This window comes from Chlorocebus sabaeus, chromosome 27 (genome assembly GCF_047675955.1).
Source record: "Chlorocebus sabaeus isolate Y175 chromosome 27, mChlSab1.0.hap1, whole genome shotgun sequence".
Lineage (NCBI taxonomy): Eukaryota > Metazoa > Chordata > Mammalia > Primates > Cercopithecidae > Chlorocebus > Chlorocebus sabaeus.
The window spans coordinates 10,580,482-10,724,660 of NC_132930.1; the positions used below are offsets into that span (position 1 = coordinate 10,580,482).

The window sequence follows — 144,179 nt, forward strand, 5'->3', positions numbered from 1 at the left end:
GGCACAATCTGGGCTCGCTGCAACCTCCGCCTCCCAGGTTCAAGCAAATCTCCTGTCTCAGCCTCCCGACTAGCTGGGACTATAGGGCCCCGTCACCACACCTGGCTAATTTTTCTGTATTTTTAGTAGAAACAGGGTTTCACCGTGTTAGCCAGGATGGTCTCGATTTCCTGACCTCGTGATCCACCTGCCTCGGCCTCCCAAAGTGCTGAGATTACAGGCTTTTTTTTTTTTTTTTTTTGAGACAGTGTCTCTGTTGCTCAGGCTGGAGTGCAGCGGCGCAAATCGGCTCACTGCAGCCTCCGCTACCTGAGTTTGAGAGATTCTCCTGCCTCAGCCTCCCGAGTGGCTGGGACCACAGACACCCGCCACCACGCCCCGCTACTTCTTGTATTTTTTTGTAGAAACAGGGTTTTGCCTTGTGGCCCAGGCTGGTCTCAGGAGAGCCACCCACCTCGGCCTCCCAAAGTGCTGGGATTACAGGCATGAGCCTTAGCGCTGGCCAGCTGTTTTTCTTTTGAATACAATACATTATTATTACCTCTAGTTCTCATGTTTTGCATCAGATCTCTAGACTGGTTCATCCCAGGTATCTGTTACTTTGTATCCCCCCATCCTCTATCTCCCTACTTCCTACCTCCCACCCTGCCCCAGGTAATCACTATTTTATTGTCTTTGTATATTTGGCTTTTTTTTTTTCTTCTATATTTCACATATATACCAGGCTTGGTGGCTTATGCCTATAATCCTAGCACTTTGGGAAACTGACACACATATGGCCAGGAGTTCAAATCTTGCCTGGGTAATATGGGTAACACACCGAGACCTTGTCTTTACCAAAAAACAACAACAACAACAACAAAAAAACTTAGCCAGGCAAGATGCTATGCACCTATAGTCCCAGCTACTAGGGAGGCCGAGGCAGGAGGATTGCTTGAGGCCGGGAATTCAAGGCTGCAGTGAGTTCTCTTTGTGCCACTGCACTCCAGTTTGGGCAACAGAATGAGACTGTCTTTGATAAAACAAAAAACAAAAACAATTTCACATACAAGTAAGATCAAGCAGTATTTTTCTTTCTGTGACTGGCTTATTTTACTTGACATAATGTCCTTCAGGTTCACACATGTGGCAGCAAATGGCAGGATCTCCTTTTTTTTTAGATGGAATAATATCCCACAGTCTATCTATGGCACAGTTTCTTTCCTTTTTTTCCTCCCAAACTGCTGTGAACAGTAAGCACACTTTTGTTTATTTATTTGTTTGTTATAGCATCTCACTCTGTCGCCCAGACTGGAGTGCAGTGGCGCGATCTCGGCTCACTGCATTTGAGGTTTTACCATGTTGGCCAGGCTCGTCGCAAACTCCTGACCTCAAATGATCCACCCACCTCGGCCTCTCAAAGTACTGGGATTACAGGCGTGAGCCATCGCGCCCAGTCAGCACAGTTTTTTTAATCCATTCTTCCTTCAACACACACAGGTTGTTTCCACATCCAGGCTATTGCAAGTAATGCTGCAATGAACACGGAGTGCAGATATCTTTATGAGGTGGTGATTTCATTTCTTTTGAGTATATGCCTAGAAGAGGGATTGCTGGGTCATCTCGTAATTCTATTTTTAATTTCTTTAAATGATCATGGCTCACTGCAGCCTCCATCTCCTAGGCTCAGGTGATTCTCCTGCCTCAGCCTCCCAAGTAGCTGGGAATACAGCCATGCACTACTACACTAGGTTAATTTTTTTACTTTTTGTAGAGACAGTGTCTTGCTCTGTTGCCCAGGCTGGTCTCGAACTCCTAGATTCAAGCAATCCTCCCACCTCAGCCTCCCAAAGTGCTGGAATTAGGCATAAGCCACTGTGCCCAGCTCTCTTGTCTTTTTTATATTAGCTATCCAGTTGTTTGTTTTGAATGAGATTAATAAAGACTTCAAATTTCTTCCGCTTTATACCTTTTTTTTTTTTTTTTTGTAGTTTTAGTGTTTTTTTTCTCATAACCATTATTGCTTTTATAATCAGAAATAAGCCCAGGAAAGTTTATGAGTAAAATTTCAAATTCGTACTTTCTATTTCTTGCCATCAGTTCAGGAGGAAGAAAAAAGAAATGAGAAAAGAAAAGGGAGGTAAGAGGAGAGGACAGGGAGCCAGGCACGGTGGCTCATGCCTGTAATCCCAGCACTTTGGGAGGCCGAGGCAGGTGGATCACCAGGTCAAGAGATCGAGACCATACTGGCCAACATGGTGAAACCTTGTCTCTATTAAAAATACAAAAATTAGCTGGGCATGGTGGGGCATGCCTGTAGTCCCAGCTACTCGGGAGGCTGAGGCAGGAGAATCGCTTAACCCAGGAGGCGGAGGTTGCAGTGAGCTGAGATCGCGCCACTGTACTCCAGCCTGGTGACAGAGTGAGACTCCCATCTCAAAAAAAAAAAAAAAAAAAAAAAAGAGGAGAGGACAGGGGAGCAGAGAGAGGAAAGAGAAAGTGACAGTGCAGAGAAAAGGAAATAATGGTTTGCCAATAGAGGTGACATGCAAAATATTGAACAAGAGTTCGGCCCAGGCTCTCTGCAGTGAGAACAGTTTGACTCTGACTGTGACTAACTGGTCCACTTGCACTGTTGTATATCCACTGACTGTCAGCCTGTTTTCAGGCTCACTTTACAAGGAAGGATGTGGTTGGGAATACACTGTTACCTTGCACAGAGTCTATTTCCCTTCATCTCCATCTGATGCTCATCACCATGAGCCTTATTTGGCTGCCCCAGTCAAAATGAACTTCTTCCTCTGTTCCCTCATACCTCTTACGTAGTGTGTACTACAAATGCTGCCTCCTAGTATAGCAATGAGTGTCCTATTTTCTTTCCCGCTATTGCATAAATCTTTGAGGACAGGGGTTGTATTCCCACAGCATCTAACTTGCCAGGGATCACATTCTCATCTTCATCCAACTATATTCAAGCAAAAACTATTTGTGATCATGGGGTGCTTTCCAGGGAGTTCCTGCATTTAGGGTAATCAGCTACCTTTTGCAATTTTGGGTGGCCAATTTGTCCACACCCAGGATCTGAGCAATTTACTGAGGTGGGAGAACAGAGGTTTCCTAAACTAGCCCCTCTAAGGGGACAAGGGGTTCAAGGGGAAGTTGTCCTGATGTGCAAGAGATGTCCTCTACTGATGGTGATAGTAGAGTTAGATAACCACAGAGATCCTCTTTTGTTCTGGGCTGGGAGTAGAGGGATGGGGACAATGGGAGGGGAAGTTAGGGGAGCAAACTGTCAACAGCAAGGCAGTGTCAACTGGATATAATTTCAAAGATACCTACAGGGAATACTGGGTGGTGCTTTTGCAAAAAAAGGCAAAAAAGTTCTTAGATTCAATGTAACCATTCATTTGTTTATTTAACAAACAGTAATATTACTTTAGCCAGGCATGTGCTGGAGATTTGGAGATTTTAAGATATCATAAAACACATTGTTGGGAAGATTGCAGTGAAGTGGTCATTCACAGATTTAAACACACTGCTGAGTTGAACTGATCCAACCTCATTGTATTAGTTTGCTAGGGCTACAGTAACAAACTGCCACAGAAGGGGTGGCTTCAGTGAAATTTATTATCTCATAGTTCTGGAGGCTAAATTCCAAAATCGAAGTGTCAGCAGGGCTGGTGCCTTCTGAGGGCTGTGAGGGAGGGAGCTGTTCCAGGCATCTCTCCTTGCCTGTATGGTGTCTTCTCCCTGTGTCTCTTCACATCATCTTCCCTCTGTGGTTATCTCCGTGTCCAAATTTCTCCTTTTTATAAGGACACCAGTCACACTGGATTGGGGTCCACCCAAATTACCCCCATTTTAACTGTGTGATGGTTAATATTGTCAACTTTATTGGATTGAAGGATGCAAAGTGTTGTACCTGGGGGTGTCTGTGAGGATGTTGCCAAAGGAGAATAAAATTTGAGACAGTGCACTGGGAAAGGCAGACCCACCCTCAATCTGGATGGGCACAATCTAATCAGCTGCCAATCTAATCTGCCTGCCAGAATAAATGCAGGCAGAACGTGAAAAGACTAGACTGTTGGCAGGGCATGATGCCTAACACCTGTAATTCCAGCATTTTGGGAGGCGGAGGTGGGCGGATCACTTGAGGTCAGGAGTACAAGACTGGCCAACATGATGAAACCCCATCTCTACTAAAAATACAAAAAATTAGCCAGGTGTGGTGGCGCATGCCTATAATCCCAGCTACTGGGGAGGCTGAGGCACGAGAATCACTTGAACCCACGAGGCGGAGGTTGCAGTGAGCCGAGATCGTGCCACTACACTCCAGCCTGGGCGACAGAGTGAGACTCCATCTCAGAAAAAGATCAGACTGGCTTAGACTCCCGGCCTCCATCTTTCTCCTGTGCTGGATGCTTCCTGCCCTCGAATATCAGACTCCACGTTCATCAGCTTTGGGACTCTTGGACCTTAAACTACAGATGGAAGGCTGCACTGTCGGCTTCCCTACTTTTGAGGTTTTGGAACTCAGACTGGTTTCCTTCTCCTCAGCTTGCAGATGGTCTACTGTGTGGATAAACTCCCCTTTATGTATATATCTATCCTATTAGTTCTGTCCCCCTAGAGAACCCTGACTAATGCAACTTGATTACTTCTGTAAAGACTTTACCTCCAATTAAGATCATATTCAGGAGTACTGGGGGTTAGGACTTCAACATATGAATTTTGGGGGAACACAATTCAAGCCATGACACCCAGCCACATCATAGGGGATGATCCAAAGCTGAACCTAAGTGTCATCAGACAACACTGAAATGCTTCTCTGGCCATGTTGTATGGGAATCACCACACAGCATTACCCTGGGATGCAAAGGTGGCACCGACACCAGGCTCAACAACAAGTAAAAAACAAGATGGCACTCTTTCTGCCAATGGCACTGGCAGCCTTCTCCTAGAGTTTGGTTCCTGGTTTCCTGGCTAGTTTTTGGCAGAAGGGATGGACAAACAATGAAAGTGACAGCATGCCCTGGCACTTCACGTTGGAAGAACTTGCGAAGGGCAGAAGATAGACTGAGAAAAGTGGAAGCCCAGTCCTTTAGGTATGCAACCTAGCAAGATAGGCTAAATATACCTAAATGCCTTGACCAAACTCCAACATAACTGATAAAATCATTAAACTGGGCATCCCTAAATAAAACATACACCAATCTGCTTTTGCTGAAATATTAAAACTGTATTCTCACACAAGTTGCCAAGAAAGTAAATAAATCTCTCCATCATAAACATATAAAAGCCTTTTCCATATCACTTAGCTCCTAGTTTCAATACCTTTCCAACATATCAAAGAGGAACCAAAATAGAAAAGACATCATTGAGCAAAATGAGGATATGTGAAATACAATTGCACTATCTTAAATGGCCCATGACATATTAACTCAATCATTTAAGTTAATGCATAACCTGATAGAATTACTGAACAGGAAATGATCTCATTTGGTAACATCTGGCCAAAAAGATACAGCTGAAAAAAGGTAGTCAACAATTTCCAACTGGAACACAAAATGGATGAGGTCTGCTGAGCTCCTGCATGTGCTTTTTTTTTTGAGACAGGGTCTCACTTGCTCACCCAGGATGGAGTTCAGTGGCACCACTCGGCTCACTGCAGCCTCAGCCTCCCAGATTCAAGTGATCCTCCTGTCTTAGCGCCCCCCAGGTAGTGTGGGACTGTGATGGCGCATGGGACTAAAGGCACGCGCCACCACACCTGGCTAATTTTTGTATTTTTTGTAGAGACAGGGTTTCCTCATGTTGCCGAAGCCAGTCTTCAACTCCTGAGCTCAAGTAATCTGCCTGCGTCAGTCTCCCAAAGTGCTGGGATTACAGGCGTGAGCCACCGCACCTGGCCATCCTGCATGTGCTCTTATTAGACAACTACCTAGTTCATTTTCTTTATTTGTAATCTTTAAATATATTACCACAATGGACTCTTAAGTTGGGATGACCAGTGTACATAGTAAGCAGGCCCCCTAAAAAAAAACTGAAGTTAATGATTGAGGGTATATATCTTGAAATTTATGTTTTTATTTCCATGAGAATTGTAGACAGAATTACTGAGTTAAATGTGTATTTTAATTTTTAAAAGTTTTTTACCCTCAAGTTCATAAGGTGTTTCTCTTTTCTCAGAGATTTTTTTATCTTTTCTAAATTTCATTAATATTAGTCTTTTATTAATTTCCTCCTCTATTTTCTTTTATGGTTATTTTACTTCTCCTTTTTGAGACTGAGTCTTGCTCTGTCACCTAGGCGGAGTGCAATGGTGCAATCTCAGTTCACTGAAACCTCTGCCTCCCGACTTCAAACAATTCTCCTGCCTCAGCCTCCTGAGTAGCTCAGATTACAGATGCCCGCCACCATGCCCAGCTAATTTTTGTATTTTTAGTAGAGACGGGGTTTCACCATGTTCGTCATGCTGGTCTCAAACACCTGACCTCAGGTGATCCACCCAACTCGGCCTCCCAAAGTGCTGGGATTACAAGCATGAGCCACCGCACCCAGCTTCCTTTTTTTCTTTTTCTTTTTTTAAAGATGAGCACTGAATTTCCAATCTTTATGTACTTTATGTACAGCTCTTGCTGGGTTTTGTACGTTTGGTTATGTCGAGTTTCCCTTTTTTCCTTTACAAAGTTTATAATTTCAATTTAGTTTCTAATTTGATCCAATGATTATTTAGGAGGGTGGTCTCAAATTTCAAATAACTATTTTTATAATCTTTTATATATTTCAAATTTCATTAATTTACATCTAATTTCATCAAATAATGTGAAATTTTAAAATCTCTATTTTTAAGGTTTTTTTTTTTCTTTTTCTTTTTTGAGACAGAGTCTTGCTCTGTTGTGCTGGCTGGAGTGCAGTGGAGCGATCTCGGCTCACTGCAACCTCTGCCTGCTGGGTTCAAGCGATTCTCGTGCCTCAGACACCCAATTAGCTGGGATTATAGGTGTGCGCCACCACGCCAGGCTTTTTTTTGGTATGTTTAGTAAAGGTGGGGTTTCACTACATTGGCCAGGCTAGTTTCAAACTCCTGACCTCAGATATCTCCCCGCCTCAGCCTCCCAAAGTGCTGGGATTACAGGCGAGAGCCACCATGCCCGGCCCTTTATTTTTTATTTTTGTGGCCAAGTTTATGATAAATTTGTGTAACTACTTAGTAGCCAATATATATATTTGACCGGCCGCAGTGGCTCAAGCCTGTAATCCCAGCACTTTGGGAGGCAGATGTGGGCAGATCACCTGAGGTCAGGAGTTCAAGACCAACCTGGCCAACATGGTGACACCTCATCTCTACTGAAAATACAAAAAATAAGCTGGGTGTGGTGGTGCACACTTGTAATCCCAGCTACTCAGGAGGCTGACGCAGGACAATCACTTGAACCCGGGAGGTGGAGGCTGCAATGAGCCAAGATCACGCCATTGCACTCCAGCTTGGGTAACAAGAGCAAAACTCCATCTCAAAAAAAAAAAAAAGAAGAAGAAAAAAAGAAATAAAAGAAATATACATATTCTCTGAAGAATGTATAATTCTATATATATTTATTACAGCAAATGGGTCAATTGGTTTCTCTATGGTCTCCTATTTTTTGTCTACTAAATCTGTCTGGTTCTGAAAAAGGTGTAGTAAAATCCACAAATTTCATTTTTATGTTATCCTTATAACAATCTTCTGATTTATATGTTTATGATATTGTTTGGTGCTTATCTTCATACATTGTCTTTTGTAGGTACTGTTCTTCTCCCTGTTCAGTCCCACCTTTTCTGATATTAATATTGCCTCTCCTAATTTTTAATTTCTTTATATATCTGTAGTATTGCTTTTCCAATTCCCTTAAATATTTCTTTATCACTCTAAGTGTGTTTCTTATAAACAACATATTCACTGGATTTGTTTTTAATCTATTCTGATAGTCTCTGTCTTTTGATAGGAAAATTGGGCTCATTTACATTTAATATAATCACTGATATTCTTTATTTTATTCCTTTATTTTATTTTATTCCTTTATTTTATTCCTTCTCTCTTGCTTATATCTACTATTAAACTTACTTCATTTTCTTTTTTCCTTCTCTTTATATATACTGGTATGATCAAGTTATAATTTATTCCTTTGTTTCCTCTTATAATTTCAAAATGACATTATACTTTCCCACTCCACTAGTGGTTATGTTCTTTTTTAATACACATCATCGAACACATATTTTATTACTATTATGTAAGAATATATTATTTCCCCACCAAGTTACTGTATTCCTTGATACTTTCCCTCCACCCAATAAGATAAAACTTTAGAATGTTTTTACTTCTTCCTCCCTTTCCTCCAATACCACCTCTTAGGTTTTGCTGAGAAAAATTGTAACTTTTACTCCCAGGCTCTAGTTAGATGAGTCTCGTTTATCTTAAGCGTCTTTATTTAACACATATAGTACACATTTTCAGTCATTTCATCATCGTCCAAGTACATTAATATACATACCCATGTATATTACAAGGCTTATTGTTCACTCACCATTTTCCCTTTCTACTTTACCTTCTCATTTCTTGGAGTCTCTATTCTCATTAATTTGTTATTTAGTTACAGTCCTCTTTTCAGTTCCTTTAGATGGGGATACACAGACGATAGGTTCTTGGAATCCTTTCTGCATCTCTTTCACTCTGGCAGGTGAATGATGCTTGGCTGGAAAGTGACTTCTTGGGTTACTTTCCTTTTCTTTTAACAGGTATACATATGATTCCACTGTCTGATACCAGACCAATTCTTTTCCCATTACAAATAACTTCTTTCGTCTGGAATCTTATATATTTTTCTCTTTAACTTTGAGATTCAGGAATTCTGTCAGAGTATGTTTAGGTGTATGCTTTTTCTCATCAATCCTGCCTAGAATTTAGTGAACACTTTCAACCTGCAAATACAAGGCTTTATTCAGCTCAGGAAATTTACTTCTATTAAATCTGGATTTTCTCTTGTATTTCACTCTGGAACTCCAATTATTCACAAATTAGAACTCTTGGATCTGTTCTCCCTTCTTTCAGCAGTTGTATAAATTTAAGAGTTAAAAAAGGCAGATTAATGCTTTTCCTGATAATATCAGATCATCACAAACACCAGGTCAATTATCTGATTATAACATTTGGTACTAGAAGGCAGCCTAAAGAGAAACATATTAAAATACATATAATTTGTACACTGAATAATTCACTCTAATATCAAGTATGACATTTTCACTATGTTTCAAAATGTAAAAGTATAGTTATAATGAATAAGATCTAGCGTTTAATAGCATAAAAGGGTGACTACAGTCAACAATAATTTAGTGTACATTTTAAAATAACTATAAACAACTGAATTGCTTGTAACACAAAGGAGAAATGCTTGAGGGGATGGCTATCCCATTTACCCTGATGTAATTAATAGGCATTGCATGCAAGTATCAAAAATATCTCATGTACCCCATAAATGTACACACCTCCTATGTACACACAAAATTTTAAAATAAAAAGTACATCTATTAATTATCTTGTTTTCTTTTTTTTTTTTTTAGATGGAGTTTCGCTGTTGTTGCCCAGGCTGGAGTGCAATGGCACGATCTTGGCTCACCAAAACCTCCACCTCCCGAGTTCAAGCGATTCTCCTGCCTCAACCTCCCAAATAGCTAGGATTACAGGCATGCGCCACCACGCCCGGCTAATTTTGTATTTTTAGTAGAGACGGGGTCTCTCCATGTTGGTCAGGCTGGTCTTGAACTCCCAACCTCAAGTGATCCGCCCACCTCGGGCTCCCAAAGTGCTGGGATTACAGACGTAAGCCACCGTGCCCGGCCAATTGTCTCTATTTTTTAATGACTTTCTAATAGTAATATATATAGTTTTAAAATAAAAACTGTTCAGACAATTAAGGCAAAATCTAACGCTCCCACCTCTGACCCCACAGGCCTATCCCGCAAGATAACCTGCTGTTCACAGTTTCTTACAGAATCCTTCAGAAATTCTTCATGTGAAACAGGGAAAAAACTTATTACTGTGGGAGTATTTGTAGCTTCCTTCCTCCTGCCTACTAACAAAAACAAAAAAAAATGCCAATATTTGCACCCTGACCGCTTCCCACTGGCCACAGCCCCCGCCCCCTTGCATTGTCTTATTGTGTAGGTAAAATAAATGGAAGGGAGGTGTGTTCTATGAGAAGAACCAAGGAAGCTGAGATGAGAGATTTATATACAAAAGGCCCAGAACTATTCACTAGGCAGAAGAAAATAGAAAGAAAATGGGAAGGGAGATAGATAAGGCCTAGCAGTTGTAGAGACGTCAGGGAGGGTTTTGGTGAAAGGAGGAGAGGAAGAAATACAGAGACAGAGGCTTTGGGGCATGACAGTGGGAGACAAAAAGAATATGAAGGGAAAACTAACTTCAACTTGTGCTATATAAAACACAAATGTTTCCTACAAGTTCTTTGAGGAATACTGACTTCTGAACATGACATCCTCTGAAACTGATTCATAAGGGGCCCAGAATCTATTCTATTCACTGTATGTGTGGGTTTGCATTTATATATACATATACACACACACATATGTACATAGAGATGTAGAGTACATCGGTGGATCTATCTACACATATCCTTTTAAAAACACAATGGATCATACTGTGAGTACTCTTTTGCACCTTGCTTCTTTTTCTCTTAAAAGTACAGGCAGTGGCTCACACCTATAATCCCAGCACTTTAGGAGATGAGGCAGGTGGATCAGTTGAGGCCAGGAGTTCAAGACCAGCCTGGCCAACATGGCAAAACCCCAACTCTACTATAAATACAAAAAATCGCCAGACATGGTACCGCACACCTGTATTTCTAGCTATTTGGGAGACTGAGGCACGAGGATCACTTGAGCCCAGGAAGCAGAGGTTGCAGTGGGCTGTGATTGCGCCACTGCACTCCAGCCTGGGTGACAGAGCAAGACAAAAAAAAAGTGCAGATTGATTTTTATCCTGTTTCCAAAAAAAGATTTGAGTTAGCTTAGAATAAAATCACAGGAATAAGACCTAAAACTATTAACATGACTCTAAGGACAGGAACCAAGAAATATAAGGGACGAGGAAGAAACTATATTCAGATATTCTAGCTAATGATTCCATGAAGGTAACATAAAATTAATAAGCTACTTTAAAAATAGATTCCTATGTAACCCACTGCCAAAAATTTGAAAGAAAAAAATGATTTTACCTAAGAAAGAACAGAACAATGAAAAGAAAAACGTAGCCCAGAGCTTAAGAAGACAGTGAGCTCTTCTTACTCTACAGCTCAGCAAAGAGATCACCAGAGTCTTCAGAGTCTCAGCAAAGAGATCAGCAGAGTTGCCTGTAATTGTTTAAATAAGTAGGGAAACCACAATAATCTGAAATAATGGGTAATGTGTAAGCCTATTTTGTTGGTTTTCATAAATTCAGATGGATTAGTCAAGAAGCAACTTCAAACAAAACAGTGAGGTCCCGCTGCAAAGAACTGTTTCAGAAAGACTTAGGAAACTCCATTTCTCACCACTCTCTCCTTTTAGCCCCTCCCGGTGACCCTATCCATCTCATCTCTCCAGTCTTGGCAAAGCAGCAGATTAAAACAGAATAATCCTTATAATTCTTCTTCAACATGGGGCTGTGTTGAGTCAGATCCTATCTGTGTGAAGAATGGAGACCACACAAATAAAGAAAACATTTTTAATTCACCGAGACTTCTAGCAGACTGGCTTTCAATATTTCTCTCCACTGCACTGCCTGTCATTTTTCTATGTAATATGTACACAAAGTAGATGATCCGGAAATTTGGTATCAATTCTGTGACCTTCTTCACTCCGACTACCATCATCTCCATGCTCAGCCACAAATCAAACTCCCTTAGGAACAAATACCCACATCCTAATACCCCGAACTCGGAAGTTCTCTCCCTTCCTACAATCTCCTTCCACTTTCCCTCCCCCTCAAACTTTCTGAATCTGTTCTTTCCCCAGCTATACCTTCACTGCTCACCTCCACTATTCCAGTCTATCAGCCCCCTCTGAATTCCACTTGACTCCTTACCAGCCTGTATCTCACAGTCAAGCTTTTCAACCTTACATATACAGCGTCCTGAATTTCATCTCCTTTTCTTCCCACACTGACCCCTTCCCATACTGACCCCTTCCTATACCTGTCCTCCAATCACTACCTCTGCTGAAACCAACTGAGGCCTCTGTTTCTCCTCTCTGATTCCTGAGAATTGCTGAAGAAAAGTCACTTAACTGATAAAGGACCAGGTGCTTAGAACATAGACATCTCAGTCTGAATCCTGGCTCTACTATTATTGGCCGGGAAAGTTTTGGCAAATTCTATGATCTCTCTGAACATGTTTCCTAGTCTGTAAAATGGGGTATATCAAATCATTAGGATGCTTCCACTTGTAACACAAAAGCCAAACAAAGGTAGCTTGTTGTCTCTCATAACAAGACCACTAAAGGTCAGTTCCAGGGTTAATTCAGGGGGTCAATGACATCATCAAGAACAGAGGGTTTTTCTTCTCTACACTCGCCATCCTTAGCACACTGCCTTGGGCCTTAGGTTTGTCTCTTCATGGTTTCAACAAGGCAACTGCAATTCCAGACATCACACACAGACACAAAAGTCTTGCTGAACAAGAGTGCATTTCTTCCTATGTGTCTCTCTGTATTCATGAGCAAAACTTTTCCTAGACCCATTCTAGCAGAATTCTTGTTGGTATGATCATATATCCACCCTTCAACTAATCACTGGCAAGGGGAAATAGCATTGCCATGATTGGCTTTTCCACCAATCAAAATTCACCTGCGGGAGCTACAGAGGGGTTGATCTTTCCTGAACACACTGCCACCAGATGCCTGAACAAAAAGAGCTGTAATAGAAATACCTGCTGGGTAGGACAACAATGTCTTGCCATGTGGGCAATAATACCTACCCCAGTGGGTGGTTTATACTGGGTACATTGCAAAGTACCTAGTGGTGCCTAGTTCACAGTAAACATAACGGCTTCCAAATACATACACAAATCCTTTGACATTGTAGCCTTCAAAAGGTAGAGCTAATTCTCCTATGCTTCAAAGTTAGCTGAATTTAATGGCTTGGTTCTAACAGAATTTGGCAGATAACTGCAAAAAACTTCCAATACTAAGTCATAAAAGGTACTGCAGTTTCCGACATGCTCACAAGGATTACCTCTTCTGGGGAAACCAGTCGCCATGTTGTAAGGACACTCAAGCAGCCTTTGGAGAGGCCCACATGGGGTCCTCTCTCCCTGGATTTTGAGAACTTCAGACTTGGACTGAAAAATACCATCAGCGTCCCTGGCTCTGAGGCCTTCAGACTTGTACTGGGCCATACTACTGGCTTCCCTGGTTCTGCTGGAGAACTTCTCTGGCTGGAACTTCTCAGCCTCCAAAATTGCAGGAGCCAATTCTCCTGATAAATCCTCTATCTATCTCCTGTTCATTCTGAAGAACCCTGATACCTACACCAATAAGCTACATTAAATAATAATGTGTATTATTTGCCATTTAGTAAAACCAATGCTCCTGAAATATATCCTAAGCTTATCCTGGACTTGGGGTACTCCTTGGCATACTTCTAAATATCCCAGTTGACATGCAATGCTTTTGTGACTATTATGTCAAGCCATTTTATTTCTATACCTGGTTGGATAAGTACCATCGGTGTAGCAAATATGAACATTTGATACTCATCCTCCAGCTCTACTTCTTCTTTTTTGAGACAGAGTCTCGCTCTGTCACCTAGGTTGGAGTGCAGTGGCGCTATCTTGGCTAACTGCAACCTCCACCTCCCGGGTTCAAGCAAGTCTCCTACCTCAGCCTCCTGAGTAGCTGGGATTACAGATGAGTGCCACCACACCTAATTTTTGCATTTTTAGTAGAGACGGGGTTTCACTATGTTGGGCAGGCTGGTCTCGAACTCCTGACTTCAAGTGATCTGCCTGTCTTGGTCCCCCAAAGTGCTGGAATTACAAGCACGAGCCACCACACCCAGCCCCAGCTCTATTTCTAATAAGCCTTCCTGTAAAGTTTAAAATAACATTTCCCAGATTTTTTATGAAGGTAAAATTATATATATATATATATGAATACAATAGTTTCTACCAGTTGGATCCACTCCAGTGAAATTTGGGAGGCATAAGTAAGGTGGAGGCCGTCTACCCACTGGTATGGCTCATTCTGCTCAAAAGGCAAATGATGGAAATTTTTTTCTACAACACTTTTCTGGTGCCTAGTCACCACCTTTGAGAATGGTTAAGAGACAGTTGTGGCAACAGTGCCATGGTGGCCTCCTGATTCCTCACCTTTAAATTAAAGCAGAGGTAGCAGCTACTAAGCAGGTTAATTCTGCAGCATTCTGGAATTCATCCTCAGAGCCAGGTCTAGAATCCACTTCTCCAGTTCTTCCACCAACTTTCTAAAAATCCTTTTTTTATAGAGCTTTGCATCTATTCAAAAGTAGACATTCTAGTATAATAAACATCTATCTTTCCCATTTACAAACTTACGGGCAATCTTGTTTCCTAAGTACCCACACCCACTTCCTCCATCTCATTTTGAAGTAAACTGCTAACATCGTATCATTTTACATACATATTTCAGCATGTATCACTTTTTTTAAAATAGAGATCCTTTTAAAAATACAACCACACCATTCCTAAAAAACAATCATTAATTATCGAGTCAATGTTCACATTGCCAACTGTCCTGTGACTGTCAAAGTTTTTCCGCTGAACCAGTACCCAAAAAGGGTCCACAAACTGCAACTGGTATATGCCTCTAATGTTTCAATGCGTAAGCTCTCCCTCCACCTGTGTGGTTTTATTGTATCTGCAACTTATTTAAAGAAATTGTGTTGTTTCCCACAGTCTATCCTGGTAATTGCATCCTGATGGTGATGTCTGACGTATTCCTCTGTCCTCTGTAATCCCTATAAATCGGTTGTTGGATCTACAGCCTTGATCAGATCTAATTCTCCAAGATGAGGGTGCATTCTCTCTGAGAAAATTTGTGTTTGCCTTTGTCGGGCAGCTAATGGCAGCATTATCAGGCCGAGACCTCTACCAATTCAATTCTTGACTTGTCATTTTTTTGACCACTCTAAGTGTTATGACTTTGGGCTGTTATTCTGTGAGGGCCAGTAGTGATTTTAACTTGCCAGGATTGATTGATTGATTCATTTTTTGGTCTCTTCTGCTCATGCCAAGACAATATTCCTTGCAGTCCTTCTGGCGGTGGGAAGGAGAGCAAAATTGTTTTATTCATCCCCATCCCCACTGAGGATAAAGCTCTGCAGGGTGTTAGCTTTATGGAGTGTCTTAGTCTTTTAAGTTTGCTGTCCTTTGTCATCTGTCCCTCCACCTCAAAACTGAAAACTAAAACTTAACATGAGTCAGGAGCACAAGAACCTTTTGCAAAAGTGCCTCTAATATTCTCACTTAGATTTCTGACCTAAGCCCCTTTTATCTTATTAACTATGCAGTGTTTTTAGTGTGTGTTTAATATTTTCATCCAGAATCTTTTGTTTCCCCAACTCTCCCAGTTAGTGTGTCAGTCTGAGTTTTCTAACTAAGAGATGCATGTGAAATAAAGATGTTCCTCGGCTTACAATGGAGTCACTTATGTAATAAACTCACTGTAAGGTGAAAATATTGTAAGTGGAAAATGTATCCAATACCCCTAAGCTACTGAACATCATAGCTTAGCCTAGTCTACCTTAAATGTGCTTAGGAAAGCTAACGTTAGCGGGGCTGACTTAGGAGCTGCAGCTCGCTGCCACTGCCCATCGCAGAAGAGTATTGCACCGCATATCACTAGCCCATCACCATTCAAGCTTTGAAGGATGGTTTCTACTAAATGGCATTCACACCATCATAAAATCGAAAAATAAGTCAAACTATCCTAAGTGGGGAACCATCTGTACATATATCCTATATTAAATAGGGCAGGCTAATGTAGCAATGCCAAAAACATGTTTTGACTAATGTACTTCCTGCCACTAGCACTTTTTTAGCTAGTACATGTCATTTAGTTTTTTCCTACTTGAGGCTAGAACAGGATCATATAGAGCAACCCTCCCTGAATAAAATTCCCCGGCCGGGTGCGATTGTTCACACCTGTAATCCCAGCACTTTTGGAGGCTGAGGCAGGTGGATCACCTAAGGTCAGGAGTTCGAGACCAGCCTGGCCAACATGGCGAAACCCCATCCTACTAAAAATACAAAAATGAGCCAGGCATGGAAGTGAGTGCCTGTAATCACAGCTACTCAGGAGACTGCACCACTGCACTCCAGCCTGGGTGACATAGTGAGAATCCATCTTAAAAAAAAAAAACAAAAAAAAAACCTGTTATTTTCTTTTTTTATTTCCTAACACTTAGAAGTCATCAACATATCAAGAACTAATTTTCACATTATTTGCATATAATGATTAAAAAAAAATGATCTGGCAGAGACTGCTATTCATTCTCCTAATATCCATTCTCTTTCCACCAAGAGAACACCAAATTTCAGCAGAACATGGCAGTCTGAAATAGATAATTTCCCAGCCTCCCTTGCAGCTAGATGTGACATGACCAGGTTCTGGCCAATAGGATGTAATTAGAAGTTTCCTATGGCAGCTTCCAAAAATCATCTTTAGATCACTAGCACTTGCCTTTTGCTCCCTTTTGCTTTGTCTTTCCTCCAGTAGAATACAGATGTGAGAGTTCAAGATGTGGCCACCCAACCTGGCCTAGGAAAATGAGGGCCAATATCTTGGGTATGGCAGAATGGTGAACTTTCCTAGATTCCCAAAAGCATCAAGAAAAAGAAGACTCCCAGCAGTCCTGGAATTCTTATCTCTGGGATTTCATGGGAAGAAAGAAATAAACTTTTACCTTTTGCCATTAGTATTTTGGGTTTTTCCAAAGTACCACCTTTCTTATAAAGGAAGAAGGCAGACTCATAAATGGCAGGTTTTTTGTTTTTTGATTTTTGCTTTTTTTTGAGACAGAGTCTCACTCTGTCACCCAGGCTGGAGTGCAGTGGCCGGATCTCAGCTCACTGCAAGCTCCGCCTCCCGGGTTTACGCCATTCTCCTGCCTCAGCCCCCCAAGTAGCTGGGACTACAGGCACCCACCACCTCACCCGGCTAGTTTTTTTTGTATTTTTTTAGTAGAGACGGGGTTTCACTGTGTTTGCCAGGATGGTCTCGATCTCCTGACCTCGTGATCCGCCCGTCTCGGCCTCCCAAAGTGCTGGGATTACAGGCTTGAGCCACCGCGCCCGGCCAAATGGCAGGTTTTCAAAGACATATACTGTGGAGCCACAACTCTCTGAAGAGAACAGTAGAATATTATCTCTTTATAAGTAACTACTCTCTCTGAGGACAAATGCAGCTGCTCCATATTAGGAGTCAGAGAACGCAAGTTCAAGTTATACAACTCTGACATTAAACAGCAAACCAGTTAACTTCTCTATGTGGCTTTATTCATTAAATTGGGATAGCACTACCTACGTAATAAAATTCCCTTGAGATTTAAAATATAACATATACAAAAGTATCCTACAGTATAAGTTACTATACACATAGTAGTTGATAAGAATAATTATAACTCTGGATAAAAGCTCTATCGCATTTACACTGTAACCCCAGTAACAAGTGCTCTAAATATTTGTTAGATAAATGTTTTTAAGTCCTTGAGAAATGAGTGAATTATTCTGCTTTGGACTCAAATATTAAGTCCAAAGGTCATTAATATTATTTAAAGCATTACTTGAGTCTCTAAGAGATTCTTTTTTTTTTTTTTTTTTTTTTTTTTTTGAGATGGTCTCACTCTGTTGCCCAGGCTGGATTGGAGTTCAGTGGCACAATCTCGGCTCACTGCAACCTCCACCTCCCTGGCTCAAGCAATTCTCATGCCTGGGATTACAGGTGTGTACCACCATGCCTGGCTAATTTTTTGTATTTTTTGTAGAGACAGAGTTTCACCATGTTTGCCAGGCTGGCATCAAACTCCTGACCTCAAGCAACCTACCCGACTCAGCCTCCCAAAGTGCTGGGATTACAAGCATGAGCCACCACACCCGGCCTCTAAGAGATATAATTTTTAATTTTGATGTCAGTCAAAAGAGACAGGGTGTGAGGAGAGAAACCATAGCTAATCCATTTATCTGGTTCAAAAGTGGACTCTTATTTGCTACAGAAAATAGTTTAAACTAGAAGAAAAGTTGTGGTACAGAAATAAAATTTTTATGACACTTTCCCCCTGAAATTACAAAGTTACACATAAAAATATTTTAAAATAGTTAAACCACTAACCCTAATACATCAAATGAAAGATTTCCTCACACTGGACTGTGGCTAAAGTATTTTATTAAATTAAGTATGTAATTTGCAAATGGCTTCATAAGAAATTTTAAAAGCAAATTTATAAAACATTTTCAATTTAAAAAGTACAGAGTTAACAGCAAAATTACATTTTGTTTACAGTACAAATAAAAACATTTTTCTGATATACCGTCTGAAAATTTTATAATATATTCTCCAACTGATAGCTGCAATATTGTATTTTAATGAGAAGCCTCACAGTTAATCCAATCATCTATTAATAATAAGTTCATCATTAGACCATAAAAGTCAATTGCTCAACTTTAAGGAAAATAATGAACTTTGTCATCACATAATATGAAGTTATAAATGGCTCTTCAGGCTGTAGATGTGTTCTAGCCTTGTTTCTCTATTAAATTCTGTAAAGAAGCATTAAGTAATACTGTAAACTTGAATCACATTTTAAAAATAAGCACCATGTACATACATTCTACACAAACTACTTTACCTTTTAAATGACACTTTTTGGCCACATAAACATTTAAATCTGTTTTCTTTACGTGGAAATAAAAATTAGCAATATTTAACTACTTCACAGAAAAATTACCAAACTTCACCTCATTGCACAATGCAAAAGCACTTAGAAAAAGCACTTGGAAAAAACAGCACAAGTGGTTTTTGTCTTTCTTATACATTTAGTCATTTTTTTAAATTGAGAGCAGTTAAAACATTGTCAGAGCAATTTCCTGAGTTTCAAAAGTTTCCAATTTCCAGCTCAGAAATAACCAATCTCGCTATTATACATGTCCACTTTCTAAGCATACAAAACACTTGAATTCAAAAAGAAAAGACCTAAATAAAGGATGGAAACCATCTACAAGAGCAGTATAGCTTTTCTTCTCAAAATATACTACTCAAGATGCTTTAAAGTCAAAATTTCTACTATATAATATGTCCTATATTTAAAGGCCATAAAATTGCAAACAGTATGGAAATACTAACCAACTGAAGAAACTGCAACTTATAAATAATGTAGAGAAATATGAAGAGCCAATAAATGTAAAAAAAAAAAAAAAAAAAAAAAAAAACACTTCCATTTCGCTCATTGGAATAGACAGACAGACTGAAAATACTGTTAAGTGTCTAATGTCGCCCTGGTCCAACTGGACACCATCTGGGGTTTCCACATTAGTTCTCTTTTTCCATCTGGGAGATAATGGTAAGAGACTACTGAATGAATATAATTATTACTGAAACCTTCCAAACTATAGAAGTGCTGTACTTTTAAAATATTAAGTTTACAAAGAATCATTCTAATGAGTCATGTATTGGCACAAATATACAGATTGAGTGAGTATCCCCTATTTAAAATGCTTAGGACCAGAAGTGTTTTGGATTGCTGGGGTTTGGGGGGAGATTTTAGAACATGTGCATTATATTTACTTGTTGAGCATCGCTAACCTACAAATGTAAAATCCAAAATGTTCCATGAGTATTTCCTTTGAGCATCATATCTGTGCTCGAAAAGTTTCAGATTTTGAAGCATTTCAGATTTTGAATTTTCTCATTAGGGATACTCAACCTACACCAATACATGAAAACTTTTATAATCTCCAAACTATCTTTGACATGCAGGATTTAGAAATGGGTAATAGAGAAATCTTTTATAATCCCCAAACTATATTTACCTTGGGCATACAGGATTTAGAAATGGGCAAAAAAAAGAAAGGAGGGATTATAAACTTTTCTTTCAAAATTATGTGTTTCTTAAACTATGCTAGATAGTGGCATGGGAGGCAATTTGGAATTAAGCAGCTTCATAAAAATACATGATGCTCAAACTTTGCCTGTATACTTATCAACAATGATTAAGATATATTATTTATCAAAATAAGGCATAATATTAACATTGATATAGTAAACAAGTAAACAATATAGCTTTTTTCATTTGAGTTCTGCCCACAAATACCACACCTCTACTTCTTTTGACTGCTCCTTCATTAATCATAATTATAATATTGAAATAAGTCTAGCTGAAGTGCCCAAAAGTGATGATTTTTAAAACTAGGTAAGGAAATATAAAAACACAGAGTTAGTATGCAGCTGCACACATTCCAATAACTCCACATTTTAACATTGTTTTTCATACTTTTAAATCATACTAATTTACACATAGGAATATCTTATTTCATTAACAATTATAGTTTTATAGTAAGTTGTTTAAAGGAATTGCTTTATTTTTAATGTATAGAACTGTTCTAGAGACTACAAAAGTGTGCTAAACTGTTGGCACTCTTTAAACAAATTATTACAAACGTAAGTGTGAACAATACTTCAATACCAGTCACTAACCATTTCTAAATAATAAACATGTATTTTTATTTTCATGGAACTAAAATTCAATGATAAGCCTCTTTATTTTAAAAGCATGCAATCATGATATATAAAAAAATGTTTTGGGGTTTTATTTTCATTGAAATGTTTGCTCTTTCGGAAAACCATTTTGTACTTCAGGATTCTTTTGGTACCAGCTCAATCCTATAATTTCTGATCTAAATTTCTTTTTTTAAGCTTAACAAAAAGCAACAAAACTGTTCGTTAAAATTATATATGTTGAAAATATTCTCCATCTCCAAAGACAAATTTAAGCCATTGTCTCATATTGGAAAATTACACTTTACCATATTATAACCTTCTTCACACAGGTTTAACTTGCATACTAACAGAATTTATTAGCTAACCAAACAACAGAAGTTAATGAAAGCTTCCTTTGAGAAAGTTGGCTCTTTTTCAAAACAAAAGTGAAAATATTTTAAATTGTAAGGATTCCTCTTATGATTATAACATATATATATATATATATATATATATATATATTTTTTTTTTTTTTTTTTTTTTTTTTTTTGAGATGGAGTCTTGCTCTGCCACCCAGGCTGAGTGCAGTGGTGTGATCTTGATCTCGGGTCACTGCAACCTCCACCTCCCAGGTTCAAGCAATTCTCCTGCCTCAGCCTCCCAAATAGCTGGGATTACAGGCACATGCCACCACACTCAGCTAATTTTTGTATTTTTAATACAGACTAGGTTTCACCATGTTGGCCAGGCTGGTCTCGAACTCCTGACCTCAGGTGATCCACCTACCTCAGCCTCCCAAAGTGCTGGGATTACAGACGTGGGCCACCGCACCAGGCCAATTATAACCAAAATATTTTCTACATTTAATAGAATTTTAAGCTACTGCAGTTTTAAAATTACATGTCTCAAAAATAAAATATAAGTATTTAGTACTGTCTGAAATACCACTTATACAGACAGTTCTAGAAGCATTTTGATAAGGCAGCAACATCTGGAAGATATTTAACCATTTCTTTTTCTCTGAAAACTTTTCTGTCTATAGAAAGTATGAAATTACAATATAATCTCAGACCCAACTTTCTTCCTATAAAATGCACACAGAAGAACAGAACAAAAGGTAAAAGATGAAGGTCATATACAAAGCAGAAAAAAGGGCAAAAGCATGTCTTCCTTCCTGTAGGATATGGCAAAATAAAAGCATTTTATGTGTTTAGTTTTGAAAATAAAAAATATTCAAGTGTTTTTGTTAGATCTCCTTTATTTCTTTACTACCCACTGCTATGTCTTTTTCTTCTTTTAATACCACCTTTTGAGGGGCATGAATCATGTCTCAAAGCATTTTAAATACCTCTCACAGAAGACTTTTAGGACATTACTAAATGTCACACAACAGTTAATACGAAGGTAACCTTTTCTGAGAAACAATCAGAGCATTTTAAACTTTAAAACTGTAGCTGATAATTTTCTTAGATATTTTGTAATCAATAAAATTTCTCTGTAATATTTTTAACAGGTAACATTTGCATTTGATTCAGTAAAAAAGCAAATTAAACTCGCTTGGATTTTGCAAAAACATAATTTTTTTGTTTCATAACTGAATATTATTTATAATAAAACACACCTTTAGGGTAGACTTGACTGAATTACTGCAAATAAAAGTAATTTTAACCTACAAACCTTCATACTTCTAATTCAAGGACGTCTATTTTACTTTAGCATGACTTTCAAGCACCCTGGTTTAATTTCAGAGAACCTGCAGAAATGAGAAAAGAGTTATTTTAAAGATGAAGATTTCAAATTAGCTAAGGAATATACCTTGTAATCAATTCCAAGTACCTATGCTTAATATAATATTTACTACCAAAGTATTAACCCTTATTAAGTCAATATCCAAGACCAACATCTAGGTTTATGTTCCTTTTATCTACGGTCAAAACAAATACAATCTTAAAGCTGGGGGTTGCTCCTGACTTAGTAGTTAGTATAACTTAAGATTTGTCAAAACCCGTGAGGCCTGAATTTTACCTTCATGAAAAAGAGTATGCTGTAGGAAGAATAAAGTTTTGGTGCATCATGAAAGCACCAAGAAGAAATCTCTGATATATCAGGTAATTCTGATTAATCTGGCCATGCAATGCTTTCAGCTCTATCTGTAAAGAATTTAAAGGAAGACTAGTTTCTAAAATAGATAATTAATCTCAACATGATAATGTTCCAGTCTAACTACTCCTTTTATAAAAATAACTCTGATGTGTCACCTGTTTTATGCTCATAACTTATGCTACCATTTTCAATAATGTAGCCAAATAACATCTTATTACATGGCATAAAATAAATATGCTACACTGAAATTGGTGGGTAGGAGTTAATGATACACATCTGCAGGAAATCTATCCATCAACAGATTTTTCATCTTTGACTTTCTTGTCATTTTCTGTTATTAAATTATCACTTAATGAAAAAGAACATTTCATGTTTGTCAACACAGGTCATTAATGGTATTTAACCTATGAAAACAAATACATTCATATTAAATGGAATATTTCTGCTAAAGTTTAAACGTACCTAAATTATAACTATATTTCAATAGAAGCCACCCAATTCCATCCAAAATCCACAAATACTTCCTTTCAAAAGAAGAATAGCAAATCTTAAAGTATGATACATATTACCTAATTATTTTGCATATTATCAAATAAACATATTTTCTTTTAGAACTTTAAATTTATGAAAGTTTTATCAGATGATTATCGGCAACAAACACATTTTTCCTTATTTCTGGTTTACCAGACAACATAAATCCAGCAGGGAAAGTTATATCATAATTTAAGCATGAATCTGTGGCTGAAATCAGATGATTAAATTTAGTTAACTATTTTAACAGATTGTTCTGAGTATGCTATTAGTGTTTATTTACCTAGCTATATGAGGGCTACTGCTATTATCAAAAACAGAAATCTATACTCGCAGAAATCTCTGATATAGCTCTATATAGGCAGTTGCCATTATCAATAACAGAAATCTACACTCACCTGAAGCTATGGCTTATGAGGTACTTAATGACAGCTGGTTTGATGCGAGCAACTCCTCCCTGGCTGTGGTTTCCTCTCCCCGTAATCACAGACAAATAAGGCTTCCCACCATTCTGCTTAAATTCTGTTACAACAGAAATTAGGGGAGTTAAAATTCATTTATCTTACATTCTCAGTAGAAAACGTAAACCATAGCTACTCAAGTACATGAAATTGTTTCCAAGAGGATTTTGGGGTTTGCCATCTCAAAACAGTAAGATAGATTTGCTATCTCAAAAAGCCCCCAAATTAATGTGTTTTAAAACACATAGCCTCATTGTAATCTATCCATCAAAAGATTTAAGTGGGACTTCTTCCTTTATGGGGGAAGAGATTTCTGTCCCTGAAATAATGATAATGGCAATAATAACATTAATGATACCTAATAATTACTACACAAAAGGAGTCAAGTACTGCTTTAAGTGATTTATATTTATTAACTAAGAATCTTTACAACAACCCTGTTAATTAAATATTCTAAAGCCATCAAGCTTTGTTCTGAATCATAGCTCTGCCACTAAATGACTGTGTGACCATGGACAAGTTACTTAAGTTTCTTTTGTACCTATTTTCTCATCAGGAAAAAGGGATAATGATGGCAACTAGTTTATAGATTATCTTCCAGTAATAGCTATTAGCAAATCCACTAATCACAGCCAGATTGCAGTCTTACTGTTAAAGATAATCAATTGTTAACAAACTTTTCCTAATAGATAAAACATCAAAGGAATCACAGCCTCCTAAAATACTGGAGTTCCACTTTGGAAATGACCTTGTGAAAATCAAGGATATAAATCGTGAAAACTAATAAAAGCTGTAGCAGAATAACAACAACAACAAAAAAACTATCAATGAGATGAATTAATAAATTGAAAATACATACACACAATATAAACATTCCATGGTCTGCTTATTAAATTGTCCTAATACGCCAATAGAATACAAACAAATGGTTTTTCAAGTATCAAATCTCCAAGATGGTATCAGCCTGGAATTTTAAAAGAATATGTTGCTCTTGCATTTCTAATTCCTTGTCTGTTTATGATCTCCATCTCTAATCCATATCCATTACTTCAAGCAATATGTTGTTCAAAATTCAACTGAGTGCTAGTTTCACAAAGGTATTCACAGTGCACAAAATTCTAGGTATATCGTATAAAACCTTTTTACGAGCTTTTTACAAAGTTTTTGCACTATATACCTATAGCTTTGGACACTGTTCTTTACGAATGTTATATTACATATAAAAGTTCACTTTGGCCAGGCACAGTGGCTCACGCCAGTAATCTCAGCACTTTGGGAGACTAAGGAAGGTGGACCACTTGAGCTCAGGAGTTCAAGACAAGCCTGGGCAACATGACAAAACCCCATCTCTACTAAAAATATAAAAATTAACAGGGCATGGTGGCGTGCACCTGTAGTCCCAGCTACTTGGGAAGCTGAGTTAGAAGGATGGGTTGCACCTGGGAGGTGGAGGTTGCAGTGAACCAAGGTCACAACCAACTGCACTCCAGCCCGGGCAACAGAGCCAGACTCCCATCTCAAAAAGAAAAACTTTACTTACAGAAAAAGCCCAACTAAATCTCTAACCATAACTCATGCTCTTCACTATAGCTCCCCTTATCACTTAGGTCAATCATTTCTACCATTATCACCTGCTAATAGTTCACTTATTGCTATGAAAATATTCTCTAGTTGACTCACATGCCTCAAGTTAAGAGTTCAAAGGATGTTTGTTGCATGAATTAATGTATATGTTTAGTTTCCCAAATACAGGCTGTTCTTGCTGTTTAACACCTTCGAAAAAACTGTTTAACTCATCTTTCAGCACACTCCAGATTTATTTCAACTGCAAATATTTCAGTACATACCTCATAAAAGGACTCCTTTAAAAAGCGTAACTATAATGGCACCATCATATCTTATAAAATTAATAAAAGTCCCTTAATATCATTAATTTCCAAAAATTTCCCCCAATTATCTCAAAAATATGTTTTTACAGTGATTTGTTGGCATCAAGATTTGAAATAAGTCTATACATTCTATTTGATATATTTCTTAAGTAACAAAGTTTCCCCTCCCCTGGTATTTTTCTTTACAGTTTATTGAAAAAAATTGGATCATTTATCCTAGACTTCCTTTTTTTTTGTTTTGTTTTATTTTGTTTTTTTCTGAGACGGAGTCTCACTCTGTTGCCCAGGATGAAGTGCAGTGGGACGATCTCGGTTCACTGAAGCCTCTAACTCCTGGGTTCAAACAATTCTTCTGCCTCAGTTTCCCGAGAGGCTGAGATTACAGGCCTGAGACATCAGGCCCAGCTAATATTTTTGGATTATTAATGGAGACGGGGTTTCACCATGTTGGCCAGGCTGGTCTCAAACTCCTGACCTCAAGTGATCTGACTGCCTCAGCCTTCCAAAGTGCTGTAATTACAGGCATGAGCCATCACACCCAGCCTGTCCTAGATTTTCACAATCTGGATTTTGCTGAGTGTATCCCCATGGTGTTGTTTAACACGTTCCTCAGTCCCCTGTAAATCCTTGTAAAACAGTAGTCAGTTCTAAAGGTTTGATCTGCTCCTCATTTGATTTGGGGGCAAAAATGATTCATAGGTAGCAGTGCATATTTCAGTCAGAAGGGACATAAGGTCCAGATGTCTCTTTTTAAAAAAATTCATCTCCGATTTTAACATTCCTTAATCTTAAGACAAAAAGTAATGCAGGTCAGAGCCACAAATCTTCCACTGGATTCATTTCTATTCAACAATACTGCCACCTGGTGGTGACTGACAGTAACTACAGGTTACCACGGGTGGAAGCATGCACTAGAGATGGGCCTTGGCCTCCAGAAAGGATCTGCATCTTGGATCTGACCAAGTGTTACCTTGAGGCAAATTATTAATTCTTTCTTAATTCTTACAATTTTTAAAATTGAGATAAAATTACAATTTTTTAAATTGAGATAAAATTAACATAAAACTAACCATTTTAAAATATGCAATTAAGTGGTTTTTAGCGTATTCATCATGTTGTGCAACCACCACCACTAATTCCAGAACATTCCATGATTTCACAAAGAAATTCTGTGCCTTGTAGCACTCACTGCCCATATTCTCACCATTCCAGTCCCAGCAACCACTAATCTAATTTTTGTCTCTCTAGATTTACATACTCAGAACATTTGGTAAAAATGAAATCATACAACATACGGCTTTTTATCTGCCTTCATCTTTCACAAAGAATAATGTTTACAAGGTCCATCCATGCTGTAGCATTTATCAGTACTTCATTTCTCCACATGGCTAAATTAAATTTCATTGTATGGATTTACCACATTTTGTTTCTCTATTCAACAGTTAATGAACTTTTAGGTTACTACCACTTTTTGGCTGTTGCAGACATTCATATTCAAGTTTCTGTAAAGACATATTGTGTTTTTAATTCTCTTGGGTACATACTTAGGGACAGAATTACTGGGTCATATGGTTAATTATATGTTTAACCTTTCAAAGAACTAGTGAAATTTTCCACAGTGGCTACACTAGCAATATATGAGGGCTCCAATTTATCCACATACTTAACAATACTGACTACTTTCCATTTCATTTTTTAATTTTTCAATTTTTTTTTTTTTTTTTTTTTAGAGAGTCTCGCTCTGTCATCCAGGCTGGAGTGAAATAACCTAATTGTCCATCAATGGATAAATTGATTTTAAAAATGTGATACAGACACAATGGAATATTATTCAACAATAAAAAAGGGACCAGGCACAGTGGCACAGGCCAGGCGTGGTGGCTCACATCCGTAATCTCAGCACTTTGGAAGGCCAAGGCGGGAGGATCACTTGAGCCCAGGAGTTCGAGACCAGTTTAGGCAACACATTGAGACCTCCTATTTCTTTTAAATAAAAATTAGTAAAAATTTAATTTAAAAAAATTTTAAAAGGGGAAAATCCTGCCATTTGCAACAATATAGATGTGGCTGGAGGGCATTATACTAAGTGAAATAAGCCAGACACAGAAAGACAAATCTGTATGATCTCACTTACATGTGGAACCTAACAAAGCCAAACACATAGAAACAAAATAGAATGGTAGTTGCCAGGGGCCAGAATAGACAGGAGGAAATGAAATGCTGGTCAAAGGGTACAAGCTTTCAGTTCTAAAAAGAATACATTCTGCTGAGTTAATGTGTGGCATGGTAATTATATTTAATAGCACTATATCATATACTTGAAATTTGCTATGAGAGTAAGTCATAAGTGTTCTCATCCCACACAAACAAAATGGTAACAATAATAGGTGATGTATGTGCTAAAGCACTTCATTGTGGTAATCACTTCACAATGTGTACATTTATCAAATCATCACATTGCATACTTTCAATATAAACAATCTTATTTGTCAAAAAAAAAAAATGAGAGTAATACCTACCATTATTTAGTCATTTATTCAAAAACTTTTTGAGTGTTGAAGAAAAAACATGATCATCACTGGCTCAATTCTTGGCCAAAAAGACAGACATTTAATAACCACTTATACAATAAGCTTTTTATAAACATTGTGAGAGGTAGGAGTACTGTCAGAAGTTAGGAACAGGGAGTCTAACTAGTACAGGGGTCAAGACTGACAGTGTAGTTAAATACACAGAAAAGGAGGAAAAAACACAGGATGAGACTGGAGAGGTAAGCAAGAGACATTACGTAGGGATTTTAGAATTTATTCTAAATACAACTTGTATTTTCTTATTTTATTTATTCATTTATTTATTTGTTTAGAGAAAGAGTCTCACTCTGTTGCCCAGGCTGGAGGGCAGGGGTCTGATCTCGGCTCACTGCAACCTCTGCCTACAGAGTAATTCTCCCTGCCTCAGCCTCCCAAGTGGCTGGGATTACAGGTGCATGCTACCATGCCTGGATAATTTTTGTATTTTTAGTAGAGATGGAGTTTCACCATGTTGGCCAGGCTGGTTTCAAACTCCAGACCTCAGGTGATCCACCTGCCTCGGCCTCCCAAGTGTTGGGATTACAGGCGTAAGCCACCAAGCCCGGCCACAACTTGTATTTTCTTATCACAATGCTAATTACTTATGTAACTATTTGGTCACTGCTATCTACCCTACTAGATGGTATACCCCACTAGACAATAAACTCCAATAAAGACAAGGACTGTGTGTCTTTTTCACTACCTTATCCTTGATGCCTAGAATACAGAAGATAACCAAATATTCATTGAGCAAAACACGATTAATTCAACCTCTATAGAGAGAATATTCTCTCATGACACTTCTATATATTTGAAGAGTTTTCTTCTCTCTGGACTAAATAATAATGCATTTAAACGGTTCTTAAAGTTCCTCTTTTCTAATCTTTACTGTTTTCTAGATTTTCTCCAAGATTTCTAAAATTCAATTTAAAAACTACCGGGGTCAGGCTGAGCGTGGTGGCTCACACTTGTAATCCCAGCACTTTGGGAGGCCAAGGCGGGTGGATCTCCAGGTCAGGAGATTGACACCATCCTGGCTAACATGGTGAAACCCGGACTCTACTAAAAATACAAAAAAACTAGCCAGGCGTGGTGGTGGGCACCTGTAGTCCCAGTTACTTGGAAGGCTGAGGCAGGAGTGTGAACCCGGGAGGCGGAGCTTGCAGTGAAACGAGATCACATTATTGCACTCAAGCCTGGGCGACAGAGCGAGACTCTGTCTCCAAAAAAAAAAAAAAAAAATACTAGGGTCAGGCCAGGTGCAGTAGCTTACTTTGCAAAGCCAAGGAAGGTGGATCCCTTGAGGCCAGGAGTTCAACAGCCAGCCTGGCCAACATGGCAAAACCCCATCTCCAGTAAAAATACAAAAATTAACTGGATATGGTGGCACCTGCCTGTAATCCCAGCTACTTGGAAGGCTGAGGCACAAGAATGGCTTGAACCCAGGAGACAGAGGTTGCAGTGAGCCAAGATGGCACCACTGCACTCCAGCCTGGGCAACAAAGTGAGATTATGTCTCAAAAAAAGAAACCAAAAAAAAAAACTACTGAGGCAGCAGAATCCTATTACCTTACTTACATCTTCTGTATTTTATCAAACATCTACTGAAAAAGTGAAATCCAAGAAATATCTATTAAGTTTAATAAATGTCTATTGGACAAAGATATGTAATATTCCTGAAAGCTCTCATTTATAAGTCACAGTGAGGATGCACAGATTACACCATGCCCTCCCTCTAATAAATACAACACAGGAATACAAATGAAGAAAATATTAATCATCATACCAGTGAGAATCCGTGAAGAATAACACAAACATTTACAAATGTTGCACAGATATTCTCAGCCTGCATATTCAGACTCTCCTGAATTTACAAGTTATACCAATATAAGCAAAGACATATAGTCTATTGAAAACTTGTGATTTCCACAGTCCTACCTTCAGTCTTCTTCTCTAAAACTCTCATCAAATGTTCTAGAGCTTCATCCACATGCAGTCCATGGAGGTCTAAAACATTCTGTGGCAGCAGCGAGGCGTTGACTTTCTCAAAGATCTCTATGGCAGCAAGGTGATTGGCTTCTTTCATCTTCTGCTCATGAAGAGTACCCTAAATCATAAACATATCACCAAGGGACACTTTTGATATTTGCTACTTGGGTGATGAGGAAGTTAACAGTGCCCCAAATAAAAGGCAGGGGGAAAAAAAGGGAATAATAAATCTAAAATCTTAAATAATGCAATGAGTTTAATATATAAGAATGCACCAAAATTTAGGTAAATTTCAGTGAATTAATAATGTAGTCCTGGCCGGGCGCGGTGACTCAAGCCTGTAATCCCAGCACTTTGGGAGGCCGAGGTGGGTGGATCACGAGGTCAGGAGACCGAGACCATCCTGGCTAACATGGTGAAACCCCGTCTCTACTAAAAATACAAAAATCTAGCCGGGCGTGGTGGCGGGCGCCTGTAGTCCCAGCTACTCGGAGGCTGAGGCAGGAGAATGGCGTGAACTTGGGAGGCGGAGCTTGCAGTGAGCCGAGATGGCGTCACTGAACTCCAGCCTGGGAGACACAGCGAGACTCCGTCTCAAAAAATAAAAATAAAAATAAAAGTAAAAAATAATGCAATCCTTAAACTACTGAGTCATTCTTTCTAACATTTTCTGAACCAAAAGTCGTAAAAGTGGGAAACTTAACACGATCCCCCATATGTGACGGTTAATTTTAGGTATCAATTTGACTGGACTGAGGGATACCTAGATGGCCAGTGAAGCACTGTTTCTGGGTGTGTCTGTGAGGATGTTTCCAGAGAAGACTGACTTGAGTGTCAGTGGACAGAAAGAAGACCTCCCCTCCATGCGGGCAGGCACCAACCACGTGGGCAGCTGGGGGCTGGCTAGGACAAACAGGCAGATGTTCTCCTCCTGCCTTTGGAATTCAGACTCCACATTCTTCAGCTTTTAGACTGTGGGACCCGCACCAGCTGCCTCTCGGTGGCTCTTGAGCCTTTGGCCCTGGACTGGGGGCTGCAGTCAGTATCCCCGGTTCTGAGGCTTTGAACTTCGACTGTGCTACACTCCTGGCTTTAAGCCAGGCTATCGAATTCTTTGGTTCTCTAGCTTACAGCTGGCCTATTATGAGGCTACTCCATCTCTGTGACTGTGAAAGCCAATTCCCCCTAATAAATTCTCTTTCATATATCCTACTGGTCTGTCTCTCTAGAGAACTCTAATACACCATCTCAAGAAGGAACCACTGGTTTATTATTTGTGTATCCTTTGATAATGCTAGGTCTCGTCTTGGCATTCACTTTCAACATCTTGTACTTACCCCAGAAGCTATCCCCCAAGGACTACTGTTAGGGTTCACAGGCCTATAGCAGTTTGATACTCTTCTCTGCTCAATCACAAAGAAATAACCCATATGGAAACGCAAACATAAAAAGTTAAGCAGATTCCTGGCTGGAAGTGGTACCTTGCACTTGTAATCCCAGCACTTTGAGAGGCTGAGATGGGAGGATTGCTTGAGCTCAGGAGTTCGCAACCAGGCTGGACAACATGGTAAGACCCCATACAAAAATTAGCTGGGCATGGTGGCGCGTGCCTGTAGTCCCAGCTATTTGAGAGGCTGACATGGGAGGACCACCTGAGCCCAGGAGGGCAAGGCTACAGTGAGCCGAGATTGCATCACTATTACTCCAAGCCTGGGCAACAAAGCAAGACCTTACAAAAAAAAAAAGAAAGAAAAGAAAGAAAAGAAAGGAAAGGAAAGGAAAGGAGAGGGGAGGGGAGGGGAGGGGAGGAAAAGAAAAGAAAAGCAGGTTCCTTATAAATACCATGTTAAATGAGCCCAAGTAGAAATTTTACTTCCCCGGCCGGGCACGGTGGCTCAAGCCTGTAATCCCAGCACTTTGGGAGGCCGAGACGGGCGGATCACGAGGTCAGGAGATCGAGACCATCCTGGCTAACACGGTGAAACCCCGTCTCTACTAAAAAATACAAAAAACTAGCCAGGCAAGGTGGCGGGCACCTGTAGTCCCAGCTACTCGGGAGGCTGAGGCAGGAGAATGGCGTAAACCCGGGAGGCGGAGGCTGCAGTGAGCTGAGATCCGGCCACTGCACTCCAGCCTGGGAGACAGAGCGAGACTCCGTCTCACAAAAAAAAAAAAAAAAAGAAATTTTACTTCCCTAAAAATTTAATGTTATTTTTCTACTATGAAGTGATATATTACTAAAAATTCAAACATCATAGAAGGCACAAAACCCCTTTAATCTCATTGAGATGGCCAATATTAATATTCTGCTGCCAGAAATAGGGACTGTCAGAACAAACCGTAATTCACATAAGCAGTAAATGCAAAACAACCACAGAAACTGAGCATTTCAAATGCTCAAAACAGCAGATGAAATTCTCAGAACCATACATTTCTTAGGATACCTTATTTATGTCACTTATACAACTACTACATTCCCCAGAATAACTTAATCTAGTCACAATATGGGTGTTATCTGCTTCAAGATTATTTAGTTATTATAACTAACAAACAAAAAATATATAATCATTTTTCCACTTTACCTGCTGGGCATAAAAGGTGGCGACATTTTTCTTCCCTATCCGATATGCTTCTTTGGCCTTGCTGTAGCACTCCATCCTCTTCTGCTGGTGAAGGAAAGCCTCTGCTCTGTAGTCATCATAGTCTGGGTACTCAAAGTCCTGGAAAGACAGTTCGCTTGGTGTTTCTTCAGTCTCTTTTAACTTCTTTGGCTATAAGATATTAAACAATAACACACACAGAAAGTTAAAAAAAAAAAACTCATGCTTTACACCTTCACAAAACGCATGTGAAAACTGGGCTCTCATATATTTTCATCTCTCTCCTCAGGAAACAGATTCTCCCTGGTGTCTACCTTATAAGTCAGGCATTTTATCGACTATCATTAACTTTTTTATGCCATTAAGGTTACCCTTTCTTTAACCACTCTTAGGAGATGTTGAAGAGTTCTCTAAAATTATCAAAATACAATTAGGGATATTAAACTCTGAGTTGGAAGAGGCAAGTCCGGTCTCAAAATGGAGGTAAAGCCACCACCCAGTCGCCCCCAGCCCAACTCCAGCCGTCGCCACCAGCGCCAGGGAGAGGAGGATCATGATTCAAAGGAACCAAAGCAGTAGAAAAAATTGTTCACTGGTGGTCTGAGTTTTGAAACTAAAGATGATAATTTAAGAGAATAAGTGCAAAAATAATTTCCAGAATAACTTAAAGTTTACATTTTGGCCAATGTTTACATAACTCACAAAAACTCTCTTTCTGATTACATTTCCAATCATCTCCCACTTTGAGCAAGCACACCTTCTTATCACCCCCTATTACCATAATGACTCACAGTGCCTTGCATATTATCAGGAGGGAGAAGTAACTTCACTGCCAATTTGGCCCATAAGGTCTCATAATCATCTTGTGTACACTCTCTGCATTTTATAATACACTGCATCTATCTATCCATGACAGCAGCATACTTTCCAGTTGGGCAGAGGCATAGGTGGTAGCACTAACAGATCAAATGAAAATCAAAATTACCTAAGTCCTAAATACCAACTGACTGACAATGAAACATTCAAAGAAAAAAGGGAGCATATAATTTACCCCTGAGGGGTTTTATTATTAATAAGAATTGCAGGATGATAAGGTTCTGTAAAATAAAATAAAATTTAAAAATAAGGCTGGGCGTGGTGGCTCACGCCTGTAATCCCAGCACTTTGGGAGGCCGAGGTGGATCACTTGAGCCCAGAAGTTCGAGATCAGCTTAGGCAACCAAAACCCCACCTCTACAAAAAATACAAAAATTAGCCAGGTGTGGTGGTTCGTGCCTGTAGTCCCAGCTACTCAGGAGGGGGAGATGAGAGGATCACTTGAGATGTGATCCTGCCACTGCACTCCAGCCTGAGTGACACAGTAAGACTCTTGTCTCAAAGAAAAAAAAAAGAAAAAAATTCTGTTAAAAAAAAAAAAAAAAAAGCCTAATGCTAGGCCAGGCGTGGGGGCTCACGCATGTAATCCCACCACTTTGGGAAGCCCAGGCAGGTGGATCATGAGGTCAGGAGTTCAAGACCAGCCTGGCCAAGATGGTAAAACCCCATCTCTACTAAAAATACAAAAAATTAGCTGGGCGTGGTGGCAGGCACCTGTAATCCCAGCTACTCAGGAGGCTGAGGCAGGAGAATCACTTGAACTCAGAGGGCAGAGGTTGCAGTGAGCTGAGATCGCACCACTGCACTCTAGTCTGGGCAACAGAGTGAGACTCTGACTCAAAAAAAAAAAAAGCCTAATGCTGATACAAAATTAATACAAAAAACACAACTGCATGTCTATGTACTTGTAATAAACAATCCAAAAATAAAATTAATGCATAATTCCAGGCCAGGTGCGGTGGCTCAAGCCTGTAATCCTAGCACTTTGGGAGGCTGAGGTGGGCGAATTGCTTGAGCCCAGGAGTTGAACCCAGTCTGGGCAACATAGCAAGACCCTCATCTCTTTTTAATTTAAAAGTAATATCAAAAAATAAAGTAAATTTTTAAAAAGGGCATAATTCCAGACCAGAAAGAAAACAAACAAAAGAAATAATTCCATTTACATTTATAATAGCATGAAAAAGAATAAAATACTGTATTTAGAAATAAATTTAACAAAAGATGTGCAAAATTTACACTCTGAAAACTATAGCACATTGTTGAAGGAAATTAAAGAAGACCTAAATAAACTGAAAGATACTCCATTTCATGAGTTGAAAGATTTAATATTGTTAATTGGCAATACTCCTCAAATTGGTCTACATATTCAACACAAACCCCATCAAAATTCTAGCTGGCTTCTGTGCAGAAATTCACAAACTAATCCTAAAATTCACATGAAAATCCAAGGGCACCAGAACAGCCAAAATCTCTTAAAAAAAAAAAAAAAAAAAAAAAAAAAAAAGAACATAGTTGGAAGACTCACACTTCCCAATTTCAAAACTTACTAGAAAGCCACAGTAATCAAGAAGCCACAGTAATCAAGGTAAGTGGTACTGGCAATAGGATAGACATACAGATCAATGGAATAGAATTAGGAGTACAACAATAAATCCTTACAATTATGGTGAATTCATTTTCAACAAGAGTGCCAAGAAAACAACTGGATATCCACATGTGAAAGAATCAACTTGAACTTCTGTCTCACTACATATACAAAAATTAACTCAAAATGGATTAAAGATCTAAATGAAAGGCCTGAAACTATGACTCCTAGAGAAAATACAGGAGGAAAGTTCATGAGATTGGATTTGGCAATGAAGCACAGGCAACATAGCAAAAGTAGACAAACCAGATTACATCAAATTTAAAAGACTTCAGTGTCACAACGGAAGCAAGAGAGTGAAAAAGCAACCTATGGACAGGACAGAATATCTGCAAATCACATGTTTGATTGGGGACTTGTATCTAGAATATATAAAGAACACTTACAACTCAACAATAAAGACAAATAACCTAATTTAAAAATAGGCAAAGGATATGAACAGACATTCCTCCAAAGGTATACAAATGACCAATAGCACATAAAAAGATGCTCAACATCAACATTCATCAAGGAAATGCAAATCAAAACCACAATAAGATACCACTTCTGTATTAACCATGGCATTTTTGCAGCCTTCAAGACACTAGAGAGGCTGCTCCCTCTGCCCCCTCATCTCCATCCACTCTCACAACCTCCTCAGGTTTAGCTAATTCCTAGAGATAACAAACACCTGTCTGGGAGCATGCCTTTCATTTGCAAACCAACCAATCTGGAATCTATGCCTCCAACTTCCTCCTTTAATGGGGTTCTCCCACTCCAGGGCACTATCCACCTGCCCCGAGTACCAGACAACCAGGGGAAGTCCCTATGCCCCAGAGCCTACCGAAATTATTTAAACTAGCCAATCCTAAACCTGCTTACCCTACCTTACCCATTCCTTCCCATAGAAACCAAAATACAGGCTTTTGCCCACATTTCCCCCTACTCCTTCTGCCTCCTGACCAATCCTGTTGGCTCCCCATGTGGCCTTGGGTAGCAATCCATACCTCCTTTTTCCAGAACTCTGTGAGTATGATAAACTTCCTTTCTGACACTTCCATGTCTCCATGTCTTACCACATCTGATTAAACCAAATCCTGGGTATTCTTAAAACAAATCCTGGGTATTCCCACTCACTACAATGGTTACAATAAAAAAGACAGGTGTTAAATAATAATACGTGTCAGTGAGGATGTGGAGAAATTGTAACCCTCATACAACTCTAGTGGAAATATAAAATGGAGGAGCCACTTAGGGAAAAAATTTGGCACTTTCCCAAAAGGCTAAATATTTCTGCCCACATGTTTATATTCAAGACCCATCATATTACTGCTATTCAATTAAACCTCATACTCTACTGTGTCAGAGTATACAGAAGTTGCAGAAATTCAAGTGCCTGTTTTTCATGCACACGAAGAAAAAAATCAGCTATAAATTCATTATTTTGAGTGCACAGATATTATAAGCCAAATATGCCACTGGTGGTTAAATTTCCAGTCTAGTCAAAATGGTGAGAAATAATCATTAAATTATTATACTCAATAAACCAATTACATTTTTATATGCAATTATCTACCCTTAAAAAAAAAAAAAATTAGTTTAACTCCATACCTTTTTCTCTTTAGACTTCTGGCCAGTATGAGATGTGACATTCTCATTTTGGTGAACAAACTCTTGGGCTACAACTGTTTTTACAGGGTCCCCTTCAAGAACACAGTTAAGAAATTGCACTGTGTGTTCTAATGAATAGCTGTAGAAACATAATGTCAATAAATGAAAATAAGTTATGTGAAGACATTAACACAAGCAATCTTCAAACATCTTACAAGAATATGAAAAACTGGCTTACTTTTAAGTTTTCAACCTTGAAATTAAATGCTCATGGTGTATCTCAAAAAAAAAATCAAGAATAATCAGAAGGAAACTATCAAGCAGTAGGTTCTCAAAAGCTAATTTTCAAAAAACAAATGCCAAAAGATAGTACGTTGGTAATTCAGCCGGGTGCGGTAGCTCATGCCTGTAATCCCAGCACTTTGGGAGGCCAAGGCGGGTGGATCACTTGAGGTCAGGAGTTCTAGACTAGCCTGGCCAACACGGCGAAACACCATCTCTACAAAAAATACAAAAATTAGCCGGGTGTGGTGACATGCGCCTGTAATCTTGGGAGGCTGAGAGGCACAAGAATCGTTTGAAGCCAGAAGGTAGAGGTTGCAGTGAGCTGAGATCGTGCTACTGCACTCCAGCCTGGGCAACAGAAAGACTTCGTCTCAAAAAAAAAAAAAAAAAGATAGATAATTCAATTTCTAATCCTTTGTTCCACAGATTAACCACAACCAATATTTCTTTCATTTTATCACCTATTTTTTTTTTTTTTTTCCGAGATAGAGTCTCACTCTGTCACCCAGGCTGGAGTGCAGTGGTGTGATCTCAGCTCACTGCGAGCTCTGCCTCCCGGGTTCACGCCATTCTCCTGCCTCAGCCTTCCGAGTAGCTGGGACCACAGGCGCCCGCCACCACACCCGGCTAAATTTTTGTATTTTCAGTACAGACGGGGTTTCACCATGTTAGGCAGGATGATCTCGATCTCCTGACCTCGTGATCCGACCACCTTGGCCTCCCAAAGTGCTGGGATTACAGGCGTGAGGCACCACGCCCGGCCTTATCACCTATTCTGAAATCCTTTGTTGGATTCACACTTGGTTTCCTTCAAACATCAAACACAGACAATAGACCTTTAAGCTGACATTTGTATTGTGTCAAATTCTAAGTTTACTTTTACCACGGGATTTTAGTCAAATTCTAAGCAGGGATACAGAAAAGAAAAAGTAAAGCACTACCCCACCTCTCATCCCTGCATTACTCAGTCATATCTTGAGGGTGATACTATATTATCTGTAGAATGAAATTCTACAAATCGACAAATGTCTGATACACTCACGTTCCGATATCTAAAGAAAATCATTCAAAAAAATTATATGCTTCTCAGTATTTCACAACATTTTAGTGTGCTGCTCAGTATTTCACACTATTTATGTCTCTCACCTCTTCCATTGGCCAGATACTGAGGAACTGACCACATACGAATATTTTTTGAAGTTTGGTTAACTGGGCCAGGCTCATGCCTGTAATTGCAGCACTTTGGGAGGCCAAGGCAGGTGGATCACCTGAGGTGAGGAGTTCGAGATCAGCCTGGCCAACATGGTGAAACCCTGTCTCTGCTAAAAATACAAAAAAAAATTACATGGTGTCAGGCACCTGTAATCCCAACTACTTGGGAGGCTGAGGCAGGAGAATTGCCTGAACCCAGGAGGCAGAGGTTGCAGGGAGCCGAGATGGTGCCACTGCACTCCAGCCTGAACAACAAGAGCAAAACTCTGTCAGAAAAAAAGAAAGAGAGAGAGAGAGGGAGAGAGGGAGGGAACGGGGAGAGAGAGAGGGAGAGAGGGAGGGAACAGGGAAGGGAGGGAGAGAGGGAGGGAATGCGGAAGGGAGGGAGAGAGGGAGGGAACGGGGAAGGGAGGGAGGGAGGGAGGGAACGGGGAAGGGAGGGAGGGAGGGAGGCAACGGGGGAGGGAGGGAGGGAGGGAGGGAGGGAGGGAGGAAGGAAGGAAGGAAGGAAGGAAGGAAGGAAGGAAGGAAGGAAGGAAGGAAGGAAGGAAGGAAGGAATTTGGTAAACTAATTATCCAAAATAATGTGATGTTTTGCTATTCTTCAATTTATTAAAGACAACCCTTGAAGGGAAGCCATGTGCAACTACCAGTTCCACTTCCCCGCTCATCTTGTTGCCTCAGACATGCTCAACACAAAGGATATCAGTATCTAGGGGCTGGATTCTATCAACAATTATCCACATCCTTTCTAGGCCTTAAAATCACCCACCTGCTGGAAGTCAGTCTCCAGCCCTGACGCTGTTTGACACAAACAGCCCTAGAAGATTACACCTCAAGCACATACTGTAGTAACTGAGCCTGCGTACCCTTCTTACCAGGATGAAGTTGAACCTACTGCTAGCTGAGAGAATCAGCCAGTCGTTGGCAGACAAATAGAGGCAATCAGCCACCTAACATGAGGGGCCTGGCTGACCAATCACTGGCTATCCCCAGAAAGGACACACCCAGCCCCCTCCTTTGCCTGGGGAAGCACAACTCGGAGCTATTTCACCTCAGGCCTCTTGCCCTAGGTACTCATAGAACAGGAATGGCCATATGCTAGCATCACCCTACGGCATCTGGGAGATTTTAACACAAAACTTTCAGAAAACAGCAAGTTAGGTCGCAAAAATAAATAAGAAAATTAGGGATTGGAATACTACCTTTAAAGATTTGATTTAGGTGACATATTTAGAACTCTGCACACTCAGCAGAGAATAAATATTCTTAAGTACAGACTGCACTGGGCACAGTGGTTCACACCTGTAATCCCAGAACTTTGGGAGGCCAAGCGGGGAGAATCCCTTGAGCTCAGGAGTTCAAGACCAGCCTGGGCAACATGGTGAAACTCCGTCTCTACAAAAAATATACAAAAACTAGCCAGGTGTGGTGGCACGTGCCTGTAGTCCCAGCTACTTGGGAGGCAGAGGTGGGAGGATCACTTGAGCTCAGGAGGTCAAGGATGTAATGAGCCAAGATCGTGCTACTATACTCCAGCCTCGGCAACAGCAAGACCCTGTCTCACACAAACACACACACACAAAAAAGTATACGTTGACTACTCCTCATCCGAAACACCTGGGATCAGAAGTGGCTGAGATTTCAAATTTTTCCAAATTTTGGAATATCTGTATATACATAATGAGGTATCTTGGGAATGGGGTCCAAGTCTAAACATAAAATTCACTCATGTTTTTATATGCCTTAAAAATTGGCCGGGTGAGGTGGCTCACACCTGTAATCCTAGCACTCTGGGAGGCTAAGGTGGGTGGATCACCTGAGGTCAGGAATTCGAGACCAGCCTGGCCAACACGGTGAAACCCTGTCTCTACTAAAAATACAAAAATTAGCCGGGTATAGTGGCACACACCTGTAATCCCTGCTACTCAGCAGGCTGAGGCAGGAGAATCACTTGAACCCGGGAGGTGGAGGGTGCAGTGAGCTGCGATGGTACCACTGCACTCCAGCCTGGGAGACAAAGTGAGACTGTCTCAAAAAAAAAAAGAAAGAAATTCCAGGGTAAATAGAAATTCAAACTAAAATCTGAGATTTAGAAAATAATGAAAATTAAAATATATATCAAAATCAGAACAACATAGAGAGAAAAATTCATACCTTAAATGTATATTATTAAAGACTGAAAGGAAATAAACTAACCAGAGTTGAAAATATACTAACAAATTTTAAGAGAAAGATATCAGTAAAAATAAATGATGAGAGAGCATAAAATAGACTTTGACCAATAAACCAAGATTCTCTCTCTGAGAAGGTACAAGCCCAGAACCTTCAAGGTACTAAGTTCTTTAAACTTTCCATAGCAGAGAGAAAAATGGCGGTCTGCCAGTTTATTTTATTAAGGCTGACACCAAATAAAACACTGAAACTAAAATCTGACGAAAATAGCCCAAGAACAGAAAAAAAAAATCACAGACCAACGCCATTTCATTACTATTGCAAAAATCCCAATGAATTAGTAAATCAATTCCTACCTGCATTAAAGGAAGAAAAAAAAAATCTGAAGGTAAAGTAGTTTTTATTCCAGAAATCCATTATTGCAATTGATATGAAATGTATTAATAAACTAAAGATCAAAATCTTTATTAGATTCTCAAAAGATTCTCAAAAAGTATCTATTTAAAACAAGCTGTTGTGAAGAATTTACGAAAAATACATGATCAAAAGTATACATTTTTCAAACCAGAGCATTCCTGATATACCAAACATAATACTACAATAATTAAAACAACATGGTGGCAACTCAGGATCTACCAATGTATTTGGGAATGTAGTAAGTATTTGTATGTATTTGGGAATGTAGTAAGTATTACCGGTTATGTTTTATATAAGTTGGGGGGCAAAGATGATCCATTCATTTGGTTAGTCATTTGGAAAAACAAGTTAAATCTCTAGCTCATTTATAAATCTCTACCTCATACCACACACATAAAAAGGTAGACATTTAAAATAATAAAGAAAAATTTTTATAATACTGGGACATAACAGACTCCCTAAATAAAACATAAAACTCAGAAACAATAAAGGCAAAGATTTTCTGTCCTGCAACCAATCTCCCATAGATACTAAAGGACAACTGTATTTTGAGACACAGAGAAAGAGACAATGTTTATATAACTTACATTACAGTATATTGTTATAACTGTTCTATTTTATTGTTAGCTATAGTTGTTAAATTTTTACTGTGCCTAATTTGTAAATCAATTCTTATTTACAGGAAAAAAATATAGTATATATAGGGTATATGTAGGGTTCAGTTATATTCATGGTTTCATGCATCCACTGTGGGTCTTGGAATAATACCCATAGATTAGGAGAGACTACTGTAGACCTGTATTATTTTTGTTATCAGAAAAATAAACATGGCATATGCTTTCAGTGATATCAGAGTAGAAACTACAGACAATCCTTCTAGCACTCACTTGTGGTCCTTGAAAATGTCCACCAGAAAATTTTGGTTAATGGCTGGAAAGATCTTAAAGAGCTGCTTTTCCTTTAGTTTAGTGGCACAATCTTTTTCAAACATAAGGGTCTCCCTTTTCTAAAACAAAAACACAAAAATCATCTTCAAGATGAAATGTATAATACTAGAAACGCTCATCAAAGGCACGGTTAACTTGTTGCTAAACTGCTGATCAAAAGCAATCACAGACTTTCTTTACTGATTAAAGGCTGAAATTAGTAATATGAGTACTCTTGCACTATTTACATCCCATTTTTTGCCAAGTATTTGAAGTTGCTCAAAAATATACACACACACACTCACACAATCCCACATATACATGTATGTGTGGGCATGTGTATGTAAATATATATACGCATACTGTCACACATGCATATCCAACACATTGAATCATTAAAAGGATGAAGATATAGAGGTATATATATACATACACATACATAAACAGGATATAAATAAATGAAGTCAGAGAAAATAAAGATAAAATACAAGATAAGGCTAGTAGTATTAGATATAAATGCATGCCACAAAATCCTGTACAATTGCAAAAGGCAGGCCACAAATTTAGTTCTGAGACTCTTAATGGCCAAAGCAAAGGGGAAAACAAAGATTCTCAGTGTCCATAAAATAAAAACAAACCAGTTGCTCAGGAGAAATACAGATTTTTCTGGTACTGAGACCTGAGAGAAATTTCTCCCATGGGTCCTCATAAAAGTGACACTGTGTGATGCTGTGAACATCATCCTCAAAACATATTCTCCTCAATGGGCAGAAACTACAGTGTACAAACAAGCTGTAAATTCAGATTAACAGAAAATCTTGGAATTCATAATTATTTTTTAAGTTTTTCACAAATATATTTACTCCAAAATAACTGTATAAGATTTATATTATTACTCATATTTCATATTTGGATCTGCTCTAAACTATCAGACCAAAAGAACTTTCCTAAAAATATGCTATTTTAATTCTAACCTGAGATGATAATAAATATTCTTAAAGTGGCAATTTGTCAACACTGTGATGTAACAAAATAATTTTGTTTGCTACAAAAATGCTGATGTCTGAAAAATAACTTCCTATACAATTTCAAAGGCAATAAAATGACTGAAAATTCCTAAATTTAAAAATTACAATAGCTGAGGTAGGAGGATTCTTTGAACCCAGGAGTTCAAGACCAACCTGACAACATAGCAAGACCCTATCTCTACATAAAATTGTTTTTTTAAAAACTGGCCAGGTGTGATGGCAAGTCCCTATAGTCCCTGCTGAGGTGGGAGGATGGCTTGAGCCCAGGAGGTCAAGGCTACAGTGAGCTCGGATCAAGTCACTGCACTCCAGGCTGGACAACAGAGTGATACCCTGTATCAAAAATAAATAAATAAATAAACAAATTAAAATAATCTGGGAAAAAGGTAGAATTGTTATTTGTTTTAAAGCTTAACCATACTTAGGCCATTTATAACACCATTTATCAAAAATAAATAAATAAATAAACAAATTAAAATAATCTGGGAAAAAGGTAGAATTGTTATTTGTTTTAAAGCTTAACCATACATAGGCCATTTATAACACCAAACAGCAATAAAAGAGGAACCACAAGAGGTGACAATATGACAAGCAAAAAGGAGTGATAACGCTGAATATATAACAAGAGTGATGGAAACAAGCTACCTGAAGAAATTTAAAATATTTCTGGGTAGGTGCAGTGGCTCATGCCTATAATCCTAACACTTTGGAAGGCCAAGGTGGGCAGATCACTTGAGCCCAGGAGTTTGAGACCAGCCTGGGCAACATGGCAAAACCCCATCTATACTAAAAATACAAAAATAAGCCAGGCGTGGTGACGTGTGCTTCTGGTCCCAGCTACTTGAGGGGCTGAGGTGACAGGATTGCTTGAGCCCAGGAGATTGCACCACTGCACACTCCAGCATGGGCAATAGAGTGAAACCCAGTCCCTCCAAAACAAAATTCAAAATACTTCACATTTTACTTAAGATACACATGTAATCTAAAATTACTAAAAAATTCAATAATCAGATTTTCTACCAATCTACCAGGTCATAGTTTCTAAACTATAAATTCTGAGGTTTCATCAATGAACTAAAACCTTGTAACCTTAATCATCTTAAAATTAATTATTCTATTAATATATTATGTGTAAAGTTTCTATTTTTTGCTTTAAAAAATATATACAAAGTATATTTCTCCTTTGGGGACAAAGAGTGAGGACAGCATCAGAAAATTATCTGGCTGGGTGCAGTGTCGTTTACACTTAATAATCCCAGCACTTTGAAAGGCCAAGGTAGAAGGGCTGCTTGAAGCCAGGAGTTCGAGACCAGCCTGGGCAACATTGCAAGACCTCATCTCTATTTGAGAAAAAAAGAAAGAAAGAAAAAAATTATCTTTCTGAGGCTCTATGTAAAGGTGGGTATCCTTGGGACAAAGCCAACCAGCTTCTATTATATTATCCAATCTATAGAAAAACAAGCAAAGGCCAGGTGTGGTAGCTCATACCTATAATCATAGCACTTTGGAAGGCCAAGGCAGGTGAATTGCTTGAGCTCAGGAGTTTGAGACCAGCCTGGCCAACATGGTGAAACCCCATCTCTTCTAAAAATACAAAAATTAGCCAGGCATGGTGGCGGACACCTGTAATCCCTTCTACTTGGGAGGCTGAGGCAGGAGAATCGCTTGAACTTGGGAGGTGGAGATTGCAGTGAGCCGAGATTGTGCCACTGCACTCCAACCTGAGCAACACAGTGAGACTCTGTCTCAAAACAAACAAACAACAACAAAAAAAAACTAGCAGAGCATCATGGCTCATACCTGTAGTCCCAGCTACTTGGGAGGCTAAGGTGGGAGGATGGCTTGAGCCCAAAAGGCAAAGTTGCAGTGAGCTGAGATGGTGCCACTGCACTCCAGCCTGTAACAGAGCCAGACTCTGTCTCAAAAAAAAACAAAAAAAAAAACAAAAAAAAAACAACAAAAAAAAAACAAGCAAAACTCACTGATAGCAAAAAAAAAAAAAAAAAAAAAATAGAGTAAGTTGTTAAGTCAAAAGATGCTCATTTGTTCACTATTACATCGAGATATTAAAGAGAGGTTAGAACTGTAAAGACAAGTTTCAATAGGGGAAAACGGCATTTCAACAGAAAGTATCACATCATTTAAGCCTAAGTGTTAGGCTTTCCTTATTCTTATTTTTTATTTTTTTAAGAAAATCCATTGCTGGCTGGGCGCCGTGGCTCACGCCTATAATCCCAACACTTTGGGAGGCCAAATCACTTAAGGCCAGGAGTTCAAGACCAGCCTGGCCAACATGGTATAACCCTGTCTCTACTAAAAATACAAAAATTAGCTGGGTGTGGTGGCACATGCCTGTAATCCCAGCTACTTGGGAAGCTCAGGCAGGAGAATTGCTCGAACCCAGGAGGTGGAAGTTGCAGAGTGCCAAGAACACACCACTGCACTCCAGCCTAGGTGACAGAATGAGCTCAAAAAAAAAAAAAAGAGAAAATTCATTGCCTCAAAATAATACATATATTAATTGAAGAGGCTATTTGACAGGACACTAAAATTTTAAGATCTACTGAAGAGGTTATTTCTTGGATTGCATTAGGATACAAAGATGGGAATGGCAGCATATTTCTAATTTAATTAACCAAGATAAATTTAAAAAATAAATACAAAAGTATAGGAATCCCTATGCTTTAACTGGATGTATTACAGCCAAATATAAAGGTGCTCCTTTGTGCAGTCAAACAAATAAGAAAGTGTTAAAATGTTTTAAGAATACCATCTAAGAATTATTTTTTTCCCTTGAGAATTAGACTAAATAACCTCTAGGATGTTTTCCCTTTTGACCTGGAATTCTTTAATACTAATTTTCAGAATTCCAGAAAAGAGTAGAAGAAATCCAAAAGAAATCAACTGGACGTATGGCTTCATATATTTAGATATTTGGAAATAAAGACCAAAACTAAAATTCAAAGTAAAGTGAAGGTTCTGTTTGAAAAGGAAGAGTAATTTTTTTATTCAAACTCATAAGTTTCTAAAATTTTTCTCTAAAAAATTTTGTTTCGTCCGGGCGTGGTGGCTCACACTGGTAATCCCAGCACTCTGGGAGGCCAAGGCTGGCGGATCACGAGGTCAGGAGATCGAGACCAGCCAGGCTAACACAGTGAAACCCCATTTCTACTAAAAAATACAAAAAATTAGCCAGGCGTGGCGGCAGGCACCTATAGTTCCAGCTACACAGGAGGCTGAGGCAATAGAATGGTGTGAACCTGGGAGGCGGAGCTTGCAGTGAGCTGAGGTCACGCCACTGCACTCCAGCCTGGGCAACAGAGCAAAACTCCATCTCAAAAAAAACAAAAAACAAAATTTGTTTCAAAGACAGACATCTTTAATAGTAAGACAGACATTTCTTATTACTAATATAAATAATTATCTTTAAATAAGATTTCTTTCATGTTTTTATAGAAATAAAAAAATAGAGGTAAATATTAAAAGCTGAAAAAGATGCAGCTGACTGGGCGTGGTGGCTCATGTCAGTAATCCCAGCACTTTGGGAAGCTGAGGCAGGAGGGTCACTTGAGCCCAGGAGTGCAAGATCAGCTTGGGCAACATGGCAAGACCCCCTCTCTACAAAAAATAAAATTAGCCAGGCATCATGGCACGTGCCTGTGGTCCCACCTACTTGTGAGGCTAAAACAGGGGGCTCACTTAAACCCAGGAGGCTGAGGCTGCAGTGAGCCTTACTGTTCCACTGCACTCCAGCCTGGGCAACAGAGCAAGACTCTGTTTCAAACAAATAAAATTTAAAAAAGAAAAAAAAGACACAGCCAGTTAGACACAGTGACTCATGCCTTTAATTCCAGCATTTTGGGAGGGCAAGGCAGGTGAATCACTGAGCCCAGAACTCAAGACCAACCAGGGCAACGTGGCAAAACTGTCTCTATAATAAATTCAAAAATTGGCGGGTATGGTGGCTCATGTATGTAATCCCAGCACTTTGGGAGGTTGAGGCAGGTAGATCACTTGAGGTCAGGAGTTCGAGACCAGCCTGGCCAACCTGGTAAAACCCCGTCTCTACTAAAATTACTAAAAATTAGCCAGGCACATACCTGTAGTCCCTGCTATTTGGGAGGCTGAGGCAGGAGAATCGCTTGAACCTGAAAGATGGAGGTTGCAGTGAGCCAAGATTGCACCACCGTACTCCAACCTGTGCAACAGAGTGAAACTCCATCTCAAAAAAAAAAAAAAAAAAAAAAAAAAAAAAAAAACCCAGGCATGGCAGTCCCTGTTAGTCAGGAGGCTGAGGTGGGAGGATTGCCTGAGCCCTGGAGGTCAAGGCTTCCATGTGCTGTGATCACACCACTGCACTCTAGTGTGGGCAACAGAGCCAAGACCACTTCTCCAAAAACAAAACAAAACAAAACAAAACAAAACAACAACAAAAAAAAAAAACGGCCGTGGCTCACGCCCGTAATCCCAGCACTTTGGGAGGCCGAAGCGGGCGGATCACAAGGTCAGGAGATCGAGACCATCCTGGCTAACTGGCTGAAACCCCGTCTCTACTAAAAATACAAAAAACTAGCCGGGCAAGGTGGCGGGCGCCTGTAGTCCCAGCTACTTGGGAGGCTGAGGCAGGAGAATGGCGTGAACTCGGGAGGCAGAGCTTGCAGTGAGCCGAGATCCGGCCACTGCACTCCAGCCTGGGCGACAGAGGGAGACTCACTCCTTCTCAAAAAAAAAAGAAAGAAAAAGAAAGATGCAGTTCAATCACCTATAAAATTAAATCTAAAACAACACAAACATAACATGGATGGCTTATAGCTATCAACTAATTTCCCTGAAGCAAAAACCTCTAGCTTCAAATTATACTTAAAATATTTTTCAATTTTAACATTAAATTCAATCAGGTTAAATATGGATTCCAGACTAGAAAATACTTTGAAAATCACAAAGTAAACATACACAATAAACCAGAATCAGAGACAGTAGCTTAATATTTATATTAATTCATACCAAATTATGTTTTTCCTGTAAAGCAATTTCTTCTGACATTATTTCTCTGAGTGATACTTTTTTAGTTTGAGTATTCCAATGATCCAATAAAGGTAGCATTTCGGACGCTGCTAAGGTCTTCAGTAATTTTTTGCCTGTTCTCTGCGATGATTTTTGTTCAGGATTATCAAGCCCAGTATGTCCAACCAAGGAAGGATCTACAAAGTAGTATAAATACTGTCATACTCTCAACAATAAATGTATAAATTAAACATTATTCACTCTGTTACATTTACCTCAAAGACCAAGGGAACAACAGTTTTTTAATTTTCAGTTTGTAAATATAACACAACTCTGAAATTGTAAAATACATCTTCACATCATTGCAAGGAAGAAATGGTATGTGTTAATGTAGCAATATTTTAAGAGAGTAATGATCTGTGTATAATTTTTTTTTTTTTTTTTTTTTTTTTTTTTTGAGACAGAGTCTTGCTCTGTCACCCAGGCTGGAGTGCAATGGCGCGCTCCCGGCTCACTGCAACCTCTGCCTCCTGGGTTCAAGCAATTCTCCTGCTTCAGCCTCCCAAGTAGCTGGGATTACAGGCGCCTGCCAGCATGCCCAATTTTTGCATTTTTAGTAGAGACGGGGTCTCACCATGTTGGCCAGGATGGCCTCGAACTCGTGACCTCAGGTGATCCGCCTGCCTTGGCCTCCCAAAGTGCTGGGATTACAGGTGTGAGCCACCGCACCCGGCCAGTCTGTGAATAATTTTAAACTGACTCAATGCTTCCTACTCTTTTTCATATCATATCAACCCAAAATATGGTGACATGTATACAGGACACTGATAAATAGAGGCAGTTATAGCCAGCTGGAAGTGAGCAACCATAACAGCTATAGTCAGCTCTGCCCACCCATTCTAAGGACCAAGAAGATTGATTATTTTGGCAAACCTGTAACTCACTGAAGGCACACAATAAAGATTGGGCAAATGATATTCAAAATAAGGAACTGAACATTCTATAAAGGTCACAATAACAGAATTTAATGTGTAACATTTCAACTTCTCAGAGGAATATCAACACATTCTGATATATTCCTCTGCTGTCCTGGGGAGTGAAGAAACAACAGACACTGGCATTTGCACACCATCGTTTGGGCACCTCTATCCCTACATCAGCTGTAGCTCTTGAGGCTATGACATGAGCACAGGTCTGGACCAAAGTGGATCCTAAGAATCTTCAAGGTGGAACTCCTTGCCTTGGTCCCAGTGTGGAGTGGACAACAGAGGCATATGGAGGAACTCAGGCACAAAAGGAGGATGCTTAATAACAGGTCTGCCACCCTGCAACAGTCACTGAAGACAACACTATCTAAGAGAAGTCATCTGGAATCAAATATTTTCAAGTTGGCAGGATGTACCAAAAAAGCAGGCTGCGTTTTGTGATCTAACAATACTGACATCAATAAAAACTTTGAATAACCTAGTAATATTTCAATGATGTTCTTGATCAAACACATGAACACTTTATTGCTCTCAAACCAAAAGTTTTCTTTCATGGAGAGCAAAATCTCAACAGGAAATACTTTGAGAGCATACCCTAGGTGTTCCACAGCACTCATGAAAGTTCAATATATATTATAGGGGCTTTTTTCCCTTTTAAGTTTTATTTCATATAAATAAAGTATTAAATATTTTTAAAGAACTGGCTGGGCGTGGTGGTTCATGCCTGTAACCGCAACACTTTAGGAGGCCAAGGCGGGTGAATCACCTGCGGTCAGGAGTTCGAGACAAGCCTGACCAATATGGTGAAACCCTGTCTCTACTAAAAATACAAAAATTAGCCAGGCATGGTGGCGTGCACCTGTAGTCCCAGCTACTCGGGAGGTTGAGGCAGGAGAATTGCTTGAACCCAGGAGGCAGAGGTTGCAGTAAGGCAAGATGGCACCATTGCACTCTAGCCTGGGCGACAGAGCAAGACTCTGTCCCTAAATAAATAAATAAAACTTTTATTTGCAAATCAAAATTTGTGAGTACCGTACTTTGTGGAAGTAATTTAGAATGAGTTAAAATTCAAACACACACACCAAGTTTCAACATTAAGACATTAGAAATAAAAATATGTGCTTTACCCTGCATAAACTTGCCACAAGACACCTCTTCTTGTCTTTGTCGCTCCTAAACACAAAAGCCAGGCAAGAGATTGGCAAACAAGGAGTGCATTAGTAAACAAGGATACAAGGTTATATTATTTTTCTCTAGAAATCATTTCTCCTTGTATAACTGTAAACGATCCTTACTAAATCTAAGTAAAACAATAAAGTTAGATAATAAAAATTATGAAGCATGACTACAGCTACATATTTTTCCACTTACAGAATGGTAAAAATACTGCACTTTTTTTCAAAAAAATTCTTGTTATGGAGAATGGTCTGAAAAAAAAATTTTAAATAAATTAAAAACTGTCTTTGAAATTTAACCAATCGGCATTGAAGTCTTTAATTCTGGGAGTGAAAAACTCACCGTTGGTAATTTTTTTTCTTGGAAAAAAAACAGGCCAGGCACAGTGGCTCATGCCTATTATCCCAACACTTTGGGAGGCCAAGGCAGGAGGATCACTTAAAGCCAGGAATTCAAAACCAACCTGGGCAACATAGTGAGACCTCGCCTCTATTAAAAAAAAAAAAAAAAAAAAAAAAATTACCTAGGTGTGGTGGCAGGCACCTGTTTAGTCCCACCTACTCTGGAGGCTAAGGCAGGAGGATTGTGTGCCCAGTAGTTCAAGGCTGCAGTGAGCTATGACTGTGCCACTGCACTCAACCAGGGCAACAGAGTTAGACACTGTCTCTAAAATAGAAAAAAGAAAAAAAAAATCAACAATCACAATGAGCTCCATCGCTAATTATATAACTTGAGGCTGTCTGGAAATACTTAAACTAGTGAAAAGAATGAAAGAAAAAAAAAAGACAGTAATCTGTTAAGTGGTACAAGTTCATTCTCTCTCAAAGTCAAAATTCAACAGAACTCATCCATCTCAAAGTCAAAACTCAACAGAACTCCTTCATATTATGTGGTAGATTTTATTGAAATTCAAAGGTTCAAAATGGATAAAAAAGGAGCTCTTTATAAAAAGAAGCCTACCAACCATTACAGATTCTTTCCATTTCTCATGAATCACTTTTGCCAGATTCAGATCTATATGAACCACACAATCTTCAACTGTTAGAGACCCTTGTGGGGGAAGGGGGAGGGAAGAAAATGTAATCATTAGTCATTATATATTTGCAGAAAACATACTAAACCACCTCATGCATTATAAAACTAACTTGTATTATTAATTCCTAACTTATGTTTCTATTTACTAAATCTCAGAGTATTTTTATTTATGTTATATGCTATGTTACTGTCTTCACACTTCTTGACTACTGCAGTTATACAAAGCTTCACAGTAAATCTATTTAAGTTATTCCTTTCCATGAGTCTAAATATGTTTACTTTATTCATTTCTGTTAATCAAGACTTTTCAATAAATATGCTCTAAAAAAATTAATCTTGTCTTAAACGTAACTGGAGTAGCACCAAAGGATTTTTAAAAGGTTCATCCGTACAATCAGGTGTGAAGTAAATACCAGAGAAAACGTTCAAACTATGCATGGGATAAATACAAACTCCATATAAATATTCTCTGTTTATTCCAATTATATTTCTTAAAGGTCTCCAGAAATGTGTCAAAAATAAGGCACTACGTGAAGTTAAACAACATAAAATTACTTTTGCATTTCAGTTAACATAGAAAATAATTTCACAATCAAAATAGAACTCTCTAGCCAGGTATGGTGGTACATTCCTATAATCCCAGCTACTCTGGAGGTTGAGGCAGGAGAATCACTTGAGCCTGGGAGGCGGAGGTTGCAGTGAGCCGAGACTGAGGCGCTGCACTCTAGCCTGGGCAACAGAGCAAGACTCTGCCTCAGGGGGAAAAAAAAAAAAAATAGAAGCCTCTATAGTCTAGTCACACAAAGACACACACATGGTCATTTACTTTTTCCTCACCTGAATCAATACCAACAGGACCAAATAATTCATTAAGTTGAAAAGCTAGTTCAGGTGGTAATGCCAATTCCAGACAGTCTATAGTCAGAGATTTGGCCATCGCTGGAGTGGGATTCAATATCTCGGTATTATCTTCCTCACTAACTCCAGCTGATAAACTACTTCCTGCCATTAGAATTTCCTCCATTTCCTTCTCATCTTCGTTCATAAATTCTTCTGCATCTGAAAATTTCACATAATCCTTTGGAAATTTTTCATTTCTCTTTATTTCAAGAGAGTCAGCAAAATAAATTTCTTCATTGAATTCAAGATTTGAAGTACTAGATACAAAGTTAAAAATATCAGAAAAATGTGAAGGAGAATGTATGTTGTCTCCAGCCTCTGTGACTACTAGGTTTTTTTCTGTTTCACTCATATCTGTAGTAGTAGCTTTTGGAATACCTGGAAAGGACTGCTTACTGCTATATAAAAGTTCTGCCTGGCTGTTAGGAAGTACGTCGTCATTATTCTTTAGACTCACAGCAGCACTGGGAAGTATACTTGCCATTGATTCATGGTTTTCAGGAGTAACAGCTCTTATTTCCGTCTGCTCCGAGTTTCCTCTTTCTGCATCACAAGCAGACTGTGAGTTAGCATTACTAATACCAATCCCATGGCTAAACTCTGGCACAGGAGAATTAGAATTCTCTAAAGTTCCTCTTTGGCTAATAATTTCTTTCAAATTCAACCCCAGAGAAAAAGGCCCAATTTGTGATCCATCGCACGATTTTTGGAAATTCTCAAACTCTGTATCCTCACATAACTTAGTTTCAGAATCCAACAAAAGACTTGTGGCCCAAATAATATCTTTATTACACCTCTCATATAAGTCTTTCAGGGCTTCTAATGAAAAGGATCCAAACAGTTTACAAAGAATGTTAAGATTTTCAGATTCATCTGCACTGGTAAGCTCACTTTCTTCAACAAATGTGCTTTTATCATACATTACTCTATATGGAATTGCTTCTTGAACATCTGATTTTGTGTTAATACTGGAAACTTTCGGCTTAAATCCATCTAATCTTCCTGTTAATACTTTGATAGAATCTGAAATGCTAATTTTATTCTTTTCTATTTTCCATAAAAGAGCAAAATCCTGTGGTTCAGTCTGGGTACACATGCCCACTTCTTTTCCAGGGTCTCTCTTAGGCATATGCTCTTGACATTCAGCTAATGTTTCTGGTTCCACTACTCCAGAAATAGTTGGTGCACTATTGGTAAAAGTAAGAGGCAATGATGTGTGTTGCCCATGACTCTTTGTACTTAGACAGGTCTGACTCTCACAGGTCATTTCACTGGGTAGCATTTCAGAACTTCCTAAATTGGAGCTACTCAATGTCCTTAGTTTTTGAGGGCTTGTGCCCCAACAGGCCTCATGTGCTGTAGATAATGATATTTCATTCATTTTGCCATTTGTTCCAATTTCTAGGTTGGGCTCACTGAAACCAGTCTTTGGCAGTCTTGATCTGTGTTCCCTCTGAGCTAAAGAATCAAATGAAGGCCAGTCACCCACAATGTCGAATGAGTTTTTTTCAATATTTTTATAAGCATCATATTTATAGCTACTGAGTGGCTCTGAAGCATCATCACACTGTGACTTTCTGCCATCCTCTACACTTTCATGTGGAGATCCTCGTTGCTGGACACAATCTATATTCACAGATAAACTGTTAACTAATACTTTGTGTGACTGAGGGTAATTATACTTTTTGTCATTTTGTACAGATGAAGTTTTTTCCGTTTTTCTATTCCTTTTTGTCCTCTGACCAATAGTCTTATCAACTGGCCAGTCACCAACAAAATTTGACAGCTCATGTCTTGGGAACTTTTCCAAAGTTGATTTGCTTTTTTGTTTCCCAAAGGCTTTTTTCTTTACTGTTGCTCTTTCTTCCACTATTTCACCAGGTGAGGGTTTTTCATTTTGAAGTGGTTCGGTATTTGCAAGATCACAGTCTTCTTGATTATTTTCACTATAGCAAGTACTAGGTGATACTCTCTCCATAGAACTATCTGTGTCAGTTTTACTATACCCTTTTACAGCCACCATTTCTATTTGCTCTTCTTCACTTTTGTCTGTTACTTGTAGTTTGCTTTCAGAGTCAGAAAAATACATGTGTGGAGTTTCCAGAATTAAAGCACTTTGAATGCTAGGATTCGTATCACTTATTTCTTTTCTTCTTTTGTTTAAATCTGCATTAGAGAGAGATGTAACATTCTCGGGTAACACTGTTTCTTTGGTTACATCAAGATTCTTCTCTTCAATGAAATCTAGATGCTTCAAAGATGAAGATAAAACATTTTCTTCTTTTTCAGAGGTAGTATCTTCATTGTCTCTTGGGCTGTAAGATTATTTTAAAGAGTATCATGAGAAAGTCTCTTAATGCTGCCATCAATACTATGATTTAAAGAAGCATTAATTGTCAGGGCACTTAACAGTTATTCTGAAAATTTTATAAATAAACTACATTAAAATTATAAAAGCTAATTTTGATCATAGTGATCTTTGATTTACTTTGTTGTAGTGATCTTTGATATTACTTTGTTGTAACCCCATTACCTAGCATGATGCTTGGCATATATGAAGCACTCAAACTTTTTTTTGAATTGAATAGTACATATGAGATTTTCAGTTTAGGTGTTAATTATGCATTAAAGTTAAAGCTCTGAATTTGTTCCCAGGAGAGGACACCACTTTCCTGGCTTCTTTCTGACTTTAGTTTTACATAGCTAAGCATATGTAAAATAGGTCTGCCTCTATACTGTGCACCTGTCATTTGATACAGAGGAAGTTTCATTTACAAAGTCACAAAGGGCCAACCAACGCTATTTGCCCAATTAAGAGAAATGAGAGAAAAAGAGCTTTCATTTGAAATGTCATTTGGTAAGATTTTTTAAAGCCATACTTAATGTTAATTTCAGACTCAGAGCACTTGTGCAAATCATTTTACTCTCAACTTCAGTTAATTTTTCCCGATTAAATTTGTCAACGCATTTTCCTTTTTTTTTTTAACTTCAGGAGTGCTCGAAGTCCCAACTCTCACAGGATGCCTTCCTAAGTGAACTCATACCTAACACTGAGTTTTCTATGTGTTAGATGATGATACAACTCTAAGTCCCTTGCATGTACTAATTCATAATCCTTATAAGATTTTTATGAGCAGAGTATTACCGGCATTTTAGAAATGAAGAACTGAAGTACAGAAAGATTTTGTAACTTGCCAAAGATTACAAAGCTTTGGGATTTTTGAACCCAGGAAACATAGCTCAAGAGTTCATGTTCTTAACTACTTTGCAACACTGTTTCTCAATTTAAAAAAGCATTTATAAATTTTGTCTTCCCCATTCCCAACTCCTTTTTATCCCTTACCATCATAACATATGGATAATTCAGACCTCTACATATATCTGGTTTCTTCTTTACTCGGTCAATTAATGCTGTTTTTATTTATTCAATTGTTTATGTGTCCTCACTGCTAAACAGAATCAGTGCTACCTCGGATTGCAAACTGTCAGAAGGCCACGACTTGTATTACTTGGTAAAAGTGTACCGTTAATAATTTTTATAACACTAGCTTGAAAGAGTATTTTCATTAAAACTTAAGGAAATTAATAAGTGATTTAAGTGGATACAAAATAATAACAGCGAGAAGATAAGGGAAATACTGGTTTAGCAGCAAGCGTCACATAAAACTGGCAGGAGAATTCACAGCATAATCATGGACTCGCAAAACTCTAGGACAACAAAAGAACTGTCATGTCATCTCCCATATGAACTTGTACTTCTCTTGCTAACTACATATATCTCACCCCAGGTAAGACTATAAGTAAACCCTTACAAATAACAAAAGTCCACCTTATTTATTTTTTTTATTTTTTTGAGATGGAGTTTCGCTCTTGTTGCCCAGGGTGGAATGCAATGGTGCGATCTCGGCTAACTGCAACCTCCGCCTCCCAGGTTCAAGTGATTCTCCTACCTCAGCCTCCTAAGCAGCTGAGATTACAGGCATGCACCACCAGCCCAGCTAATTTTGTACTTTTGGTAGAGATGGGGTTTCTCCATATTGGTCAGGCTCGTCTCAAACTCCTGACCTCAGGTGATCCACCTGCCTCAGCCTCCCAAACTGCCGGGATTACAGGTGTGAGCCACCACACCTGGCCAACTCCACCTTATTTTTAAAGTTTATCAGCAATGATTCCACACGCTCCAAAATTATACTTTTTAAAAATTATATTTCAAATTGAATTTTGTACATAAGGCATTTTAACCTACCTGGTGCTTCTATCCTCACAAGAATATGCACACAACTCAATACGTTCAATTTTCTCTGGAACCGAAGAACTCATAATTATTGGCACTGAAACAAAACGTTGATAATGTTCCAACATTCTTGTTATTTTTTCTTTGCTTACCCCGTGAATGTTACGCCTGAAAATTCCAGGGGAGAAAGCATTGTTAAAAATCAGAACATATGTCCAGAAAAACAATAATATATTTCTAATAGATAAGAATATCAAAGCTGCTTTATTGTGACAATATATATGAATCGATCCTAATTTTCATTTTATTAAGGATTTCTTAAATTATACACTTTAAGTTCAAAGAAAGAAAGAAAATTCTAGTATTTGAAGTTTCTAGAGGTTCAAATATGAAGTTTGTTGTTTGTGTTTTCACTCATGGTGGCTTTTTTTAAAATGTTTTTTATTATAAGTTCATATCTGGTTGAACTAATACATGAGAATTCTGAGGCCTTCAACTCGGGAGTACTTTCACACAGCATCTAGGTTTATCTCTGCCAGGAGGCCAGATGTTATGAAAACATCTCAATTGCAACTCTCCTGTCTTGGGTTGAATTCAAGGCTTTGTGTCTGGATCCCAGGGATAATATATGCATTTGCCAGTTGGGAAATCTGGCTTTCATATTTACCTACCTCGATCTTGTCTGGTTTCAGATCACAGAGAAGCAAAGAGATAGAAAATATGAAAGAAAGGTTAAGAGTCATAGGAGCCAGAGCCAAAAGTTCTAGTATACATCTAATCTAAGTCCCGGAAAGAGAAGAGAACGCATGGGACGGAAGCAATGTAAAGAAAAATGCTGAGAATTTTCCAGAACTGATGAAAAATACCAATCCCTTAATTTCAGAAGCCAACAAATGCCAAACAAGATAAAAAATAAGAAATCTATAACTAGAAACATAGTACTGAAATTGTCATTCACCAAAGACAAAGAGATGATATTAAAAGCAACCAGAAATTTTAAAAAATCATTTTAAAACTAGTTATCCACAAAGAAACTATTAGAATGACAGCTGACTTAACAACAATAATAATGTAAGTCAGAAGGGAGTTAAGTGTTATCTTCAACAACAGAAAATAACTGTCAGTATAGAATATACATATCCAGCAAAAGTATCTTACAAGAATGAGGGCAATAAAAAGATTTGCAGATTTTAAAAAAAGAATTTGACACCAAGCAGACCCTTACTGTAAAGAAAATTCTCAAAGATGAACATCAGGCAGAAGGAAATTCCCAGATGAAAGGTATATGATGCAAGAAAAAAATGAAGCAGAAAGCAATAACTAGATGAATAAGTGAAAACAAACACTACCTGTATATTCTGGACAATGAGAGCATGTAAACTGAGAGGGAGGCAAGTATCAGAATTAAAATGTTTTAAAGTCTTCGTATGTGTGAGGAGGAAAGCCAAGAAAATGGTTTGACTTTAGATTTAAAGTCTGCATGATAAAACTTGTAAGGTAACCACTAAAAGAACAAAAATAGTGTATATGATTTCCAAATTAGTAGAGAAGAAAAAAATTTAATAAAAAAATTTGGAAACAATTTTTAAAATTTTAAATAAGGCATGATAGGAAAAAAAATCCAACTACATCATTTTCTATATTAGAAGAACAATCACAGAAAATGTGAGATAAACAAAAAGCACAGAATGAGACAAGATCAATTATATGCATAATTGTAAGAAACAAGATCAATTATATGAATAACCAAAATAACCATAAAAGGACTAAGTTTATCAGTTACAAGTCAAGGTGGACAGAGTGGATTTCAAAAAATCCAGCCATCGTGCTTACAAGAGATACATCTAACAAAAACATTCAAAGTAAAAGTATGAAAAAAGAAATAAATACTAACTAAAAGGAAGCTGATATAGGTCTATCAGTATTAGACCAATTACACTTTACAACAAAAATCACTACTAAAGACAACAAAAATCACCAGAAAATAATAAAAGGTTCAATTATTAGGATAATATAAAAATCTTAAGCTTGTATACATTTCAAAAACTACCCTCCAAATATATAAAGCAAACATAGGCAGAATTATAAGGAGAAATCACATGTTCAACAAATAAAGGGAGATTTCAACATTCATCCCTCAAATATAGGAGATATGAGTAACAATAAGCATGATTTAATGGATATATTGACACATTGTAATCATATACATTCTTATCAAGCAAATATGAAATGTATAAAAAAATCAACACTTAAGTAGGCCAAAAAAATCTTTAAAATATCAGTGAATTAGTATCACACAAACTACACAACCTGACCTACTGTAGTTAAGTTGAAAACCAATTTTTATAAAAGACAAAACACCCATCTGTTCAGAAATTTAAAAACACAGTACTAAATAACCCAAGAGCTAAAGGACGAAATTAATCATAATGCAAACTAGAAAATAACTAAATAAAACAAAAATAAAGTATTATATATTAAAATTCTGAGAGCAGCTAAAATAATACATAGGAAAATTTTATTTTATTGGGAGACAGAGTCTCACGCTGTTGCCCAGGCTGGAGTGCAATGGTGCAATCACGGCTCACCACAGCCTCGACCTCCCAGGCTAGAGCGATCCTGCCACCTCAGCATCTGGGACCACAGGCCCATGCCACCATACCCAGCTAATTTTTTTATTTTTTGTAGAGTCAGGGTCCCATTCTGTTGCCCAGGCTAGTCTCAAACTCCTGGTCTCAAGAAATCCTCCTGCCTCAGCTTCCCAAAGTACTGGGATCACAGGTGGCAGCCACCACACCTGGCATACATAGGGAAATTTTAACATCAAATGTCATATTAGAAAATGACCTAAACCTCCAAGTAGAGAAGTTTAAAACACAAGAGAATAAAAAAGCAAAATTGATTTTTAAAGCAATAAAGGTAGAATAATGAGAAGCAGAAATTAAACATCAAAAAACTTACAATGGAGTTCAAATAAAGCTGAGACTTGTTTATCTGAAAAGGCTAATTAAAACAAAATCTGATCTCTGATGAGAACAATAAAGAAAAAAGGAGGGAAGATAATATAAACATACTAAGATTGCAGGAGGGAACTTAACTGCTAACACAGTAGATGTATTAACAGTAAGAGACGATTATAATTGCTTTAATAAAGTCTTAATAAATTCGGAAATGTTGCTGTAAAGGAAAAATTCCAAATGAACATTCTCACGAAGAAAACATCAGACCCAGAGAATTTTTTAAGTAAATTCTAACATTCAAACTTAGATAAACCTAGAAAAGAAGAAAAGAGGAGATACTTCCCAATTAATTTTATGATCCGCAAAGTCAGGTAAGACAAGTCAAGGAATAAAAAACTGTAGTCAATCTCATTCACTTATAAAGATGCAAAAATCCTAAATGAAATATTAGAAAACCAAACTCAGTAATCTATCAAAAGGAAATGAAAAGGAAGTAGTGATACATGCTACAACATGGATGAGCCTTAAAAACATTATGCTAAGTGAAAAGATGCCAGACACAAATGGCCACATATTATACGTTCCATTTATATGCAGTATACATAACAGGAAAACCCATAAATACAGAACACATATTAGTAGTTGCCAAGAGGAGGGGGGAACCAGAGTAACTGCTTGTAGGCATAGGGCTTCTTTGGAGAAAATGGAAAAGTTCTGAAATTACATAGGGGTGATGATCACACAACACTGGGAATATACTAAAATTAGGTTGTCCTTTAGTACTAAAATTAGTTGAAATTGCCAAGAAAAAAAATTACCTAACCAAAATGAAGTTAGGGCTATCTCTATGGAAATATAGAACACAAAGCAAAACACACTGTATGTCCATGCCTTGACTGACATTTTTATTCAAGTCAAGCAACTGAATAAAGAAAAGAGTATAGCCATAGGGGGAGGCAGGCATGGAGTGAGATACCTGGACAGCTGGATATTTGCTACCTTTTCCATCTCTACATTCGTACTACCTTCCAGTGCTCTAAGTCACTAAGCAGCTACAACAGTCTGCCCCTCCCAGTAGCACATGGTTCAGGTATGCCAAATCCTAGGGTCTGTTCTAGTTTCAGATATTAACATATGATTCAAAGTAATAAAGTACAGGCTGGGCATGGTGGCTCACACCTGTGGTCCCAGCACTTTGGGAGGCAAAGGCAGGAGGATCACTTGAGGCCAGGAGTTCAAGACCAGCCTGGGTAACATGGCAAGACCCTGTCTCTATATTTAAACAAATAAATAAATAAATAAGAAGAACTCAAAAAAGGTAATAAGGGACAGAATATATAATACAAGGGGAATTTTTACTGTAAATTAACTCAATTTTAGAAACACAAACTCTTCATAAAACTGGACAAAAAGTTGTAAGCAATAGAAATTAAATACAGTCTAATCAATTCATTCATCATTTACAAGGGGAAAAATCTAGATGGACCCTCTCTGTCTGCTGTTATATAAAAAGCATGTTAGGTAGCCTCCAAGTTTTACCTTGCAAGTTCCTTTGGTTTAAACTTCCACCATGTGTCTGGTTCCCGAAAAAGGACTTTGTATTTGTGTTTCTGAGACTACATACAACAAAGACAAAAACATTTTAAAATAGATACTTCCAAGAAATTAAAATTATTGTTTCTAAATTTATAGCATTTTAAACGTAAAGATTATCTCATCTTGATGAGCATGTTAAAATGGCAAAATATACAATCACTTTAACCTAGCAATTAACTATTAGAAATTTATACTATTGATAAATACTTATATAAGAGCGTTTATTTATATAATACATATATTAGGCCAGGAGCGGTGGCTCATGCCTGTAATCCCAGCACTTTGGGAGGCGAAGGCGGGCGGATCACCTGAGGTCGGGAGTTCAAGACCAGCCTGACCAACATGGACAAACCCCATCTCCACTAAAAATACAAAATTAGCCGGGCATGGTGGTACATGCCTGTAATCCCAGCTACTAGGGAGGCTGAGGTAGGTAAATCGCTTGAATCTGGGAGGCAGAGGTTGCAGTGAGCCGAGATTGTGCCATTGCACTCCAGCCTGGGCAACAAGAGCGAAACTCCGTCTCAAAAAAAAAAAAAAAATACATATATTAGATATACGCCAGGATAGCCAGTTTTCCAGTATTTGTAACAGCAAAAGAATACAAATAACTATGTGGCTATTAATATAGAACTGACTAAATAAGTGAAGGTATAACCACAAGATGAAAATACTACACAGTAATTTTATAAATTCTACATGTGTTAATGACAGACTGTTCTTAAAAAATGTTAAGAAAAGAAGATAGGCCGGGCGCAGTGGCTCCCGCCTGTAATCCCAGCACACTGGGAGGCCGAGGTGGGTGGATCACGAGGTCAGGAGATCGAGACCATCCTCGCTAACACGGAGAAACCCCATCTCTACTAAAAATACAAAAAATTAGCCGGGCATGGTGGCAGGCACCTGTAGTCCCAGCTACTCAGGAGGCTGAGGCAGGAGAATGGCATGAACCCGGGAGGCGGAGCTCGCAGTGAGCCGAGATCACACCACTGTACTCCAGCATGGGCAAGAGAACGAGATTCCATCTCAAAAAAAAAAAAAAAGGAAGATAAAGAATTTTTAGCCACACATGTTGGCTCACACCTATAATCCCAACACTTTGCAAGACCGAAGTGGGTGGATTAACTGAGTTCAGGAGTTCAAGACCAGCCTGGCCACCATGGTGAAACCCCATCTATACTAAAAATACAAAAAATTAGCTGGGCGTGGTGGCAGGCACCTGTAATCCCAGTTTCTCAGGAGGCTGAGGCAGGAGAATCGCTTGAACCCAGGAGGCGGAGGTTGCAGTGAGCTGAGATCACACCATTGCACTCCAGCCTGGGCAACAAGAGCGAAGCTCAGTTTCAAAAAAAAAAAGCTGGGTAAAAAAGAGCAAGGAGGGAAAGAGGATTAGGTATAGGTCAGGTAAACGGAAAGGGTTTAGATAGTAGAAGAAATCTGGCAAATTCAGAGAGAATAGCTGAGTTTACAGATTGCTGAATTTCTCAGAACAGCAAAATTTCAAAAGAAATTTGGGGAAAAACAAAGGACCAACAAATTTTGATTCTGCTAAGTATGAGGAAAATGAAATAAATATATATAACATATATACAAAAAAAACTATAATTTAGTACCACTATCTTTTCACGAAAGACTCAAAAAAAAAATTTTAACTTAGAGTTTAAAAATTGAATTTCAGAATTTAAAAATTTACCTTTATGGAAAAACTCAGCTAAATGGCCTAATTTCCTCATTTTCCTGAAGACCAAAGAAAGCTCAGTTACAGACTATCCAAGATTCTGAGATTCTTAAGTGCTTCAGATTCACTTTCGTAATTAATGTTCCCCAATAACTGCATATGATCTGTTATAAACTTATGACAATTTACGGTACTAACCAAAGCAACATATGGTTTCATTTCCCATGCCTGTAGGTTTGTATTATCTATAATTATAGGAGATATCTTCTTCTCAAATGCTTCTTTTGCTGAAAAACATAACAGATAATTAAAAATCATTTTTAAATAACAATATTTAAGTATTATGATTTTCAAAAAATCTGATGTTTTCATAATTTGAAAAACACAGATGCGCTAATTTTACTCACTGCTCAACTTCTAAATATCCCTTTGGGGACATAAAAATTAAGTAAGTACAGGTTTACTGGGCATGGTGGCTCATGCCCATAATCTCAGCACTTTGGGAAGCCAAAGCAGGTGGATCACTTGAGGTCAGGAGTTCAAAACCAACCTGGCCAACATGGTGAAATCCCATCTCTACTAAAAAAACAAAAATTATTCAGGCTTGGTGGTGCCCACCTGTAGTCCCAGCTACTCAGGAGGCTGAGATAAGAGAATCACTTGAAACCAGGAGGCGGAGTTTGCCGTGAGCCAAGATCGTGCCACTGCACTCCAGCCTGGGCAACAGAGTGAGACTCTGCCTAAAAAATACAAAACAAAGCCGGGTGCAGTGGCTAACGCCTGTAATCCCAGAACTTTGGGAGGCCAAGGCAGGCAGATCATGAGGTCAGGAGTCCAAGACCAACCTTGGCCAACATACTGAAACCCCGTCTCTACTAAAAATACAAAAATTAGCCAGGTGTGGTGCACGCATGTGAGTCCCAGCTACTTGGGAGGCTGAGGCGGGAGAACAGCTTGAACCCAGTATGCAAAGGTTGCAGTGAGCTGAGACCATGCCATTGCACTCCAGCCTGGGTGACAGAGTAAGACTCCGTTCCAAAAAAAAAAAAAAAAACCCACATATTAAGACTGTCAAGCAAGAGAGAAATACCTTGAGTAGAAAAATTAAAATCAAACTATAGTTTGGAGTTTAGTTAATAATAATAAACCAATTTCTTAGTTTTGACAAATGTATCCTAGTTATATTAGATGTTAACATGAAGGATAAATGAGTGAAGGGTATATAGAAGCTTTCCATAGTATCTCTGCAACTTTTCCATAAATCTAAAATTATTCAAAACTAAAGCTTAAAAACAAACAACAAACCCAAATGGACAAACACACACACACAAAATGTAATGATCTGAAATAAAGAAAATATTATAATACACTGTTGCACAAGGGATTTTCTTACCTTTCTTCCAAAGGAATTAGACCATACAGGAAATTAATGATGTACCACAACAAGTAAGTCTTACAAGTAATTATTTGGAAGTTTTCAAAGTTCTGCCCAGTCTCTAATAACTCACTAATGAAACAAAGAACCAATTTAAAAATGGGCAAAAGAGGCTGGGCATGGTACCTCACACCTATGATCCCCGCACTCTGGGAGACTGAGACAGGTGAATCACCTGAGGTCAGGAGTTCTAGACCATCCTGGCCAACATAGTGAAACCCTGTCTGTACTAAAAATACAACAATTAGCCAGGGATGGTGGCACGCACCTGTAATCCCAGCTACTCAGGAGGCCGAGGCACAAGAACCACTTGAACCCAGGAGGTGGAGGCTGCAATGAGTCAAGATCGTGCCACTGCACTCCAGCCTGAGCAACAGAGCAAATATGAATAGACATTTCTCCAGAGAAGATATACAAATGGCCAATAAACGCACAAAAAGATGTTCCACATCATCAGCCATCAGAGAAAAGTAAATTGAAAGCACAATGAGATACCACTTCACACCTACCAGAATAGGAATAATCAAAAAAACGGACAATAACAAGTGTTGGTGAGGATGTGGAAAAGTTGAAACTCTCAGAAATTATTAGAGGAAACATAAAAAGGTGTGATTGCTTTGGAAAACAGCATGGCAGTTCCTAGAAAGATCAGACATAGACATGTGTGTTTGTTTATAGCAGCAGTATTCTTAATAGCCAAAAAGTGAAAACAATGCAAATGTCTATTAATTGATTAACAGATTAACAAAATGTGATATATCCACCCAATGGAATCTTACTCATCCATAAAAAGGAATGAAACACATGCTACAACATGGATGAAGCTTGAAAACATTATGCTAAGTGAAAGAAGCCAATCACAAAAGTCCACATGTTGTAGGAAAGGTCCAGAATAGGCAAATTATCTATAGTGACAAAACACAGACTAGAGAGAAATGAAGAGTGACTGCGAATAGGTACAGAATCTTTCTGAGATGATAAAAATGTTCTAAAATTTAGCGTGTTCTAAAAGTTGCAGCAAAGCCAAATTAAATAGAGTGTATTGACGAATGCACAGCCCTGAATATTAAGTTCTAAAAACCACTGAATTGTACAATTTAAATGGATGATTTGTATCGTACATGAATTTTGTCTTAACAAAGCAGTTTTAAAATGAATTCCACCTATTAACATATATTATTGTTGCTGTCATAATGGCATGCTGAACCATGCTAACACTTTTTTTTTTTTTTTTTTTTGAGACAGAGTCTCACTCTGTCACTCAGACTGGAGTGCAGTGGTGGGATCTTGGCTCACTGCAACCTCTACCTCCCAGGTTCAAGCGATTCTCCTGCCTCAGTCTCCCAAATAGCTGGGATTACAGGTGTGCACCATCATGCCTGGTTAATTTTTGTATTTTTAGTAGAGATGGGGTCACGCCATGTTGGCCAGGCTGGTCTCGAACTCCTGACCTCAGGTGATCCATCTGCCTAAGCCTCCCAAAGTGCTGGAATTACAGGCGTAAGCCACTGCACCCAGCCAATGCTAACACTTTTTACCTTCACTTAACTTTCACAACAATCCTAGGAGTTAAGTATTATTATTCCCTTTCACAAAGGGGACACTGGGCCTTGGAAAGTGTAAATAACTTGCACAAGATCATATAGCTAGTAACTGGTGAATCCAAGGGTGATCTTCATCACCAAATCATACTGCCTCCTTTGGTTTTAGTTATGTTGGTATTTTCAGATTCCTGAATTCTTAATCTTTAGTTCAAAAATGAATATATAAAAAGTTAACAATGTCTGAAGATGGCAAACCCAAGAATCACCTTTATAGTACACTTATCATAAAAGACTGAGGGCCAGGTGTGGTGGCTCATGCCTGCAATCCCAGCACTTTGGGAGGCCGAGATAGGCAGATCACGAAGTCAAGAGATCGAGACCATCCTGGCCAACATGGTGAAACCCTGTCTGTACTAAAAATACAAAACTTAGCTGGGCATGGTGGCCTATGCCTGTAGTCCCCGTTACTCAGGAGGCTGAGGCAGGAGAACTGCTTAAACCCAGGAGGCAGACATTACAGTGAGCCGAGATCAAGCTACTACATTCCAGCCTAGCGACAGACCAGGACTCTGTCTCAAAAAGAAAAAAACCTGAGGAAAATATAGTCCCTATATCTTAATAAGATTCTCCATAGAAAATTCAAACTATGCAAATAAACATTTAATGATAAAACCACCTTCACTGAATAGACAGTTATGCTAGCAAGGAAACTAAATTTTTACCTATGATGTCCCTACAGATTCAGTTTATAGAGAGTTGTTTTTATTCTCACACTATCTTCTATAAAAAGTAAACCAATCGCCAGGCGTACTGGCTCATGCCTGTAATCCCAGCACTTTGGGAGACTGAGGCAGGTAAATCACAAGGTCAGGCATTGAAGACCAGCCTGGCCAACACGGTGAAACCCGTCTCTAGTAAAAATACAAAAATTAGACAGGCACGGTGGCATGCGCCTGTAATCACAGCTACTCAGGAGGAGGCAGAGGCAGGAGAATCGCTTGAACCCGGGAGGCAGAGGTTGCAGTGAGCCGAGATTGAGCCACTGCACTCCAGCCTGGGCAACAGAGTGAGACTTAGTCTCAAAAAAAAAAAAAAAAGAAGAAGTAAACCAATCTAACGAAGACCAGTGGTTAACCAGTCAAACTCCATTTCTAGTGGTTCAAATTTGATTTTAGAAAGCAGTAACCAGGCTGGACATGGTGGCTCAAACCTGTAATCCCAACACTTTGGGAGGCCGAGGTAGGCAGACCACTTCAGGACAGGAGTCCGAGACAAGCCTGGCTCTGGCCAATATGGCAAAACCCCATCTCTACTAAAAATACAAAAATTAGCCAGGCATGGTGGCACACGCCTATAGTCCCAACTACTCAGGCTGGGAGGCTGAGGCATGAGAATCGCTTGAACGTGGGAGGCTGACGTTGCAGTGAGCCGAGATCACACCACTGCACTGCAGCCAGGCGACACAGCAAGACTCTGTGTCAAGAAAAAAAAAAAAAGACAACAGTAACCAGAGCATAGGAAACAAGTGCAATTTCCTTACAGCTATTCTGAGATCCAAGCAGAAAATTAGATTTACTTCTCAAAAGATCCCTACTGATAACTTAAATACGCCACACAATATTCTAAGTACCTTACAAAAATTAACTCTTTGAATCCTTATAACAACCCTATAAGACAAACTTACCTCTTACTATGTAACACAAGAATTAATGTTAATTATAGTTAAAATTTTATATATACTATACAGTTATAGCTTGGGTATGGTGGCTCACACCTGTAATCTCAGCACTTTGGGAGACCAAGGCAGGCGGATCACCTAAGGTCAGGAGTTCGAGACCAGCCTGGCCAACATGGGGGAAATCCTGTCGCTACAAAAAATACAAAAATTAGCCAGGCGTGGTGGCATGCACCTGTAATCCCAGCTACTCAGGAAGTTGAGGCAGGAGAATCACTTGAACACAGGAGGCAGAGGTTGCAGTGAACCGAGATTGCACCACTGCACTACAGCCTGGGCACAGAGCGAGACTCCATCTCGAAAAAAAATACTAAGCCAATTTAGCTGGGTGCAGTGGCTTACTTCTGCAAACTCGGCACTTTGGGAGGCTGAGAGAGGCAGATTGCTTAAGCCCAGGAGTTCAAGACCAGCCTGGACAACAAAGTGAGATCCTGTCTCCACAAAAAATACAAAAATTAGCCAGGGATGGTGGCGCACATCTGTGGTACCAGCTACTTGGGAGGCTAATGTGGGAGGATCACCTGAACCCAGAAGTCAAGGCTGCAGTGAGCCAAGATCACACCACTGCACTCTAGCCTGTGCAACATAGCGAGAAGCTGCCTCAAAAAAAAAAGAAAACAAATACACGAACAAATACTAAGTGAATCTTTTCTTTATATTACTCACAACGTTATCCAGAATCTGATTATCTGTTCTTACCACGATTCTGGTTCCATTCATGTGCTTCTCCTAAGTACTTTACATCAAACTGGTACTGTCCATTTATATAAAAATAATCATCAGTACTAAGAATGACTCCACTTGGATTATCCTCTTGCAAAGTCCTGTGAAAGATAAATGAAATAATTTTCATTACCTTTTCTTCTAAATTTTCTCTCCTAATTTTTTCAAAGTCATAAACCAAATACATTATTCAAGTACTATCATTTTGTAGATCACTTGAGGCCAGGAGTTCAAGGCCAGCCTGGCCAACGTGGTGAAGCTCCATCACTATTAAAAATATAAAAATTAGCCAGGTATGGTGGCATGCACCTACAGTCCCAGCTACTAGAGGCTGAGGCATGAAAACTGCTAGAACCCAGGAGGTGGAGGTTGCAGTGAGCTGAGATTGCACCACTGTATTCCAGTCTGGGCAACAGGCGAGACTGTGTCTCAAAATAAATAAATAAATAAATAAATAAATAAAATAAAAGAATAAAAATCAGTCTGGGCAACATAGCAAGAACCCAACTACACAAAAAAGACAAAAATTAGGCAGGTGTGGTAGTGTGCACCTATAATCCCAGTTGCTTGGGAAGCTAAGTTGGGAGGATCACTTGAACCCAAGAGGTTTAGGTTACAGAGAGCCAAGGTTGCACCACTGCACTCCAGCCTGGGTGACACAATAAGACCCTCTCTCCAAAAAAAAAAAAAAAGAAAGAAAGAAAAAAAAAATTAAACACAAATAGATAAATAAAAGAATAAACATATTGTAATATTCAAACAAATCATACTGAAAATACTCTAAGCAGAAGTTTAATTCCAAAAAAATCCAACCTAAGGCAGGTCTATTTTGCTTTATGTAAATTATTATTCAGAAACTTGTTTTTAATGTTATTAAAACCTTTTATCCTTAACTATAAACTCGTTATAATGGTTTGAAGATTAACAAATGTTTAACTATCCTTTTCTCAAAATATATATCCCTTTCTGTAGCATCTATTAAGTGCCAGGCACTGTTTTAAGCACTGAGCACACATCAATGAACAAAAAAACACAAAAATGCTTGCACTCATGGAGCTTACATTCTAGGGAATGCTCATTTGATCCCAATTCCTATGTTTATCCTCTTCTCTTTGTAGCTTTCCCTTCTCTGACACTTCCTTTTTTACCATTAAACATGCATATATCTCAGCTATCTTTAAAAATTCTAACTAGGCTGGGTATGATAGCTCATGCCTATAGTCCCAGCACTTTGGGAGGCTGAGCTGGGAGGACTGCTCGAGCCCAGAAGTTTGAGATGAGCCTGGGCAAAATGACTAGATTCTGTCTCTACAAAAAATTTTAAAATGAGCCGGGTGTGATGGCCCATGCCTGTAGTCCCAGCTACTCGGGAGGCCAAGGCAGGAGGATTGCTTGAACCCAGGAATTCAAGACAACAATGAGCTATGATCATGCCACTGCACTCCAGCCTGGGTGACAAAGCAAGTCCCTGTCTCTTAAAAAAAAAAAAAAAAAAGTTTGAGACCAGCCTGGCCAACATGGTGAAACCCTGTCTCTACTAAAAATATAAAAATTAGCTGGGGGTGGCAACAGGCACCTGTAATCCCAGCTACTCAGTAGACTGAGGCTGGAGAATCTCATAAACCTGGGGAGGTGGAGGTTGCAGTAAGCTGAGATCACACCACTGCACAACAGCCTGGATGACAGAGTCAGACTCTGTCAAAAAAAAAAAAAAAAAAAAAATTGTAACTACACTTTGTGACCCCTTTCAACTACTACCCAACTTCTCTCTTTCCCTCAACTCCATCATCAGAGCTTGCTAAACCCTTTTGTTTTCTACCCTCACAGGACAACAAAATTGTTTCTCAGATATCCATTCATGACCTTCTTTCCAAAAAATTCAAAAAGACTTTTTGCATCCATCGTTTTCCTTTGGTTTGAATACGGGACCATTCTCTTCAAGACAACACAGGTCCTATGTCTCAACACTATCCCCGTTATTTCTCTCTCTTCATTCAAAAAATATTAAGTTTCTACCTTGTGACAAGCACATTTTTCTTTACCCACACTCAAACTGTAGCTGCCTCTGATTCTAAAGGCCCCTGAAACCTAGTTCTTCAAAATTGTCTCACAGCTCAACTGCCTTCTAAGGTACCACCTTTCAGTCCAATCTCTTTCATGAAACACACTGCCATGACTGACAGTAACATCTATAATATTGTTTTATTGTTGTTGTTGCTATTAAGTCAGTTAGAAAAGCCTACATGTCTACCGAAAAATATGCCTGTAAGTGTATCAGCAGAATATGTGGAAATTTACTGGCAGAGAAACCCAGACACAGAAAAGATATTAAAAAAAAAAAAACTAAAAATAAGTTTATGAAGGACATTCTCCGGTTATCTATGCATATTCATTAAGACAAGACTAGATACACCCAGGATCAAATAGAGGACACCCAACTAATAATATTAGAAGGCTAACGATTAAAATTTGGAAGAAGAAAAAAAAAACTAGCAAATAAAATAGATTAGGTGAAATCTTCTGGAATTTAAAGGTTAAGCAGGGATAGAGAGAAATTATGAAAACAATACTCTTCAAGGAGTGCCACTGAAACCATTACAAGCTGCCTGTAACACTTGACTCTTGTCTCCCAGATTAAGGCACTCACTCACAGCCTACCTTAACTACAGAAGGGATAAAGGGGTATATATGAGATCAAGTAACTGATGGTACTCTATTTTGGAACAGAAAAGTCCCTGAAAACTTGAAGTTCTCTGACTACCAGTTGTCATCCTATACTCTCTTCCTTCAAATCACATATTTCTAAAAGCATTATTTAACAACATTCTATAATCCTGAATTTCCAACTACCAGTAAAATTAATATATTTAAGACTTTCATTCCATGAAATCAAGATCAATTATATCTCTTTAACTCTGTGATCAAAGCTGAACTCATCTTTCTCCCACTCAAATTAGCTCTCCTCTACTATGTCAATAACTCACAATTTTGGAATCCTCTTTAATTTTTTCTTCTGTCTTTCAAAGAGATAGTCAAAGATGAAGGGATTCCATAAAAAAAGTTTCCAGAGAAAATAGTGTTATTATTAGCTACACAAAGTTAGGAAAACTTAGTAAAAAGAAAACATTTTAGGGTTTACTAAAGATCTCTACTAAGCAAAGCATTTTGCATATATATTCACACTTGTGTTCAAATTCAGACATTATACTATTTTTTTAAAACCCAATTAAACCTCATACCTTGCCAAAAAAGATTTTCCAGATCCTGGAAGACCTCTGAGAAGAACAAGAACTAGTCCAACATAAGATGTCTTCTTTCTTACAACCTGAGAAACTGGGGTTTCTTGTACTTGATAAGCACTTGTTCCATCTTTATTTCTCCATACTTTTGTTGGGGAAGTGTGAGAAATAACTGAGGGTGGAAATGTGTAGTTCACAGATCTCCAGTGTGCAGTTGTGGTTACAACAGGAGCTACAAAGCCATGGTTTCCTTGGAAGAGGTCAAAAGCAGGAATCATTGGATTCCACATCGGTGGAGGTGGCGGAGGAGGCAACAGTAAGGGGAGAGGAGCAAGTACTGGGCAGTAACTCACATCTTTCCCCTTAGTTGGCAGTTCAGGATGTTTGTGTGGCTTGAAGTTGAACCCTTCGGAAGGCAGAAAAACATCAGAGACCCGAGTAGATTTTTGATCCCCACCCGTACCCGGTAAATCAAGCCCTGGAAGGTTTAAAGAAGCCTGAGGTTCGCTGGCATCCAAATCTACAGGAGCTTCAGAGAATTGAGCCTCAGCACACTCAGATTCTAAAAGTTCTTTCTGTTTTTGATTGAGACTGCTACAGCCCACGATGGAGTCACTTGCTACATTTAAGGAACTACTGAGAAGAGAATCTTCTGGGTAGTTACTTTCCAAAGCCAATGTGTTATCCTTTATAAAACATTTGGACTCGCTCAAAACTGAATGTGAAGGTAATGGGTTTAAACTTAACGTAGAGCCAGAATTGTCTAAATTTTCACTGTTCAAATTCATATTTTGTGTAGAAAAAATGGGAGTCATATTACTTGAATCAGGATTTACAAACTCACTCAGGTCATTAAAACTATTAACATCTTGTGAAGACAAAAATGAGTATACTTGGTCATCAGGAGAAGAGTTCAATTTCTCAAAAGCATTTTGTATTAAGGAATCCAGGTCTTCAGTTAGCTGCATGTCCAAAAATGAATCTATTTTTGAATCTTCACTCTCTTCTTCAGGACGTTTTTCCATTATTTCACTTTCTGCTGCACCTACTTGGTTCCCAGAAGCAACAAAACTTTGTGAAGATGATTCTTCTATCTTGGTATCAGTGGCAGATAATTCTAATAGACAATCCATAGCATTTTCAACTGTACAACAACAAGAATAATAACAACAACAAAAATATAGACAGAGAAAACAGATTTAATAATTTTATTAAAATCCAGCTAAAATTATATTGGATTTTGCATTGAACAAAATATAAATGTACAATGTTCATGTTATTTTTAAAAAATTAATATTTTACTAACATACCAAAGTCTGTAGTAGCAAAAAGTCTGAATGATGGAGACATGCAATCCTATTCTTTCAGGAAACAGTAATAAACCAAGCTAATAAACTATAATTAAATAAATATTATTTGCTGAATTTATTGAGTAAATGTATAGATATCTGTCATTGGATGTATTAGGCTTATTTATAAAAGTCCTAAAGCCTGTTGATTAATTTAACAAATACCTATTGAATGTACACTTTTAAATATTAAGTATTTTATATATTCTCTTAGTAAATCTAATTTATTTACATGATCCATGCTATGAATTGCACTTAATACAAAGATATTTATGAGTGTGTACTACATATCAGAAATATTTTGTAAAAAAAAAATTTTTAATAGATTTTTTTTGCAGTCTAATAGAGAACTTTGCAGTCTAATAGAGATTAAAAACAATTATATTAGAAATAATTACATTGTAATATAATACAGATTAAATAATGCACACTTTTGGCCAAGCGCAGTGGCTTGTGCCTGTAATCCCAGCACTTTGGGAGGCTGAGGCAGGTGAATCACCTGAGGTCAGGAGTTAAGAGACCAGCCTAGTCAACATGGCGAAACTCTGTCTCTACTAAAAATATAAAAATTAGCTGGGTGTAGTGGCAGCGCATGCCTGTAATCCCAGCTACTCGGGAGCCCGAGGTGGGAGAATTTCCTGAACCAGCAAGGCAGAGGTGGTAGTGAGCAGAGATCGAGCCACTGTACTCCAGCCTTGGTGACAGAGTGAGACTCCCTCTCAAAAATAAATAAATAAATAATGCACATTTTTGATAATGTACAAATGCCATAGAAGCACAAGGGAGAATAAGAAAAGATTTCACATAAGGTGATATGTGAACTGGGACTTGAAGATTAAAAAGTAACTTGCCAGACACAAGAGAAAAAAGGGTAAACCCAGGCTTGGCTCTCCCTAGAGGGAGGTTGATTGGGTAAAATTGGGAACAGTCCTGTATGCCATGTTAAGAAATATTAATTTTATTTTTGAAGGGAACTTGAAGGAAACTACCAGTCATAGCATTTCAGCTAGAAGTTTTATACACATCACCTCACTGAATCCTCAAATACTACCATGAGGTATATTATTCCTAGCAAACAGATGAAGAAATGAAGTTAAAAAGTACATTAACTTGGTCCAAGTCACACAGATAGTCAGTGACAGAGCCAGGACTGGTGTATCTGACTCCAATGCTGAGCTCTTTCTGTTATAACACAAATAGGGAGCCATCAGAAATTTTAAGGCCAGGTGTGGTGGCTCATGCCTATAATCCTAACATTTTGGGAGGCTGAGGCAGGTAGATCGCTTGAGACCAGGAGTTCAAGACCAGCCTGGGCAACATGGAAAAACCCTATCTCTACAAAAATTAGCCAGTGTGGTAGGGTGTCTGAGGTAGCAGAATCGCTTCAGCCCAGGAGGTGAAGGCTACAGTGAGCCTCTAGTGAAAGTGATTAGATTACTGCACTCCAGCCTGGGCAACTGAGTGAGGCCCTATCTCAAAAAAAAAAAGGAAACCAAAAAAAAACAAAATAAAATTAGAATTTTTAAGCATTTGAAGTTTGGAGCGAGGGGTTGTTTATTTTGTGTTTTGTCTTGCTGTTTTAAGAAAGGTAAGTCTGGAAACAGCACAGCAGAGTAGGTAACAGCTCTGGTCTGGAGTCAGAACACCAACATTTAAATCTCTACTGCTGGCTATGACACTTTCAACAAGTTAACTTCCCTAAACCTCGATTTTCTCATTTGTAATATGGGGATAATAAAAGCACCTACCTCATAGGTTGTTGTGAGGATTAAATGAGATAATCCATGAAAAAGTGCTGTGCACAAAGAACTGGCACCTAGTAAGCACCCAATTAATGTTCCCTTAAGAAGAAAAACAAAGAGGGATTGGAGGGGGCAAGCCTGGCAGAGACCAATTAGGAGATCATAGCAATACTACAAAGGACAGAAAACCTAAAAATGGAAGAAAAGAAAAAAAGGTTGGGGGGGCAGGGAGGGAGGAAAAAAAAGAAAGCAAACATAAGGAATATTTCTATGAAAAAAATCTACAGGACAGTAAAGTGACAGTAAAACCAGAAAAGATCAACTAAAAATTTAATGTGTATACAATGAAAAATTACACTAACACTAAGTAAAAGTAAATTAAAGACCAAGATGGATAGGTACTTATCACATAAAAAGAAAAGTCCTTATACAGATTGTTGGGAAAAATTAAAACCATGGTATAAAAAAAAACTTTTTTCAATGAATGAACAATTTACACAAGATTACAAGAATAAACAACCATGTACAAAAATGTCCAACATTCCTCTTTATTAAAAAAACACAAATAAAGAAAAATGCAATTTTATTCCTATTAAAACCTTAAAACACAGGCCAGGTGTGGTGGTTCACGCCTGTAATCCTAGCACTTTGGGAGGTTGAGGCAGGTGGATGACCTGAGGTCAGGAGTTCAAGACCAGCTTGGCCAGCATGATGAAACCCCATCTCTACTAAAAATACAAAAAAAGAAAATTAGCTGGGCATGGTGGCAGACGCCTGTAATCCCAGCTACTTGTAGAGCCTGAGGCAGGAGAATCACCTAAACCCGGGAGGCCGACGTTGCAGAGAGCTGAGATGGCACCACTGCACTCCAGCCTGGGCAGCAAGAGCGAAACTCCATCTCAAAAAAAAAAAAATCTTAAAACACTACTACACAATGTTGAAAAGGCTGAAGTGAAACCACTACACTTATGCAAGGCTGGTGGAATTACAAATCAGAACACCTCACTGGTAGGCAATTTAGGAGTATGCTTCCAAGAGCCAAAGCAGTTCTTACCCTGTGATGCAAGAAAATAAAATTTTGGAACTAAGAAAAAAAAGCCAAAAGAAAGAAAAATATATTTTTTGCCAAGATGTTCTCTGCAATATTAATTATTCGTGAAAAATGGAGATATAATTAAACTATAGCACAACTCAGTAGAATATTAGAAACCCATTAAAAATATAGATTACAGCAACACAGACAAAATGCTTATGTTAAGTTAAAAATACATATTACAAAATTCCACCACTCAAATCGCAAATGCTTATGAACAAGGTCTATAGAAGATTCTGGAAAACAAAAATAATTCTTCATTGCTGTATTAGTTTATATGCAACAATTAAATTTGAAACACATCGAAGGAAAATGTTGAAGTAACTTACAAAATTCAATATACTATCATTTCTGAACATCATGTACTGCTGACAACTGGTTTTCTGCATACATAACTGGATAAGATATGCTCACATCACAGACCACACAATGACTGAAACTGGAAGTTTATAACACATTACCAAAACTTCCCAAATCCAGAATAATTTTATTTTATACTAATCATGGCTAGTAATACTAAGCATCAACATTTAATTACTCATCTAGCCAACTTACATAAACTCCCTTCTGTCTACATACTTGTACACACTGTATGACAAGTTATTAATAACCTACCATACTGAAGACTTTACAAACAACAAAAAAATAAAACTCAATTGTCACCAAAAAAAAGTCCTATGAGGTGCATACTGTTATTTTTCTCCCTAACAGATTAGAAAACTGAGACTCAGAGAGATTAAGTGGCAGAGCTGGAAATCCAACCCAGGTTTCTTGACTCCAAAGTCAATGTTTTGAAATTATACTACTCTGCTAGCCTCAACTCTTAATCAGCTCTTATTTTCAAAATTATACTTACCTAGCTGCTTAATAGATATTTACTCAGTTCCTATTATGAGTCAGTTGCCATGTTATAGGCTGAAGATACAGGAGTAAAACAAAGTTTTTAAAACCTCTGTCTTTATGGAGCTTACATTCGAGGAGAGTGGTTCTCAACCAGGTACAATTTTGCCTCCCAGGGAACAAATGACAAGACATGGAGACATTTTTTATTGTCACACCTGGGTGGTAAGGAGCTACTGGCAACTAGTGTGTATAGGCCAGGGATGCTGCTAAACCTACGATGCATAGGAGAGCCACTCAAAAGAAAGGATTATGTAGCCTAAAGTGTCAATAGTGCCAGTCTGTTCTATAGTAAAGATGAAAGAGATAGAATATGATATCTATACAAATACCTTACATTTAGAACTGCACATTTCTTAAGAGTAGAAACTATGTTTTATTCTTCATATCCCAAATACCAACCTTAGTAACTTGCCAACAGCAGATGATTAATAAATGATGAATAAAATAGAAATAAGACATTTTTCTATATTACTATTAATCATGGCATAGTATACAAAGTCTTCTTATAAGATGGACAGGGTTCAAACTAAACTTTTTCTCACCTTTGAAATCACATTCAGAAAGCATCAAATACACTACATCAGGATCCAGATCAGAAAACATCTCTGAGATACTGGTGAAGAGTTCTTCCTGATCAACTTTTGTCTCACCCATGGAAGGAAGAGTAGTGGTTGGCTCCTCACGACTAGCAACACTGGATACGATAACTTCCTTAGGGTTTGCAGTCTTCCGAAAAGGATTTCCCCCAAGATTTTTCCTTTTCCTTGGCATTCTGACTTCCAAAACTAAAATGTTTCCCTTTTCTTAGTTAAGATGTTTGATATTTAAGTCATAATTCAAACAAAATAGGGTTAAATATCTTGCACAATCCAGCAGTAAAAAGACCTAAAATAGAAAGCAATTAAAAACACTCAGACTATATATATTTCCATTTCTGAAATCGGAATGACATCTTTATTTAGCTCTAAGAAGGTACCACCAACTCTAACAACAGAGCTAAAAAGTAGTCAATTTCTCTCTCTCCAAAATATTCAGGTTTTGCCAGGATTGAACATGTTAAAAATTAAGACGTTAACAATATATATTTCAGAACAATGAATACACTGTTTCAATACATTTTTTCATTTTTAAAAACATGAAAGTCTCCATAAATATAATTAGAATGCGTACTGAACACCTATACTCAGATGTCCAATAGGCACCGTACATTTAACATGTCCAAAACAGCTCCTCATCACCCCCTTCAAAACTGCTTTTCCCAGTCTTTCCCATCTCAGCTAGTGCAACTGTATCATTCCAATGACTCAGGCCAAAATCTTGGAATAATCCTTGACTCCTCTCATCCCACATGCAACTGGTAAGCCAATTTTGTCAATGTGACTCCCAAAATGTATCCAGAATACTATTATTCCTCACTGCCACCACCCTAGACTTAGCTACCACAGCCTCTTGCCTAAATTCCTATAAATCTCCTGTCTCTTGGTTTCCACCCTTGCCCCTTCAGTCTATTTAGCACCAAAGCCAGAGTGACTCAATTAAACCATAGGTTGGACCATGCCTTTCTTCTACTAAACTATCCACTAGCTCCCTAACTCAAGATAAAAGCTAGAGCCCTTAAAATGGCCCATAACCTGGACACTGGTCACCTCTGCACTGTCCTTTCCCTTAGCCACACTTAAGTCTCCTCACTCTTCTTCAAACACACCAGCAATGTTCTCCCTTGGGAACCTTTACACCTTGGTTCCCTCTACTGAACCACTTTTCTCCAATTATCTCCTTATCACCTTCTTATCATTATTCAAATGTTACCTTCTCAAGACCTCAGTGCCTCAACACTATTTACCCCACTTTCCTACTTGAATTTTCTCCACAGGACTTATTGTTTTCTTACATAGCATATGTTTTATACACGTATTGTATTTACCACCCATATTCCAATAAAGTGTAAGCTCCACAAGGGCAGGGACTCATATCTGGAATAGAACTACAGGCAGTCTACTTGTTTTCTCTGCTTGAATATATCTAATAAACATTTCAAACTTAACATATCCAAAACTAAATGTCTAATATATTTCCCAAAATCTGCTCTAATCATTGGGTCTGACACCTGTCATCTTTAACCCATATTCCAACCTCTTACCTGTTCTCCCTGTTTGTACCTTGTCCCCCTATAGTCTATTTTCAATATACCAGCCAGACTGAGCTTTATACAATGTAAAAAGGGTCTGATCTAAACCCCTACATGTTCTCCACATCACTCAGAGACAAAGCTAAAGTTCTTACAATGGCCTATCTGTCTGCTAGCCTTTGATATACTCTTCCTCAAGATATCTGCACAGCTAACTCCTGTACTCCTGCAAATTTTTGTTCAAGTGTCACATTCAATGATTTCTCTCTTGATTATCCAACTGAAAACCATATACCCTGCTCCCTCTGCCCTAATCTCTCCTTTCCTGCTAACTATCCATGGCCCTTATCGTCTTCCATTACATTATAAAATTTACCTTTTAATTAAATTTGTATCATAGCTCTCTCCACCTTCTGGAACTGCACTGTCAATATGGCAGCCACCGGCCACATGTTCCTATTTAAATTTAAATTAATTACAATTAAATAAAAGTACACTTATATATTAATATCAGATATAAGTAGAATTCAGAGCTAAGAAAATTATCACAGACAAAGAAGGGCACTGTGTAATGATAAAGGATCAGGCCATCAAAAAGATATAGCAGGCTGGGTGCAGTGGCTCACAGCTGTAATCCCTGCACTCTGGGAGGCCAAGGTGGGTGGATTACCTGAGGTCAGGAGTTTGAGACCGGCCTGGCCAACATGGTGAAACCCTGTCTCTACTAAAATACAAACATTAGCCAGGCGTGGAGGCCTGTGCCTGTAACCCCAGCTACTCAGGAGGCTGAAACAGGAGAACTGCTTGAACCAGGGAGGCAGAGGTTGCAGTGAGCCAAGATAGTGCCATTACACTCCCGCCTGGGCAACAAGAGCAAAACTCCATCTCAAAAAAAAAAAGATACAGTAACCCTGGCCAGACTCAGGGGATGGCGCCTATAATCCCAGCACAGTGGACAATGGGCAGGAGGATCACTTGAGGTGAGGAGTTTGAGACTAACCTGGCCAAAATGGCAAAACTCTGTCTCTACTAAAAATACAAAAAGAACTAACCTGTAGTCCCGGCTATTCGAGAGACTAAGGCAGGAGAATCGCTTGAACCCAGGACACAGAGGGTGCAGCGAGCCAAGATCATGCCACTGCACTCCAGCCTGGGAGACAAAGTGAGACTGTCTCAATTTAAAAAAAAAAAAAAAAAAAAAATGGCCAGGCATGTGGCTCATGCCTATAATCCCACCACTTTGGGAGGTCGAGGCGGGTGGATCACCTAAAGTCGGGAGTTTGAGACCAGCCTGACCAACATGGAGAAACCCTGTCTCTACTAAAAATACAAAATTAGCCAGGAGTGGTGGCGCATGCCTGTAATCCCAGCTACTTGAGAGGCTGAGACAGGAGAATCACTTGAACCCAGGAGGCGGAGGGTGCAGTGAGCTGAGATCACACCATTGCACTCCAGCCTGGGCAACAAGAGTGAAACTCCATGTCAAAAATAAATAAATAAATAAATATAAATAAAAAAGATATAGCAACCCTAAATGTATATGCACTAAACAGAGCTACAAAATAAGTGAAGCTAAAACTGAAAGGAGAAATAGACAAATTCACAATTATAGTTGGAGACTTCAACATCGCTCTATCAACAGTAGACAGTAAATCAGTAAAGATATAGAACTCAACAACACCAATAATTAAGGATCTAATCTATACTTACAGAACACTCCACCCAACAACAGCAGAATACACACTCTTTTCAAGTATTAACAGAAGACATACCAAGATAGATCATATACTAAGCTAAAACCAAACCACAACAAATTTAAAAGAATTGATATCACACAGGTATGTTTTCCAACCACAATGGAATCAAACTAGAAATCAATAACATAAAAATTTCCAAGCAATATACATCTAAATAATACATGATTAAGTCTCAAAGAAAATTTTAAAAATATAATAAATTGAATGCCAATGAAAATATACCATACCAAAATGTATAGGCCAGGTGTGGTGGCTCACGCCTACAATCCCAGCACCATGGGAGACTGAGGTGGGTAGACCACTCTGAGCTCAGGAGATTGAGACCTTCCGGGGCAATATGGTGAAACTCCGTCTCTACTAAAAGTACAAAAATTAGCTGGGTGCGGTGGCTCACGCCTGTAATTGCAGCACTTTGGGAGGCTGAGGTGGGTGGATCACCTGAGGTCAGTTCAAGACCAGCCTGGCCAACGTGATGAAATCCTGTCTCTAATAATACAAAAGTTAGCCAGGCGTGCTGGTGAGCACACTGAAGAAACAGAAACAGGAGAATCGTTTGAACCCAGGAAGCAGAGGTTACAGTGAGCCAAGATAGCACCATTGCACTCCAGCCTGGGCGACAAGAGAGAAACTCTGTCTCCAAAAGTAAATAAATAAATAATAATAAAAATACAAAAATTAGCCGGGCAAGGTGGCGCGCAACTATAATCCCAGCTACTCAGGAGGCTGAGGCAGGAGAATTGCTTCAACTCGGGAAGCAAAGGTTGCAGTGAGCTAAAATCAAGCCACTGCACTCTAGCCTGGGCAACAGGGTGAGACTCTGTCTCAAAAAAAAAAAAAAAAAAATTGTAGAACATGGTTAAAGCAGTGGTAACAGGAAAATCTATAGCACTAAATGCATACATTAGAAAAGAAGTCTCAAATGAATAATCTAAGCCCCCACCATAAGAACCTAGAAAATGAAGGGCAATATAAACTCAAACCCATCAGAAAGAAGAAAATAATAAAGAGTAGGCCGGGGCCAGGCATAGTGGCTCATGCCTGTAATCCCAGCACTTTGGGAGGCTGAGGCAGGTGGATCACCTGAGGTCAGGAGTTTCAAACCAGCCTAGCCAGCATGGTAAAACCCCTTCTCTACTAAAAATACAAAAATTAGCTGGGCATGGTGGCAGGCACCTGTAATCCTAGCTACTCAGGAGACTGAGGCAGGAGAATCACTGGAACCCAGAAGGCAGAGGTTGCAGTGAACTGAAATTGCACCATTGCATTCCAGCCTGGGTGACAAAAGCAAGACTCCGTCTTGGAAAAATAAAAATAAAAAAAAGCAGGCCAAGCACGGTGGCTCACACCTGTAATCCCAGCACTTTGAGAGGCCAACGTGGGTGGATCACCTGAGGTCAGGGGTTCGAGACCAGCCTGCCCAATATGGTGAAACCCCGTCTCTACTAAAAACACAAAAATTAGCTGGGCGTGGTGGTACACACCAGTAGTCCCAGCTACTTGGGAGGCTGAGACAAGGCAATCGTTTGAACCCAGGAGATGGAGGTTGCAGTGAGCCAAGATTGTGTCACTGCACTCCAGCCTGAGCAACAGAGCAAGACTCTGTCTTAAAAAATAATAATAATAAAAATATTAATAATAAATAGCAGATAACAAATAAATTGTAAACAGAAAACAATGAGAAAATTCAATGAAATAAATTGTTGGTTTACCAAAATGATCAATAAAACTGAAAGACTAGCAAGACTGACAAAAAAGAAGACAGAAATTACCAATATCAGGAATGAAAAAGGGATATTACTATAGACTTCGCAGATATCAAAAGGCTAATGAAGTAAACTATGAACACACAAAAGTTTGACAATTTATATGAAATGGACCAATGTCTCAAAAAACACAAAGTATCACAACTCATCCAATAAGACATAGATAAAATCACTATAATTTATAAAGGAATTTAATTCATAATTAAAAAAAAAAATTTCCAGGGCCAAATAGCTTCAAAGGAAAATTCTAACAAATATTTTTAGGAAAAAATAATACTAATCCTACATAATCTCTTCCAGAAAGTAAGAAAACACTTCCAATCCATTTTATGATGCTAATATTATCCTGATACCAAAACAGACAAAGCCAGTACAAAAAAACTACAAACCAATACTCCTCATGACTACAGACACAAAAATCCTTAGCAAAACGCTAGCAAATAAAATTCAGCAATATATATTTCATTTGTGTTTTTTTTTAATTTTTGACACAGGGTCTTGCTCTATCACCCAGGCTGCAGTACAGTGGATATCATTGTTTTTATATATTGCTGAATTTTGGCAGGGCATAGTAGTTCACACCTACAATCCCAGAACTTTAGGAGGCTGAGTTGGGAGGATTGCTTGAGCCCAGGAGTTCAGGACCAGCCTGGGCAATAGAGTGAGACCTCAACTCTACAAAAAATTTTAAAATTAGCCAAGCGTAGTGGTACGTACCTGTGGTCCCAGGTACTGGGGGGCAGGGTGAGGTAAAAGGATCACTTAGGCCCAGAAGATTGAGGCTTCAGTGAGCCATGATCACACCACTACACTGCAGCCTGAGCAACAGCAACACCCTGTCTTGGAAAAAAAAAAAAAAAGGATTGTATACTATAATGAAATGGGGTTTATTACAGGAAGGCAAGGCTAGTTCCATATTCAAAAATCAGTATAATCCACCATCTTAATGGGTGAAAGAATCATATTAATCAAAGCAGAAAATAATGACAAAATTCAATACTATTCATGGTAACTACCAGAAAAACAGTAACAAAAATATTCTCAACCTGATAAGAGCACCTACAAAAACCTACAGCTAACATTGTATTCATAATGAAATACTAAACGCTTTCTTCCTAGCATCAGGAAAAAGGCAAGATGTCTGTTCTCACCAATTTTATTCAAAATAATGCTGAAGTTATAGCCCATGAAATAAGAAAAAGAAAGAAAAGAAAACATATACAGATTAGGGAAGAAGAAATAAAAGTGTCCCTATTTGCAGACAACATGGTTATCTGTGTATTATAGAAAATCCCAAGTAATCTACAAAATCTCCAACAAGAAAGTGAGTTTAACAAGGGTGCAAGATACAAGATAAATATATAAAAGCAACTGCATTTATATATATTAGCAAAAACCACATACTAGCAAAAAACACACGGACACTGAAATTAAAGAAACAATACCCTTCACAATTGCTTAAAAAAAAAAACAAAACAAAACAAAACAAAAAAAACAGAAATACACTAGGTCCTCACCTATTGCCATCAATAGGATCTTGTAAACTACAACTTTTTTTTTTTGAGACTGAGTCTCACTCCGTTGCCCAGGCTGGAGTGCAATGACGTGATCTTGGCTCACTGCAACCTCCACCTCCTGGGTTCAAGCGATTCTCCTGCCTCAGCCTCCTGAGTAGCTGGGTTTACAGGCACATGCCACCACACCCAGCTAATTTTTGTATTTTTAGTAGAGATGGGGTTTCACCATGTTGACCAGGCTGGTCTCGAACCCCTAACCTCAGGTGATCAGCCTGCCTCAGCCTCCTGAAGTGCTGAGATTACAGGTGTGAGTCACCACTCTTGGCTATAAACTACAACTTTAAACAAAACAATACATAACCAATTTTTTTCCTCATCAACATAAAAGAATGACGTTGAACGAAAGTACTGTTCAAGGACCTGATATATGTAGTTTCACTTAAAATCAGTTTCCAAAAACCTATCGATGATGTTATGTGAGGACTTCCTATATTTCAGTACGTAGGTATAAATCTAAGAAAACAAGTACAAAACTTAATATGCTGAAAACTATGAAAGAAATGTTCAAAGACGGGAAGACAACACATATGTCAAATCTTCCCCAAATTGATATACAAGTTTAAGAAAATGCCTACCAGGGCCGGGTGCAGTGGCTCATGCCTGTAATCCCAGCACTTTGGGAGGCCAAGGCGGGTGGATCACTAAGTCAGGAGATGGAGACCATCCTGGCTAACATGGTGAAACCCTGTCTCTACTAAAAATACAAACATTAGCTCAGCATGTTGGCAGCTGCCTGCAATTCCAGCTACTCGGGAGCTGAGGCAGGAGGATTGCTTGAATCCAGCAGACAGAGGTTGCAGTGAGCTGAGATCGAGTCATCGCACTCCAGGCCTGGGTAACAAGAGCAAAACTCCATCTAAAAATAAAAAAACTCCTGGCCTAAAATATTCCTCCTGCCTCAGCCTCCCAAAGTGCTGGGATTACAGGTGTCAGCAGCATACTTGGCTAGATTATACTTCTTTATACCAACAACAATTAGAAAATAAAATTAAATCAAATGATCAGTTCTCAGTTCTTGTCTTGCTAGACCTATCAGCAGCATCTACACAGCTGATGAATCTCTCCCCCAGGAACCGGCTTTCTTCTCCTGAGGACACTGCCACTCTCAAGATTTTCGCATCTCTCAACTTGGAAACAATGGAGTGTTCCAGAGTTCAGTCCTAGGGTCTATTCTTTTCCCTCTACAAAAAACTTAAAAATTAGCCAGGCATGGTGCCATGCCTGTAATTCCAGTGACTCTGGAAGCTGAGGGAGGAGGATCACTTGACTCCAGGAGTTGGAGGCTGCACTGAGCTATGATTGTGCCACTGAACTCCAGCCTTGGTGACAGAGTGAGACCCCATCTTTTAAGAAAAACAATAAAAAATAAATCCTATCAACATGCTAACAAATTTACATCTTCAGCCAGCAACTCTTCTCTGACTCTAGACCCACATCAAACTATTCACTGAACATCTCTACGCTGTGTATCTAAAAAACATCTCAGGCTGGGCGAGGTGACTCAGGCCTGTAATCCCAGCACTTTGGGAGCCTGAGGCGGGCAGACTGCCTGAGGTTAAGACCAGCTCGTCAACATGGCGAAACCCTGTCTCTATTAAAAATATAAATTAGCTGGGTGCAGTGGCTCATGCTTGTAATCCCAGCACTTTGGGAGGCCGAGGCAGGTGGATCATGAGGTCAGAAGTTCGAGACCAGCCTGGCCAACACAGTGAAACCCCCGTCTCTACTAAAAACATAAAAATCAGCTGGGCGTGGTGGTGGGCGCCTGTAATCCCAGCTACTCGGGAGGCTGAGGCAGGAGAATCGAATGAACCTGAGAGGCAGAGGTGGCAGTAAGTTGAAATTGCACCACTGCATTCCAGCCTGGGTGACACAGCGAGACTCCATCTCAAAAAATAAAAATAAAAAAGGCCGGGCGCTGTGGCTAATCCCGACACTTTACGAGGCCAAGGCAGGCAGATCACCTGAGGTTGGGAGTTCGAGATCAGCCTCACCAACATGAAGAAACCCCGTCTCTACAAAAAATACAAAATTAGCCGGGCATGGTGGCCCAGCTACTCAGGAGGCTGAGGCAGGAGAATCGCTTGAACCCGGGAGGCGGAAGTTGCAGTGAGCCAAGATCATGCCACTGCACTCCAGCCTGGTGACAGAGAGAGACTCTGTCTCAAAAAAATTTAAAAAATAAAAATAAATACAAAAATTAGCTGGGCGTGGAGGCACATATCTGTAATCCCAGCTACCTGTGTGGCTGAGGCAGGAGAATCGCTTGAACCCGGGAGGCGGAGGTTGCAGTGAGCTGAAATCATGCCACTGCACTCCAGCCTGGCGACAGAAAGAGACTCTGTCTCAAAAAAAAAAAAAGGCTGGGCGTGGTGGCTCACACCTGTAATCCCACCACTTTGGGAGGCCGAGGCGGGTGGATCACCTGAGGCTGGGAGTTCGAGACCAGCCTGACCAACATGGAGAAACCCCATCTCTCCTAAAAATACAAAATTAGCCAGGCGTGGTGACGCATGCCTGTAATCCCAGGTACTCGGGAGGCTGAGGCAGGAGAATTGCTTGAACCCGGGAGGCAGAGGTTGCAGTGAGCCGAGACTGCGCCATTGCACTCCAGCCTAGGCAACAAGAGCAAAACTCAGTCTCAAAAAAAAAAAAAAAATTAGCTGGGCGTGGAAGCGCATGCCTGTAATCCCAGCTACTTGCGAGGCTGAGCCAGGAGAATCACTTGACCCCAGGAGACGGAGGTTGCAGTGAGCTGAGACTGTGCCACCGCACTCCAGTCTGGACAAAAGACCAAGACTCCATCTCAGAGGAAAAAAAATTTAAAAAACCTCAAACTAGGCATGTCTAAAAGTGACCTGATTCTCTACTGCCACCCTGCCCTATCTACAGTAATTGCAATCTCAGCTGATGGCAATTTCTACTTGTTGAAGCCAAAAACTAATAGTCATTTCTGCCTATTCTTTCCCTCAAACCTAATCACTCAGCAATTCCTACCAGTTGTAAATTCAAAATAAGCCAGGCATGGTGGCTCACGCCTGTAATTCCAGCACTTTGGGAGGCCAAGGTGGATGGATTACCTGAAGTCAGGGGTTCGAGACCAGTCTGGGCAACATGGCGAAACCCCGTCTCTACTAAAAGTACAAAAATTAGTTGGGAGTGGTGGCACATGCCTGTAATCCCATCTACACTCAGGAGGCTGAGGCAGGAGAACCCAGGAGGGGGAGGCTGCAGTGAGCTGAGATCATGCCACTGCACTCCAGTCTGGGTGACAGAATGAGACTCTGTCTAAATGAATGAATGAATAATGAATTCAAAATACATTTAAAATCATCACCTTCACCACTCCCATCCGTATCAAAGGTAATGTCATGGATTGGTTTTAAGTGTGGGAGCTCCCAAATTTCTATTTATACCAGCTTTATTAAAATATAATATGCAAACCATAAAATTCACCATTTCAAAGTGTACAATTCAGTAGTTTTCAGTACATTCAGAGTTGTAAAACCATCACCACGAATTCCAGAACATTTCTATTATCTCAAGAAGAAACCCCGCAACCCATTAGCAACCATTCCCATTCCTCCCTCTCCTATCCCCTGGCAACCACGAATCTACTTTTGTATCTACAGGTTTACCTATTCTAGGCATTTATATGAACAGAATTTTATAATATAAAACATGGCCTTTTGTGACTGGCTCCTTTCGCTTGGCATGTTTTCCAGGTTCATCCATGTTGTAGCCTGTATTGGTACTTCACTGATATTGCTAGGAAATATTGCATGGTACAGATATAACACATTTTATGTATACATGCATCAAGTGAGGGACATTTGGGTTGTTTCTACTTTTTGGCTATAGTGAATAATGTTGCTATGAACATTTGTATAGGAGTTTTCTGTGGACACGTTTTCATATCTCTTAAGTATATATCTAAGAGTGGAATTGCTAGTTCATATGGTAACTCCATGTTTAACCTTTTGAGGAACTGCCAGATAGTTTTCCAAAGCAGCTGCACCAATTTCAGCTTCCACCAGCAATGTGAGGGCTCTGATTCCTCTAATCCTCACCAACACCGTTACTGTCCATTGTTTTGTTTTGGGTTTTTTTTTTCATTTTTTCCTTTTTTTTTTTTTCTTTTTCTACGCACCCCCCCAAACGCTTCATAATACAGAACAGGCACAAAGCGTGGGCTGAAGTATATATGGGGTAGGTTTACTCTATCTCCTCTTTCTATACAGTCAGTGTAAGAATACAGCCTGTGGTTAAGCACCAGGAGGTGTTGGGTTTGTTATTAGTTTGGTTAGGCTTTTTGGTTGGTTTTTTTGGAGACAGATTCTCACTATGTTGCACACACTGGTGTCGAAGTCCTGGGCTCAAGGAACTCTTCCACATAACCCTGGTGGTATCTAGCTGTGGTTTTGATTTGCATTTTCCTAAGGACAAATGTTGTTGACCATCTTTACATATTCTTTTTCTTTTTGAGACAGAGGCTTGCTCTGTTGCCCACGCTGGAGTGCAGTGGCGTGATCTCAGCTCACTGCAAGCTCCACCTCCCAGGCTCATGCCATTCTCCTGCCTCAGCCTCCCAATTTGCTGGGACTACAGTCACTCGCTACCACGCCCAGCTTATTTTGTTATTTTTTTTGAGATGGAGTTTCGCTCTTGTTGCCCAAGCTAGATGGTGCAATCTCAGCTCGCCACAACCTCCGCCTCCCGGATTCAAGCGATTCTCCTGCCTCAGCCTCCCTAGTAGCAGGGATTACAGGCATGTAATAGCTGGGATTACAGGCATGAGCCACCACATCCAGCTAATTTTGTATTTTTAGTAGAGACGGGGTTTCTCCATGTTGGTCAGGCTGGTCTCAAACTTCCAACCTCAGGTGATCCACCCGCCTCGGCCTCCCAAAGTGATGGGATTACAGGTGTGAGCCACTGCACCCAGCCTTATTTTTGTATTTTTTAGGAGCAATGGGGTTTCGCCACATTGGCCAGGCTGGTCTTAAACTCCTGACCTCAGGTAATCCACCTGTCTCAGCCTCCCAAAATGCTGGGATTAAAGGCATGAGCCACTGTGCCCAGCCTGTTTTGGATAATATTTAACTGTAGTTTTTTGGTTTTGTTTTTTCTTTTTGAGACGGAGTCTCACACTGTCACCTGGGCTGGAGTACAATGGCATAATCTCGGCTCACTGCAACGTCCAGCTCCCGCGTTCAAGCAATCCTCCTGCCTCAGCCTCCCTAGTAGCAGGGATTACATGCATGCAGCACCACGCCCTGCTAATTTTTGTATATTTAGTAGAGACAGGGTTTCAACATGTTGGTCAGGTTGGTCTTGAACTCCTGACCTCACGTAATGCACCCACCTCAGCCTCCCAAAGTGCTGGGATTACAGGCGTGAGCCACCTCACCTGGGCTTCACTGTAGTTTTTTAAAAGAGAATGTTAGAAATGAAAGCAAGACACTCAACTAAATATAATCTACCCAGACACACAAAAGGGACTGAATTAGATTAGACCAGAAAAGAAATCTCTGGATAATAGAATCATAGGTGATTTTGTTTTTTATATACTTTTTTATATGCTACTTTTGCATTTTCCACATAAACCATAATAAATGCATTTTTTTCATAATCAGGAAAAAATCATTATTATAAATTAAAGGTGAATCATGGACTTCCCGCTATACTTCCTCCAGTTTGCAAGCTATATATCCCTTCCATTCCCTTTTTTTCACTTTGTCTATTTGTATGTAAAAAGATCTAAACATATAGGCAGTTTTAGGGTCCAAATAATGTTTAGTGTATTAAAGAAAATTCTGGCCGGGCACGGTGGCTCATGCCTGTAATCCCAGCACTTTGGGAGGCCGAGGTGGGCAGATCACGAGATCAGGAGATCGAGACCATCCTGGCTAAACTGGTGAAACCCCGTCTCTATTAATAACACACAAAAAAAAAATTAGCCGGGAGTGGTGGCGGGCACCTCTAGTCCCAGCTACTCAGGAGGCTGAAGCAGGAGAATGGCATGAACCCGTGAGATGGAGCTTGCAGTGAGCCAAGACCGCACCACTGCACTCCAGCCTGGCAAGACTCCGTCTCAAAAAAAAAAAAAAAGAAAATTCTTATGTATAAAAACATATACAGGCCAGGCATGCAGGCCAGGCACAGTGACTCACACCGGTAATCCCAGCACTTTGGGAGGCCGAAGCAAGCAAGTCACTAGGTCAGGAGATCGAGACCAGCCTGGCCAACATGGTGAAACCCTGTCTTTACTAAACTACAAAAAATTAGCTGGGCGTGGTGGCGCACGCCTTTAGTACCAGCTACTCAAGAGACAAGGCAGGGGAATTGCTTGAACCTAGGAGGCAGAGGTTGCAGCCAGCCGAGATCGTGCCACTGCACTCCAGCCTGGCAACAGAGCAAGACTCTGACTCAAAAAAAAAAAAAATTATATAAATACATACAAATATAAATATATAAATACATAAATATAAATATATGTAAATATATATTTACATATATTTATATGTAGATAGCTGACACTATCTTCCAATCACCTGTTCTACTTATAAATCCAGTTTATCTCAATCCCACATATTCCACTGTATTTAACTATTCCACTGGGTTTAACTATTTTATCATCTAATCTTACGTATATTTCTTTTTTCATAATGAAAGCCTCATCATTAATACATTAGTTTAAACAACTTGTATAGCTTCTTCATATATATACCTGACCTAAACAGAGTGTATTTGAAAAGGATATAGAAAATAAGAATGCATAAGTAAGATTTGATATATTATGGAGAAATGTGAATGGACTGGCTCAAATGAACAATGTAAAAACAAATATACTCCCCGCTCCCGTCCTCAAAACAAATAATTATTAACAATACCATGAATACATGCATTTTTCAAATTATTCTGCCTCTATTATATAATTTTAACCTGATGTAAAATCTAATCAATAAATACTTGCTCACTGATTATCATCATAATATTCCAACATGGTAAGCAGAGGTCTTACCAACTCTAGATTTTTGTTTTTGTTTTTGAGACAATCTCCCTCCGTCACCCAGGCTGAACTGCAGTGGCATGATTTCAGCTTACTGCAGCCTCAATTGCCCATGCTTAAGTGATCCTCCTGCCTCAACCTCCCAAGCAGCGAGGGCTATGGGCACATGTCAGCATCTTGGAAGGCCAAGGTAGGAGGATCATTTGAGCTCAGGAATTCAAGACCATCCTGGGCAACACAGCAAGAGCCTATCTCTAAATAAATAAATAAACAAAAAATACAAAACCTTCCCACTGAAAACCACATCATCAATACTAAAAAAAAAAAAAAGCACTATATCAGGCCAGGCACAGTGGCTTATGCTTATAATCCCAGAACTTTGGGAGGCTGAGGCAGGAGGATCACTTGAGGTCAGGAGTTCAAGACCAGCCTGGCCAACATGGTAACACCTCGTCTCTACCAAAAATACAAAAATTAGCCGAGTGTGGTGGTGTACACTTGTAATCCCAACTACTCAGGAGGCTGAGGTTGGAGAATTGCTTGAGATCGTGCCACTGCACTCAAGCCTGGGCAACAGAGTGAGACTCCTCTCTAAACAATTAAAAAAAATGAGAAAATAAAAATTGAAAAGCACCATATCATTATTCAAGATACATAATTTTATTACAGATTTTCTTAAAAAAACAAAATGCAATATCCTAAAAATCACAAACTTTACTATTGATACTAATTCTGAGGCCAAACACAGGTGGCTTATCCCTGTAATCCCAGCACTCTGGGAGGCCAAGGTGGGCAAACTGCCTGACCCCAGGAGTCCAAGATCAGCCAGGGAAACATTATAAAACCTGTCTCTACAAAAAAATACAAAACAATTAGCTGGGCGTAATGGTGCACACCTGTAGTCCCTGCTACTTGGGAAGCTAAGGTGAGAGGATCAGTTGAGCCAATGAAGTCAAGGCTGCACTGAGACATGAGCATGCCACTGTACTCCAGCCTGGGTGACACAGCGAGACCCTGACTCAAAGAAAAAGTTTAAAACAAAAGATATTAATTCCAAGCTTGCTATGCTACCATACACAAGTCAAGAAACTTAAAAAAACATTAAATATTTAGGAATATTGGGCTGGACACGGTGGCTCACGCCTGTAATCCCAGCACTTTGGGTGGCCGAGGCAGGTGCATCACCTAGGCCAGGAGTTCAAGACCTGCCTGGCCAACATGGTGAAACTCTGTCTCTACTAAAGATACAAGAAGTAGCCGGTCATAGTGGCACATGACTGTAGTCCCAGCTACTCGAGACAATGAAGCATGAGAATCTCTTGAATCTAGGAGGCTGAAATTCTGCCACTGCATTCCAGCCTGGGCAACAAGACTGTCTCAAAAAATATATATATATCTCTCTCTCTCTCACTCTCTACGCACGCGCGCGCACACACACACATTTAGAAATATTCAACATCAGAAGCTTTAAAATCTAATTCAAAAAGGTACAACCTGCATTTTTTTAAGTATTTTATCTAAAAAGAACCTTATCAGCTATACAAATATTTATACAGTTTTTATACTGAAGCTAAAAATATGGAACACTTCATGAATCTGCATGTCATATCCTTGCACAGAGGCCATGCTCATCTTCTCTGTATCATTCCAATTTTAGGAAATGTGCTATACTCCATATCATTATAAATAAATCTGTTATATGTAGTACATGACAAGGACAAGTAAGTTTGAATAACTTACCTCGGTGGAATAATATCCAGAAAATAACAGATCTCTATAACAATCAAAAAAGATATTGTGGCCGAGTGCGGTGGCTCACGCCTGTAATCCTAGCACTTTGGGAGGCTGAGGTGGGTGGATCACTTGAGGACAGAAGTTTGAGACTAGCCTGGTCAACATAGTGAAACCCCATCTCTACTAAAAATACAAAAATTAGAAGGGTGTGGTGGCCGGTGTCTGTAATTCCAGCTACTCAGATGACTGAGGCAGGAGAATCACTTGAATCCAGGAGGCAGAGGTTGCGGTGAGCCGAGATCGCGCCACTGCACTCCAGACTGGGCGACAGAGCGAGATTCTGTCTCAAACAAACAAACAAAACAGATATTCTGGCCAGGCACAGTGGCTCACGCCTGTAATCCCAGCACTCTGGGAGGCTGAGGCGGGCAGATCACTTGTTGGGAGTTCAAGACCAGCCTGGGCAACATGGTAAAACTCTGTCTCCACTAAAAATACAAAAATTAGCCAGGCATGGTGGTACACACCTGTAGTCCCAACTACTCAGGAGAATGAGGCAGGAGAATTGCTTGAACCCAGGAGGCAGAGGTTGCAGTGAGCTGAGATTACACCACTGCACTCCAGCCTGGGCAACAGAGCAAGACTCTCAAAAAAAAAAAAAACAATACACACACACACACACACACACACACACACACACACACACACAGACCCACATATGTATATTCTACATAATATTCAATATCAACCAACTAGGAATAATAGGCCTAAGAAAACAGATACTAAGAATCAAATATTTAGCTCCTTAAGACCATCAAAAAAGAAACAAACAAAAAAATATATTTATATGTAATATATAGGGAACCCAAACACAGCATGCTCCCAAACACAATCAGCAAACAACTTCCTCAGAAAGAGAAGCTACCAAAAACCAGTATCATCAATGTCTTTCCCATGGATTAAGTTACCTACAAGATGATTTCAAAATACTACTGTGATAAGAAAAAGGTAGATGGTAAAATCTCATGAGATACCAAAAGTACGTCACTAAAAAAGGTATTTTTGGGCCGGGCGCGGTGGCTCACTCCTGTAATCCCAGCACTTTGGGAGGCCAAGGCAGGTGGATCACGAGGTCAGGAGATTGAGATCATCCTGGCTAACACGGTGAAACCCTATCTCTACTAAGAGTACAAAAAATTAGCCAGGCGTGGCGGCAGGCGCCTATAGTCCTGAGGCAGGAGAATGGCGTGAACCTGGGAGATGGAGTTTGCAGTGAGCCAAGATCACGCCACTGCACTTCAGTCTGGGCCACAGAGCAAGACTCCATCTCAAAAAAAAAGGTATTTTTGGCTTTTTTTTGACACAAAGTCTCCCTCTGTCACCTAAGCTGGAGTGCAGTGACACCATCTGAGCTCAATGCAACCTCCGCCTCCCAGGTTCAAGGGATTTTCCTTCCTCAGCCTCCCAAGTAGCTGGCACCACAGGTGAGGGCCACCACACCTGGCTAATTTTTGTACTTTTAGTAGAGACAGGGTTTCACCATGATGGCCAGGCTGGTCTCGAACTCTTGACCTCAAGTGATCCTCCTGCCTTAGTGTCCCTAAGTACTGGGATTACAGGCAGGAGCCACTGTACCTGGCCAAAAAACACTTTTTATAGAAAATGTAACCAAATTAAGTAACCAATCATCTTTAAATATATCTATCAGGGGCAGGCATGATGGCTCACACCTCTAATTCGAACACTTTGGGAAGCCAAAGGAAGAGGATTGCTTAAGCCCAGGAGTTCAAGATAAGCCCGGGCAACATAGGGAAAACATATCTCTACGAAAAATTTAAAATTAGCTGGGTCTGGTGGCACACGCCTGTCGTCCCAGCTGCTCAGGAGGCTGAGGTAGGAGGATTGTTTGGGCCTGAGAGGCCAAGGCTGCAGTAGGCAGTAATCAAAGCACTGCATTCCAGCCTGGACAACAAAGCAAAACCCTGTCTCACACAAACAAACAAAAAGAGAAATATTTATCTATCTGTTATAACATTCTAAACACTTAGGAAAACAGTATAAATTATCACAGAAATCGTCCTTTGGAACACTATGCAGTAAAAAAAAAAAAATTAGGTGGAATATAGAAACAAGATGTGTAGGCCTGGTACGGTGGCTCATGCCTGTAATAACCCCAGCACTTTGGGAGGCCAACGCAGGCGAATCATGAGGTCAGGAGTTCTAGACCAGCCTGGTCAATATGGTGAAACCTTGTCTCTACTAAAAATACAAAAATTAGCCAGGCATGGTGGCATGCACCTGTAGTCCCAGGTACTCGGGAGGCTAAGGCAGAAGAATCGCTTTAACCAGGAGGCAGAGGTTGCAGTGAGCCCCACTGCACTCCAGCCTAGGCAACAGAGCAAGACTCCATCTCAAAAACATAAATAAATAAAAGAAAAGCTGTGCAAAAACGAGACAGATCTCTAGGACATGTTGTTAAATGTTAAAGCCAGTTGCTGAAAAATATATATATTTAATTCCAAGTGTATTTCTGTATAATACATCAGCACTTTCTATAATCCTCAACTACTTATTGCGGTACTAGTCTTGCTTAATTTAGAGTCAGTCGGTGTTACTGACTTATTATATTTCCATCTATATGTGTTTATATTTACAACTAACAATGTTTCTTGAGAACATGGATCATGATATATACTCCAAAATGGTACTATGCATAGTAACACACATAAAACAGGTAGACAAATATTTACGGATAGCTAACAATATGTAAAATACGAAGTAGCAAGATTAGCTTTTTTTTTTTTAAACTTTTTTTTTTTTTTTTTTTTTGACAGAGTCTCACTCTGTCGCCCAGGCTGGAGTACAGTGGCAAGAGCTCAGCTCACTGTAGCCTCTGCCTCCCAGGCTCAAGCAATCCGTGTGTCTCAGCCTCTCAAGTAGCTGGGACTACAGGTGCATGCCACCATGTCCTGCTAATTTTTGTATTTTTAGTAGAGACAGGGTTTTGCCATGTTGGCCAGGCTGGTCTCGAACTCCTGGCCTCAAGTGATCTGCGTGCCTCATCCTCCAAAAATGCTGGGATTACAGGTGTGAGGCACCGTACCTAGCCAAGATTGGCCTTTAAGAAGCAGAGAAAGGCCGGGCGCGGTGGCTCACGCCTGTAATCCCAGCACTTTGGGGGGCCGAGACAGGTGGATCACAAGGTCAGGAGATCGAGACCATCCTGGCTAGCACGGTGAAACCCCGTCTCTACTAAAAATACAAAAACAAAAATTAGGCGGGCGCCTGTGGTCCCAGCTGCATGGGAGGCTGAGGCAGGAGAATGGCCAGAACCCAGGAGGCGGAGCATGCAGTAAGCGAGATCGCGCCACTGCACTCCAGTCGGGGCACCAGAGCGAGACTCCGTCTCAAAAAAAAAAAAGAAGCAGAGAAATGAAAACACTCATTAAATAGAAAAACTAACACCACAGTTCAGGTCTTAATGCTTCCTCAGTGAACATGTCTTACACCACCATAAGCTCTTTTGAAAATTCTAGTAACAAAATCTGTGATTATATTTCCCTTCTCATGAGGTGTTATTTTAGTCCCTCAAATATATAAGTAAAAGCTTAGAAACCTGTGTAGGCCAGGTATGGTGGCTCACACCTGTTGTCCCAGCACTTTGGGAGGCTGAGGCAGGCGAATCACTTGAGCCAAGGAGTCCGAGACCAGCCTGGGCAACATGACAAAACGCCATCTCTGGGCCGGACACAGTGGCTCAAGCCTGTAATTCCAGCACTTTGGGAGGTCAAGGTGGGTGGATCACTTGAGGTCAGAAGTTAGAGACTAGCCTGACCAATACGCTGAAACCCCATCCCTACTAAAAATACAAAAATTAGCTGGGCATGGTGGCACACATCTGTAATCCCAGCTACTTGGGAGGCTGAGGCAAAAGAATTGCATGAACCCAGGAGGGGGAGGTTGCAATGAGCCAAGATCGTGCCACTGCACTCCAGCCCAAGCAACAGAGCAAGACTCCGTCTCAAAAAAAAAAAGCAAAAACAAGCTGGGCTTGGTGGCTCACGCCTGTAATCCCAACACTTTGGGAGGCTGAGGCAGGCGGATCACCTGAGGTCAGGAGTTTGAGACCAGCCTGACCAACATGGAGAAACCCCGTCTCTGCTAAAAATACAAAATTAGCTGGGCGTGGTGGCGTGTGCCTGTAATCCCAGCTACTCAGGAGGCTGAGGCAGGAGAATCGCTTGAACCCGGGAGGCAGAGGTTGCAGCGAGCCGAGATCATGCCACTGCACTCCAGCCTGGGCAACAAGAATGAAAATTCATCTCAAAAAAAAAACAAAAAACAGGCCAGGTGCGGAGGCTCAAACCTGTAATTCCAGCACTTTGGGAGGCCAAGACGGGCGGATCACAAGGTCAGGAGATCGAGACCATCCTGGCTAACACGATGAAACCCCGTCTCTACTAAAACATACCAAAAAAACCTAGCCGGGTGAGGTGGCGGGCGCCTGTAGTCCCAGCTACTCAGGAGGCTGAGGTAGGAGAATGGCGTGAACCCGGCAGGCGGAGCTTGCAGTGAGCTGAGATCCGGCCACTGCGCTCCAGCCTGGGCAACAGAGCAAGACTCCGTCTCAAAAAAAAACAAAAACAAAAAAAACCATCTTTACCAAAAAATACAAAAATTAGCTGGGTGTGGTGGCATGCACCTATAGTCCCAGCTACTCGGGAGGCTGAGGTGAGAGAATTGCTTAAGCCTAGCAGTTTGAGGCTGAAGTGAGTCAAGATCGCGCCACTGCACTCCAGCCTAGGTGACAGAGCGAGACCCAATTTCAGAAAAAAACAAAAACATCTTATGTGTAAAATATTCATACTCTACAACTTTAATAACACTTACTGTCTGTCTAGCATTGATGCTGTCAACATGCTCATTAAGGCCACGGTTGATATATGCAAACTCCACACCTCTTCTTGTTATCCAACATGTCTTCTTACTATAAAAGGAAAATTATATACTAAAGTCAAATTCACATCAAACTATAATCACAAAATAAATCAAAGTCAAAAATGTCTATAATATACATAATATACATGATATTTCAAAGAGAAAGTACAAAAGAGAAAAGACAAGAAAGACTGCACTTACTGCCATTGGAGGTGCTATTGCACTCTGAAAATGTCTACATAAAAGAAAGTAACTAAGCATTATTCTGCCTTTAAGTACAACACTAATTCCAGATAACAAAATAGCCTTAGCTGATAAGAGAAACCTTATCCTTATAGAAGGTGGCTATTAAATGTAAAAGAAACAACAGAACGCAAAACTGACTACCATTTTTAACCTATAATTGAATAGTTAATCAAGAATCATCAATGAATGCTAAAATCGTTAGGTGAGAAGTTGATAAAGAAATTGACCTGGCCAGCAGCGGTGGCTCACGCCTGTAATCCCAAAACTTTGGAGGCCAAGGCGGGTGGATCGCTTGAGGTCAGGAGTTTGAAACCAGCCTGGCCTACATGATGAGACCTCATCTCTGCTAAAAATAAAAATTAGCTGGGTATGGTGGGGCACACCTGTAATCCCAGCTACTCGGGACAGAGGCTGAGACAGGAGAATCACTTGGGAGGCGGAGGTTGCGGTGAGCCGAGATGGCACCACTGCCGTCCAGCGTGGGCAACAGAGACTCTGTCACAAAAAAAAAAAAAAAAAAAAAAAGTCCCACAAAAAAAAAAAAAAGAAAGAAAGAAATTTATCTGGGGCCGGGTATGGTAGCTCACAAGTATAGTCGTATTACTTTGGGAGGCCTGGCGGGGTGCAGGGAGGGATCGCCTGAGCTCAGGAGTTGGAGACCAACCAGGGCAACATGATGAAACCCCATCTCTACTAAAATTACAAAAATTAGCCAGGTGGGCTGAGCGCGGTGGCTCACGCCTGTAATTCCAGGACATTGGGAGGCCGAGGTGGGCAGATCACGAGGTCAGGAGATCAAGACCATCCTGGCCAACATGGTGAAACTCCGTCTCTACTAAAAATACAAAAATTAGCTGGGCATGGTAGCGTGTGCCTATAATCCCAGCTACTTGGGAGGCTGAGGCAGGAGAATTGCTTGAACCAGGGAATCGGAGGTTGCAGCGAGCCAAGATCATACCGCTGTACTCCAGCCTGGCGACAGAGTGAGACTCCATCTCAAAAAAAAAAAAAATTATCCAGGCATGGTGGCACACGCCTGTAGTCCCAGCTTACTCAGGAGGCTGACGTATGAGAATCGCTTGAACCCAGGAGACAGAGGTTGCAGTGAGCTCAGATTGTGTCACTCCAGCCTGGGTGACAGAGGGAGACTCCATCTCAAAAAATTTAAAAAAAAAAATTAGCCAGCCATAGTGGCACACGCCTGTAGTCCCAGCTTACTCAGGAAGGCTGATGCATGAGAATCACTTAAACCCGGGAGGCAGAGGTTGCAGTGAGCTGAGATTGTGCCACTGCACTCCAACCTGGGCAACAGAGTGAGTCTATCTCCAAAAAAGTTAAAAAAAAAAAAAAAAAAATTTTTTTTTAAAAAAGAAATTTGAGGCCAGGGGCCGTGGCTCACACCTATAATCCCAGCACTTTGAGAGGCCAAGACAGGAGGATCACCTGAGGTCAGGAGTTCAAGACCAGCCTGGCCAACATGGCGAAACCTCATCTCTACTAAAAATACAAAATTAGCTGGGCGTGGTGGCGGGAGCCTGTAGTCCCAGATACTTGGGAGGCTGAGGCAGGAGAATCACCTGAACCCGGGAGGCAGAGGTTGCAGTTAGCCAAGATCACACCATTGTACTCCAGCCTGGGCAACAAGAGCAAAACGCCGTCTCAAAAAAATTAAAAATAAGAATAAAAAAATTTACCTGATGTCAAAGTACCACCCTACAGATTACCACTTGCTAAAAGCAAAAAGAAAACCATAACTTTATAATGAAATGATCAGGTTCTCACCACATCAGCTGGGTGATCAAATACAGCATCAAAATAGTGGGACCTGACATTATATGCCTCTTAACTAGAAACAGTAGGAACTACATAGCATTACTAAATGAGGTACTCTTCCAAAACTGTTTACCCTAAGTCTACTCACACCTTTAGATCTAACTCCCAGTTTACAGGAATTAAATATGATAGAGGAAGAAGTAATACTACGCCATGAGGAAACAAGCAGCAATACAAAATGTAATCGTCTCAACAGATCTAACGAGTCAATACCACAGGGAAGCAGAAGCAGCGTAGAGAAGGAGGTGGATGGGTAGAAGAGACAGTTCTACCTGTATATTTAAAAAGACTCAAGAGATTACAACCAAATGCAACGGGTAGCTCTTGACTGAAATCAGGCATTAAAAAAAAAAAAAAAAACACCAGCCTGACCAACATGGTGAAACCCCGTCTCCACTAAAAATACAAAAATTAGCCGGGCATGGTGGCAGACACCTGCAATCCCAGCTATTTGCGAGGCTGAGGCAGGAGAACTGCTTGAACTCAGGAGGAGGAGGTTGCAGTGAGCGAAGATGACGCCACTGCGCTCCATCCTGGGTGACAGAGAGAGACTTCCTCTTAAAAAAAAAAAAAAAAAAAAAAACCCCCACACAGCAATAAAAAACATTTTTGGAACAACTCGGGATATCTGAATATAGTATAAGTAGCATATATCAGGGAATCAGGTCACATGCCTGCAATCCTAGCACTTTGGGAGACCAAGGCAGGAGGATCACTTGAGCCCACAAGTTTAAGACCAGCCTGGGCAACGTGGCAAGACCACATCTCTACAAAAAATACAAAAATTAGCCAGGCATGGTGGTATGTGCCTGTAGTCCCCAGCCACTCCAGGAGGCTGAGACAGGAGAATGGCTTGAGCCCAGGAGGTTAAGGCTGCAGTAAGCCATGAACGTGCAGCTGCACTCTAATCTGGGTGACAGAGCAAGACCCCGTCTCAAAAAAAAAATTAAAAAGTAGTATATTGTTAGGGAATTACTGGTAATTTTGCTAGGAATGATAATGGTTTTATGGCTATATAGGGAGAATGTCCTCCTTTTCCTTAGAGAGATCTGAAGATACATGTCTTCTTATAATTTTTTTTTTTTTTTTTTTTTTTTTTTTGAGACACAGTCTTGCTCTGTCGCCCAGGCTGGAATGCAGTGGCACGATCTTGGCTCACTGAAAGCTCCTCCTCCCAGGTTCACACCATTCTCCTGCCTCAGTCTCCAGAGCAGCTGGGACTACAGGCACCTGCCAACACGCCTGGCTAATTTTTTGCATATTTAGTAGAGATGGGGTTTCACCGTGTTAGCCAGGATGTTTATAATCTTTTAAAAGAGCAAATACCAATCTAAATCTTTAAATGTCAGAGTCCAAAATATATACATTTATAATACAATCGTATGATACTTAAAAGGGAAAACTGAAAAAAACTTATTTGCCACTCTTAGTTTACTTTTAAATGGTTCAGGAAATTTATATAAGTAGATAAAACAAATATGGCAAAATGATAACAATTGTTGAATCAAGGAGGTGGGTACATGTGGGTTCAATGTATCATACTACTTTTCTATATCTGTATTTTCCTAATAAAAGTTTTTAAAATGTACCAATGCTTCAAGCAAACTAGTTTGCTTCTAAGATGTTTGAAAAGATAAAACCATATTTAATCCACTAAAAGAATACCTCTACAAAGCAAAGAAAGAGTTTTGGGGGGTTGTTTTTGTTTTTTGTTTTTTTGAGAGACAGGGTCTCATTCTGTCACCCAGGCTGGAGTGCAGTGGTACAACACTACAGCTTTGAACTCCTGGGCTCAAGTAAGACTCCTGCATCAGCCTCCCAAAGCTGGGACCACATGCATGCACCATTCCGCCCGGCTAATTTTTTGTTGTTGCTTCATTTTCTTTTGTAGAGACAGGGTCTCGCTTTGATGTCCACACTGGCCTCCAACTCCTGGCTTCAAGCAATCCTCCTCCCCTCAGCCTCCCACAGTGCTGGGAATACAGGAATGGGCAACTGTGCCTGGCCAAAATCCTTTTTAATTCAAATATCAACTCTTAATTTGAAACACGTGGTTCAAAAATGCCAAGTTTTTATAAAGCAGGGCACACTCCATATTGCAAAGGTTATGTACAGGTTATTTGTCCTTACAAGTTGAGAAGAAAAAAGAAAAATTCAATCATGCTGTGAGTTTAAAATGAAAGGAAGGGAAAAAAATGAAAGGGAATTTTTTTTTTTTTTTAGATAGTCTCGCTCTTTCGCCCAGGTTGGAGTGCAGTGGTGCAACCTTGGCTCACTGCAACCTCCACCTCCCAGGTTCAAGTGATTCTCCCGCCTCAGCCTCCTGAGTTGCTGGGATTACAGGCAAGCACCACCAAGTCCAGCTAATTTTTGCATTTTTAGTAGAGACGGAGTTTCACCATGTTGGCCAGGCTGGTCTTGAACTCCTGACCTGAAGTGATGTGCCCGCCTCAGCCTCCCAAAGGGCTGGAATTACAGGCATGAGTCACTGTACCTGTCTGGGAATTTTTTTGTTGTTTTTTGTTTTTGTTTGTTTTTGAGATGGAGTCACACTCTGTCGCCCAGTGGAGTGCCATGTTGCGATCTCAGCTCACTGCAAACTCCACCTCCCGGTTTCAAGCAATTCTCCTGCCTCAGCCTCCCGAGGAGCTAGGATTACAGGCACCCGCCACCATGCCCAGCTAATTTTTGTATTTTTAGTAGAGACGGGTTTCACCATGTTGGCCAGGCTGGTCTTGAACCCCTGACCTCAAGTGATCTGCCTGCCTCAGTCTCCCAAAGTGCTGAGATTACAGATGTGAGCCACCATGCCCAGCCTGGGAATTTTTAAAAGGATAAAAATTATGGCCGGGCTCGGTGGCTCACGCCTGTAATCCCAGCACTTTGGGAGGCCGAGGCGGGTAGATCACGAGGTCAAGAGATTGAGACCATCCTGGCTAACACCGTGAAACCCCATCTCTACTAAAAATACAAAAATTAGCCAGGCGTGGTGGCGGGCGCCTGTAGTCCCAGCTACACGGGAGGCTGAGGCAGAAGAATGGCGTGAACCCGGGAGGCAGAGCTTGCAGTGAGCCGAGATCGCGCCACTGCACTCCAGCCTGGGCGACAGAGCGAGACTCCATCTCAAAAAAAAAAAAAAAGGATAAAAATTATGAAAAGGATCCCAAATAGTTAAAACAAACTTGAGAAAGAAAAACAAAGCTGGAGGCCTCATACTTCCTGATTTCAAAACACCTTACATTACAAAGCTACAGTAATCAATACAGTATGGTAGGGCTTAAAGATAGACATAAGACTAATGGAATAGAATAGAAAGCCTAGAAATAAATACTCACATATGTGATCAAATGATCTTCAACAAGGGTACCAAGGTCACACGATGGGAAAAGGAGTGTCTCTTCAACAAATGATATAGGAAAAACTGGGTATCCACATGCAAAAGAATGAAGCTGGAATCTTAATGTACATTACACTGAATACAAAAGGTAATTCGAAATGGACTAAAGACCTAAATCTAAGACCTTAAACTTAAAACTTGTAGAAGAAAACGGGGAGAAAGCTTCATGACATTGGATTTGGCAATGATTTCTTGAAGATGACACCAGAGGCATAAGCAACAAAAGCAAAAATCGACAAAATGGACATCAAACTTAAAGTATTCTGTATCACAAAGGAAACAATCAACAGAATAATAAGGCAACCTATGGGATAAGAGAAAATATTTGCAAACCATATATCTGATAAGTTGGTCATATCTAGAATATATAAAGAACTACGACTCAACAAACAAAATCCAAATAACCCAAGTTAAAAATGGGCAAAGGACTTGCCATAGACGTTTCTCCAAAGAAGATATACACATGGCCAACAGGTATATGAAAAGATACTCATCACTAATCAGAAAAATACAAATTAAAACCACAAAGAGATAGATATCACCTTACACCTATTGAGATGACCACTATCAACAAATAAATTAAAAAACAGGCCGGGTGCAGTGGCTCACGCCTATAATCCCAGCACTTTAGGACGTCAAGGCAGGTGGATTACCTGAGGTCAGAGGTTCAAGACCAGCCTGGCCAGACCAGCCTGGCCAACATGGTAAAACTCCATCTCTACTAAAAATACAAGAATTAGCCTGTAGTCTCAGCTACTCAGGAGCCTGAGACAGGAGAATCACTTGAACCCAGAAGGCAGAGGTTACAGTGAGCCAAGATCATGCCACTGCACTCCACCCTGGGTGACAGAGTGAGAATCTGTCTCAAAAAATTAAAAAATTAAAAATTAAAATGTTGGCGAAGATGTAGAGAAACTGGAACCCTTGTGTACTACTGGTAGGAACATAAAATGGCTCAGCTACTAAGCAAGGGTATGGCAGTTCCTCAAAAAATTAAAAACAATTATCATATGATCCAGCAATTCCACTTCAGGGTACATATCCAAAATAATTAATAACATGATCTCCAATAGATAACTGCACATGCATGTTTATTACAGCGTTATTCACAATAGTCAAGAGGTGGAAGCAACCTAAATGTCCATCAACAGGTGAATGGATAAAAAAAAAATTTTTTTTTTAAATGTGGTACATACATACAATGGAATATTATTCAGCCTTTAAAAAAAAAAAAAAAAGGAGGCCAGGCACAGTGGCTCATGCCTGTAATCCCAGCATTTTGGAAGGCCAAGGCTGGCTGATCACTTGAGCCCAAGAGTTCAAGACCAGCCTAGGCAACATGGCAAAACCTCATCTCTACAAAAATTACCCAGGTGTGGTGGTGCACACCTGTGGTTCCAGCTACTCTCAGAAGCCTGAGGTGGAAGGATGGCTTGAGTCCAGGGAGGTCAAGGCTGCAGTGAGCCATGATCACACCACCGCACTCCAACCTGAGTGACAGAGCAAGACCCTGTCTCAAAAAAAAAAAAAAAAAAAAAAAAAAAGGAAATTAGGTCACATGCTGCAACATGGAAGAATCTTGAGGACATTATGCTAAGTGAAATATGTCAGTCACCCCAAAAACAGCAATAACAATGACAAAAAGCTGCATGTTTCTACTTATATGGGTTATCTACAAGCAGTCAAACTCTAGACACAGAAAGTAGAATCGTGGTTGCCAAGGGCTAGAAAGGAGAAAATGGGTTCACTGGGTACAGAGTTTCAGTTTGGCAAGATGAAAAAAACTGCACAACAATGTGCATAGTTAACACTACTGTTCTGTACTCTTAAAAGTGGTTAAGATAGTAAACACGCTGTTCTTTTCTCCCCAACTAAAAAAACTATGAGTAGCTTAACTATAAAGAAAAAAATTGGCCGGGCGCGGTGGCTCAAGCCTGTAATCCCAGCACTTTGGGAGGCCGAGACGGGCGGATCACGAGGTCAGGAGATCGAGACCATCCTGGCTAACACAGTGAAACCCCGTCTCTACTAAAAAATACAAAAAAAACTAGCCGGGCGAGGTGGCAGGCGCCTGTAGCCCCAGCTACTCGGGAGGCTGAGGCAGGAGAATGGCGCAAACCCGGGAGGCGGAGCTTGCAGTGAGCTGAGATCCGGCCACTGCACTCCAGCCTGGGCGACAGCGCGAGACTCCCTCTCAAAAAAAAAAAAAAAAAAAAAAAAAAAAAAAAAAAAAAGAAAAAAATTGGCCGGGCGCGGTGGCTCAAGCCTGTAATCCCAGCACTTTGGGAGGCCAAGACGGGCGGATCACGAGGTCAGAAGATCGAGACCATCCTGGCTAACACGGTGAAACCCCGTCTCTACTAAAACTACAAAAAAACTAGGTGGCGGGCGCCTGTAGTCCCAGCTACTCGGGAGGCTGAGGCAGGAGAATGGCATGAACCCGGGAGGCGGAGCTTGCAGTGAGCTGAGATCCGGCCATTGCACTCCAGCCTGGGCGACAGAGCGAGACTCCGTCTCAAAAAAAAAAAAAAAAAAAACACATAGCAAGAAAAAAATTGAGAGGTGATTTAGCAGAGAAACAGAATGTTCACTCAAGAGAGATAGACTCAAAAACAGACCAGGGCCAGGCGCGGTGACTCACACCTGTAACCCCAGCACTTTGGAAGGCCAAGGCAGGTGGATCACTTGAGGTCAGGAGTTCAAGACCAGCCTGGCCAACATGGTGAAACCTCATCTCCAATAAAAAATACAAAAATTAGCTGGGTGTGGTGGCACATGCCTGTAGTCCCAAGTATTTGCAAGACTGAGGCAAGAGAATTGCTTGAACCTGGGAGGTAGAGGCTGCAATGAGCCAAGATCATGCCATTGCAGTTCAGCCTGGGCGACAGAGTGAGACACTGTCTCAAAAAACAAAAACAAAACAAAACAAAACAAAAAACAGAAAGAAAATCACAAATAGAAATCCTGAGAAATGAACTAAATTTAATTACAATGACATAATCAGTAATTAACTCCGGGTCCCCTGAGAAAAAAGGTGGGCGGATCACAAGGTCAAGGGATTGAGACCATCCTGGCCAACGTGGTGAAATCCCGTCTCTACTAAAAATACAAAAATTAGCTGGGTGTGGTGGTGTGCGCCTATAGTCCCAGCTACTCAGGAGACTGAGGCAGGAGAATCACTTGAACCCAGGAGGCAGAGGTTGCAGTGAGCCAAGATCACGCCACTGCACTCCAGCCTGGCAAAAGATCGAGACTCCGTCTCAAAAAAAAAAAAAAAATGCTTTACTAGATATTTATAGGTCCAGAAACCATATGCAAAATACTCTACTAGGTACTTGTACTCCCCAGTGACTGTGTATGTATCATATCCATGCCCCGAGTCACCCACTTCTTACCTCCCAAACACCGCCAAAAGAGCCTCCATCCGCTCCTACCTGTCCTTAAAAATTCTAAAAAAATTCAAATCCCTGCATTGGAAGAACTGTCTAGCAATTTTATTTTCTCTGTACACACACAATTGATAATGATCAGACTAACCAAACTCCTATTATTTCCTATACAGTTTCAGTTTCTTAAAATGAAAGTAGTTTATATTTGTTGTTTCAACTTTTTTCTGTTGACTCCTTGACCCCATACAATCCACCCCAAGCAGCATTTACTGGTTTTTTTCTGGCTGGCCCTTCTTGGTCTCTGTCATGGATTTCCTGCCTTCTGCTCACTTTTTTCAGTGCCATTGCTTGCTAAGGTTCTGTTCCTAATCTTTTGTTCAATTCACCTCTTCTAGGTCCATTCAAATCCACGGTTTCAATACCTAAAAGTGTGATTCCAGTCAATAATTTTCTCCCAAACCCCAATATAGTTAACCGCTTGACAGACATATCCACTTGAATATTGCATGGGCACTTCAAACCTGAGAGGTCCAGCTTAAATTTCCTTCAGTGAAAGCTATAGAATAGCTTTCAAGATCAAGTTCCAACTCTGTGATAAAGCATTCAAGGACTTCTATGACGTGATCCCTTATCTACCTTTGGCCTCCTCTTCTACTTCTCGTCAGGTACTCTTTAATCCACCTGTATCTAGTTATTTGTTTCCCACACAAGGTAGCCCATTTCACAGCTCTGTGCCTTATACATGCTCCGCCTGAAAGTCCCTCTAACCCCAGCTGGGCACAGTGCTCACCCTTATAATCCACTTTGGGAGGCTGAGGTGGGTGGATCAGGAGGTCAGGATTTCGAGACCAGTCTGGGCAACATGGTAAAGCCCCATCTCTACTAAAAATACAAAAATTAGCCAGTGTGGTGGTGCATACCTATAATCCCGGCTACTCAGGAGGCTGAGGCAGGAGAATCGCTTGAACCCGGGAGGCAGAGGTTGCAGTGAGCCGAGATCACGCCATTGCACTCCAGCATGGGCGACAGAGCGAGACTCCATCTCTACCCCATCACACCCAACCCATATTTCTTGGTTCAATTTACTTTCTTTTAGGAAAGTTTCCCACTATCTCAAAGTATGATTTAGCCACAGCTCCCAGTGCACCCTAGACATCTGTCTATCTTAGCACCTTTGTATTTACTTGTTGAGACTACTAGTCTGCAAGTATCTTGCAGATAAGTGTTTTATTTAGCAAACAAGAGCTCAATAAATACCTGTTAATGCCAGGCATGGTGGCTTACGCCTGTAACCCTAGCACTTTGGGAGGCTGAGGCGGGAGGATCACAAGGTCAGGAGTTTGAGACCAGCCTGACCAACATGGCAAAACCCCGTCTCTACTAAAAATACAAAAATTAGCTGGGCATGGTGGCACGTGCTTGTAGTCCCAGCTACTCGGGAGGCTGAGGCAGAAGAATCGCTTGAACCCAAGAGGCAGAGGTGGTAGTGAGTCAAGATCACACCATTGCACTCCAGCCTGGGCGACACAGTGAGACTCTGTCTCAAAAAAATAAATAAATAAATACTTGTTATAAGCTAGCATAAGCCAAAAGGCCAACTTCTTTAAAATGTTGGACTTAGCATTTTAGTACCTGGAATACACAGGTGCATGTTACAGGGCATCTCTTTACCACAAATAAAGTACCAATGAAAATAAATTCATAATCAGAAAGGTGGTTAAGAATTACAGTGGATGAGGACAGGCACAGTGGTTCACGCGTGGTCCCAGCATCTTGGGAGGCTGAGGCAGGAGGATCACTTGAGCTCAGGGGTTCAAGACCAGCCTAGGCAACATAGTGAGACCCCATCTCTCTAAATAAATAAATAAAATCGGCCAGGATGGTGGCTCACACCTGTAATCCCAGCACTTCGGGAGGCCAATGCGGGAGGATCATCTGAGGTCAGGAGTTCGAGACCAACCTGGCCAACATGGTGAAACCCTGTCTCTACTAAAAAGACAAAAAATTAATTGGGTGTGGTGATGCATGCCTGTAATCCCAGCTACTCGGGAGGCTGAGACAGGAGAATCACTTGAACCGGGGAGGCGGAGATTGTAGTAAGTCGAGATCACGTCATTGCACTCCAGCCTGGACAACGAGAACAAAACTCCATCTCAAATAAATTAATTAATTAATTAATTAAATTAAAAATAAATAAATCAATAAAATTATAAAGAATTAAAGTGGGCCGGGCGCGGTGGCTCAAGCCTGTAATCCCAGCACTTTGGGAGGCCGAGACAGGTGGATCACGAGGTCAGGAGATCGAGACCATCCTGGCTAACATGGTGAAACGCCGTCTCTACTAAAAATACAAAAAACTAGCCAGGCGAGGTGGCGGGTGCCTGTAGTCTCAGCTACGTGGGAGGCTGAGGCAGGAGAATGGCGTGAACCTGGGAGACGGAGCTTGCAGTGAGCTGAGATCCGGCCACTGCACTCTAGCCTGGGTGACAAAGCGAGACTCCGTCTCAAAAAAAAAAAAAAAAGAATTAAAGTGGATATTCTTTATGTCTGCCCAGAACTCCATCCCCTCCTCTACTCAAGGTCTGCTCTGCTTTTTGCTAATAGATTCCTTGTCATGTAAGTGAGCATATCACACAACCTAGAATGAACTAAGCATAATACTTCATCCCCTTAAATGCTAGATTTGGTCAAGGTTCTAGTTGATACCCCTGTGCTGCCAGGAACCAGGTTTCCCATATGAAGAAACATATTTGCAGTAAAAGGAATGAAGCCAGTATGCACAGAGTGTAAGTATGGAAAGGTCCCAACTATGGGAAAGTTCCCACCCTAGCTCTTCATGGCCATCTCTATCCATCCAATGTCTATTATATGGTTATATGAACCAATAAGGTTCCCCTACAGGCTACTCCAAGCTGTATTTCTGTCACTTGAACTCCAAAAAGTCCTAATAAAATAGAGGATCTGAATTGATAAAAATTAGACATCAATGGATATTTTTCATTCAGGCTATAAAAGAGCCTGGTATGCCTTCTCTGCCTTAGAAAACTTTCATCTATCAAATATAATGTCCCTTTCCTCTCCCTATTAGATAAACCCCAAAATTACTATTTCATTCTCTTTCAATACACTCCGTGCAAATCACATCATTTTTTTTTAAGACAGTCCATTTATCGCTATGTGGTGAGATGACAAATAAGCAAGCAATCACAATAAAAGAACACGGAGTGCTAAGGACACAAAGAAGATGCCCATGTAACCCAGACTTGAAGTATCCGAGGGCTTTCTCCTATAGCTACCACCTAGGCTGAGACCTGAAAGACAAGCGTGAGTTAACAAAACAAAAGTGAGGGTAAGGAGCAAACTAGGAAAGGTATTCCAGACAGATAGAAGCTTCTGTAGTCAAGCATAGATTTAAGAACTCTGATCCCTTCAGGGAGAAATACAAGGAACTTAATAGGGCTAGCACACTGACAGCCAAGTGTCAATAAAGATCCAAATCATGAGATAAGGATCCTGAAAACCAAGTGAAGAAGTTCAGAAGTCACACACACACACACACAAAAAAGAAGTTCAGAAGTTACCCTGAAGGCCATGAAAAGTCACAAAAAAAGTTTTAAGCAGAGGAGTTACATGCTCAAATGTGTTAGACAGATTACTCTAGCCACAGTGGGAAAAATGAATTGGAAGACTGAAAGCAGGGATGAGTTGTTAGGAAGCTCCTGCAACAACCCAGGTGAGAGATGATACTAACCACGGAGTAGGAGTGCAGCAGTGAGGATAGGGAAAAGGAACAGATTCAAGAGATATTGAAGAGAGGAGGATCACAGGGTCAGGAGATCTAGACTATCCTGGCTAACACGGTGAAATCCCGTCTCTACTAAAAATACAGAAAATTAGCCGGGCGTGGTGGTGGGTACCTGCAGTCCCGGCTACTCAGGAGGCTGAGGCAGGAGAATCGCTTGAACCCGGGAGGCAGAGACTGCAGCAAGCCAAGATCACACCACTGCACTCCAGCCTGGGTGACAGAGCAAGACTCCGTCTCAAAAAAAAAAAAGTAACCAAAAAATAAAGCAGCAAAAACAAAACAAAAAAATAAATAAATAAAGCAGCAAATTAATGAAAATATTTTCAAGAAAAAAACGACACCAATGGCCAGGCCTGGTGGTTCACTCCTGTAATCCCAGCACTTGGGGAGGCCGAGGTGGGTGGATCACCCAAAGTCAGGAGTTCCAGACCACCCTGGCCAACATGGCGAAACCCCGTCTCTACCAAACATACAAAAATTAGCCAAGCATGGTGGCAGGCGCCTGTAATCCCAGCTACTTGGGAGGCTGAGGCAGGAGAATCACTTGAACGCGGTAGGCGGAGGTTGCAGTGAGCCGAGATCATGCCACTGCACTCCAACCTGGGCAACAAGAGCGAAACTCCATCTCAAAAAAACAAAAAAAAATACACCAGGCACAGTGGCTCAAGCCTGTAATCCCAGCACTTTGGGAGGCCGAGGCAGGCAGATCACCTGAGGTTAGGAGTTCGAGACCAGCCTGGCCAACATGGCCAAACCCCATCTCTACTAAAAATACAAAACTTAGCTGGGCATGGTGGCGCGCATCTATAATCCTAGTAACTTGGGAGGCTGAGGCAGAAAAATCACTTGAATCCAGGAGGCGGAGGTTGCAGTGAGCTGGGATCATGCCATGGCACTCCATACTGGACAACAAGAGTGAGACTCCATCTCAAAAATAAATAAATAAAATAAAATAAAATAAAATAAAATAAAAATACAAAAATTAGCCAAGCATGGCAGTGGCCACCTGTAATCTCAGCTACTCGGGAGGCTGAGGCAGAAGAATTGCTTGAAACTGGGAGGCAGAGGTTGCAGTGAGCCGAGACTGTGCCACTGCACTCCAGCCTGGGCAACATAGTGAGACTCCGCCTCAAAAAAAATAATAATAATAAAGACACTAATAACCATATATCTGGGACTTGCATAAAGTTTTAAGAAAAATACCCAGTTGAGCATGGTGGCTCACACCTGTAATTCTAGGGTTTTAGGAGGCCGAGGTGGGAGGATCACTTGAGCCCAGAAGTCTGAGACCAGCCTGGGCAATATGGCAACATCCCATCTCAATTTAAATTTTAAAAAAAGAAGAAGAAGAGAAAAGAAAAGAAAAGCAGCCAATACATGATCAAAGGATATGGTCACACAATCCACATTTAGAAAAACAGGCCAGGCATGGTGGCTCAGGCCCATATTCCCAGCAACTTGGGAGGTTGAAGTGAGAAGACCACTTGAGCCCACAAGTTTGAGACCAGCCTAGCCAATACAGCAAGACCCTGTCTCTACAAAAAAATTTTAAAAATGAGCCAGGCATGGCGGTATGGGCCTATACTCCCAGCTACTCGGGAGGCTATTGCAGGAGAATCCCTTGAGCCTAGGAATTCAAGGCTACAGTGAGCTATAATCGTGCCACTGCACTCCAACCTGGGCAACAGAGGGAGACGCTGTCTCAAAAAAAAAAAAAAAAAAAAAAATCTAGCTACTTAGCCACATAAATTTATAAAAGGCTCTTTTAATTTTTAAAGTATGTGTGGCTGGATGCAGTGGCTCACACCTGTAATCCCAGCACTTTGGGAGGGCAAGGCGGGTGGATCACCTGAGGTCAGGAGTTCGAGACCAGCCTGACCAACAAGGTGAAACCCCGTCACTACTAAAAATAAAAATATTAGCCGGGCGTGGTGGTGTGCACCTGTAATCCCAGCTACTTGGGAGGCTGAGGCAGGAGAATTGCTTGAACCTGGGAGGTGGAGGTTGCAGTGAGCCAAGATCGCACCATCGCACTCCAGCCTGGGCAATAGAACGAGACTCCATCTCAAAAAATAAAATAAAGTATGAGAGCTCAGAGAGAATTGATTAACCACAATCTAGATGTACAGTTCTAATAAAATAATTTCTGGAGGGCAATGCTGAGAGATTCAAGCTCTCAGGTAAGAAAGTAAAATACTCCTCCCAAAGCGCAGGCACAGTGGCTCATGCCTGTAATCTCAGCACCTTGAGAGGTTGAGGCAGGAGGATTGCTTGAGCCCAGGAGTTCGAGAGCAGCCTGAGCAACATAGTGAGACCCTGTCTCTTTAAAAAAAGAAAAAAAAATAATAATAAGGTTTTGGGTCATAAAGATCTAGGTTTGACTGAAACCTCCCTGATACATACATAACACTCCCACACACTAGTCAGGTAACTTTCAGCAACTTTCTTAATATTTCTCAGTCTCTGTCTCCTCCTCTGTAAGAATAGTGCAAATCTCAGAGTTGTAAGAATTAAATACAATCACATATGTAAAGTGCTTAAAACAGCACCTGGTGTGCATGTGTGTATATATATATGTATGCCACTTCATTACTATGAGGACGAGGGCAATGAGGTTGATAACGATATATGGCTTGATGTATGCTTACTCATTATCAGGCAAGGTAGGTATCAAAAAAGTATTCAATCTAAGGCCAGGCAGGGGTGGCTCATGCCTGTAATCCTAGCACTTTGGGAGGCCAAGTAGGCAGATCACTTGAGGCCAGGAGTTACAGACCAGCCTCATCAACATGGCAAAAACCCATCCCTACTAAAAATACGGAAGTTAGCCAGGTGTGGTGCTGAGCACCTGTAATCCCAGCTACTCCGGAGGCTGAGACAAAATAGTGCCACTGCACTCCAGCCTGGGCGACAGAGGGTCTGTCTCAAAATACATACATACATACACAAAAAATGCTCAATCTCTTCTTAAATTCCTAACATAAACTACTTCTAAAGGCATTTAATAGACAACTGATTCTTCCCAAGACTTATAATATGATTTTGCATATAAAAAGCTGAAAGGAAAGTGAAGGAAGGTAGCTATATTTCTGAAATTCATTGACTAATAAATGGTTGCTGCTTTGCATATCAAAAGACATGCATAATCATGGCTAATCATGATGAAAAGGGAAGTTTTAAAAGGAAAACAATCAGGGTTTTAAAACCGCCGGGCGGTCATGGTGGTCACTCCTGTAACCCCAGCACTTTGGAAGGCCGAGACAGGCGGATTGCTTGAGCTCAGGGGTTTGAGACCAGCCTGGGCAACATGGGGAAACCTCCTCTACAAAATATACAAAAATTAGCCGGGCGTAGCGGCTTGCGCCTCTAGTACCAGCTACTCTAGGGCGTGAGGTGGGAGGATGGCTTGAGCCCGGGAGGCAGACTTTGCAGTGAGCTGAGATAGTGCCACTGCACTCCAGCCTTGGCGATATGGCCAGAGCGTGTCTCAAAACAATAAATAAAATAAAATAAGATTAAACTATGTAACAGTATTTAGATTCAAATATTTTTAAAAAGCATGCAACTACAGTGATATTTAGCCTCTACTATGTACAAACAAGATACTATGCCTACTTTAATATACTTTAATGAAGGAAAAAACATGCCTCTACCATAATTTAAGCCCACTTTTTCTATGAAGTACAGTACTTCTATCTCCTCTCCAAATCAACTAAAGTCAACAGGTATACAAACTGGCATTCGTACGTACTGCGTGCTGATTTCTACTGCTTTAGTCTTTATTGTTTTACATGTTAGTCTTTTTTCATTAACTAAATTGTAGCCTCCTTGCAAAAGAGCAGCCATTTATTTCCTATTCTTCCCACCATGTTCACCACTACAGCCCCTCACTCCAACCCCCCGTCCTAGCACGGCACTTAAATAATAAAGGTCCTGGCAGCGAAACTCTAAACTGTTTATTTCTGACGTTTAGCCATAAACAATGTTAGAAAGGCAGATGGAACCACGTTTATCAAAACACAGAAAGCACGATGTTTACATTTCCTAAAGCGCGTAAGAAGTCTTTTAGTTAAAATTAAAGGATGAGAGTTAAAACGAGTTACAAAAGACAGCTGGTGTTTGAAAGAAAAACACTGGAAGTAATAAAAACGGAGTGAAAAGGCTGATGTTGGGATTTAAAGAAAACATTTTTTTAATACAGCTGCAAATCAGTCATTGTTTTCTGAGAGGCTAGGTTCATCTCCAGGATTTTCTTCTAGGAGCTCAACCAATCGCCACCTTTACTGAGTTAACCAGTCTCCAGGCAAGCAGCCCTTGCTGATTGGCTCAAAGATGTCGAGTAGAAAAAGCAGCCAATCCTGCCTTCAAGCCAGAACTGTGCCATGGAGACATTACAACCACTGCATGGCGAGAATGTGTACAAACCTGTCCGTACCACAAATATCAGATCCTAGTTACAAAGACTGCCGCCGAAAGGAAGAGCTTTTGAAGCCAACACTGACACTGACCTGTCATCTACATTATATTACTCTAGCTCTCTTTCGGGGGGTGGGGGAAGAAAAAAAAAAACTATTTTAACCAAAAGCGCATGAGGGATAAACTGTGCCCCCGCTAAGATGACTCACTCTATTGAGAATGAATTTCCAAACAAACGGCTCATAGAGGGCTCCGATGAGAGAGGGGCTCTAGAAGGGTTCCAGTGAGGGTCAAAGTTGCAGGAGGGGGCAGGGGAGGCGGGACGAGGGCCAAAGACGCACAAATGCCGGGGAGGGGAAAGTCTCCCTGCAGTCTCCAAAATCCGAACGTGTGAGTGGTTTTGTGTCTGGACTTGTAGTGAGTAAATAAACGCCTCGGCTAGGACTACGTGCTCAGGAAGGTGGCCTGAAGTTCCCAGAAGGCTCCGCCTGGCAAACACCGAAGGCGCCTGGAGGGGCGCAAGGTCAGGTCCTGGCGGGAACAGATCTGGGAAGAAACCTCGGGGGGTCGAGAGGGGTGTGTCTGGGGCCTGGAGGCCCGCCAGGCACTGGGAGGCCAAGGAAGCGGCCGCGGCCCCCGCCTTCGCCCGGCCTCGGGCTGAGCGCCAGGGCCCGCCTCTCGCCGACGCCTCACTTCCCTTCCGTCCGGGCAGCCGGGCCCGCAGGTCGGATCGGAGGCGGCCCGCGCCGGGCCTCACGTTCAAGGCTTGGGGGTTCACTCGCCGCGCCTCCCGCCGCTGCTTCAGGCCCTCCGCTTCGGCTCGGCGCCCCGGGACCCCTAACCTCCAGGGCCCTCACCTCGGACCAGCCTCCCTGCCTCCCACCCGCCGCCTTTACCTGCTCCTGGAACGGGCAGAGGGCGTCGAAGCCGGGGCCGCGTCGTCTAGCGCACAACGCGGCGCCGCAGGTCCGCAACCCTTTCCCGCCGGCGCCACTGCGCTCTCCCGCGCCGCGCAGGGCTAGCGAGCAGCTGCGGCCGCGGGGGAGACGCGGCAAGCGCGCCTGGCGGGGAGACACTGCCGCTCTCCGTCCGGCCGGGGAAGAGCAGCCGCGCAGAAGCCCGCCGCGAGAGGGCGGGTGGGCGGCCGTGTGGGGAGGGGTCTCGAGGCGCCGGCAATGGCTGCCACGTCGCCCAGGTGGATCGCCGCCCACCGCCCCCCCAAGCCCGCCGGCTGTCCGCCACGACCTCTGCTTCGTCCCCGAGCTCCGCCTCGGCGCGGCGACCTGGGTGACCTGAGCCCGCGGGCACTCCCACCTCTCCCGCTCCCTTTGGCAAGCAAGTCCTGCCCGGCCGGTTCGGCGGCTTCTGGCCGCCCACCGCCCACCCAAGGCTCGCCCAAGAGCCGGCCGTGGTCCCCACTTTTCTTGTCAGGGGGTGACTGAAGGAGCAAGCCCTTCTTCAAGTGTCGGGTTCTGCCGGGGGGGAAGGCGGGAGCTGTTTGGCGCTGGGGAACACTGCAACAGGCCCGGAATTTTTGCCAAAATAAGCGGCGCGGTAAACCACAGCTGTTTCTAGCCCTCGGCACTCGCCCGAGCCCCAAAAAATAAAACAAACACGAGGTCGGCCTCGCGGGGCAAGGGGAGAGAAGAAAGCAGAGCTGGGGCGAGCCCTGACGCGCGCGGGGTCCGGGCTGCAAGTTGGGAGGGACGGCGAGGCGAGCGACCGGCCTCGGCATTGCCTGACTGGAGCTGTGGAAGCCAAGGGTCCGGCCAGGCCATGGCCGCTGCGGCGGGCACGGGAACCCGCCTCCTTGCGCGCGGCCCTCCCGCGGGAGGCTTCCGGGCGCGCGGCCTCGGAGCCCCACGGGGAGACAAAGGGGTCGGCGACGGTCACGGGGTGGAGGGAGGCCGCCCAGCCCCATCAGCCCTGCCAGCGTGCGGTATGAGCTCGGGGAATGTGGGCGCCTTAGCCGGTGGAACCGCAGCCGCTGGCCTTTGCCCCCAGTTCGAGCTTGAGTTTTCGGGTGCCAAGAAAAAGCAAAGACGTACGCTTCCCTCTTGCAACCGCTGTAGTATGAGTCCGTCTCCAAGCCTGCACCATTTTTTTTTTTCTCTCAACTCTGCTTTCCCTGGTTTATTTGTTCTGGGTTCTGATATGAAATGTTTAGTGTTTTCAGGGTACGCAGATTTTTCACCTTTGCTTTCTGGTTGGTGGTGGTGGTGGTGGTTGTGGTTTTGCCTGTTTTTTACTTCCTCCGTCCCCTCCCTTTGCAATTACTTTTCATTCCACTTGCAGTGGTTTTTTCCAGAATAGGGAAACGAAATAACCTCATGACAAAGTGTCCCTTTGCATCGAAGAGACATTGTTGGTTGTTATGGGAGTTGCTTTAAACAGAGTGTAAATTTGGGGCAAGTGCAAGTGGTTTTTGTCGTTTAGGTCTAACTGGAACACTTATTCACAATGAGAACATTCTAGTGCTTTTTCAAGAAACCAGTAATATATAAGGAGAGAACTCAAGATGGTAAATTTTCTGATGAAACCATCCACATAGAAAAATAGGGCAATTTTTTCCTTTTGTATGAATTTTGTATTTATAAGAGGTCTCGAGTCCCAGTGTTAAATCACAGACTTCATGTTGATCCTTAAAAAAAAAAATCACTATGGAAAAACTCCTTAATGCTTTTATTAAATTTCAAAAACAAAAAATTGTAATAACCCAGAATCTCAAGAGATAAATAGCTGTTGCTGAGAACCTAACATTAACTCTGCTTCTAAACAGCCATTATAAGAGACTAAAAACTGTAATATATGCCACTTTAGAAATGAAAGAACCCTAGTAATTATAAACTTGAAAGAAGTCGAGGAAATTAATATTTTGTTTTTGAAATATGTTCACCATGATAATAAAAACTGGCATTTAAATTATTTTCCTTTGAACATTTGTTAAGGATTCATCACATCTTAAGTCAGAACAATAAGAAATAAACTCTTCTTAACATTGGAAAATATATTTCAAGCTACAAAGAAACACCCAAGCTGAATGTTTTTAAAGTTGCTTACTATGGCAATAAGAAGAACATCAATACCATAAAGTTCTGAAAGTGAGACTCGAATGAAGAACAAAGCAATCTTCACTCAACATTCGCAATACCAGCCTTCGGTTGTGAATATTTATAAAGATTTCCTCCTTTCTTATTGGTTCAAATTCTAAGCCAATGGGAAAAGTACAACACGTCGTTTAAAGGGTGAAGCATTAATCAGCATTAGATTAGTACCTGGGATGTTTATCAGGCTCATTCTCATTGAAGTTCATGTCCCTTTAAATTTCTTTTTTTTTTTTTTTTGCGGAGGTGGGGGTAACAAGAGTTGCTCTGTTGCCCAGGCTGGAGTGCGGTGGCACAATCTTAGCTCACTTCAACCTACGTCTCCCGGGTTCAAGCGATTCTCGTGCCTCAGCCCCCCCCCCCGACGAATAGCTGGAATTGCAGGCGCCCGCCACCACACCTGGCTAATTTTTGTATTTTTAGTGGAGGAAGGGTTTCTCTATGTTGTCCAGGCTGGCCTCTAACTCCTGACCTCAGGTGATCCTCCCACCTCGGCCTCCCAAAGTGCTGAAATTACAGGCGTCGGCCACCGCGCCGGGCAGTGTTTCCTTAAATTTCAAAGAAGACATTTAAGAATTAGGGCCTGGCACGGTGGCTCACACCTGTAATCCCAGCACTTTGGGAGGCCAAGGCAGGTAGATCGGATCACGAGGTCAGGAAATCGAGACCATCCTGGCCAACATGGTGAAACCCCGTCTCTACTAAAAAATACAAAAATTAGCTGGGCATGGTGGCATACATCTGTGGTCTCAGCTACTCGGGAGGCTGAGGCAAGAGAGTCGCTTGAACCGAGGAGGCGGAGGTTGCAGTGAGCTGAGATTGCAGCACTGCACTCCAGCCTGGGCAACAGAGCAAGACTCTATCTCGAAAAAAAAAAAAGAATTATTGACTATCTTGTGGGTGCCACTCCTGCTCACACTCTCTTCAGTCTTCCAGTTGGTTTTATTACAATTGGTCTTGTTAGAATTATGTGACAATATTGAATTATCTAAAATGCCAGATAAATCTGAGGAATGGTAAAATGTCTACTACTTAATACGTTAAAGTGAATCCTGGCGTTTTAGATTAAAAACTTACCTTTAAGGAAAGACTAAAGTTTATATTTTGGGAAATGTCTTGGATTTTTGTAAAAAAAAAAAAAAAGGCCGGGCGCGGTGGCTCAAGCCTGTAATCCCAGCACTTTGGGAGGCCGAGACGGGTGGATCACGAGGTCAGGAGATCGAGACCATCCTGGCTAAAACGGCAAAACCCCGTCTCTACTAAAAATACAAAAAACTAGCCGGGTGAGTTGGCGGGCGCCTGTAATCCCAGCTACTCGGGAGGCTGAGGCAGGAGAATGGCGTGAACCCGGGAGGCGGAGTTTGCAGTGAGCCGAGATCACGCCACTGCACTCCAGCCTGGGCGACAGAGCGAGACTCCGTCTCAAAAAAAAAAAAAAAAAAAACTGCCAAGTCGTCAAAAGTAAACCTTTTATATTTACTTAAGTCCAAATTTGGTCTATTTAACAGCTAAATTCTAAATATGATTGTCTATGTTTATGTTTAGAACATAAGTCTGATTTCCTTCCAACCAAAAATATTAATAATCTATGCCACCTTTGTATTCCTATACTTGGATTACGACTTGAAGCGTTCTGCTTAATTATTCATGTGTTTATAATCTCGTTTACTAGGTCATCAATGCCTTGAAGTTTCCCATTCAGCCTTGTATTCCTCATTGTCAAACTCCCAGCCTTGTACAATATAAACACTCCATGAATGTTTATTGAGTGAAAGAATAAGTGAGCATCACTCTATGACAAAACATACGGCAAATCAAGAAAATCTGTGTCAGGATTTTTTCCTCTTCTACATAATGGCTGATACACTGTTTTCATTCCCAACTAAGAATAGTATTGTTGGCCAGGTGCAGTGGCTCACACCTGTAATCCCAGCACTTTGGGAGGCCAAGGCGGGCAAATACTGAGGTCAGGAGATCGAGACCAGCCTGGCTAACATGCTGAAACCCTGTTTCTACCAAAAATACAAAAATTAGCCAAGTGTGGTGGCTCTTGCCTGTAGTCCCAGCTACTCAGGAGCCTGAGGCAGGAGAATGGCTTGAACCCGGGAGGTAGAGGTTGCAGTGAGCCAAGATTGTGCTATTGCACTCCAGCCTGGGTGACAGAGTGAGACTCCGTCTCAAAAAAAAAAAAGAATAGTATTGTTGCAAGAACTTTACTAAAAGAAAGTAGAACCAACATACACTGAAATTCTTGTACTTTCCATTTTAAATTTAGTGGAAACCGAATAGTAGATAATATTGCCATTATCTAAAGTAAATAAATATCAGTGGGTTTTATCTTTATGTAAGATTGCTTTACCAGCCGGACGCAGTGTCTCACGCCTGTAATCCCAGCACTTTGGGAGGCCGAGGCAGGCGGATCACGAGGTCAGGAGATCAAGACCATACTGGCTAACACGGTGAAACCCTGTCTCTACTAAAAATACAAAAAATTAGCCGGGTATGGTGGTAGGCGCCTGTAGTCCCAGCTACTCAGAGGCTGAGGCAGGAGAATGGTGTGAACCTGGGAGGCGGAGCTTGCAGTGAGCCGAGATCGTGCCACTGCACTCCAGCCTGGGCAACAGAACAAGACTCCGTCTCAAAAAAAAAAAAAAGATTGCTTTACCACACTCAACCCAGGGTGCGTCAAGCTCTGACTTTGGGAAAATTACTTAAACTCTCAAATACTCAGTTTTCTCATCTCTCAAATGGCGTTCATAAAAGCTACATTCTGCTTCATTAAAATAATAAATGTACATAAAAGTAGAGGCTTAATAAATAGTAGTTTTTACAGATATTAGTGGACTTAATCATAAAGAAAATGTAATTTTCTTAGTGCAATTATTTATCTATAAAAGGTGCCATCCTGGACAACATAGGGAAACTCCATCTCTACAAAAAATACAAAAATTAGCCCGGTGTGGTGGTATGGACCTACAGTCCCAGCTACTTGGGAGGCTAAGGTGGGAGGATCCCTTGAGCTCAGGAGGCAGAGGCTGCAGTAAGCTGAGATCACGCTACTGCACTCCAGCCTGGACAACAGAGTGAGACCTTGTCTCAAAAACAGAAAAAAAAAAGGCAAGCATAAAGGCTGTTAATAATAAGGAAACAAATATCTTAAGGAAGGAATAGGGTACTAAGAAAATCTACCAAAAGATAACTTTTGCAGCCTGGACAACATGGTGAAACTCCATCTCTACAACAAATGCAAAAATTAGCTAGGCATGGTGGGAGGAATAGTCCCTGCTCCTCAGGAGGCTAAGGTGGGAGGATCACCTGGGTCTGGGAGGTGGAGGCTGCAGTGAGCCAAGATTGCACCACTGCACTCCAGCCTGGACAACAGAGTGAGACACTATCTCCAAAAAAAAAAGGAAAAGAAAAAGAAAAAAAGATAACTCCTAAGAATAAAGAACAATGGCATTCCAGTCTGAGTGAAAACTTTATGAAAAATCTAATCTGATTGTGTCTCCTCTCACAAACTTCACAGCTCCTCTTATTTCTACTAGCTTTTCTCAATAGGGATCAATAGTTATGCATTGCTTTTAAACTGAAGGGCTTCTCATTGCACACTGTGCTTTTTCTTTGAATAAATTCTCAGAGCTTTTAATATGCCAATGTGCCTATGAACTCTAAGAAAAGGATATAATAGTAAATATTTCCAAACTTACTTGACCGCAAATCCTTTATTCATAAGAGTATCCCAGGACATGTGATTTTGTATCACATTTTGGAGGAAACACTTGTCTACATATTCGAATTTAAAATCCAAACCACCTCACCTCTGCTTCCAAATGCTGCCACTCCTGCAGAAATGACCTCAAATAAGCCTGAAATGTAGGTCTCCTGAGAAATGCTCTTGAGAAACTGACCTTTGTTTTACACAGTTTCTCTGTACATGAATGGGCAGGCATGAGGCACAGTCTCCAAACTTGACAAGAAAGGGTGGAGATGGGATTGGCAAAGACAGCATTAAAAAAAAAAGTCTAGATAATGCCAAGGATAGCTTCCTCATTCCCGGGATAATCCTCCTTCTGTGAGTGTGATAGCAACAATTCTGTGTCTTCGTGAGAGACTTTACGGGAAGCCATACCTATTGTCTATAAGCATGTTGTGGGAGCTCCAGCTTTATGTAACTATAAGTTTTCTTTTATTTTCTTTTTTTTTTTTTTTTTTTCTGATATGGAGTCTCACTCTGTCGTCCAGGCTGGAGTGCAGTGGCACGATCTCTGCTCACTACAACCTCTGCCTCCCGGGTTCAAGCGATTCTCCTGCCTCGGCCTCCCAAGTAATTGGGATTACAGGCGCCTGCTACTACACCCAGCTAATTTTTGTATTTTTAGTAGAGACAGGGTTTCACCATGTTAGTCAGGCTGATCTCCAACTCCTGACCTCAGGTGATCCACCGACCTCAGCCTCCCAAAGTGCTGGGATTACAGGCATGAGCCACCGTGCCCAGCCAAGTTTTCATATCACTTGCCAATAAGGAAACTGTACATCCTGTGACCATACCTGCTAACATCTTTCTGCCAGTTAATTACTCCTCTATTTGAGACAATCACACACCTCATAATACATCCTTTCCAGGGATGTTGAACCGTTGGCTAACCTAGTCATTCACTTTCATTTGTGTTTTACAACCCAACCCAAATGCCCTTTTATCCTGTAAAGTTTTTCTGGATGCCCCAAATAGAACAGTTTCTTTTTTTTTTTCTTTTTTTTTTTTTTTTTTGAGACTCACCCAGGCTGGAGGGCAGTGGCGTGATCTTGGCTTACTGCAACCTCTGCCTCCTAGGTTCAAGCAATTCTGCCTCAGCCTCCCAAGTAGCTAGGATTACAGATATGTGCCACCATACCTGGCTAATTTTTTTGTATTTTCGTAGAGACAGGGTTTCACCATGTTGGCCAGGCTGGTCTCAAACTCCTGGGCTCAAGTGATCCTCCCACCTTGGCCTCCCAAAGAGAATGATTTCTTCTATGCCCACAGCAATGTCTATATACTTCTCTTAATTGCAGTGATGATTATTTGTTGGTCTGTATCTTTGCCAAAACTGTGAACTGTCTTCCCCTAGACAAAATATGTATCCACAGTAACTAGAAAACATTCCTTACACATTGAAATGTACTGAATTCCTTTTAGGGTACCTTCCTAGCTTACAATTTCCTAGTCAGTTGTACCCTCTTCCCCCAATTCTATAGGACCAGACTCCAGGGTTTTGAAAAATCACCCACTTCTTTCACCACATTTAACCAAGAGTGCGTGTTTTAATCCAATTAGTCTCTTCCTGGGAAATTTTAGAATTGGGACAAAGACCATTAGTAAAATCAAAATACAAATAATAAACAAGAAAAAATGCAATTCACATCAGAGACAAAGGGCTGATTTCTAATATACAAACATGTAGAAATCAATAAGGAAAAGACTAACAACCCAATAGTAAAAAATGGACACATTATAAAAAAGACTGCACACAGAAAAAGAAATACAGATTACTCTTAAGCATATTTTTAAATTACATATGTGCAGCATTGTTTGTAGTATAGCAAAAGATGGGGGAAAACCTAAATGCCCACCTACAGGGAACTGGTTAAATGCAGTATGTTACATGAAAACAGCAGAATGCCACAATATAAAAGAATGATGGCACTCTCTAAATGTTTGTACTGCACCATCTCCAAGATATATTGCTCAGTGAAAAATGTTTGTATGGTATGCTGCCATTAGTGTAAAAAAAATGGAGAGAGGAGAAAAAGACAGATAAATATAGATAGGTAGGTAGGTAGATAGATAATAGATATGATGATGGACGGATGGGATGGATGGATGGATGGATGGATGGATGGATGGATGGATGGATGGGTGGATGGGTGGATAGATGGATGGATTTTATCACATATACATAGAATATCTCAAGAAGAAGATAGAACAAACTGCTCCATTAATTGCCTTTGAGAAAGCAACGGTGGCTAGAGGAAAGAGGATGAAGAGACTTTTCACTGAAACAATTTTATATATTTATTTATTTTTCATGACAGGATCTTGATCTATTGCCCAGACTAGAGTGCAGTGGCACGATGACAGCTCCCTGCAGCCTAACTTCTAGGACTCAAGCTATACTCCTGCCTCAGCCTCCCAAGTAGCTGGGACTACAAACGCAAACCACCATGCCAGGCTAATTTTTTTTTTTTTTTTTTTTGAGACAGTATCACTGTCGCTCAGGCTAGAGAGCAGTGGCGCAATCTCAGCTCATTGCAAACTCCACCTCCTGAGTTCAAGGGATTCTCCTGTCTCAGCCTCCTGAGTAGCTGGGATTACAGATGTGCACCACCACGCCCAGCTAATTTTTGTATTTTTAGTAGGGACAGGGCTTCAATATGTTGGCCAGGCTAGTCTCAAACTCCTGACCTCAGGTGACCCACCTGCCTCGGCCTCCCAAAATGCTGGGATTACAGGCATTAGTCACTCAACCCGCCTTTTTTTTTTTTTTTTTTTTTTTTTTTGAGATGGAGTCTCGCGCTGTCGCCCACGCTGGAGTGCAGTGGCACAATCTCAGCTCACTGCAACCTCCACCTCCTGGGTTCAAGCGATTCTCCTGCCTCAGCCTCCTGAGCAGCTAGGATTACAGTCATACACCACTGTGCCGAGCTAATTTTTTTTTTTTTTTTAAACGGAGTCACTCTCTGTCACCCAGGCTGGAGTGCAATGGCGTGGCTCACTGCAACCTCCGCCTCCCAGGTTCAAGCGATTCCTCTGCCTCAGCCTCCCGAGTAACTGGGATTACAGGTGCCTGCCGCCATGCCAGGCTAATTTTTGTTTTGTTTTGTTTTGTTTTTTGAGATGGAGTTTTGCTCTTGTTGCCCAGGCTGGAGTGCAATGGCATGATCTCGGCTCACTGCAACCTCCACCTCCCATGCTCAAGCGATTCTCCTGCCTCCCGAGTATCTGAGATTACAGAAATGGGCCACCACACCCGACTAAATTTGTATTTTTAGTAGAGATGGGGGTTTCTCCATGTTGGCCAGGCTGGTTTCGAACTCCTAACCTCAAGTGATCCGCCCGTCTTGGCCTCCCAAAGTGCTTGGATTACAGGCGTAAGCCACTGCACCCAGCCCTAATTTTTGTATTTTTAGTATAGAATGGAGTTTCACCATGTTTCCCAGGCTGGTCTTAAACTCCTGACCTCAGGTGATCTGCCCACCTTGGCCTCCCAAAGTGCTGAGATTACAGGCATGGGCCACCACACCAGGCCCCAATTTTTTTTTTTTTTTTTTTTTTTTTACTTTTTTAAAATTTGAGACAGAGTCTCACTTTGTTGCCCAGGCTAGAGTGTAGTAGCGCAATCTAATCTCACTGCAACCTCCACCTCCCATGTTCAACACCTCCTGGGTTCAAGTGATTCTCCTGCCTCAGCCTCCCGAGTAGCTGGAATTACAGGCACGCACCACCACACCCAGCTAATTTTGGTATTTTTAGTAGAGATGAGGTCTGACCGTATTGACCAGGCTGGTCTCGAACTCCTGACCTCAAGTGATCTGCCTGCCACGGCCTCCCAAAGTGCTGGGATTACAAGCATGAGCCACTGTGCCTGGCCTTAAAAAAAAAAAAGAAAAGAAAAAAAAGAAGAAAATTTTAATTAGCTGGGCACGGTGGTGTGTGCCTGTAGTTCCAGCTACTTTGGAGGCTGAGGTGAAAGGATGGCTTGAGCTATCATTGCTCCACTGCACTCCAGCCTGGGTAACAGAGCAAGACCCCCCAAAAAATCTATTTGCTGTGTAAAAATAAATAGCGTTTAAGTAAAAATATGAAAGATTTGCGATTCTCAGTTTCTTTGTGCTACTGAGCTTGTATAGGATTAACTCAGGAGTCAGAGGCAGCTATAGTCTACATCAGTCCAGGGTAGCAGAGGAAGCTGCTCTAGGGAGAAGAAACAAGCAGAAAAGAGATATTGGAGAGATGGAGAGAAAATGATGTCTGGGCTCTCAACAACTTGTTTCTGGTCTTTCCTGGGCCAGCTACATCTCTCTCCTTGGTTTCTTCAAAACATCCCTATATTCTTACAATAAATCTCTCCTTTTTTGGCCTAAGCTAACTTGAGTTGTTTCTTGATAGTTGCATCCAGAGAAATCTAACTATCATAGCAGGTTTTCCTTTTTGTTTTTGTTTGTTTGTTTGTGACAGGGTCTTGCTCTGTCACCCAGGCTGGAATGCAGTGGCGTGATCTCGGCTCACTGCAACCTCCTCCTTCTGGATCAAGCGATTCTCTTGCCTCAGCCTCCCAAGTAGTTGGGATTACAGGCATGCACCATGATGCTCAGCTAATTTTTGTATTTTTAGTAGAGATGGGTTTTCGGCATGTTGGCTAGGCTGGTCTTGAACTCCTGGCCTCAACTGATCTGCGTGCCTTGGCCTCCCAAAGTGCTAGAATTACAGGCGTGAGCCACTGTGGGTGACCTCATAGTAGTTTTTCTGTAAATGCTTGTTAAAGGGAAATGTAAAGTTCTTTGTAATGAAATTATTTAGGTTCTCAAAATTTGATTGTACTTAAAAAAAAAAAAAAAAAAAAAAAAAAAACCTCCTAAATTGAAGGAGGCCAGCTCCAGAGGTGTTGTTAAAGACATTCACCCTAAGCTAAGGTGGTGTTTGCTTATGGAAAATGTGAGCTGGGCCTGGGGCCAAGCAACACATTCCACCCACTAGACTTTCCTCTCAGTCCCTGCCTAAGAAGTTAGGTTTTTCAATGTTTGGTAATGACCTGCCTGAAAGATAAATTCTGAATGTTGCTAATTAGAACGGAGTTTGAGGAGTGTGAGACATTTTTGTTTGGTTTGATCTGGTTTGTATTTTGAAAAGAAAGGCATTAGGGCCAGGGCAAGAGCACCAATCCCAGAGTGAAGAGGCCTTGGCTGATAGTTATTTTAGTACATTCAAATATGGGTTTCCATTCTAGCTAATTCTGCAAGACTCAAAAAAAAAAAAAAAAAGAAAAGAAAAGAAAGAAAAAGGAAAAAAAAATACATGTTTCCAAGTTCTAGGACTACTTAACCCTTTGAGGCTAATACCTTTCTGAAGGCAAAGTCCATTTCTCTGTCAGTGTTTTCAACTCTATAGATAGTACTATCCTTTTACTATTTATTTTATATTATTATTCCTGGTACTGAACAGATAGAAAGTACTTAGGAAAATCCTGGAAGTCCCAGAATGGTATTCATAAGGCAACTCCTAGAGTTCAATAGCCTACAAATGAAGTTAAATATATTAAATATATTTTATATGAGCGTGATATAATAATGCTCCAAAAATATCATACACTCCAAAAAATGGCAGAATGGCAGCAAACATAACTGCATATTTATTTATGCTTTTTTTTTTTTGAGACATGGTCTCACTCTGTCTCCCAGACTGGAGTGCAGTGGCGTGATCACAGCTTATTGCAGCCTCAAATTCCCTGGGCTCAGGTGATCTTCCCACCTCAGCCTCCCAATAGGTGGGACCACGGGCATGTGCCACCATGCGTGGCTAATAATTATATTTTTTGTAGACACAGGGTTTTGCCATGCTCCCTTGGCTGGTCTCAAACTCCTGAGCTCAAGCAATCTGCCTGCCACAGCCTCCCAAAGTGCTGAGATTCAGGTGTGAACCACTGCATTCAGCTGTTTACACATTTTTTATGTAAGATGAATTTAAACTGGATAAAATTATCTCTGATGTGAAATAAGTCAGAATAATTACATTATAAACACTAAGGTTAAAAAAGCGTAATTTATTTCTATCATTGAAATACCATTGAAAAATTAAATAACAGTATTTAAATACCAGGAACCAACCATACCATTCAAGCAATATTTCCTGAAAATTCATTAGGGATACTGTAAAAGTATAAGACATAGCCCCTGTCCTTAAGGACCTTTGTTACAATTTATGTGAGGTAAGACAGATACAAAGCATCATCGTTATTTTTACTAAGAGAAGTAGTATGGTGAAGTGGAAAATAATACAGGCTTTTAAACTTTAGGTGTAGATCCATATTTTTAGTTCTGCCATCCCATTAATGTATGATCTCTGCAGAGATACTTAACTGCTCCTAGCCTCAATTTCTTTAATTCTACAGTGGGGATAAGGATGTTAATTTTTTTTTTTTAGAAAGGGTCTCACTCTTTTGCCCAGGCTGGGGTGCAGTGGCACTATATCGGCTCACTGCAACCTCTGCCTCTGGAACTCAAGTGATCATCCCACCTCAGCCTCCCAGGTAGCAGGGACTACAGGCACATGCCACGATGCCCGGCTAATTTTTGTATTTTTTGTGAAGACAGGGTTTTGCCATGTTGCCCAGGCTGGTCTCAAACTCTTGAACTCAAGTGATCCACCTGCCTCAGCCTCCCAAAATACTGGGATTACAGGCATGAGCCACCGTGCCTGACCAGGATGCTAAATTTAAAGAACTGGTTTTTAGCCAGGCGTGGTGGCAAGAGCCTGTAATCGCAGCTACTCGGGAGGCTGAGACAGGAGAATTGCTTGAACCTGGGAGGCGGAGGTTGCAGTGAGCCGAGATTGTGCCACTGTACTCCAGCCTGGGTGACAGAGTGAGAGCCTCTCTAAAAAAAAGAAAAAAAAGAACTGGTTTTGTTTTGTTTAGTTTTCTTTAGAGATGGGGATCTCACTATGTTGTCCAGGATGGTCTATGAACTCCTGGGCCCAAGCGATCCTCCCCCATCAGCCTCCCAAAATGCTGGCCTGAGACACTGTGCCCATCCAGGACAGTTGCAGGAATTAAATTACAATATGGATGCAAATACCTAAGTAAATGCTTGATATGTGTCAGGTGTTCGAAAAATATTAGTTTATTCCCCAACTGAATTGAAAGGATTGAATATTTTCTAACTCGTTTCTACTTATTGATAAATAATAGTTTTATTATTGGTGAATTTTAAAATTGAAGTTAGCTAAAACTGCAATCATTTTAACAACCAAAACTTTAATTTTCTCAATACTAAAACTCCGTTCCGCACCAGGCCTGCCAGACACCTGCGCCGGCCCGCAGCCACCGCGGCAGCTGCCAGCATGTGTGGCCCAGACATCGAGAGGCCCTCTGCCAACCAGATCTGCAGGATCGTGCGGCCAGATGACGCCAGTGTGGCCCGCAATGTCTAGGGGTGACCATCCTGAAGATGATCGAGGAGGTGGGCGCCATCATCAGCATCTGGCATTGCAACAGCCAGAACAGGGACCACTGTGTGGCCACTCTGGCACGGGTGGAGCACACCGACTTCCTGTGGCCCATGTGCATCGGTGAGGTGGCCCACATCAGCGCGGAGATCACCTACACTTCCAAGCACTCAGTGGAGGTGCAGGTCAACGTGATGTCTGAAAACATCCTTACAGGTACCAAAAAGCTGACCTATAAGGCCACCCTCTGGTATGTGCCCCTGTCGCTGAAGAACGTGGACAAGGTCCTCGAAGTGCCTCCTGTTGTGTATTCCCGGCAGGAGCAGGAGGAGGAGGGCCGGAAGCGGTACAAAACCCAGAAGCTGGAGCGCATGGAGACCAAGTGGAGGAACCAGGACGTCGTCCAGCCAGTCCTCAACCCAGAGCCGAACACTGTCAGCTACAGCCAGTCCAGCTTGATCCACCTGGTGGGGCCTTCAGACTGTACCCTGCACAGCTTCGTGCATGAAGGCATGACCATGAAGCTCACGGACAAGGTCGCCGGGATCGTGGCTGCACGCCACTGCAAGACCAACCTCGTCACAGCTTCCGTGAACGCCATTAATTTTCACAAGATCAGAAAAGACTGCATCAAGACCATCTTGGGACGCATGGCCTTCACGAGCAATAAATCCGTAGAGATAGAGGTCTTGGTGGACGCCAACTCTGTTGCGGACAGCTCCCAGAAGCCTACCAGGCCGCCAGTGTCTTCACCTGTGTCACTGAGCCAGGAGGGTGGGTCGCTGCCCATGCCCCAGCGCTTGCCCGAGACCCAGGATGAGAAGAAGGGCTTTGAAGCCTGACTCGGTGGCTCAAGTCTGTAATCCCAGCACTTTGAGAGGCTGAGGCAGGCGAATCATCTGAGGTTGGAGACCAGCCTGCTCAACATGGTGAAACCCCGTCTCTACTAAAAATACAAAAACTTGGCCGGGCGTGATAGTGATGGTGCACGCCTGTAATCGCAGCTACTCAGGAGGCTGGGTCAGGAGAATCTCTTGAACCCGGGAGGCGGAAGTTACAGGGAGCACTCCAGCCTGGGCAACAGGAGTGAAACTCTGTCTCAGGAAAAAAAAAAAAAAGAGAGAGAGAGAGAAGCGCTTAGAGGAAGGCAAAGGGCGGTACCTGCAGATGAAGGCGAAGTGGCAGGGCCACATGGAGCCTCAGCCCTAGACGCCCTCCTCCTGCCGCTGGGGCCTTGAGTAGACGTGGCAAGAGGCCCAGTGTCCAGTCACATAGAAGTTACCCCTTTGGCCAAAAACCCAATTCACATTGAGAACTGGTGTTTTCTGAATTTTTCGTATCATAGTATTAACCTGTACTCTCTCCTGCAAACCTACACACCAAAGCTTTATTTATATCATTCCAGTGTCAAAGCTACACAGTGTTGTCCCGAGCGCTGGGAGGCATTCTGTGGAAACCCTGGGGAATGCTTCCGAGCACACTGCAAGGTATGGGAAGAACCCAGCACCACTAATAAAGCTGCTGCTTGGCTGGAAAAAAAAAAAAATTCTGCTGGGCGTGGTGGCTCAGGCCTGTAATCCCAGCACTTTGAGAGGCTGAGACAGGCGGATCACTTGACGTCAGGAGTTCCACACCAGCCTAGCCAACATGGCAAAACCCATCTCTACTAAAAATACAAAACTTAACTGGGTGTGGTGGCGGGCGCCTGTAATCCCAGCTACTTGGGAGGCTGAGGCAGGACAATCTCTTGAACCTGGGAGGCAGAGGTTGCACTGAGCCGAGATCATGCCACTGCACTTCAGCCTGGGCAACAAGAGCGAAACTCTGTCTCAAAAAAAAAAAAAAAAGAAAAAACTAGAACTCAAATATCCAGGATTTTTAATCAGGTAACTAATGTAGATAAGGGGAAAAAAAACTAAGAATATACTGATTTACCTGGAAAAATGTTATTTGTAATCCCAACTTGCTCTCTGAATGTAATAATATCACTGAACATCAGTGACTTTTTTTTTTTTTTGAGACATACTTTTGCTGTTGTTGCCCAGGCTGGAGTGCAATGGCACAATCTCAGCTCACTGCACCTCTGCCTCTCCAGTTCAAGCAATTATCCTGCCTCAACCTCCCGAGTAGCTGGGATTATAGGCGTCTGTCACTATGCCTGGCTAATTTTTTGTATTTTTAGTAGCGATGGGGTTTCACCATGTTGGTCAGGCTGGTCTCAAACCCCTGACCTCAGGTATTCCACCTGCCTCGGTCTCCTGAAGTGCTGGGATTATAGGTGTGAGCCACCGCACCCAGCCAGCAAGTTTTTAATATATAAAACCATGCCTTGGGCCGGGCTCGGTGGCTCACCCTGTAATCCCAGCACTTTAGGAAGCTCAGGTGGGTGGATCACCTGAGGTCAGGAGTTCGAGACCAGTCTGACCAACATGGTGAAAAACCCAGCTCTACTAAAAATACAAAAATTAGCCATGCATGGTAGAGTGCGCCTGTAGTCCCAGCTACTCAGGAGACTGAGGCAGGAGAATCCCTTGAACCCGGGAGGCGGAGGTTGCAGTGAGCCGAGATTGAGCCACTGCACTCCAGCCTCAGCTGCAGAGCAAGACTCCATCTCAAAACAACAACAACAAAAACTTGTTCCAAATCAGAAATCAATCATAATTTATACGATCATGTCAATGAGTTTTCTCTCTCTCTTTTTTTTTTTTTTTTTTTTTGGCTAAATGCAAAATATAGAAGGATTTGGGCCTGGCGCAGTGGCTCACACCTGTAATCCCAGCACTTTGGGAGTCCAAGGTGGGCGGATCACTTGAGGTCAGGAGTTTAAGACCAGCCTGGCCAACATGGCGAAACCCCATCTCTACTAGAAATACAAAAATTGGCTGGGCATGGTGGAGTGTACGTGCAATCTCAGCTATTTGGGAGGCTGAGGCAGGAGAATCGCTTGAAGTGAGCCAAGATGGCACCACTGCACTCCAGTCTGGGTGAAAGAGCAAGACTCTGTCTTAAAAAAAATATATATATATACACACACACACACACACACACACACACACACACACACACAGATATATATAGAAGGATTTGATCTGTATGGACCATAGAAAAGGGAAGTTAAATAACGGTATTTCTGCAGAAGTTAGCCAGCATCGATCAGTGTAGCCTTGCTCACTACACAGATTCTCCAGTCTCCTTCAGTTTGATTCAGTAAATATATATTCCTATAGTTTATGTTGAGGTCTCGAGGGCATCCAATAAAGGACATGGCTCTTCTCTGCCCAAATTGAGAATAAAGGGCAAGCATAAGGTAAATGTGAGGTCAGATATCACCTTGAACTGATAAGGATTAACTGGAGGATGCAGCTCATGAGAACCAAACTGACCTGTCACCTGAACCCCAGAATGATATACACTTACCTACCGTGTTCTACAGGCAGCAAAGGCACACATTATGGCTTTCATGGGGCCATAGGCACTTCTGCTTTTTTCTTGGGCTCCCGTTCTTTTTCCTTCATTAAATATATATACTAAAAATTGTACATTATGACTATACTGATATACATATATTAAAACATTTTTGAGCTACAAATTCACTTTTTTCTTCTTCTGTTTTTGCTTTTTTCTTTTTCTTTTTCTTTTTTTTTTTTTTTTTCCATACACGGTGTTGCCCAGGCTGGACTGTAGCACCAATATCTCGGCTCACTCCAGTTTAAGCCTCCTGGGCTCAAGGATCCTCCCACCTCAGCCTTCCAAGTAACTGGGACCAAAGGCACATGGCACCACACCCAGTCAATTTTTAAATTTTTTGTAGATAAGGATACGGGGTCTCACTATATTGCCTAGGCTAGTCTCCAACTCCTGGGCTCAAGGGATCCTACAGCAGCAGCCTCCCAAAGTGCTGGGATTACAGGCTTGAGCCACCGCACCCAGCCTCATTTTTTTTCTTCTGATTTTTAAGGAAATTAAAACATTTTCATGGACCCTAGGCACTGCCTGCTGTGCCTAAGGAAGAAGTTGGCCCTGAACAACACTGAACACACTGGCCCAAGTAAGGCTTAAATCCCAGAGGAAGTGTGTACTCTTGAGAGAAATGAGAAGAAATGAGGCAAGCATACCTAGGTTGTTCTTCCTGATTTAGCAATCAAATGAGTTACTCTCTGCCTTGGATTACAATGAATAAAGGGAAAGCAATGAGCGCATCATTCCAGCTCAACTCACATGAAAGAAAATAGCAGTAGAGAAAAAGCAACCCTCTCTTAGCAATTCTGTTCTTAAGGCTGAAATGATTGCATTTGGTTATCGTAATTAGATAACACTGGTCTTTTATGATTACCGATCTAATTCTTCTTGTTCCAGATTCCTGTTTACCAGAAAATCTGATTATAACTAGGCTTCCCATGTAGATTATCCTATAAGGAAAGAATATCTCAAGCAGGCCGGGGTGGTGACTCACGCCTGTAATCCCAGCACTTTGGCAGGCCCAGGCAGGTGGTTCACTTGAGAGAGTTCAAGACCAGCCTGGACAACATGGCAAAATCCTGTCTTTACCAAAAATACAAAACATTAGCTGGTATGGTGGCTTGAGCCTGTAGACCCAGCTACTCAGGAGGCCAAGGTAGGAGGATGGCTTGAGCCCAGGAGGTAGAGGTTGCAGTGAGCTGAGATCGTACTGCACTCCAGCCTGGGTGACAGAGTGAGACCCTGTCTCAAAAACAAAACAAAAAATCTCAAGCAGCTGATAACATATACAATATGAATATACAATCTGCTGTCCGGTTACATTTCTCATTGTAAGGTAGTAAATTAACATTCTGGTTTATACATTCTCACAAGAGACTGTTTGGCATGAGAATCCATGGATTCATTTAACTCATTTTCATATAACTGACTTGACCATGTTATTGAACTGAAAATGTTGAAGTTCAAAATCTAAACCATAATGACCTAATCCAAGGTACTATAACCCTAGAAGACTCTAAGTAGCCAGAAAGTTTGTATTAGCTGCAATTCAATTTTCCCATTTTCTAACCACAACACACCCGCCAGTCCTCACACCTTTCTTATAATCCTATGTCCTCAAATTAGCTGAGTGGGGCAGCCCGAGGGAGCAAAAAAGTAGGAAACACTCCAGCAAAATGTTTCTGATGTTTTCCTTTTTTTTTTTTTTTTTTTGAGACAGAGTCTGGCACGATCTCGACTCACTGCAACCTCTGCCTCCCGGGTTCAAGCAATTCTTCTGCCTCAGCTTCCTGAGTAGCTGGGATTACAGGCACGCACCACCATGCCCAGCTAATTTTTGTATTTTTAGTACAGATGAGGTTTCATCATATTGGCCAAGTTGGTCTCAAACTCCTGACCTCGTGATCCGCCCTCCTTGGCCTCCCAAAGTGCTGGGATTACAGGCATGAGCCACCGTACCTGGCCCTTTAATTTTTTTTATTTGCTTTCTTTTCCCCCTCTCTCTTTTTTTGTTTTGTTTTGTTTTGTTTTGTTTTTTGGAGACAGGGTCATCGCAGCCTAGACCTCCAGGACTCCTACTCCCTCTGGGATTCTCCCACCTCAGCCTCCCGATTAGTTCATGCCACTATGCCCAGCTAATTTTTTTTTAATTATTTTTATTTTTATTAATTTTTTTTGTAGAGACAGGGTCTCACTATTTTGCCCAGACTGGTCTCAAATACCTGGGCTCAAGCAATCCTCCCACCTTGGTTTCCCAAAGTGCTGGGATTACAGGCATGAGCCACAGCACCTGAACTATTTTTCTGTTTTTCAAACTATTATTTTCTTTCTTTTTTTTTTTTTTTTTTTTTTTTTGAGATGAAGTTTCACGCTCGTCATCCAGGCTGGAGTGCAATGGCACAACCTTGGCTCACTACAACCTCCACCTCCTGGGTTCAAGTGATTCTTGTGCTTCAGCTTCCCGAGTAGCTGGGATTACAGGCACACAGCACCATGCCCGGCTAATTTTTGTGTTTTTGGTAGAGATAGCGTTTCTCTATGTTGGCTAGGCTGGTCTCAAACTCCTGACCTCAAGTGATCTGCCCACCTTGGCCTCCCAAAGTGCTGGGATTACAGGTGTGAGCCACCTCACCAGGCCTCCCCTGTGTTTTAGATCCCACCCCCATGCCCTTTATTTGCCTTTAAAAAAAAAAAATTATTTCAAAATAATTTTGCACTTACAAAAAAGTTATAAAAATAGTACAGAATTCACATATACCCTTCACCCAGCTTCCTCTATTGTTAAAAACATGCACAAGCATAGTACAATGATCAAAACTATGAAGTTAACATTACTAAATCACTATAAATTATATACCTTATTTGGATTTTACCAGTTTTCCCCCTAATGTCCTTTTTCTTTTTATTTATTTATTTTAATTTAATTTATTTTATTTTATTTTTGAGACAGGGTGGGTATTCCTCTGTTGCCCACACTGCAGGGCAGTGGCGTGATCTTGGCTTACTGCAACCTCCACCTCCCAGGTTCAAGCAATTCTCCTGCCTCAGCCTTCTGAGTAGTGGGATTACAGGCCTGCACCACCATGCCTGGCTAACTTTTTATATTTTTAGTAGAGATGAGTTTTCACCATGTTGGTAATGTCCTTTTTCTGTTCCATGATCCAATCCAGAATCCCATACTGCATTTAGTTGTGTTTCCTTAGTCTTCTCCAACCTATGACAATTCCTCAGTCTTTCCTTGTCTTTCATAACTTTGACACTTTTTTTTTTTTGGTAAGACAGAGTCTCGCTCTGTCACCCAGGCTATAGTGCAATGTGTGATCTTGGCTCACCGCAACGTCCATTTCCCCGGGTCAAGCAATCCTTCCACCTCAGCCTCCCAAATAGCTGAGAGATGAGCATGGGCCACCACACTCAGCTACTTTTCAAATTTTTTGTAGAGACAAAGTCTCACTATGATGCCCAGGCTGTTCTCAAACTCTTAAGCTAAAGCGATCTTCCAGCCTCAACCTCCCAAAGCTCTGAGATTGCAGGCGTGAGCCCCTGCACCAGCCGACTTTGACACTTGGATGAGTATTAGTAGTCATCTTGCAAAATATCTCTCAATTTAGTTTATCTGGCATTTTTTTCATAATTAGATTGAAGTCGTGGATTTTTGACAAAAATGCCACAAAAGTTATATCATGTTCTCTCAATGCATTATATCAGAGGTTATAATTTTATTACTGGTATTAATCTTGATCACTTGGTTAAACTGGTATCTATCAGGAATTAAATTACTGTCTTTTCGTTTGTATATTGATAAATATCTTTGAGGAGTTACTTTGAGGATATGCAAATGTCCTGTTTCTCCTCAAACCACTGATTTTTTTTTCTTTTTCTTTTTTATCTTTAGAGACAGGGTCTCTCTCTATCACCTAGGCTGGAGTACAGTGGCACAATCATAACTGCAGAGTCAAATGCCTGAGCTCAGGGAATCCCTCCACCTCAGCCTCCCAAATAGCTGGAACTAAGGTGCACTCCACTACACCCAGCTAATTTTTTAAATTATTTTTGTAGAGACAGAGTCTCTCTGGGTTGCCAAGGGTAGACTTGAACTCCTAGCCTCAAGTTATCCTACCATCTCAGCTTCCCAAAGTCCCGGGATTATAGGCCTGAGCCACTGCACCTGGCCTCAACCACTGATTTTACCATTCATCAGTGGGTCTTGCCTGCAACAATTACTGTTGTGTTTATATATTGGAGATTGTATATTTCCCACATTCATTCTACATTTATTAATTGGAAGTTTTCTGTAAAAAATAATTGTTCCTGCTCTCTCATTTATTCATTTAATTATCTTTATGTCAGTATGGACTCCTGGATAGTTATTCCATGGATTATAATGCAATACCGTCATTATTTATATTGTTTCTTAGATTGTTCCAGGTTTGGTAATTGGGCACTCCTTCAGGTTAGTTTATGAGTCCTTTTGACATGTCCACTTCCTTTTTCATTTTTATTTATTTGTTTTTGTTTTTTTTTTTTTGAGAGGGTCTAGCTCTGTCACTCAGGCTGTGCAGTGGTGCAATCATAGCTCACTGCAGCCTTAACCTCCCAGGCTCAAGCAATCATCTCACCTCAGCCTCTGAGTAGTTGGGACTACAGGCACCTGCCACCACTCCCAGTTAATTTTTTATTTTTTGTAGAGACAGAGTCTCCCCACATTGCCCAGGTTGGTCTCAAACTCCTGCACTCAAGCATTCCACCTGACTCAGCTTCCTAAAGTGCTGGCATTACAGGCGTGAGCCACCATGCCCAGCCTCCACTTCTTTGTTTAAGCAGTTCTTTATTTTCTGGTACTACAAGATGTTCCAGGCTCATCCTCTCCCAACCCTGGAAACAAGCACTTCTCCAAAGAGCTCGAAGGAGGTTCTTTTCATCAAAGACTACTACTTTTTTTTTTTTTTTTTTTTTTTTTTTTTTTTTTTTGAGACGGAGTCTCACTCTGTCACCCAGGCTGGAGTGCAGTGGCCCGATCTCAGCTCACTGCAAGCTCCGCCTCCCGGGTTCACGCCATTCTCCCGCCTCAGCCTCCGAGTAGCTGGGACTACAGGCGCCCGCCACCACGCCCGGCTAGTTTTTTTTTTGTATTTTTAGTAGAGACGGGGTTTCACCATGTTAGCCAGGATGGTCTCGATCTCCTGACCTCGTGATCCACCCGCCTCAGCCTCCCAAAGTGCTGGGATTACAGGCTTGAGCCACCGCGCCCGGCTCAAAGACTACTACTAAGGGACCAAGATCTGAGCACTAGTTGTACTCATTGCTACTGGGGTATCACTGCTCCTAGGTCCTCTTTTTTATTATTTTATTTTATTTTGTTGAGACAGGGTATCACTCTGTCACGTAGGCTGGAGTACAGTGGCATGATCACAGCTCATTGCAGCCTTGACCTCCCAGACTCAAGCAATCCTCCCACCTCAACCTCTCAAGTAGCTGGGACTGCAAATGTGCACCACCACCCCTGGCTAATTTTTGTCGTTTTTTTTTTTTTTTTTTTTGTAGAAACAAGGTTTGCCATGTTGACCAGGCTGGCCTTGAACTCCTGGGCACAAGCAATCCTCCCACTTGGGCCTCCCAAAGTGCTGGGATTACAGGGGTGAGCCACTGAGCCCAGCCCCCAGGCCCTCTTAGTGAATAGAGTTAAGAAATTGTATGTGTGTTTGTTTGTTTGTGTTTTTTATTTGTTTGTTTTTGAGACAGAGTTTCCCTCTTGTTGACCAGGCTGGAGTGTAATGGCGCCCTTTCGGCACACTGCAACCTCTGCCTCCCAGGCTCAAGAGATTCTCCTGCCTCAGCCTCCCAAGTACCTGGGATTACAGGCACCCACCACCACACCCAGCTAATTTTTTCTATTTTTAGTAGAGACAGGGTTACACTATGTTGGCCAGGCTGGTCTCGATGTTTTTGGGGTTTTTTTGAGACAGAGTCTCAGTCTATCACCCAGGCTGAAGTACAGTGGTGCCATCTTGGCTCACTGTGGCATCTGCCCCTGGGTTCAAGCAAATCTCGTACCTCAGCCTCCCAAGTAACTGGGACTACAGGCATGCACCACCACACCCAGCTAATTTTTGTATTTTTAGTACACCATGTTGGTCAGACTGGTCTCGAACTCCCGATCTCAGGTGATCCTCCCGCCTCGGCCTCTCAAAGTGCTGGGGTTACAGGCATGAGCCACCACGCCCGGCCAGAAATTGTATGTACATCAATGCACAAATACACATATGTTCATAATTGTTTCTATGTTTTTAAAATATATATATCAAAAACCACAAGTTCATTCTGTCACCATTTATTTTAATCCAACACAAAGTTTATCCTTTTCTAATATTCACTCTTGAACTCATTGCACCCTGACTTCCATCTTTACTACTCCCCTGAAACTCCTCTTACTAAGATCACTACCAATCTCCATGTCACTATAATCAGCAAACAATTTTTTGCTTGACCTCTCAAAAGAATATTTCACACTCTTGAGCTCTCTCTTTGTATTAGTCAGTGTTTTCCAGAGAAATGGAACCAATAGGATGGAGAGAGAGAGAGAGACGAGAGCGCATTTATTAGGAGAAATGTTTCACAGAGTTATGGAGGCCGAGAAGTCCCACATTAGGCCGTCTGCATGCTAGAGAACCAAGGAAGCTGACAGCGTGACTCAGTACAAGTTCAAAGGTCTTTTTTTTTTTTTTTTTTTTTTGAGACAGAGTGTCGCCCGGGCTAGAATACAGTACTGCCATCTCAGCTCACTGCAAGTTCTGCCTCCCAGGTTCACGCCATTCTCCTGCCTCAGCCTCTCTAGTAGCTGGGACTACAGGCGCCCACCACCACGCCTGGCTAATTTTTTGTATTTTTAGTAGAGACGGGATTTCACCGTGTTAGCCAGGATGGTCTCGAACACCTGACCTTGTGATCCACCCGCCTTGGCCTCCCAAAGTGCTGGGATTACAGGCGTGAGCCACCGCGCTGGCCTCAAGTTCAAAGGTCTTATAACCAGGAGAGCTAAACTAATGGTTTAGCTCTTAGTCGAAGGCCAAAGGCTTGAGAACCTAGGAGGCCTCTTGTAGGAGTCCAAAGGCCAGAGAACCTGGAGTTGTGATGTCCAAGGGCAGGATAACATAGGTGTCTGGCTCCAGCAAAAAGAGAGAGTGCAGCAGTTTGCCTTTCCTCTGCCTTTTTGTTATATCCAGGCCCTCAGCTGATTGGATGGTGCCTGCCCACATCAGATGAAGGTGGCAGTCCACTGATTCAAATGCCAATCTTGGCAGGGCTTAGTGGCTCAAACCTGTAATCCCAGCACTTTGGGAGGCTGAGGTGGGAGGATCACTTGAGCCCAGGAGTATGAGACCAGCCTCGGCAAGACAGTGAGACCTGCCCATGTCTATATTGTATTAAAATTTACTTTTTGGGCCGGGCGCGGTGGCTTACGCCTGTAATCCCAGCACTTTGGGAGGCGGAGGCGGGCAGATCACAAGGTCAGGAGATGGAGACCATCCTAGCTAACACGGTGAAACCCCGTCTCTACTAAAAATACAAAAAATTAGCCAGGCATGGTGGCGGGCACCTGTAGTCCCAGCTACTCAGGAGGCTGAGGCAGGAGAACGGCGTGAACCCAGGAGGCGGAGCTTGCAGTAAGCAGAGATCGCGCGGCTGCACTCCAGTCGGGGCGACAGAGAGAGACCCCATCGCAAAAAAAAAAAAAAAAAAAAAAAAAATTCACTATTTTTGGCCGAGTGTGATGGCTCACGCCTGTAAACCCAGCATTTTGGGAGGCCAAGGCGGACAGATCACGAGGTCAGGAGTTCCAGACCAGCCTGGCCAACATGGTGAAATCCCATCTCTATTAAAGTACAAAAATTAGCCAGGCATGTTGGCACATGCCTGTAAGCCCAGCTACTCAGGAGGCTGAGGGAGGAGAATCGCTTGAACCTGGGAGGCGGAAGTTGGGGTGAGCCAAGATCGTGCCACTGACACTCCAGCCTGGGCGACAGAGCGAGACTGTGTTTCAAAAAAAAACAAAAAATGTGTATATATGTGTGTGTATATATATGTATGTAACTAATACAATGTGTTATTCATCTGTAAGCCAAACATTGCAAGCTGTTTACCTAATTAACCCTCAATAATCCTTATCAGTTTCAAAATCACTTTTTTCCAAGCTCCTTCTCTACAAAATATACAAAATTTACCTGGGGGTGGTGTACACGTCTGTATTCTCAGCTACTCTGCAGGCTTAGGTGGGAAGATCACTTGAGCCTGGGAGGTCTGGGCTGCACTGAGCCATGATCATGCCACTGCACTGCAACCTGAGCAACAGAGCGAGACCCTGTCTCAAAAAAAAAAAAAAAAAAAAAAATTAAGCTACGTAATCACATGATTTTCTCCCCTGTACCCCCATGCCATCACATGCCACAAGTCCTACAGGGTATCTAATGGACTTTCAACAAAGGGGAGAGAAAATGTTTGCTAAGCAGAATTCTAAGATGGTCCAGAGATTCCTGTTTTCTGTATCATTCCCTTAATTAGATAGATCACTGATCTGTAGTTGACTTTGAGTTAATCAAAGAGTAGATTTTCTTGGTTGGCCTGTCCTAATTCAGTAAGCCCTTATTGTTTGTTTGTTTGTTTGTTTGAGATAGGGTCTGGTTCTGTCACCCAGGCTGCAGTGCAGTGGTGCAATCTCAGCTCACTGCAACCTCCACCTCCTGGGTTCAAGCCATCTTCCCACCTCAGCTTCCTGAGGAGCTGGGACTGTAGCAACGCCCAGCTAATTTTTGTATTATTATTATTATTATTATTATTATTATTATTTTTGTAGAGACGGGTTTTTGCCATGTTGCTGAGTCTGGCCTTGAACTCCTGGCCTCAAGTGATCCACCTGCCCTGACCTCCCAAAGTGTTAGGATTACAGGTGTAAGCCACCACAACTGGCCCTGTAAGCCCTTTAAAAGAATGCAAAGCGGTCCGCGCGCGGTGGCTCATGCCTGTAATCCCAGCATTTTGGGAGGCCGAAGCGGGCGGATCACGAGGTCAGGAAATCAAGACCAATCTGGCTGACATGGTGAAACCCCATCTCTACTAAAAAAAAAAAAAAAAAAAAAAAATTAGCCAGGCGTGGTGGCTGGCGCCTGGGATCCTCTGGAGACTGAGGCAAGAGAATAGCGTGAACCCGGGAGGTGGAGCTTGCAGTGAGCTGAGATGGCGCTACCGCACTCCAGCCTGGGCGAGAGAGTGAGACTCCGTCTCAAAAAATAATAATAAATTTAAAAAATAAAAGAATGCAAAGCAACAGAGAGACACTTTCCTACTGGCCTTGAAGTTGAAGTAAACCGGCATATTGCGAATGGGCTTATGGAGGTGCTGAGTGCAAGCACCTGAGGCAACTGGAGGAGCTGAGAGCAGTCGTCAGTCAACAGCTAGCAAGAAAATGGGGGCCGGGCGCGGTGGCTCAAGCCTGTAATCCCAGCACTTTGGGAGGCCGAGCGGGGGGATCACGAGATCAGGAGAACGAGACTATCCTGGCTAACATGATGAAACCCCATGTCTACTAAAAATACAAAAAATTAGCCGGGCGTGGTGGCGGGCGGCTGTAGTCCCAGCTACTCGGGAGACTGAGGCAGGAGAATGGCGAGAACCTGGGAGGCGGAGCTTGCAGTGAGCTGAGATCGCGTCACTGCACTCTAGCGTGGGCGACTGAGCAAGACTCCATCTCAAAAAAAAAAGAAAGAAAATGGGAACGCCAACAATACAACACAAGGAGCTGAATTCTACCAACAACCCAACAACCACAGTGAGGCTGAAAGAGGCCGTCGAGCCTCAGATGAGATTTATGGCCAGCACTTTGTTTTTGGCCTAGAGAGACCCTGAGGAGAAGACCTGGCTAACTCAGGCCAGACTCCTGACCTGCCAGAACTGGGACATAATAAATGTGTGGTTTTGGGTTTTTTGTTTTTTTGTTTGTTTGTTTGCTTTTTCTTTTTCTTTTTTGCTTGACAGTCTTAATATGTGTTTTTTAACTTTTACTTTAATTAATTAATTAATTTGTTATATACATATATATACTTTCTTTCTTTTTTTTTTTTTTTTGAGACGGAGGCTCCCTCTGTTGCACAGGCTGGAGTGCAGTGGCACAACTTTGGCTCACTGCAACCTCCACCTCCTGGGTTCAAGCAATTCTCCTGCCTCAGCCTTCTGAGTAGCTGGGATTACAGGCACCTGCCACCAAGCCCAGTTAAGTTTTTTTTATTTTTACTAAAGACAGGGTTTCACCATGTTGGTCAGGATGGTTTTGAACTCCTGACCTCAAGTGATCCACCTGCCTCGGCCTCCCAAAGTGCTAGGATTACAGGTGTGAGCCACCGCGCCAGGCCTATTTTTTATTTATTTATTTATATTTTTTTATTTTTTATTTATTTATTTATTATTTTTTCTTTTTTTTTGAGACAAAGTCTGGCTCTGTCGCCCAGGCTGGAGTGCAGTGATGTGATCTCAGCTCACTGCAACCTCCACCTCCTGGGTTCACACCATTCTCCTGCCTCAGCCTCTCGAGTAGCTGAGACTACAGGCGCCCGCCACCTCGCCCAGCTAATTTTTTGTATTTTTAGTAGAAATGGGGTTTCACTGTGTTCGCCAGGATGGTCTTGATCTCCTGACCTTGTGATCCGCCCGCCTCGGCCTCCCAAAGTGCTGGGATTACAGGTGTGAGCCACCGCGCCCAGCCTATTTTTATGTTTTAGACAGAATCTCACTGTGTCACCCAGGCTTGAGTGCAATGGCGAGATCTCAGCTCACTGCAAACTCTGCCTCCTGGGTTCAAGCAACTCTCTTGCCTCAGCCTCCTGAGTAACTGGGACTCCAGGCGTGGGCCACCATGCCCAGCTAATTTTTGTATTTTTAGTAGAGACAGGGTTTCACTACGTTGGCCAGGATGGTCTTGATCTCTTGACCTCGTGATCTGCCTGCCTCGGCCTCCCTAAGTGCTGGGATTACAGGTGTGAGCCACCACCATGCCTGGCCTTTTTTTTTTTTTTTTTTTTTTTGAGATGGAGTATCCCTCTGTCACCCAGGCTGGAGTGCAGTGGCACGATTTCCACTCACTGCAACCTCTGCCTCCTGGGTTCAAGCAATTCTCCTGCCTCAGCCTCCTGAGTAGCGGGATTACAGGCACCCACCACCATGCCCAGCTTACTTTTTGTATTTTTAGTAGAGACAGGGTTTCACTATGTTGGCCAGGCTGGTCTTGAACTCCTGACTTTGTGATCCTCCTGCCTTGGCCTCCCAAAGTGCTGGGTTTACAGGCATGAGCCATCGCGCCGCACCTATTTTATTTTGAGACGGAGTGTTGCTCTGTTGCCCAGGCTGGAGAGAAGTGGCACAATCTTGGCTTACTACAAACTCCGCCTCCCAAGTTCAAGCAATTCTCCTGCCTCAGCCTCCCGAGTAGCTGGGATTATATGAGTCTGGCACCATGCCCAGTTATTTTTTATTTATTTATTTGTTTATTTTTTTGAGACGGAGTCTTGCTCTGTCACCCAGGCTAAAGTGCAGTGGCACAATGTAAGCTCACTGCAACCTCTGCCTCCTGAGTAGCTGGGAGTACAGGTGTGTGCCACCACACCTGGCTAATTTTTGTAATTTTTGTAGAGACGCGGTTTCACTGTTGGCCAGGCTGGTCTCAAACTCTTGACCGACTGGTCTTGAACTCTTGACCTCGTGATCCACCCGCCTCGGGGCTTAAGCGATTGGGTTTAAGCGATTCTCCTGTCTCAGCCTCCCGAGTAGCTGGGATTACAGGCACGTGCCACCACACCCAACTATGTTTCTTTCTTTCTTTCTTTTTTTTGAGACAGAGTCTTGCCCTGTCGCCCAGGCTGGAGTGTAATGGCAGGATCTCGGCTCACTGCAACCTCCACCATGCCTGACTAATTTTTTTATATTTTTAGTAGAGACGGGGTTTCATCATATTGGCCAGGCTGGTCTTGAACTCCTGACCACGTGGTCCACCTGCCTCAGGCTCCCAA

General features: G+C 41.2%; 2 protein-coding genes, 1 non-coding gene and 1 pseudogene across 10 annotated transcripts; 1 reads left to right on the forward strand and 3 right to left on the reverse strand.

The window, feature by feature from the left end:
* Positions 1-6,984: 6,984 nt before the first annotated feature.
* N4BP2 (NEDD4 binding protein 2) lies at positions 6,985-115,491 on the reverse strand. Of its 8 annotated transcripts, none has more exons than XM_073012456.1 (20): positions 115,260-115,491; positions 97,230-97,326; positions 78,873-78,952; positions 76,911-77,253; positions 71,282-72,425; positions 68,019-68,143; positions 62,804-62,892; positions 60,871-60,947; positions 56,384-56,539; positions 52,075-54,452; positions 51,167-51,252; positions 50,154-50,199; positions 48,041-48,237; positions 41,970-42,088; positions 36,994-37,132; positions 32,865-33,053; positions 30,232-30,400; positions 23,772-23,895; positions 22,417-22,492; positions 6,985-18,803 (listed from the first exon to the last, which is right to left on the reverse strand). In XM_073012456.1, the coding sequence occupies exons 4-19, from the start codon at positions 77,137-77,139 to the stop codon at positions 22,447-22,449; spliced, it is 5,313 nt and encodes a 1,770-aa protein (XP_072868557.1). In that variant the 5' UTR covers positions 77,140-77,253; positions 78,873-78,952; positions 97,230-97,326; positions 115,260-115,491; the 3' UTR covers positions 6,985-18,803; positions 22,417-22,446. The 8 variants fall into 8 exon arrangements, with proteins under 8 accessions (XP_072868557.1, XP_072868556.1, XP_037864539.2 ...); XM_073012455.1 differs by adding an exon at positions 80,481-80,610 and having other exon boundaries at positions 6,985-22,492; XM_038008611.2 differs by adding an exon at positions 82,734-82,856 and having other exon boundaries at positions 6,985-22,492.
* Positions 87,738-87,875, reverse strand: LOC119627768 (small nucleolar RNA SNORA51). The gene has a single exon (XR_005244001.1). It is a non-coding gene; the product is annotated as a small nucleolar RNA SNORA51 (small nucleolar RNA).
* On the reverse strand, positions 92,178-92,276 carry LOC119627812 (U6 spliceosomal RNA; annotated as a pseudogene).
* Positions 115,492-128,474: 12,983 nt separating the features above from the next.
* On the forward strand, positions 128,475-129,759 carry LOC103246191 (putative cytosolic acyl coenzyme A thioester hydrolase-like). Its single transcript, XM_038008614.2, is given in 2 exon segments — positions 128,475-128,647; positions 128,650-129,759. Coding segments are annotated over 2 exon segments (945 nt in total). The 5' UTR covers positions 128,475-128,562; the 3' UTR covers positions 129,510-129,759.
* The last annotated feature ends 14,420 nt before the right edge of the window (positions 129,760-144,179 follow it).

What these genes read in the sequence shown, in the direction of transcription:
- N4BP2 (XM_008017595.3), bottom strand. Translation starts at nt 77,139, where the DNA reads ATGCCAAGGAAAAGGAAAAATCTTGGGGGAAATCCTTTTCGGAAGACT. An exon ending in AAACCAAAGGAACTTGCAAG is followed by an intron (nt 56,540 to 60,870) that starts GTAAAACTTGGA and finishes TGGAATTTTCAG; the next exon opens with GCGTAACATTCACGGGGTAA. An exon ending in TACAGGAAAAACATAATTTG is followed by an intron (nt 42,089 to 48,040) that starts GTATGAATTAAT and finishes TTTTTGTTTTAG; the next exon opens with AAAAGGGAGACCCTTATGTT.